At 53.2% G+C, this 141,282-nt stretch overlaps 2 protein-coding genes and 2 long non-coding RNA genes across 7 annotated transcripts; 3 read left to right on the forward strand and 1 right to left on the reverse strand.

Annotated features, from left to right (window-relative positions):
• Nucleotides 1-2,724: 2,724 nt before the first annotated feature.
• Nucleotides 2,725-70,382, reverse strand: CDH22 (cadherin 22). Of its 4 annotated transcripts, none has more exons than XM_025470290.3 (11): nt 70,113-70,382; nt 61,167-61,461; nt 47,900-48,019; nt 39,640-39,807; nt 35,899-36,092; nt 33,249-33,502; nt 24,324-24,460; nt 13,509-13,630; nt 13,275-13,392; nt 7,008-7,259; nt 2,725-4,057 (listed from the first exon to the last, which is right to left on the reverse strand). In XM_025470290.3, exons 1-11 carry the CDS (start codon nt 70,365-70,367, stop codon nt 3,471-3,473), a joined length of 2,502 nt encoding a protein of 833 aa, XP_025326075.1. In that variant the 5' UTR covers nt 70,368-70,382; the 3' UTR covers nt 2,725-3,470. The 4 variants fall into 4 exon arrangements, with proteins under 4 accessions (XP_025326075.1, XP_048956641.1, XP_048956642.1 ...); XM_049100685.1 differs by lacking the exon at nt 2,725-4,057 and adding an exon at nt 6,700-6,897; XM_049100686.1 differs by lacking the exon at nt 2,725-4,057 and adding an exon at nt 6,700-6,914.
• On the forward strand, nt 3,855-8,512 carry LOC112674060 (uncharacterized). The gene is made up of 3 exons (XR_003145192.3): nt 3,855-4,035; nt 4,544-4,661; nt 7,094-8,512. It is a non-coding gene; the product is annotated as an uncharacterized LOC112674060 (long non-coding RNA).
• Nucleotides 70,383-110,272: 39,890 nt separating the features above from the next.
• Nucleotides 110,273-114,572, forward strand: LOC112674061 (uncharacterized). The gene is made up of 4 exons (XR_003145194.3): nt 110,273-110,781; nt 111,750-111,816; nt 113,372-113,466; nt 114,217-114,572. It is a non-coding gene; the product is annotated as an uncharacterized LOC112674061 (long non-coding RNA).
• A 4,624-nt stretch (nt 114,573-119,196) lies between these two features.
• On the forward strand, nt 119,197-123,192 carry LOC112673326 (collagen alpha-1(I) chain-like). The gene is made up of 2 exons (XM_025469006.1): nt 119,197-119,213; nt 121,878-123,192. The coding sequence occupies exons 1-2, from the start codon at nt 119,197-119,199 to the stop codon at nt 123,190-123,192; spliced, it is 1,332 nt and encodes a 443-aa protein (XP_025324791.1).
• The last annotated feature ends 18,090 nt before the right edge of the window (nt 123,193-141,282 follow it).

The raw sequence follows: 141,282 nt of genomic DNA on the forward strand, positions 1-141,282 counted from the left end.
TGGCCGTGCTCTCTGCTTGGCACAGGGAGAGGATTTGGAGCTCTTGGGAGAATTTGGTGGGAACCCACAAGACAGATGGCCAAGGGCTGTGTACACAACAAGACCCTTCTCTGTGACCCTAGACCATCAGAACAGTTGCTCGCAAAATGCTTGCTGTTCTTGGTGTTTGTGGACACGTTGTGGGGCCCAGTACAGGGGCTAGACTCACCACTGGATTTCACTCTTAGGCTGGTTCAGGGTCCAGTGGGGACACAGGAGCTGGAAGCAGAGGGGCTGAGGGAGCATTGCTTTGCCCTCCACGCCCCACTCCGGAATAAGAAGAAATTGTGGGGAGGCTTGAGGACTGCCACAGGCCGTAGAACACAGCAGCGAGTGAAGAACAAACTCTTACAGGCATACATGGTGACATCGGGTGCACCCCGGTCACTTGTCCAGTGCTTCCCGTGTGCCAAGCACTGTGTGTGCTCCTCACGGTGGAGGTGCTGGGGCCAGGACACCTTGATGAAATCCTGGCATCTCTATCAGCTGTTTGATCTTGGGCAACACACTCAACCTTTTTGTGCCTCAGTTCCTCTCCCATAAAACAAAGGCTACTTATTGGGTGGTTATGGGATTAGATGGATTAGTTCACGTGACATGCTTTGAGCAGGGCCTGGCACATGAGAGATGCCCAATAAGTACCAGGTATCAGCGGCCATTCCTGCATTCTATCCTCACTACAACCCTATGGAGTAGGTGGTCTGAGTCTGCAAAGCATGGGGAGGGTAAATAACATATCCAAAGTCACACAGCTGGTAAATGGTAGAGCCAGAGGCTCAGAACGTGAATCTCGATGAATAATGTTCTTTATTTCTGGCAGGATCCTGGGTGACCTTGGGAAGGTTATTCCCACGTGTGGGATTTGGAAGATGTTCAAGGATGCTTGTGACTCCGTGTGTGTCTACATCGTTCTGGACATGTAACCTGAACGTAACCTCCTTCCTGGCAGGGTCAGAATCTGTCAGGGCAACCAGGACACAAGGAAAGAACAAAGACTTGGAATTAGGGGTCCTGTGTTGTCCCAGCTCTGTCCTATACCAGCTGGGGGACCTTGAGCCAATCACTTTACTCCTCTGGGTCTCAGTTTCTCCTCTGCAATGGAGAGAGCAAAAACCAATCTGAGAAATGTTGCTGGGATTCTGTATATGGCAGCTGAACAGACACGGTGAGGGAGGGGATTACATGTCTCCTCCTGGGTCCCTGAGTTACCATGCCCACTTGTAGAGGAGATAGATACAGGAACCATGGGCCAAGTGTCCTACATGGGATGAGGGTCCCAATGTCACCCAATTTGGGACTACCTCACTCAGCCCATATATCTACTTTCAGGAGACATGCTCAAGTGCAGGGAAACATCCAGTTCCTCAGCCTGGCCTTCGAGTTCCTTCCCTGCCTGCCTCCAACCGGCCTTCCCTGCCTCAGGGCTCGCCATCCCTCCACCCAGTGATCCAGCCCCTAGGACTACACAGTAGTCCCTGAAGCCATCACATGCTTCTGGCCTCTCCCCTCCTCCTGCCTTTGCAGATGCCTTTCTCTCTGCTTGGAATACTCTTGCTTGCTCAGACATCTCATACATCTCATTCTTTAAGATACAGCTGGAGTCACCTCCTCTGAGAAGCCCTCCACAAATTATTCAATCTTCCTTCAGTGTTTTCAGGACCTTGCCCTGTTAGTTCTGCTACAACTCTTATCAAGGGCATTACATTGGCTGCTTCTGCCCACCATGCCCGGTCCAGTGGGCCCTTTGCAGGAAGGCAGGAAGTACTTCTGACCTGCATAACCTTGGGTGCGTTACTACCTTCAGGACCTGTTTCCTCACCTGTGAAGCGGGGCTGACAGTATCTAGCTTAGATGAAATAATACAGGTAAGGCACTCAGGGCATAATGACCATCTCTGGATCTGTCACAGGGAACCTTGGCAAATGTGAAGGGAATCAATGAATATTCCCTGGATGAGTTAAAAAAATAATAATAATGCTAATGAGCATCCACTGAGCATTTCCAATGTGTCAGGAAGGCACTGGGATCAGAGCTTAACATGCATAATCTCCTTTAAGCCTCTTAACAACTCTTTAAGGGAGGGACTACCTACCATTAGCCCCATTTCACAGATGAGTAAACTGAGGCTTCAGCAGTTGAAGACTTTGATGAGGGCTGCCCAGCTAGTAGGAACTGGAATTTATAGCTGATTAATGCTGAATGAATGAATCACTTGGGGGTGGGCTGGGAGGACAAATAATCTATATCTTGTAATCATATGGTTTTAGAACTGGAGGCTCTTAAAGACAACTTAGCCCAAAGTTTTTAACTTAGGGGTCATGGGTGGGGAGACTGATGGGCTCCCGGACCAAACAGATAAGGTGCCCATCACACCCAGTAGCTTTGGCTCCTCCATCCCCTGCCAACTCTCCCACCTCACCGGAGTCCTTGAGCCTCTCAGCTTGTCCTCTCTTGGCACTCCTGCCAGGGGTCCTCTCCCAGTTCCACCTGACATTCCGGAAGGCTCCACAGTCACTGGGAATGTCCCTATCCCCTACTTTGGGTAGGAGCAGAGCCGACAATTGGAACCACTTCCTTCTCCCTTGGAGATGTTGGGAGAAGGGGGGAGAGCATAGCATGGCAGGAAGACAGTCACGGGGTGGGGTGGGGGTGGGGCTTCTAATAACGACAAAGATAACAATAGTATCAAAGGCTAACATTTATTGAACACCTACTATGTGCCAGGCACTGTCCTAACCACATGACCCCTATGACCACTTCTTACCCTCACAACTCATCGAGGTAGGTTCTGTTATTAGCCTCATGTGACACACGAGGGAACTGAGGCCCAGAGAAGTGAGGTAACTTGCCCAAGGCCAGGCAGCCTGGAAGGAAGTGCCAGAGGCGCGTCGTTCTGGCTAGGTGTCCTTGGACAGGCCACAGCCACTTCTCTGGGTGGCCGTCTCCATCTGTTACTGCAGGGTCCCACCTCATGTTTTCCGCGACGACTAAGATGGTCTCTGTACAGTGTCCCAGCACACAGTAGGCGCTTAGTAAATGAACAGCCCTCCTTCTCTCTTGACTCCGATGGGGGGAGACCCGGGAGGGGGGCACCTCAGCAGCATCCTCCCTCCGGGGTTCCCCCCCCAGCCAGGAGTGAGTGACCCGCCCCATCTCCCCTTCTGACCCCAGAGCCACACAGTGCCCTGTCTCGCTGCAGTTTTAATGACGATGGTGGTGAACCCCCCCGCACGTCTGGGCCAAAGCTGCACCCCCTCCCCTCCCCTCCCCACCCCTCCCCCCGGGCGGGCCGTCCAGGAGGCCGTCTCCCAAGTCCCCGCTCCCGTCCGGCCGCCCTGGGAGGGTAGGGGGGCTAGGGGAGGGGCGAGCCGGGAAGCGCTCCGTCCTGGGGCCCCGGGGCGGGGCGGGGCGGGGCGGGCGGCGCGGAGGGGCTAGGAGGCCGGGGCCTCGTCGTCCGCGCGGTGGCCGGCGTAGAGCGCGGCCAGGGGCCGGAAGCGCGGGCCCCAGCCGCTGAGATAGGCGAAGTCCTGCTCGGAGCCCGACGAGCCGCTGTGCAGCGAGCTGAGCGAGGCGGCCGGCGAGTCCGCGCCCTCGAAGGCGTAGGTCTGGAAGGCGTCGTAGGGCGGCACCGACAGGTCCCCGTCCGCCAGCGCCACCTTGCGGCTGATGAAGTCCCTGAACACCGAGAAGTCTGGCTCGGGGCTCGGCGGCCCCTGCGGGAGCGAGTGGCGCTCGGACGGCAGGTGGGCCTGCGGGGGGGTGCCCGCGCCCCCGCCCGCGCCCCCGCCCGCGCCCCCGCCCGCGCCCCCGCCCGCGCCCCCGCCGCCGTCGCCGCCCTTGAGCTCGCCGCCGAAGTCGTAGAGGCTCCGCAGCGCCGACATGTCGTAGGCCTCCGTGTCCTGCTCGCCGCCGCCCTCGTCGTTGTATTTGATGACATTGTCCCGCATGTCCTCGTCCTCGTCCGAGCTCAGGTGGCTCTTGTGGTGGCGCCTGAGGGTGAGGATCAGCAGCACCAGCACTGCGCGGGAGACAGAAGGGGCAGGTGAGGGCCGGGCCCAGGGGCATTCCGGGGACCCCCCCCCACCATCACCACCACCATCCCTCACACACAGGGGAGCCGGCCCAGCCTAACCGCTGGTGCGAATTTCCTAGATTTCTGTGCAAGAAGACGCTTCTTACAGTCAGAACTGTACTGGCTATATGGATAGGTAGTGAGCTACCCATCTCGGGAGGTGTGCAAATCGAGGCTGCACCACCAGGCTGGGGTGATGGCACAGATGGCAGTGTTAAGAGATTTCAATGGGTGTGGGGGGCTGGATCCAACCTCTGAGGTCTCCATCCTCAACTCTATGAAGAGATCCAACCTGAGAGGTCTCTAGGTTCCTGGGGGCCCGGGGTGTGTGTGTGTGTAAAGGGGGCAGCTGAGGGGCAGATGGGGCAGGGGAATGAAAGATGTTTTCAACCTGACCTCTCTTTCCGCCTTACCCTCCTCTGTCTATTCCAGAAGTCCCGAGCACCTGCATTTGAGACCCCTTGAGTCTCGGGTCAAGATGTCCTCTGCAAAAGCCCCCACCCTGAGAGCTCCAGGCCAGGTTCCGAGCCTTCACCTCCAAGCTCCCCTGGTGAGGAGTCCCTCCCTCTGTCTCTCCGGTTCTCAGAGTGCAGTTGCTGGACCACCAGCAGCAGGAGCATCTCCTGGGAACTTGCTAGAAATGTGACTTCTCGGATCCTGTCCTAGATCTTACTGGCAGGCTGTCTTGATGAAGCCTCCAAGTGAGGCCCAGGCACTCAGGTTTGAGAACCACAGCTTCCCCCACCCCCAAACACACACTCTAAACTCTCCTTGGGGCCCCAGGGCGTGTGCCCCTAGCTTGGTGCCTGGCAGGCAGTAAGCCCTTGAAGCATGTTGTTGAGCGAATGACTGACTGAAGAGGTGGATGGAGAAGTAGTGAGTATAAGGATGAAGAATGAGAGGATCGCTCCTTCTTGTGCTTTCTGCACTTGACTTGCAGGACTCCACGTTCTCTCCTTCTCCCGCTACACTGATCACTCATTCTCCGCCTTCTAAGCAAACCTCCCCTTGCCTGTCTGACCTCTTAAAATCAGATGTCTCTGGATGGGGTCCTTGGCCCCGTATCCACACCCCTCCGTGGGTGCTCTCTTGTGGTCCATTTTGGGGCTGACCGCTCCCACATCCTAGCCTCCCACTCGGACTTACTTCTCCCTGTAAATCTACCTGTACGTCCAGCTTGCTCCTCAGCAAGTCCTCTGGGCCGACCAAGAGAATCTCACACTTAGCACTTGAAATAACCTTCCCCCTTCCCTGCCCTCAGTCTCCTCCGTGTCTGTGACGGCAGCCCCAACTTTCCAGTTACTCAGGGCTTTTGTGGGTTTTTTTTTTTTTTCTTTTCATGGATGGATCCCAGTGCCTGCAATAGTCTAGTACATGGAGGGGACTCGCTGGATGGATAAATAAGGAGCTGATGAACCATTGAGAGAATTAAATGGGTAGGTGAGTGGGTGGATGGAGAGACACGTGCTGGGTACCGTGCCAGGCACGGGATTCTTCTCGCTGCTCCTAACAGCTCTGGCGGGGCCAGTGGCCAGAGCCAGCTGCTGGGGCCAAGGGGCCGGGTTCCAGCCGGTGACCTAACAAGGTGGCACATGACAGGGAAGTGGGTGGGGCCTGGGAACAGGTCCGGAGGGAGGGAAGGTGTCAGGAGAGAAGTGGGAAAGATGGATGGACAGCTTTCGGAGTGGAGGCTGGGAGCTGTGGAGGGGGATGCCCGAGAGAGCAGATGGTGGGGAGTGCGGGCGGCGGGCAACAGATGTGCCAGGCCTGATCAGCGATTCCGCCCGTCACCTTTAGAGCACTGATGTGCACTTTCTTCGTTTGTGGGCAATTAGGCAGAAATTTGTTTGCACTGCCTCGGAAAATGAAACCGCTGTAAAGTGCACCCTCTGGAAAAAGGGTTTCTGAGCCATGGGCTGGGGAGGGGAGAGAAGGGGGGCTGGGGCCTCCCAGCCAGGAGGAGCCTGCCTGCCCAGGGCCACCGCAGGGACCCGAGGAGGTGCAGCAACACTGGCAGGTTCTCGGCGGGGTGGGTAGCGGCCACCGCACCAGCGCCAGCGGGCAGGCGGCTGACATCTCCCAGGGAACAGAGCAGAGCTGTTAGCCACAATCTGGACCACACTTGGGTTCTTGGAGCTCTGGCTGGTTGCTGAAGTCCGGCAGTTGGAGCTGAGGTGAGGCAGTGGGAGGTGGCATTATGGCCACTGGAATCCAGCTCAGCATCTAGAACTTGACCTCTTCACTGGTGACGCTTTGTAGGCTCAACTGGATGCTGCTGGGATTGCTACCAGAGTAGATTTCGTCTCTTCAAAAGTCTTAAGATTTTTGCCCCAGCTCTCCTTGGGTTTTGCCCAGTTGAGCTTCATAGCAGGTGGCGTAGTTAAAGGGAACACAAGGTGAGGAGGCCTGATTTCAAGTCAGAACACTATGTACCCTTATGCAAGCCACTTAACCTGCGAGCCTCACTTTATTCCTTTGGAAAATGGGGATGATACACCCGGCCACATGGTTGTGAGGTTCACAACAGCCCCTTTTTACTAAAAGGATTTTACTAAAAGTCCTACATAGATAATAAAAAGGACAGTGGACATGAGAGAATTTTTAATAATATGCTTATTTTTAAAAACTGGGGAGAGTTTGGGCTGTGTAGAGAGGATGGCCGGCATGCAAATAGTCTCAGGTAGGGGTTGACACTTTGTGGAGTTGGTGGTGGGGCTGCTCCATCCTTAGAAGACTTGTCACAGGAGCTGCACCTTGGGGCTTGGACATCATTGGGGCCACCCTTCCTTGTGAGAGAGGGAAGCTGAGACCCGGGGGCAGGGGGTTACTAGGAAGCAAACCCAGGGCCCTGGGGTGGAGGCCAGAGAAGCAGGGGCGGGGCTCTGGGTGGACTCACCGACCAGGATGAGGACACAGACCAAGAGGGCGATGAGGGCGCCCGGGCTGAGGGAAGCAGCCATGACAAAGGCTGTGGTGTTGCAGGACTGGATGGCGCCAGAGCTGTCACAGCCACAGATGCGGATGGTGAGCGTGCCCGTGCTGCTCAGCGTGGGCGGCCCGCTGTCCACCACCAGGATGGGCAAGAAGAACACGTCCTGCTCCTGCCGGTTGAAGCCCAAGTGCTGAGTGTGCACCGCTGCTGTGTTGTCTGCTCCGGAAAAAAGGGAGTGGCGTGTGACTTGGGGTCCCGGGTCAGCCTCCCCTGGCCTGGCCACCTCCTGATGCCACCTTGGGACTTGTCTCCCTCTGCCCCAAGCTCCTGTCTCCCAGGGGACCCGTGGATCTACTCCTCGATCTCCCCAAATTCTGCCCCCACCTGCCTGACAATCCTGTTCCCAGCCATGTAGCCCATCGTTCCGTCCTTAGCTGTCACAAGATTCTACTCCCAGCTGTCTCAAGATTCTGTTTTCAGCTATTCCAAGGTTTTGTCCCCAGCTGCGCCAAGGTCCTGTCCCCAGCTTTTTCAAGATTCTGTCCCCAGCTGGGCCAAGGTCCTGTCTGGGGCTATGTTAATTTTTTTCCCTCATACATCTCAACAGCCTGTTTTTCTTCCACCCCAGCCACCCAGTGTTCCCTGACCCTGGGGTCCTGGGGTCCTTGGGTTGTGGCTTACTGTGTCCTGACAAGTCCTGGGTCACAGAGAAGACTGAGATGTCTTCTCTGGCACCTGGCTCTGGCTGAGGGAGCTTTCTTAAGAGACTGATACTGGAGGGCTGAGGGCATAGTCCCTGGGGCCTGATGAGGGGACCCTGGCGCACCAGGGTCTTCTTCCTACACGTGTGACCAGAGAGGACAGTGAACTAACACAAGTCATGCTCATTACACCACTTCAGCCAGTTGCTGGGAATGCCAGGCAGGCCTCAGTGGGACTCTGGTCTCAGGGCATGGGCTTATGTGCTAGGCAGTGCCCACTTCCCCCGCCCTTCCTGCCTCTCTTGTATAGGTCAGGCCATCCCTGAACCTCCACCATTTTGATGCCTGTCAATGTGGTGGCACAGACTCGGGGCCCAGCTGGCTGCTGCCCCCACCCCTCACAGCCAGCTCCACACAAGGGGCCCTGCCTCCCTGTGGGGAGCCCGGGCTTCCCTCCAGAGTCCTTCTCCTGCCCTCACAGCCTTCCTTCCGGCTAGTCTCTCTGACCTCCAGCTTTGGCATTCTGGGTCCCCTCCCCAGCTCTGGGGTCCCAGTTACTCCAATTCATTCCTTAGTCCTGGCTTCCCCCAATCATGGACATGATGCAGGAGGAAAGAGCTGACTTGTGACCTTGAACACATCTGTGAAGTGAACTAGAGGTCCAGCTCAAACAAGACTGCTCATGGGTTTTAGCTCATGTGATGGTATCATGAGGTTTTGTGACATTATTCTATCTACTTTTACACACATTTGAAAATTTCCATTAAAATATTTAGAAAATAATGCCGAGTCTATCATTTACTAGCTTGGGACCTCACTTAGCTTCTCCGGACCTCAGTTTTCTCATCTATAACTGAGGCAAATCGTAGGACATACGTGTGAGGGTTATGTGGTGAAATTCATGCATAGCCCTTAGAATCAGTCCCAGCACATAGAAATTCTCCATAAGTCCTGGCTATTCTTTTTGTCCATGCCCTACCCCCATGGTCCCTGTGCTGCACCACTGGCCTGCTCTCTGTGTAAACTGCCCTGCTTCTACTCGCCATGTCCCTTGCTAGCTGGAATACCCTTTCCACCTTCTTACCTGGGCAAATTCCTCATCTGTCATGCTCCAGCTAAATGTCACCTCCTTTCTGTGGCCTCCTTTCTCCGCTTCCCTGGGAAGGAAGGATTTATGGCTCCCCCTCCCTGCTCTGACTATGCAGGTGCCATGCACACTTCTGTTAAAGCACTTGTCACATTGTGTTAGGTTAGCGTGTGCCTGTCTCTGTCCTGGCACTGAGCCAGATTTAAAGACTGGCACTTGAATGAACCACAACTTTTGGGGTAACTGGTGGTCCCCAGGTCAGCTTCTCAAGCTCTGGCTTCAACTGCAGCTGGCCTATCAAAGGGGATATCAACCCGAGCTGTGAAAATATCTGCCTTCCTGAGGGGAGGAATGAAGTTGAGAGCAAGATAAGAACAAGGGAATGATGTGGGGCTCCTCTGCATTGACTGCATGCTTTTGATGTATCAAGGACTGTGTGGATGTTTTAAATAGATAGTAATGTTTAATTGTCCTAACCACTGAGAGTTATGACATTATTTACATTTTATGCACGTGGAAGTTGAGGTTCAGAGAGAAGTGATTTGTCTGAATTTATCCAGTGAATTGGTGACATAGCTATCTTTCCCATCCACCCATCAAATCACCCATTTATCCATCCATCCTCTATCCACCCATCCATCCATCCTCCATCCACCCATCCATCTATCCACCTATCCACCCATCCATCCATCCTCTATCTATCCATCCTCCATCCGCCCATCCATCTTCCACCCACAAATCCATCTATCCTCCATCCACCCACCTATCCATCCATCCATCCATCCATCCATCCATCCATCCTCACTCACCCATCCATCCATCCTCCATCCACCCATCCATTTATCCATCTATCTTCCATCCACCCATCCATCTATACATCCATCATCCATCCATTTATCCATCATCCATCCACACATCCATCCTCCATCCACCCATCCATCTGTCCTCCATTCACCCATCTATCCATCCATCCATCATCCATCAATTCAACCATCCGTCCATCCATCCATCCATCCATCCATCCATCCATCCATCATCCACCCCCCATCCACCCATCCATCTTCCACCCATCCATTCACCCATCATCCATCCATTCATCCATCCATCCATCCACCCACCCACCTATCCATCATCCGTCCATCATTTATCCATCCAATAAGTCTTTATTGAGTAATTACTGTGTCCTAGTCCCTGGGAGAAAACAATGGAGAGCTAAACCAATCACAGTCCTGGATATGAACTTATATTCTAATGTGAGAGACAAATGTTAATTGAGTAAACCCACAATTTAGTTTATAATTACAAACCATGGGGTGAGTGCTAAGAAGGAAAAGTACAGGAAGAGCGCCTAACAGAGGACTCTACTTAAGTAGTCTGAGAGGTAAGGGGAGATTTTCTTGAAAGAAGTGATATTATTGCTGAGACCCAAGTGGTGAGTTCAAGGAAAGGGGGCACCCTATGCAAAGGCCTTGAGATTGGAAGAAGCATAATTTTCTCAAGGAACTAAAGCAGTCCTTTGTGACTGGAGGGATGAAGGTGATAGCTAGAGTGAGTCAAGGTCAAGCTGGGGGTGGGGGTCAGGAGCTCATCATGGAAAGTCTTAGAGGCCATAGTCAGGAATTAGGGTTATTTTCTTAACGAGAGGCCATTGATTGGTGGGTTTTAAGAAAAGAAGAGACTGAGCAACATGCCATCCATTCATTCCACAGAAAATACTAATTGAGCACCCTCTCTATGTCAGGACTATCCTAGCACCTGAGGAGATGGCAACGAACAAGACAGACATGGCCCCTGCCTTTGCTAAGCCTACATTCTAGGCAAGGGAGTTTCTAATCTAAAACACAAGAGTGGACATGGAAGATCAGTTAGGAAGATATTCTGTGTTTTAGGTGTGAGAGGATAGTGGTAGTAGAGGCATAGAGAAGTAGATAGATTTGAAAAATGAGTAGCTGGTTCTGGCTCAGCCTCAAATTCCTAAGCAAGAACAGGGGAGAGGAGAGGAGATGTTTGTTTCTCAGGGTTGCTGTCTTTGGCCATGGAGCCATATGTTCTGAGAGCTCTGGTCCCTGCCACTCCTCCACCCGACAAAAGGGAATCCCTGGGCATCAACCCTGAACTTCCTGAGTTGCCTTCCTCGGCAGCAGCTGGCTTCACCTGGGGAAGCTGCTGGTCACTCCAGACCCTTACCCCACCCTTCCAGGCAGGATCTGCGCCCAGCATTGTACCCATCCATCTGGCCTGACATACATCAGTGTCAATCCCTGGCTGCAAAAGCAATATTTATAAATCACGTTTCCAAACTGGCTACAAATGTGTACAAAGAAACAGATGGGTTGGGGTAGCTGTTTGTCACCCAGGATATTTATACGGTGAGGAGGAGGGGGCTTGGCAGGCCGTGGGAAGGGGCTAGAGAGCCAGTGGAGGAGCCCTTCCACGGCTGTGCTGAGCTCAGCATACGGCTGCCACTCGTGCTCCTGGAGCCTGCACCAGGTGGTCACACTGGATGGGAGCGTTTGGCGGCTCCCCGTCAAAGAGGGCAGTTGGGAAAGAACTTCAGGCTCCTTGGATTGGAAAGACTTGTGAACTTGGCGAGGTCAAGCCAGGGCTATTTGTGTCTCCTGGGGCCAACTCAGGATACCGCTGGAATAATGAGCAGGCAAGGCACTACCAGTTGTTAAAATACTGAAATACTTCCAAAGAGGTTTCAACAGCTCTGACTCTGCATGCCCCAAGTCCCCCTGCTGTCTCTGTCTTTCCCCCATGCCCACCCCTAACTTTGACACAATCAAGCCACTAAGGTAGTACAGTAGGGCTCCAGGGTCCTGCTCCAGGTTATTTTTGGTCAGTGTCCCTTTCGGTTGGTTATCTGAACTGCACTGGTTGTGAAATATTTTTAGTATGACTAAAAATACTAAATAATAATACTAATAATAATACTACTATTTCTCTTGGAAATACAGAGAATCTGGCTTCACAGGCCACTGAGGTCCCTCCTTTTAGAGGGAAGGGTTGTAAAGGCATTGGGGGTGATCCCAGACCTGTTCCAGGGTCAGAAAGAACCAACATGACTTGATCTCCTAGTCCTGGCATCCACTCACTCCAACCAGACAGGCTTTCTGTTCCTTGAACATCCCAGGCCTGCTCTCACCTCAGGGCCTTTGCACTTGCTGTTCACTCCACCTGGATCAGTCTTTATCCAGCTATCAGCATGGCTCACTCCCTAAATTCCTTTACATTAGTACTCACTATTGATTCCTTCAGAGAGGGTTTCCCAGACCATCTTATTTTAAAAAGCTCCTACTCTTACTCTGCTTTATTTTCCCGTGTTTTGTTTAATACCCACTATGTGCCAGGCACTGCTGTAGGCACCCATGGCCCAGCACTGAACAAAACCAAGTCCAGACTCCTGTGGAAATTGCATTATTCATCCTCCAGCCACTTAGCATCCCCAACATATTATCACTTGTTTAATCTCTACCTCCCCTCACCAGAATGTCACCTCCACGAGGGCAGGGATATTGGCTTTTTTGCCACTGCATTTTGGGCACTATGTTTCAATAAATAATTGCTAAATACAGGAAACTACATGTTCTAGGTACTAATAATATACCCCAGCAGCCCTCATCTTGCTGGGGCTCCCTAGCCAGGTGGCTAGGCACTTTCAGCTCCAATTTACAGATGACAAAACAGAGGCTTAGGAGGTGCAAATCTTGCCAGCATTGCACAGAGAGTCCCCAGCTGAGCCTGGGCTGGGATCCAGGCCCCTCACGCCCAGTCCACTGACCACTCCCCCACCCCCACCTCCAGTTCAGTCCTCAAAGGGTCAGACTTGGGCTTCTTGAGGAATTTGCAGGGGCATACAGCGGGATCAGTAAGGCTGGGCAGGGTGGTCACTTTCAAGGTGGCAAATGAGCTAAAGCAGGAAGCACTCTGGATCGGAGACAGGGACTCCCTGTATGGCCCTGGGTGGGTCCCTTTTCTCTTAGTCTCTGTTTTATCACAGGCAAAATAGGGGGAGGGGCAAGAAAACCACCTCCCAGGGCGGCTGTGAGGACGCAAAGGGAAACATGAGTGGGATACAGCACTTTTTAAATTGAAGGGTGGGAGTGAGTGCACGTGGCTTATTTCAATCTTCAGTTAGACCAGGGGCTCTTTCCATCCAGGACTCTGGCCCACCCACTCCTCATCTGTTCTTTCTCTGTATCTTTCCATTCTCTTCTCTTGGGGCGACCCCTCCCCACTCTGCCAACCCGCCCCCGGCCTGTTCTTCAGAGTTTGGCCAGTGGGCTAGGGAGCACCTTTAGCTTGATTTTCTGTTTGATCTTGAGCCCAACGCTGACCCTCTGGGGGTGCCTGGTCTCTCCACCTGTAATGTGGGAAGGGGAAGGGAGGCGAGGCCCTCCCTCCATGCCTCCTAGGTTTGGTGGTTCAGAGAAAACTCACCTTGGATGTCAAGCAGGGAGAAGTGAGGGTTGCTGGGAGCTTCAGGCACCAGGCGGAAATAGAAACGGTGCCCACCCTGAGGCTCATCTCTGTCCACAACGCTGATGGTCTGGATAAGCTAAAGGGTGAGGACAGAGCAGGGAGCTGATGTGAGGCCGAACCCACTCTAAACCCAGGTAGAGGGTGTCCTGGCCAGTCCTGGCAACAATCCCAGTCCCCAGCCCCTTCGTGTACCTGTCCTGGCTTGGCGTCCTCACACACAGCTGCCTCGTAGGGGGTGGCCAGCTCTGGGGGATTGTCGTTCACATCCAGGATTCGGATCCTGAGGGATGCCCGGGAGAGCTGGGCATGATTGTCTGCAGTGAGAGCACAGGAGCAGGGTGAGCGGTATCAAGTGTGAGATCGAGACAACCCCCCATCTGCCAGGAGGACAAGATGAGGCAGTGGGGTCACACTGAGAGATCTGTGGATTGATCCAGCAGGTAATAGGATCAGGACTGAGGACATTGGTCATGAATAGGTCACCACCACCACTGCTGTCACCATCACCACCATTCGCTCATTACTGTCATCATCACTGCTAGTGTCACTATCACCATCACCATCACAACCTCCACCACTATAATCCGCAGTGCCACCCAACACCATCATCACCACCATCCCTACCACTGCTACTTTCACCATCACTGTCACCAGTACTCTAACCACTACCCTCATTAACATTATCCTTGCACCTCTACCAACATAATTACCAGTACCACCATCACCAACTTTACCACTCTCACTGTCACCAACCTGTTAGCTTCACCATTAGACCATTACCATCATGACCATCACCATCAAAATGAGTGCATCACCACCACCCTATCCAAGGCACCACCACCTCATCTCTATGATCACAAACACCAAGGCCATAACTATCAGCGCCCTTACCACCACCATCATCACCATCCATGCGATCACTATCTCCACCACCATCACCATTACCAGCCCCACCCTTTCTACAGTTACCTCCGCCATAAACACCCATGGCACCATCACATTGGCACCCCTACTCCCACCTCTAGCGACACTGTCATCGCCACTGCCATCAACCAACATCTCATCTTCAACATCCCATCACCACCGTCTGCACAGAACGCACCCGGAGCATCCCCACATCCATCATTTCAGGTATCCATGTGGAAATCCCGTGCTTTGGTTCAATTTATATCCCCACATTGTAGAAGAGAAACAAAGCATGAGAAACTTGAAAGAACTAGTCAGCTGGCAACTGGGTCTCTAGCCCCGCTGGCAGGGGCCTCTTTAGGGCGCAGCCTGGGAGCTTCCAAGCAGCCAGGAACCCTATGAGTTCTGGGGGGAGTGGGGCTGGTCGGCCGCCTCTTTCTCTGAACTCAGGCCACTGCGGGCTGACTGCAGCTGCTCCTGTGTTGATAAAGAGAAATGGGATGGGGAGGCAGGTGCAGCCACCTCCGGGGGTCAGGGAAAGAGGGGGGCGAGTCCTTAATTAACACAGACCTCGACCCCTCTCTGGAGCTCCCCTTAGCCGGGGGCACCTTATCTTCTCGGCTCACCCAGATCTGCTGCTTCAGTGATTAGAGGGGGCTTTTCTGAGGGCGGGAGATTGGAGTCGTGACTGGGAATGCCGGGCAAGCCGTTATTTTTAAGAGCGTGTTGCCAGAGAACTTAAACAGGCAGAAGGTGGGTGCATTTGGGAGGAGGGGGGTGGGGAGGGTGAGGCCCGCTGCCAGGACCAGGCACCTCTTTCCTTGCTGAGCAGAGGGAGGGGCACAGGGGCCTGTGTGGCATGCAGAAGGGTGACCTCAGAGTAGGGCCAGCTCCTCCGAGGCTGAGACACTCTTGGGGGGCTGGGTCCACTCCTGGTGAGACCCCCACAGTTGAGCCATTCCTTTACCATCTGCTGGGCCTCTTCTACCTCCTTTTTTTTTTTTTAATTTCTATCTTTATTGAGATAGAATTGACAACATTGTGTAAATTTAAGATTCACAATGTGATGATTTTAGACACATATTGTGAAATGTTTTCCACAATAAGGTTACTTAACACATCCTTCACCTCACATAATTACCTTTTTGTTGTTGTCCTGCCTCCTCTTTCATTATTTTATTTCCTATTTTTAGAGGGAAGGAGCAGAGGGAGTGGGAGAGAGGATCTTAAGCAGGTTCCCCACCCAGTGCAGAATCTAACATGGGGCTCGACCTCACAACCCGGAGATCATGACCGGAGCTGAAACCAAGAGTCAGATGCTTAACTGACTGAGCTACCCAGGTGCCACCCTACCTCCTCTTTTAAAATGTCACAGGTCACCTCTTGGGAAAGCCCCAAACCTTTTGGTGAGGCTGTGGATCCCAGGTCTCAGAGGTGGGGCGGCTGAGTGAGTAGTGAAGGGTGAGCCAAGTGCTCACTTGCAGAACTGATCCCAGGGACCCCCGAATTTAAGGCTGGCCTAGAACCCCCAGAGCCTGTGTGCCCATGACATCACAGCAGCTCCAGCCTGGCTATATATTACAATCGCTGGGGAAGCCTTTTAAACACAATGATGCCCAAGCTGAGGTTTTTAAATGGCTATAGGAATCTAATGTGTGGCAAGGGTTGTCAACCACTGCTCCGGGGTGACTAGCAGGTGAGGGAGTCCAACCTATTATCTTACTTCTGGTGGACTTCCTCTAAACCCCTCCTGATCACACTTAGCAGCATTTGTGATCATTGCTAATAATTAATTCATAATTTTACCACCTTACATGTTTCTGGGAGTAAACAAAGACTCCATCAATTAATCTTCACTTCTGTGCAGGACTTTTCAACTGATAACAAACTTTCTTATCTATGACCTCATTTGATCCTCAAAACAACCCGTAAAGGAGGCCTTGTTAAACCCATTTCATAAATGAGAAAACCGAGGCCCAGAGAGGGCCAGGGCCTTGCCCAGAGCCACAGGCAAGTCAGCATAGAGCTAGGTTGGCTCCTGGTTCTCCTGCCTCTAAGGCCATTGCTTTGGTCTAGATCCAAGGCCAGTAGGCCCTTCTGCCCCCTGGATATCTGTCCATCCAGTACCGACTACTGCTCAGACCCAGGTCCAAGCTGACTCCCCCAACGCCCAGCAGCAGGTGCCCTCCCCCAGGGGGCTGGGTCCTTCATGGGTCCCAACCCCCCTCTTGGCATCTCAGTTCAGCTGACTGACATGCAAATTAGTTTAATTATTTCTTCTTCTAAAATAAATTATATTTTGCAGTAGCTGCAATATGTTGTGTCAGGCAAAATTGCATTCAATATTTTTAAACTAATTGATGCAGCCTTGAGGAAGGCTGATTGACAGCCCGGAGCTGAGCAGGCCTGCAGCCTTAACTGGTTCCTAGATGAAAATTAAATGTGCTCCAGCCTGGTGCTCCCTCTCTGAGCTAACTCACTAGGAATCGGGGAAGGTGGCAGGTGAAGCCCTGGAGGCCTGTGGGGCTGAGGAGGCTGGGCCATTCAGTAGGTGCCTCAGGAAGAGACTGGGATGGGGGCAGGAGAACTGCTGTGCACTGTGGACAGGTCTCCTACCCTCTCTGAGCCTTGGAGAAGTCCCTGATGTATAACGGATGGGATCAGACTGAGCCGTTTGGAGCTGAGACTTCTGGGTTTTGCTGACAATTATGAATTGAGTACCTCCTTTATGCCAAGGACATTACAATGAACAAGATCAACATGGTCTCTCAGTCTAGTGGCAGGGACAGACAGTACTCCAGACTGATAAGAGCTAAGAGATAAAGGTTCAGGAACGGGTGGGTGCAGGGATGTTTTCCCTGGAAAAAGTGACCTTTAGGCTGAGACCCAACTAGGAAGTAAGCAGGTGAAGGGGATGGGAGGGAAAGTGTGCCCCAGGGAATGGGAACAGCACGTGCAGACACCCTGGAGGAGCACAGAAGGCTGTAGATAATGAGACTTTGGATCCCTTCCAAGGAAGACCCCAGCCCTCAGCAAGTACACACCTGGAATCTGAACCAAACTGGGTTTGGATGGCTGGGGGCTACTGGGAAGGGACAAGGACATGGGGCTGGCCTGGTGACTCTGTTAAAGGTCCTCCTAGGAATGTGCTCCTTCCCAGAAAGACAGCAGCAAACACACACAGAGCATGTGCTGTGGGCCAGGGTCTGCACTGCCCCATTTCACCCTGTCAGCCATGGTGGGAGGTAGAGACGAGTGCTATTGACATTTTACTGAGGAGGAAACCGTTCAGAGAGGTAGCGAACTTGCCCAAGGTCTCGTTGGGGACGACCGATCAATCTGGGACTTGTGCCTGGCTCTGGTTCCAAAGGGGGAGTTTCTAATCATCAGATGGTACTGCCTTTCTTGCCATCTTTAGCTGTTGGAGTCCCACTTGCCCCATGTCCTAAACAAATGTCTCTGCTTCCTCTTGGAAGCTTTCCCTGATTGCCTTAGTTCTGGGCCATCAGAATATAAGCCCAAATCCTACATGGCCGCAGGCTTCCAGTCCTCTCCCTGGCCTTGACCCTCACCCCTCTCTTCAGCTCTGCTCCAAGTTTTGCTCTGTTCTCTCCTTCAGATCTGCGCCCAGATGCCTTCTCAGAGAGACCTCCCCTGATGACTTCTTTAAATGTGCCCCCTGCCATTCCGGCCTTCCCTACTTTCTCTCCGTGACACTTCCTAACCCCCTATATTTGTACTTACTTGCTCATCACCTGTCTCCCCCACTAGAAAGTAAGCAGGATTTCTATTTTGTTTACTGCTCTGTGGTGGCACATAGTAGGTGCTGCTTAAAAGATGGTCGAATGAATGGATGTCATTGTCCGTGGCATCCGTGACTATGCTGGGATACTGGGGAGGCCCCAGGAAGAGACCAAGACCTCCTGGGATGGACGGGTTGTGAGACTCACACCCCCTCCAGGGCCCCTCCATCTGGGAAGGAGTCAAGCTGTGACCCTGTTCTTGCCTCTCTTTGGACTAAGGTTTTCTCATCAGTAAAACAAATGGAGAGAGAGAGAGAGAGAGAGAGAGAGAGAGAAGCCCAGGGACAAGGAGGGGCAAGGGAGGTTTCAAGAGTGGGAGAAGTGGGGGAAGGAGAGAGGGACTGGCAGGGAATGGAGCGGGGAAGGAAGGAGGGTGGGGGGAGGGACAGAGCTTGGGGGAGCGTCTAGAAGGCATCGTCTTCCCACTCCAGTGGGGGGTGGGCAGCAGAGCCGGACCCCCTTCCCAAGCTCCCCCAGCCCCTCCCCCTCCCGAGAGAATTAAATTGCATCCAAACACCAGGCTCTGATTAGAGCTGGCCAGCTGGGCAGGAAGATTTATCATCCCAATTACCCGCTGGCCAAGACAAGCAGGCAGGCCGGGGAGGGGGCTGGGTGAGCAAGTGGGGGTGTTCCAGGAGAGGGGTGTCAGGGCTGTTGAAAGTAGACTCCTTGCACCCCCTGCCCTGTCCTCACTCACCTTTAGCAGGAGAGAGAGGTTTGGGCACCTTTCTCTCTCTCTCTCTCTCTCTCTCTCTCTCTCTCTCTCTCTCTCTCGACTTTATCTCTTGAGCTACTCAGTGGAGATCTACCCAGTGGAGATTGGAGGCTTTGACCTTGTTGCGGGGGGGCGGGGGGGGGGCGGGGGAGGATGTGTAGTTCTCCAAAAGGTAAGGGAGGACTTCGGGGTGAATCAGGGGCTCTAGAAAGGGGGTGGGGTGGGAGAAAATTTTCCTTCCTAGGGCTGAGCTGGTCCTGATGTTCTGGGCTGTCCTCTGGAGACTCCAGGGACATGACAAAACCTTTTATTCCAGTCGGCATCTGTTAGGTCCTCAGGTGGCAAAGGATTCCGGGAGTTACCAAGAGGAGCCCAGGCCTGATTTACACACCTCTGGTGATGGGGAGTTCAGTGCCTCTCGAAGCAGCCCCTTCCATGCAGGGCTGTGCCAAGCCTCTTCCCCAGACGACACCACACTCCACTTCCCTGGTGATTTTTCCTGCCCACCCCCAGCTCATATCTAAGCCTGGGTCTTCCCAACAGCCTCCTATGTGTCCTCCTGCTCCAGGCCAGCACCCTCTGTTCACCCATGAGCCCGAGTGAACATTGGGACCGCACATCTGACCAAGTCACTCTTCTGCTTAAAGACCTGCATTGGCTCCCCGTTGTCTCCGCGAGATGCCTGACTCCTCAGAGGACATTCAAGGCCCTTCCTGTAGAAGCCCAGTGAGCTTCTGCATGCTCACCTCACCTCGCCTGCTCCAGCCGTCCCCCAGCCCCAGCCTCCAGCCACACTCAGTCTCCCCGTTCTCAGAATGGCCAGTGGACTGCTGAGCTTCTGGGTCTTTCCACTTAGAGCGTCCAAACCCCCTTTCCTCAGCCTTTGAGACCCAACTCAGATGTCTCCTCCTCTGGGAAGGATTTTTAGCTTTCTTCCCTCTGGTTGGGCAAGTCCCTCCCTGCTCCTCCTGTGTGCCCACTGTCCCCATCCACTCTGTGTTGTTCTTGATTGTTGACATGTCTCTCCCCCACCCACCCGTGAGCTCCGAGGTCGGTGGCCAATCCTTGTTCACCACCAGATCCCAGCACCCAGCCTGGACTGGGCAGTGGCGAGAGGCCCTCAGAAAACACTAACTGAGGGTAGATATGGGGGGGGGGGTTATCCTTGTGGCAACTGAGTACTCTATCTCTCACCCCACTGCAAGCCCTCACCCCCATTCCTATTGTCCTCCTAAGGAGCACTGGACTGAGAGTCATAAGGCCCTACTGCTGGATGTGGCCAGGGTGCCTTCCTTCCTTGGGCTGTCTCCCCAGCTATGAAGTGGGAGTGGGGGTGAGGGTAAGGGCTGGAGTCTATCGTCTCTGACATTCGTTCTCTCCTCGGATTCTTTCTCTGGCTATGAATAGCTCATACCGTGTGTCAGGAACCATGCTAGGCACTTCACATACACAGATTCTAACGTACATGCCATGTAGAAAGCTTTCAGTATGATGTCTGGCACATTGGAAGCCGCAGATAAATAGAAGCTGCTATTATTGTAAAGATATGGTAAAATTATTATCTTTTAAATTACGATCTTTACAGCCACCTAACACAGTGTCATTTTAGAGATGAGAAAAATAAGGCAATGAGAGGGGGAGTGACCTGACCAAGCTCACACAGCCGGGAACTGTGCAACTGGCACCAGTTCTCCGCCCCCCATGCCGTCCTGCTTTCCTAACTGGGTGGGTCAGTAACTTTATCCATTCATTCAGTAAATATTTACACACGCCTACTAAGTGCCAGGCCCCATATGTATAGTGCAGGTGCAGATGAGCCCCCACCCTCTTGGAAGGTACAGCTTCCTGGGGGAAAACAGATTAATTAAATACTCGCACAAATGCATATATAAATCATAACGCACGCTCCATGGTATGCAGAAAAAAACGGGGTGCTGTAAGATGTATTTGGCCTGGGGTGACCCAGATGGGGAAGCTTCTCGCTAATCTGGTTAACTCTTTGCTGTTTCTGGCAGCTAGAGAATGCCCCCTCCAGACCAGATTAGGGCCAGACGACCCTGGAGGAGGGGGCAGGATGCAGCCCCTGGCACCCCCAACCCAGCACTGGCCTTCCAGTCTGCACCCCCAGCTCTTTGAGGACTGTCCCTTTACAACTGCCCTTTCCACCGAAGGATTCAGACACAAATTGTACTTTAAATTCAATATCGGTCATTAATATTTCATGATTACAAAACGTTAAAGATAATGTCAGTGGAAGGAGCGTCTGCATGGGCAGAATGGATGACTCAGAAGTTCGGGGAGAGGGGAGCCGGCATACTAAGTGGCTCCAGAGTCTTTGAGGTAATCCAGTATGACAGCGGCGGCTCCTGACTGAGTGCAGCCTTCTCAAAGGTGCTCACCGAGCTCTGCCACTGTGTATAAATATTTCCCCTCTGATTCTTGTCACCTCGTGTTTGTTACGCCCGGAGCAGGTGGGGCCACCATGACCCCACCAGCATCCTCTGTTTCTCCTGGAGCAGGTGGGGCCACCGTGACCCCACCGGCATCCTCTGTTTCTCCTGGAGCAGGTGGGGCCACCGTGACCCCACCAGCATCCTCTGTTTCTCCCGGAGCAGGTGGGGCCACTGTGACCCCACTGGCATCCTCTGTTTCTGAGGAAGCCAAAGGGATGCTTCAGCAGGAGGTCACGGGCAGGCAGACCCACTGGCATTACACTTGGAGCTCAGGTTGGCTGCTGGGAAGCAGAAGGTCTGGGGGTGGAACCCTAGCCCTGCCTGGATTTGCTCTGTGATCTTGGAACCATCGCTGTTCCTCCCTGAGCCTTTATTTCCTCGTCTGTAAACTGGGGATCATAATTTTGCCCTTGTCTCACAGAGATGGTGGGAAGCTGGAGTGGGTGTATTATTTGTGACACTCCTGGACTGGTGCCTGGCACCAAAGAAACATGACTCGAGGGGCATCCAGGTGAGAGCCGGGCTTCGGAGTCAGACAGGCTGGGGCTGGGAATCTGGACAAATGACTTCACCTCTCATCCATACAGTGGGGATGAGGCCAGAACCAGCACCTCTTAGGTGGGAAGGTACAACGAGCGAGCGCATCACACTGTAAAATGCCTTGCGCAGAGTAGGTTCTTAAGTCAAGTGCACAGAGTCAGGATCAATAGATACCACTAATTGAGCACTTATTAAGTACTAGGCAAGTTCTTTCCATGCATGATCCTATTGAATCCTCCCACTAGGTCTGTGAAGTGGGAGCCATTCATTTTCTCATTGATTAATACCTGGTTGGGCAGGGGTTGTTGATTGCAGCTGGGGGGGGGGGAGCGGAGGGGGGGGGTGTCTCTAGCCCAGTGATCAGTCTCCTTTCTGAGCCTCATCATCCCCATGGCCGGTTGCTAGGCACCGGTGGGTGGGAGAGGGGCGGGGCTCAGATTGCTGAGAGTATCAGGAAAAGGGAGCTAGGTGGTAATGCCTAGGAAGGAACCAGGCAGACTTGCTCCAAATCCCAGCTCGGCCACCGCACATCCTCGGGCAAGTTTCCTCTCTGAACCTCGATCTTCCCATCAGCAAAGTGGGTGCTGATCGGTTACTGATCATACTTCAATAAAAGTCCACACTAGGAAGCATCTAGCCCAGAATACGTATGAGGCAAACACTGTAAAATGTTTGTGGGAGAGTCCCCTCCACATTCTTTCTTCTGTGAAATGGCAGCATTACAGGCTTTGTATGCCACTCTGGCTGCTCGCTGAAAAGAGACCCACTGGGCAGCAGCACAATGCTTAACTCAAGAGTGGGACGTCAGGCAGTGTGACAGGCTGTGGGGGGAGATGTATCTGTGGGCAGAGAGAGGCGGCGGCTCTGCCCAGCAGCCAGGCCAGTCCCCCTGGCTGCCCAGGGAGCAAGTTCAGGGAGGTAAGGAGGGGGAGCTCTCCTCCCCCCCAGTCCAGCCGCCACTTCCTCTCCAGCCACCTTTGTTACCTTCCTTTCATGCGGTGGAGGAGTGGATTCAAAGGCTCCAGAGCAGCAGGCACTGAGGTTTGAGCCAGCTTTGTATTTTCTTTTAAACTGAAGTTGAAAGAGACGAAGGGAACTTCAGCCTAGGGACTTCCTTGGCCCACGGGCCGGTGGGGCCTGCAAAGTGGGAGGGCACCAGCAGGGGGAAGAGTAGGAAGGCTGGCAGGGGGCTCACAGAGCCAGGAGGGGCTTGGGGCCCGAAGTGCGGAGTGCAGGAGTGTGTGCAGGGGCAAGTTTGAAAGTCACCCACCCACCCACCCACCGGAGGCTCGGAGGCTCAGAGGCTCAGAGGCTCTTCGAGTCTCTCTGTTGTCATGGCTGCTTACTGGCAGCTCTGTTGGCTCCTGGACCTTGAGAGCTGTTGGGGGGTGGTGCGGGGGTGGAGGGCTTGGAGACCAGGTCCAGGCAGTATTGCTCTGGTTTTGGAGGAGTCCTGGAACAGCCCTCTCCCCTCTTCTGGGACTCTGTGAACCCCTGTGGTCTTAGTTCCTCACCTCCATGGCCTTACTTATCTGGACCCCATACACAGGCCGCCCCCCCCTTTCTCTTGCAGCTCACACTGTGCCAGTGGCACCAAACTGCCTGTGGGCACACGCACGTGTGCACACACACACACACACACACACTCTTCCAGAAAGCCAGGTCAAGCTCCTTGAAGTAGTCCCGGACCCCTTTCCATCTCTTCTCTCCATGCCCATCATTCCATCAGAAAGTCCCAGGGTGCCATTTTCAGCCCGTCTCCCAAAGCTGACCACATGTCACCTATCGCCCTGCACCAGGCCACTGTCTCATTTTCCTGCCACTGTCACACTTAACTTCCACTTGAGCCCCTGCTTCTCCCCTCACCCCCCAAATGGCCTATTCTCATGCAGCAGCCAGAGGTATCCTGTCCCTCCTCAGTTCAAATGGCGCCCCTGTCCTGTGATTCCAACCGTATTCAGAGTAACGCCCAAAGAACTTGCAATGGCTGATCACTCTGCCCCTTGCCAACCACGCTGGTTTCCTCGCTATTCCACCAATATGCTGGACAAACTACCACCTCAGGGCCTTTGCACTGGCTGTTCTCTGTTTAGAACACTCTTCCCTCACACATGGGCATGACTCTCTCACTTTCCCAAGGTCTCTGTTGAAACGTCTCCTTCTCAGAGAGGCCTCCTAAGAGGAACAACACCCTTGTCTTTCCAAACCCCTTCTCCGGCTTTCTTCTTCTTCCCTGGTTTATTATCACTAGCATTTCACATCCTCTGACATGTGTACACCTGTTTGCTGACAGTCTAGCGCTCCTCCACAAAGACAGGAGCTTTTTTGTCTTGTTCAAGGCGGCATCCTCAGCTGCTAAAAACAGGGCTTCGTATGCAGTGGGTGCTCAATAAATGCTGAGGGAAGAAAGCCAGCTTCACGACCAGCTCTCGCCTTTTGGCTTGGGATCCTGCCCAGGTTCTTTGCTCCAACTCCCGGGCTTCTGCCTCCCGCAACCCGGCCACCTGGCCACCTGTGCCGGCTTCTTCCTCTTCGCCCCGCCCCCTCGGCCTTCGCCCCGCCCCCGACATTCGCCCCGCCCCCGGCTCACCCGCCTCCATGGCCAGCACCGTGATGTTGTGCCAGCCGGCCGTCTCGCGGTCCAGCCCCTTGCCCGTCACGATGGCGCCCGTGTCCGCATCGATATCAAAGATCTGGTCCAAATCCGAGTCGCGGTCGATGGCATACCTGAGGGAGGCAGGGCGGGGCTGATTGAAGGCGCCCTGGCGCCAGGTGGAGCCCAAGCCCAGGTCCACTACCTCCACCCCCCCACCCCGCCCCCCACCCCCGCCCCTAAAAGAGGGACCACCTGCCTGGGAGACGCCAGGAGCAGAGAACCCCCTTCCAGGAGAGGAGGGGTGGAAAGGGATCTGGGTTTGCATCTCTGCCGCACCGGTACCTGCTGTGCGACCCCGGGCCGCCCTCAACCTTTCTGAGCCTCGGTTTCCTCAGCTGGGTAATGGGGCTAGTCATTTGCACCCCTCGGTTGTGAGGGCTGGAAGTGGGCAAAGTCCCTGGCACGGAGCTAGCCGTCACTGTATATCCGATTCTTCTCTTTCCTAAGAGGCGACCCTAGCACGGGGCTTGGGAAGGGGGGGGTCGGCACGGGTGGGGGAACAGAGGTGCAAAGGCTCGTTCGGAGAAGGGCGGGCAGGAATCCTCCCGAGAAGGGCAGCCGGTGCCCACCGCGCAGCCCCGAGAAGCAGGTGGAGTGCGGCGGCGGGGCGCGGGATTCGGGGCTGGGCCGGGTCCCGGGGGGCGAGGGGAACCGGAGCGGGAGGGAGGCGGGGGGCGCGCAGGCCGCAGCCGGGCCACGGGCGGAGCCAGCGCGGCCGAGGGCTCGGGGACGGCCGCGGCCCCTCCCCGCCTGCGCAGCACGCGCGAGCTAATCTGCGGCTTTTCAGTTGCCGCGTGAAAAAGCCCTTTGTTCCGCCTTCTTCCCGGGCCTTTGTGCGGCGGCTCCGGGCCTGAAAGGCCTGTGTCCAACACATGTCTCGGGCGGCGGCCCAGGGAGGCCCCGCCGGCTCCGGCCGCCGCTTCCCTGCGCTGATAACGCGGGCGGGGGCGCCGCGGGGCTGCGCGGCCCACAAAGGCCTCGAACGCCAAGCAAGGGCGCATTGTGCGGCGAGGACAAAGACGCTTGGCCGGGCGGGGCTCACCCTGAGCCATCCGGCCCCTCCCACACGGAGGAAGGGGACCCTCTCCGCAACTCCCAGAGGGGGAAACTGAGGCCCAGGGAGGCGAGGGCACCAGAAACGCCCCCTGCGGGAGGCTCAAAGCCCCGAAGCGACCCCCTAGTGGGGCTTAGCTGCATTACAACTTCCCCGGGGCCTCAGTTCCCCCATCTGTTGAATGGGAATGATGACACTCACTGGGACTGCCCGGGGCCTTTGCGTAGTCAGCGCGCTGCTGCGTTTGAATCCTAGGCTACCGCCTCTCCCTGTGTGACCTTGGACAAGTCACTGGAGCTCCCTGGCCTCTGCTTATCTGGAAAAGGGGGTGATCTATACTCACCTCACTCTGCTATGGGTTAGAGGAACTAATTCATAAGACGGGGCATAGGCACAGGTGACATCCCTTATTTTCATGGTTACTGGGGTCCAGGTGAAGGTGGTGAAGGCTGTGACAAACTATAAAGGGCCGTACTATGGTATAGTAGGCATTTACAGCCCGTCTCCCAAGACCCCATCAACTCTCCTTCCCATCCCTGAGCTGCCAAGCCCACATCCTCCTTGCCCCTGACCCTCCTGAGTCCTCCTGACCTGGGTGAAAGTATATGGGGGACTTCAAACCCAAGATGATATACTTCCTTCCGCTAGTACAGCACTTAATAGTTTATAGTCTGCTTTTCCCTTAGCCATCCCCCCATGCATTCCTTTATGCCTAGACATTAACTGAGTGCCTTCTCTGTGCTGCTCTGTGCTAGGTCCTGGGGACAAAAGGGCAAATGAAACAGATGAGGTCCCTGCCTGGCATCCTATGAAGCTGATGGGATCTCCCCAGTTTTGCAGATAAGAACACTGAGGCTCAGAGAGGAAACTTGCCAAGCTTTGACTGCCAAGTATGGTTGAGCAGGTTGTGTCCTGCACAAAGGAGTGAAGTGGGGTTAAAGTCTAACCAGCGTTCCGCTTGCCAAGCCATGTGTCCTAGCAGAGGGGGTATCTTCTCAAAAAGGGATCTTTTTATTTATGCAAAGATGCCGTGTGGGTTAGTGATGACCCTGCTCAAAATTGCACAGGGACTGTCACAGAATTGGAATTTGTACCCAAATTTAGGACTCTCCACCCAGAGTTCTTTTTAGCTCACTGCACCACCCAACGCTGCAAAGCACGGAACCTCAGGTCCTGTTTGCCCCCAGGCTGGCCTTGTCAGATGTTTGGGTCCAGAGGAGGTAGAACCAGACTCTGAGCGTCAGCTCAGCTGGGAGGAACCTCCTTCTGATTTTACTGGTGGGAGAACAGAGTCCAGGAGAGAGCCAGGGCCTGACACCGCCCAGGGCTCCTGACCACTGGGGTCAGGACTGGGCAGGAGGCAGGGCTGCTGGGAGGATGCCTACCGCCTTCTCACTTCTCCCGCTTCTCCCATTCCTGCTTAGATCTCCCTCCTCTTTTCTCTCCTTCCCATTTTTCTCTTTTGTTCCCTCCTGGAGGGGAAGGGGGTGGGTGGAATCTAAGTGGAGGCAGCTGTTCCCAAGGCCATGGGGCGGGCGGGAGAGACCTGCCATTAACCGGCAAAAGACTTGGGGCTGCAGGTCAGTGTGGCTGGCTGAGCCCAGGTGGTTTTGTTCCAGCTCAGGAAGCCAGCCAGTGAGTGGGAGGGAGGGCTGGAGGGGCTCGGCATGAGGCAAGGAGCTCTGCCGAGGCCTCGCAAATATGGGGGGGGGGGTGGCGGGAGAGGGGGGGGCTTATGGACCTCACGTGTAGGTACACGAGTTGTATGTCTGGTCTGTGTTGTGGGTGGAAAGTGTGTGTGTGTGTGTGTGTGTGTCCTGAATATATGAGCGGTGTGCATGTGTGTCTGTGTGTGTGTGATATGGCTTTGCTGTTGGAAAAGCTAAGGCTCAAGAGGCAGCTGCTTAGCCCTGGGTGTGGATCCAAGTCCACGATGCCCCTGACAAGTCACTTCAATCTTTGAACTTTAATTTGGAGCAAAATGGAGATGATAATCCTACCTTGCAAGTTGCTGGGAGGATTAAATGCCTAGCTTCAGGATAAGGTGCCTAGCTGAGCTCCTGGAAGATTACTCCATGAGAGAGAACGATTGTTATTCTAATTATTATTCAGAACCGTCTAGCAATGGGTACACAGGAGTCCCTCCAACTAGTGTGTGGTCAGTGTTCCCCGAGGGTGGGAGGCAGCTGTGGGTCTAGAAGAAGGTCCTGCTCCTCATTCAGTCAGCCGGGACCTGGATGGCAGAGAGCTGAACCAGAGCAGGTGTGGGAGGAGGAGTGGATCGAGAGAGCATGGGTAGGTGTTAGCTAGTGTGTTGTGTGTGTGTGTGTGCCTGTGCACCGTGCAAGGGAGGCCCTGGAATGGTGGTCAGGAGTGTGGAACTGGTGGCCATCTGCCTAGGTTTGAAACCTAGCTGTGTGACCTTGGGTAAATCACTTAATCTTGGTTCCTCCGTTTCCTCCTCCTCTTAAAAATGAAGACAAGAACAATACCTTATTGAGTGGCTGTGAGGGTCAGACAATAGCCTCTGGTAAAACACTTCTAGCAGCACTGGGTACCTGCCACATGACCTATGGATTAGCTTAGGTTTGTGCCAGGCCTGCAGAAGGGCTTTAACATGCATGAGCTCCTCCAATCTTCCCAGGCACTGTTATCACCCCCATTTCATAGATGAGGAAACTAGGCTAAGAGAAGCCAGGTGCCTGCCTCACCCTGGGTCACAAGGGCCAATTAGTGGCAGAGCCCCATTCCCAGCCCACATCTGCGCAGGACCTCGTGTCTAAGGGCACCCTCCTAAGGGCCAGACAGGCACAGCTGCAGACACAAAGCACACACTCCAACAGCACAAAATGCTGCTGTGGCCAGGGTTAGGTGGGGGATGTGGGGAGGGTACTACTTCCTGGCCTGGGCGTGCATTACGTAGCATGGTTTTCCCCCACACAAATGTGTGCAAACAGCATGCACACAGGCACGATAAACATAAGAGGCAGCAGGCTCGTGTGTGTGCAGGCTTCCCAGGGTCCAGGTACATATGTGCACGGCAGGCTGAATGCTGCAGCCCCTACCAGAGCTACTAGACAGAGAATCTCTTCAGATGCAGAAGGGGCTCCCCTACCCACCCCCAGGGATTCCTCTCTGCTCACCTGGCCCTCCCCAGTCTGTGACTTTCTCCTGCACCTGCCCCTCCTCCCCCTTAAGACACACACTTAAAGCCCAAGCATGATACTTGGGAATTTGTATGTAGTTAGTGCTGATCGAAGAATGAAGGGCAGAAATGAGTGTCCAGGCCATAAAGGAAAAGAGTACTGTCCATTTCCTGAGGGCCTATGATGTGCCAAACAAGCCTCTGCTCCAGCCCTGGGAGCACTGAACACAGAACCTAGTAGAACACAGTAGACATTTAATACCTATTTTTTGAATAAATGAATGCGGCGGGTACCATCACGATGCCCATTTTAGAGACAGGAAAACTGAGGCTTGCAGTGGGTCCAGTGATTTTTCCCATGGTTCTACAACTGAGCTGGGATTCTGACCCAGGTCTTTGATTCCAGAGCCCATGTCCTTTCTGCTGCGCCTCACTGTGGAGTGCTGGGAGGAAATGAGATATTTGCTCCCTCTGGTCCAGTGTGGGCTTTTGCTGGTTCTGATGTTTGAAGAAGACTCACCAGGGTGTAGAGCTATGCAGGGCTGATCAAGAGCCTGACTATCTGCAAGGCTGCCTAACCCAGAGATGGGCCTGTCCTGAGCACTCTCCTCCCTCCCTGCAAAGCTTCCAAGGCTCCCCATTGCCTAAGTATAGAGTCTCACTTCTCCACCTGACATTCAAGGTCCTTCCCAGCCTGGCCCAAGTGCCACTCTGTCCTCATCTCTGCCCACCCTGACATGAGCTCATCCAGGGCACCATCCTGCTGCTCAACTAACTTCCATGCCTCTGTTCCTGCTTCCCGGCCCCCAGCATCACTCCAGCCAGGAGCATCCTCTCCCCCTTCCAACCTCACCTCTTCAGCCTTGCTCAGGGGCCACCTGGGGAAGCCTGGGCTCATTCCCTTCCATGTACCCCTGCACTGAGCACTTGCCCCTCCATGGAGCTCCGTGCTCCCCAAGCCCTGGCCTCAGCCCAAGACCCCTCAGACTTAAACATGTCACTAGAAGCCTTCACATGGAGGCCTAGCCTTCCTGTGGGCCTATGTCTGATTCATCTCTGTGCCTTATGCACAGGGGAGGACACCTAGCCACAGAGAGTAAGAAGCAGGGATAAAATAACACGAGGCTGAACTCAAGAAGCAGACAATAATGGGTTAAAGCACTCCTCCCCTTTCAAGCTGAATAACACTGGGAGAGTCACTTCTCTCTGACCCTCAGTGTCTTCGATCTGTAAACTGGGTATGCAACAAGATGAGGCACTTTCCACTCTCCCCAGTGCAGGAACTCAGAAAAACTGCTCTGTATATCTGCATCTCTGTATTTCCCAGGTGCCTAGTGTGTTAGGCAAAATCTCCCAGGATACCACTTTACTTCTTCATCTCCGGGATCACACCAAGTTGCCCCATGCCTCAGGACCTTTGCACTTGCTGTTCCCTCTACCTGGAGTCCTCTTCCTCACATCTTTGCAGGTTGGGTCTCACTTTATCATTCTGGTCTCAGAATGATTCTCCTTGACTACTCATTCCATAGTAGCCCCTGTGGCCCCCATCCTCCTTATCCTATTGCCCTCTTTATCTCCCTCATAGCTCTTATCAGCAATTATTTGTGTCTACAAATGTTTTACTGCTCGTTGACTTTTCTTCTCCCAGGAGAAGGCCAACTCTCTGTGGGCAGGGATGAGGTCTTATCACGTTTCCCCCTGGACTCCATGGGTAGGTGGTGACTGAGTCCACAACTATAGAACTCGGGAGCCTGGATACAAACTAGGCTCCGGGCAGCACATGTGCCTGGTGAGGAGCCCTTCGGCCTCAGCGGCCTCAGCGGCCTCAGCGGCCCCTCCCTGCCCCTCCCTGGCCTCTTTGAGGCTGTCCCTTTGTGCTCATCCCCAGCTCTGTCTTTGGCTGAGTCATCTCCTCATCCCGGGGCCTGGCTCAGGGCCTGGCACGAGGAGGAGTTGGGTAAATGTTTGTGGTGGTAAATTGGCCCTGTCTCAAGCTCCTCACTGCCTCCACATCTGAGGAGCCCCAGGGTAGGGGCCAGCCAAGAGAGATGAAAGGAGGTGAGAAGCTGGTTTCAAAGTTGGCCCTTTCAGTGCAGATAAAAGCCGGTGGGAAGGGAAGTCAACAGAGGGAGGAGGGAGAAGACTGAGATGGGCTGTGAAAGCGACATTGCAGGGGAGGGGAGGCGGGCAGATGGGGGAGCACTAGCCTGGAGGCAAGGACTCAGCTCCTACCTTTGGCTCTCCACTGCCAGAGAGAGCCCAGGGTCGCCTCCTCCCCTCTCTGGGGGCCTCCTCCCCTCTCTGGGCATTGGCTTCCTCACACACAGGGTGATAATCCCAGAGTGAGCAGAGAGCCCAGGCTAGGGGGCTGCTCCTGGACTGCCTGACAGCCTGAGCAGACAGGCAGCGGAGGAGCTCAGAGGCGGCAGGCAGGACGGTTTAGGCTGTGAGGAGGACAGAGGCAGCCCCAGGCCCTCCAGCCTTCCGGCCTGAGTCTGAGCAACTTGGCCTGCCCTTGAGGCCCGTTGGACTTCATTTTTGCTGTCTCATCTCCCTCAGTCCACTGTAGCCATCAGGGTCTGCTCGTCCCCAGGCACATCTACCTCTGCCTCCATATGTCTGCACAAGCTGTTCCTCTGCCTGGAATGTCCTTCACCTCGTATTTACACCTGACCATACCCAGGTACCAGCTCAATTCATTTCCTGCCTCCTCCAGGAAGTCTTTTAAGACCCTTGAGGGTAACTCCTAGTCTGGGAGTCCGTAGGGAGTTAGGCAGGATGGCATCTCTCTGTTCTCACCCATGTAAGATTGCTCAGGCTGTGCACTGTACAACTCAGAGAACCGTCCACCTAGATGATGAGGGGAATGTTACCCACCTGGAACTGTAAAAAAGAGATCCTCAAATTAACTTCCCTTCTCCCTTTCTTCAATGCTCAGCACAGAGCCTGGCACACAGCTGGTTCCGGGATTACTTACTGATTACGTACAGGGGTTTCGGAGAGAAAGCAGGAGCTTAGGAATCTCCTTCCCGTCCATCCAGCAATGGCCATGCCCCCGTCCCTGACCCCCTCTGGATCATTTCTGCTACAACCCTTCTTCCCTTCTCTTCTACCTGACCTTATTCCAACTTGGGCCACAGTCTGGGACCTCCCACCCCCCTAGAGTCCCCAAACCCCTCCAGGGACAGGGACAGAACTGCAGCATCCCTTCCCCTCTGCCCATCTGCCTCCCTCCCTGCCCACCCTTCTCTCTCTCCACGTCTGTTTCTCTTTCTTTCCCTTTCTGGCTCTCCCAGCAAATCTCCTCCGTCTCCACATTGTCAGGTAGGTCCTCTGCCTCTTTTAGTTCCTCTCACCCTCTTTCCACCGGCTACCCCCTCTCTCTGACCTCCTCCTCTCATTGTGGATCTGTCCCCCTGCCTCTGAGTCTCTCTCTCTTTCCTCTGCCTTTACATTTCATTCACTCCCCAGGGCAGTCAGCTAATGTCTATGCGTGCAGGGCATTGTTACGCCCTGAAGGTAAAGGGATAAGCGCACAGAATTCCCTGCCCTCAAGTGGCTTATCTTGTAGCGAGAGAGACACACAAAGTAGTCGGAAAATGAGGTAGTGGTAGTGTGTGAGATGGTGACGAAGGCTACTGAGCAGAGTAACTTGAAGAAAGAGGATGTGAAGGGTTGGGGCTGGGGGTTGGGTTGGAGTTGAAGTTTTAGAAAAAGTGGTTCAGGAAGGTCTCACTGAGGTGATTCTTGAGCAAAGGACTGGAGGAATGGAGAGGAACAAAGGCAGGGATATTAGGGAGGGGAGGGGCAGGGAACAGCAGTTGCAAAGGCCCTGAGGTGGAGTGAGCTTGGAGCACCTGCAGAGCAGTGAGGACAGTGTGGCTGAGCAGAGTGAACTAGAAAGGAGGGACGGTCTGAGGCTACAGTGAGGCCAGATCTCATGGGCCTGGGGGCCACCGTGGGAGCTTGGTCTTTTATTCTGAGCCAGATGCCTCTGGCGGGCTCTGAGCCGAGGAGGGCCATGCTCTGATTTCTGTTTAGACTGGATCAGCCAGGCCCTGGGGTCAGTTCTAGATTAAAGAGGGGTGGGGCAGAAACTGGGAGGTCAGTGGGGGTTGGGGGCAGTGCAGGAATCAGGGTAAGAGAAGATGGTGGCCTGCACCCCGAGGGTCGAGGGTCGCAGGGTGAGTGGAGAGAGGTGCTTGGATTCTGGATTCGCTGATAGACTGGAGGGAGGTGTGGGAGAGAGACAGGAGGCAGGGTGTCTCCAATATTTTAGATTTGAACAACTGGAAGGTTGAGGTCCTCGTTTTGGGGTGCAGCCACCTGGAGCTCAGTTCAGAACGCGGTGAGCAGCTGCTGAGACGTCAGGGTGGGCGAGAGAGTGAAATTGGGGGTCAGAGGCCTAGGGATGGACAGGCTGAGGGCACGAGGGCGCCAGCGTGGGCAGAGGAGGACCGGGGGCTGAGCCCTGTTCCCCCTGCTCCGTCTGGCAGACCTGGGTCTCCCTCCTTGTCCGAGTCCCCTGACTCTGTTTCCTTTGTCTCGGAGCCGCGCCTCCGTGTCCATCCCCCCGCCCCTCCCCCTCTGCCCGCAGTCTGGCCGCGGGGGCGGGGGCGGGTTAGCAGGCAGCAGGCGTGGCCCCGGGCGGGGGTCTCACCGGACGGGCCGGTTGGCGGCGTCGGGGTCCCGCGCCGTCACCACGCCGACCAGGGAGCCCACCTGCGCGTCCTCCTGCACCTCCAGGAGGCCGGAGGGCGGCCGGAACTCGGGGGGCTCGTCCACGTCGGTCACGGCCACGCGCACGATCGCCTGGTCGCGGAACGTGCCCAGGTCAGCGAAGCGGGGGTCCACGAACTTGTTGAGGGCCTCCAGCACCACGGTGTGCACCGGCTGGGACTCGAAGTCCAGGCGCTGCGGGGAGGGGGCAGAGGGCGGGTGGGTGAGTGGGCCGGGTGGGCCCACAGGGGGCGGGAGACCCCAGGTCACGCTCACTCTGCGTTGGGGCGCCCGGGACCTGGCCGTTGGGAGACCCAGACCAACCCTCCCGGTTGCAGGTGGACCAAGGGAGACTGCGAGGGAGTTAGTCCTGCCAAGGGAACACGGTCCATTAGGGCTAAAGGGCGCTGACACACCGCCCCCAGCGCAGTACGTGGGGGCATTTCATGCATTTATTAATTCACGGAGCACTTACTGTGCGCCAGTGCTTTAGATACATTAACTCATCTAATCTTAACAACATCACTAAGAGGCCTGTATTGTGATTATCTCATATTATACAGGAGGAAAATTTGTACTTTCGCCCAAGGTCACTTAGCAGTCAGGTACTGGCAGAGGCAGGGTTCAAATCCAGACAGTGCTGCTCTCAAGTCCTGGCCTTTAACCCCAGAGGAGGAAAGCGCACTGGATCTGTGCTGACTAGCTGTGTGTGTGTGGGTAATCTATTCAGCCTCTCTGGGCCTCGGGTTGTGAGGGTTAAGGAGACATTTCCCAGTGGTCCGTAGGCGGCAGCAACTAATGTTGAGTTGAGCCTGATAAGCCAGGCTGCCTTAGAGCTTTCCTTGGAAATCTGGCTAAACCCATGCTGAGCCTGGCTTCTCATCAGGGAGTGCTAATGGGTGACCTTCTGATGAATGAGCTCCTTGGCTGTGTGTTGGCTCCGGCCTTCTAGAGACAACTCCTCATAGCAAAGGGAACCAGCAGTGGTGGGCTCAGGCGCCTCTGTCCAGTGAGGGGAGCTATCTGAGTGGCCAAGGTGACCTTGCTAGAGACCTGCCCTGTGCGTAGAGACCCCTGCCTTTTGTCTCAGAACCTCCCACCCCCACCTTCTTGAGCAGCAAACACGGCCACCTCCTTCCTCCATCCTGTTGCCTGGGAAAAATCAAGATGCAGGGAGGCAGGCCGGAGCCCGGCCTGTGAGTGAGCGATGGGCTCTGGAGCCAGGTCATCAATCAGGCATAGGCTCTGCTCCCCGAGCCAGCTCGCCTCCACCGAGACACCTCAGGCGCCACTGGGGTGGCTGGGAGGGGCATGAGATGGAAGCAGGGAGGCAGGGGCAGCCTGGAGAGGAGAGCAAATGCAGAGGCTGGGCTTGGAGCATGATTCTGCTGCTCTGTGATGCTGGGCCCCATCTGTGAAATGGGCTTATCTTCCAGAGAGGACAAATGGATCTCAGAAAACTGAAAGACATGCCAATGCCTAAAAGGGTAGATTCTGGAGCCAGACTGCCCCAGACTCATAACCCTACTCTGTTCTGCAAGATGCATGACATTGGATGCGAATTGTTGAATTTCCATGGCCTCAGTTTCTTATCTATAAAATGGGCAATGATGGTACCTCAGAGGGCTGTTGTAGGGATCGATTAAGTTAATACATGAAAAGCAGTTGAAGGGTGCCTAGCATGTAGTATACACTTTATAAGTAATAGCTATTATATTTTAATCTTCAGCAGTTGAGCATCTGCCTTCGGCTCAGGTTGTGATCCCAAGGTCCTGGGATTGAGTCCTGCATCGGGCTCACCAGAGAGAGCCTGTTTCTCCCTCTGCCTATGTCTCTGCCTCTTTGTCTCTCATGAATAAATAAACAAAATCTTAAAAAACAACAATAACTGGGAGTTTTCTCTCTTTTCAAACCTTCTGGTCCAGCTAGAGAGCAGGTCATTATGTGGGGATTGAGTGAATGAAGGGCTGGAGGGGGGCAGATGTTGCTGTGGGTCCCAGAAGGCAAGGCCCAGGCTGATGGGAGCTGATTTGGGGAGACTTATTCTGGCTGAATGGCAGGAGACATAGCTGCACAATGGCAGGGAGTGAGCATCCCATCCTGGAGGTGTACAGAGGCCTCCCATCATTTGCAGGCCAGTGCAGGGGATTGACCTCCTGTGGGAGAGCAGGGCTGGGGTGATGGTCTCAAAGGCCTGCGTAGCCCTGAACTGCCAAGCCCACGACCAAGTCCTGGCAGGTGGATCTTTTGCTTTTTATTTGCCCTCCATCCCCTTCCCCTAGGGACTGCTGGGTTTGTTCTGGTTCCTGAGAGCCAGCACAGTGCTTGAGAGCACAGATCCAAATCTGGTTTGAATCTGGGCTCTCCCAATGGGCTGTGCAACCTGCACTCATCACTTACCCTTTCTGTGCCTCATTTTCTCATTTGTAAAAATGGGACTGATAGCATGGCTTCTTCCCAGCTTGGTCCCGGGTCCCTGGAGAGACCCAATCCCTGGAGTGGGGTAGAGTGGGGCTCTGCAGCTGCTCTGGGGCGTCCCTGTCCCTGCCACCCTGGGTCTGCCGCCCCTGTCCCTCCTGGGGAAACCACACCTTCTGCACCACAATGATGGCCTCCTGGGTGTCGCTGTCCGTGGTGACCTTGAACACGTGGCCGCCGCCGCCACTATCCTCCTTGAGGTGGTAAGTCATATCTGTGTTCTCGCCTACGTCTGAGTCCTCGGCCTTCACTCGTCCCACAGCAGTGCCGATGGGGGCCGACTCCTGGATGCTGAACTGGTACATCTCTGTAGGGGACACAGCTGTGAACAGGGGTGGGGGGCAGCCCCTACCCCAACTCTCACCAGCTTTATCAGAGAGGAGAGGGGGGCCCAGATAGGCTCCAGCAGGGGAGTGTCTGTAAGGGGCTCCCAAGTGGGCGGTACAAAGAGGAGGGTCCTAATTCTGACCCTGGGTTGATTTGCTAACTAATGGGAAAAGTGCCGGCTGTGTTCTGGGCTTCAGTTTCCCCATCTCCCCATGAGGGGTACAGAGGAGACTCAGGCTCCAGAGTCAGTCCCAGCTGTGTAATCCTGAGCCTTGGTGTCCTCATCTGTAGAATGGAAATAGTGCCTTCCTAATGGCATCGTCATTTTCCCAATTAACTGAGATGATGAGGCATGGAAAGCACCTAGTACAGTGCCTAGCACTTGGTAGCTACTCAATAAATGCAACCAATTATGGTAAAATAGTGGAGCTTCATGCCGACTTCCTGTTGCTCTGGATGTGAATGGTATTGATTCTTTCATTTCCATGTATTTGTTAAGCTGTTATGATGTCCCCAGATGCAGTTCAGGCACTGGGATTCCAGCAACAAGCAGGATAGACCCAAACCCCAGTTCTCACAGTGCTTTCCTCTCAACAGGCAGAGAAAGACACAAACAATCACATCAGTGGAACATGTAGTCAGTCTATCAAATGGTGATAGGGACTTTGGGGAAAAATAAAGTAGGGGAAGGAGAATGGGGAATGCTGATGAGGGTATGTGTGAAGTTTTAAATAGGGTAAACAAGAAATGCTTCACTGGGAAGGTGACATTTTTGTCAAAGTCTGAGGGAGGTGAGGGAGTAGGCCAAGCAGATTGGTGGGAAAGAGCATTCCAGACAGAGGGAACAGCAGGGGCAAAGGCCTTGAGGTGGGCGCAATGCCCGGTATGTCTGAAGAATGGCAAGATGGCCATTGTGGCTACAGCAGGGAAGCAGAGCAAAAACATAGGGGAAGGAGGTCAGATGGGACACAATGGTCCCCTGCCCTCTTCCCAGAGTCAAGGTTGAGATGAGGGTGATTCGCTAAATGATGGGCCAGTGCAGGAGAAGCAGGGCCTGTGGAGCTGAGGATGGGCCTCTTGGCGTCCCCAAGGTCTGGTCACCCCTCATGTGGAGTGGCGGCCTCCAATGCATTCTCACACGGCAGCCGGAGGGGCTCTCTCTATAACATCCTGACTGTGCCACTCCCCCGACTGGAGTCCCCTCCACAGCTCCCCGCTGCCCTGTGATGAGGCCATACAAGCCCTCTGGCCTGCCTTACAGGACGCTCGCTGCCTGGCCCCTGTGGACTCCTGCAGCCTCAGCCTCCTTCTCCCTGACCCCAGCTTCACCCTGTCTGAGGTTCTTCTAATTCCTCATCTTCTAATCCCTCTCTCTATTCTCCTTTCTGCTGTGCCCTTCCCCAATTCCTGCCCTTCCTTTAGTCTCACTGAGCCGTTCCCTCCTCCAGGGAGCCTTCTCAGACCGACCTCCAGGCTCTGGTCTTGTGCCCCAGGACCTCCGAGCTCATCCTACTGTAAGGATTCCTGCATTTCCCTACTACTTTCTGCTTTTTCTCCTCCTGCTCTCTCCCCTCTCGTCCGTCCAGGGTGTGAGCTCCTGGAAGGCAGGAACCACATCCTTTATTCATCAGGCATTCTCCGAACCTGGAAGAACACCAGACTGTCACATAAATGAAATGTGTGAGTGACTAGGGAGTGAATGAATGAAAAGATGCATGGGTCCACACTCGCTGGCTTAACACAAATTAAAGAGTCTGACAATAGCAAGTGTTGGTGAGAATGTGCTACAATGGACACGTGCATTTTTTTCACAGGGGGTTTGGGGGGCGGTGGGGAGAGCAGTTTGGCTTTATTTAGTAAAGCTGAAGAGGAGTCTATCCCATGAGCCAGCTATTCTGTTCCTATTGTCTACACACCGGAGAAATGCATGCAAATCGGCACTTGGAGATGTTTTACAAGGTTCAGCAACGTTCAGAGCAGTGTCCTTCATCATAGCCTCAAACTGGAAACAAACCAAACGACCATCAACATGTAGTAGATAAATGATAGGATGCTGTACAGCAACGAAAATGAATACACTACAGTGACAAGCAACCACATATGATTTCATAAACATAATTTTAAGAAAGAAAGAAAGACACAAATAGTTTATATGATATAATTCTGCTCATATAAGGCTAAAAAAAACCAGGTGAAATTAAGCTATGATGTTAGGTGATGCGTATATGGGTCAATGGACTCTAAAGCAAGGAGGCGGCGATCAAAAGGCACATGGAGGCTTCTGGGGTCTGGGAGTGTGGTCTATAGGAGTGTTCGTTTTATAATTAGTTGCCAGACTGGACGTTTATATCTTACACCCTTCTGTTTGTGTGCATATTTCACAGTAAAGAAACGTTAAAAATAAAGAGAGAAGGAATGTATTTATGGATAAACAAGAGTGTTCCTGGGGCCCGGGGTCCCTCTTCTCTGCTCTGCCTCACTGCTTCCAGCTCAGAGCTGGCACAGAGCCTCACACAACTGGGCAAAAGAGTGGGTGGTCCCCACACCTCCACACGGTGCCTGGAAGCTTCCCCATCAGCTGGTGGCGGTGGGGAGGGGTTCTGTGCCTGAGCTCCCTGGAGACACGGAGCTGGCTGGCGGCTCCACTCACCCCACTCTGAGTCCAGGCTGAGGCCCTAGGCCCCGGTGATGGTGCGCTCTCAGCTAAGGGATTGGATTCCCTTATCTCGCGGGGGTCAGTCCCCTGTGGCGGGCCTAATGTGAGAGCAGCAGACCTCGAGTAATGACTCCCCGATAGGGATCAGCCCCGCTCGCTGCGGTATTTAGTCTCTGCCAGCTTGGGCAGCTTTGCCGGCGTAGCTCTCGGGCCAAGACTGGACAGAGGGGCTGGCTGATGGGGAGGTGGGGGACTCAGCTAGAGAACCGCCCCCTCTTTCATCCCCTGTTGTGCCAGGAGAGGCAGAGAGTGGAAAGACATAATCCAGAGGCACGGAAACCTGCCCTCCAGGCTTATTGCAGGGACAGACCCATTACCCCAGACCTCAGCTTCTTCCTGCATGGGTGGGCCTTGGCCTGGATCTGGCCAAAACCTCTGCCTAGATCCCTGGGTCTCTCCCCCACCCCTTCCCTTTGCAAGCTTGGGTCACCAGGCAGGTCGTCTGGGATAATATGCAGGAGTGGGGTATGTGCTGAGGGCCAGTGAGGGGTTGGAGTAGGTCCATAGGAAGCAAGATGAGAAGTAGGAAGGTAACAGTGTTACTTGGCCGTGTGGGAAATCAGACAACTTTGAGGAACTTCTCTGCAAGAAATGGGATTGGAAGGGCACTGCGGGTAAATGCGTGACTTGGGTGGATGGATAGACAGGCAGATTCAAGTCCCTTTTCAGTGGGAGCTTAAAGGGAAGCATGAGGTCGGTGGGTGGCTGGACACCCATAATACGCCCCATGGAAGCCCGATGGGAGGGTGCTGGGGGGTCTATCAGATGGACACAGATGCAGCCATCTCCTTCTGGAAAGGGCATCACTCACTCTGCGGGAAACGAGGTGGGTTGTCATTGACATCGGTGACCACGATAGTGACGGTGGTGGAGCCAGAGAGGCCGCCCAGCTGGCCCGCCATGTCTGTGGCCTGGATCACCACCTCGTAGCGCTCCTGGCTCTCGCGGTCGAGGTCAGGCACGGCTGTCCGGATCACGCCTGTGGGTGAGTGACAGTGAGGCCGGGGATGCTCCCAAAAGCTGTGGCTGGTACAGAGACCCCTCCCCAGGCAGAGGCCAGGCTCAGGCAAGTTCGGGAGGGGAACGCAGAAGACAAGCAGGTGGCTGAACAGTACAGGTGCAGCCTCAGCAGCCACCACACACGCTCACGCACACTCACCCACGTGCTCGCACAGATAACTCACGATAACTCACACCTGCTCATAGAGATATGCCCTTTCATCTCTGTCAGTGGCACTCAGCAGAGCCAGCACGGAGCAGCAGTGTGGGGAGTGTTAACATGGTGAGCTGGACTCACACCCATACTCATGCACACTCACGTTGGAGTCACACTCCACTGTATACATACACCAGGTATGTCTCACACACTTAGGTAGTAAATACATAAGAACACATGAGATCACATACACACTCACACATATGCACACTCACAGCTACGAGTGCACACTCTTATTGTCACACGTCCCCCTCCCCCCTCTGGTGGAGTCATTTCCCAGTCCTTGGGGCCCCATGTGCTGGCCCAGCCCTAGATTCTCTGTCCAGGCACCAGCTAATCACTGATCAGACAACCTTTCAAGCTGTTGTTGATGCAAGAGGGGCAGGGGCAGCAGGAATGGGGGTGACCGCAAGATTAATTCTGCCGAGAAGCAGAGGAGCAGAAGGCCGAGCTTTTTGTCTCCCTGCCAGTGGGGGACCAAGGTGGAGGGGAGAGTCGATGAGGCATTCAGAGCCTCCCCCGCCACTCACTCCAACCTGCCGAGTACCAGGTGGTGACAGGTGGTGCCGGGGGCCTGCACGCCAGGTGGAGTCATGCACCAGCAGCCCCATGATGCGCCCCATAAAACCCAATCTCTGACTCCTGATGTCCCCAAACAGCCCCCAGACTCCAATAAAGATGCAAGAACGAGGGGAGAGGCTGCAGTGTGTGCGTTTATGTGTGTATTTGTATGTGTAGCTGGGGGAGCCGGGGGTCAGGCAGCTAGGAGATGGCCCTGTTTTTGTGGGATCACATGGAGATATACAGAAAATGTGTGGTCTATCTAATCAAGAGTTGTACAGACTCTCTACCGGTGGCCTCCAAGACCCCATAGGCTCTCCGCTGACCCCTCCTTTACCAAGAATGTCTTCGCAAGGGCAGAGGAGCCTTGGAAGCAGATGAAATTGGGATAAATCTGAGATCTGCCATTTTTGGGGCATGTGATCTTGAACAGATCCCTTCTTCTGACCCTTAGTTTCCTTATCTGGAAAATGGGACAATTGCAATATCTCCCCACAGAACAGGAATTCTCAACCTTGGCCTTTGGGTGGGATAATGCTCCCCACCAGCTGCCAGTAGCAGTGCGCTCCCCACCAGCCCTAATTCTGGCCAGAGTAGGTCCTCCTTGACCTGCCCCAGGGGCTGCACCCCAACACGGGGACTGGGGGGGCTTCTGGTGGTGAGCAACACTCAACACGCTGCTGCTCCACTGGTCTGTCCGCTGAGGCTTTGCAGCCCTGGCCAGCAGGGGAGACAGAAGAAATGGAGGCCAGGGACAAGAGAGATAAAGAGAGGCAGGAGGGGAAAGACCAGAGATACAGGCCCTGGGGACAGAGAAGGGAGAGGAGAGGGAACAGAGAGCCAGAGAAGGGAGTGGCCAAGCCAGAGGGAAATGCACACTCAGAAGGGGCCAGGGAGAGAGAACAGAGAGCCAGAGAGCCAGAGACAGAACAAGAGGGAAAAGAAAGAACGAAGGTGAGAAAGGAAGACAGAGAATACCAGAGACAAAGCAAACGGCCCTTCTCACCATCGGCAGGGACACCCAGGGGACAGGGGATGGGAAAGGGGGAAGAAGATGGTAGAGGGAGGAAAGGAGAGGGCAGACAAACAGACTGACGGTGGAGTGGCCACCAGGCCAGAGACAGGGGCTCCCTGAGTGAAGCAGTCGGAAAGGCAGAGAGGGGAGCCAACCAGCGGAGCCTTACTGCGTGCTAAGCCATGTGCATGCACTTGGCATCCAGGACTGCACAGAATGCAGAGATGGTGCTGGGATTTGGGGTGACTGTGCACCTGTGAGCTTGTGCACCAAGCACTCATGAGTGGGGCTTGGAGTGGGGCTCTGGCTGAGGAGCCATGCTCATGTGGCTGCCTCCTTGTTGTCCCTGCCACTTCTAGCTCTGGAGGAAGCAGGGACACTAAAGTCTTTCCATTTGGCAACTGGTCAGGAAGCCTTGTAGATGGTCAGATGCCATCCCTGGGAGGCTAGGAGGTGGGTACCCAGATGCCATGCCGCCCCTGGCCCTGGCCCTGGGATGACACCTAGGGATAGGCTGGGATGATGACAGCTCCCAATAAAGCACACCTGCTGATAGGCACACTCGGGTCACCCCCTCTCACACTGGCTCTGGCCTCGGTCATACAACTTGCTTTGGCCCATGGGACATCAGCAAGCATGACAAAAGCAGACGCTTGATAAGCCCTTGTGTTCTGGGGCCTGTCCTCCTGGAACTCCAAGACCCCCGTGCTGAGAAAAAGCCCCAAGATGAAGGCCACCCAGAGGGAGGGGGCCCAGCCACGCCAGCTGTCCTAGCTGATCTGCCAGCTGACTGCTGCCACACGAGTGATCCCAGCAAAAGAACTGAAAAGAACTGAAGCTAAGCCACAGAATTATGACAAATAATAAACTGTTGCTGTTTTAAGTCACCATGTTTGGGGGCAGTTTGTCATGCAGCAGTAGATAATTGATGGAGAAATCATGTTCTCCGGCCTGTTTCTCTCCCGGACTCACTTATGCAGCCACATTTCACGAGAGGCTCAGCTGGCCAGAAGGCCCAATGTGGCCTCACGCATATGTCTGGCAGGTGGTCCTGGCTGTCAGCTGGAGCTTCTCGTGTCTTCAGCAGGCTGGGCTAGTTTCCTTAGATGGTGGTCTTGGGAGAGAAGTGTGAAGGCTACAAGGTCTCTTAAGGCCTAATCTGGAACTTGGCAGATTCAAGACTCCACACCTCTCTCCCCCTCTCTTTTTCTCTCTACTTTTTTTAAAGTAGGCTCAAGGCTTGAACTCATGACCTTGAGAGCAAGAGTCCCAAGCTCTACCAACTCAGCCAGCCAGGCACTCCTCAAGACTTCACCTTTTAATAGGAACAGTGGCAAAGTCCCTTTACCTAGAGGGGTGGGAGGAACTGATGGTATATTTCCTTACCTGCTACATTCTGCTCCCTACCCCACCTCCCCACGCTGGGAGGAGCACCCTCGGGGCTGGTGCCTTGCTCCCGCTCTGGGGTAAAATTCCCCAATCAGTCCATGCAGTTGTTCTTGAAACCTCTGGCTCTGCAGATCCCTTCATTCACTCATTTGTTAGATGTTTACTGAGGACATACTATGTGTAGGGGTCACAGAGTCAGATATGAGGCCGTGCAGAAAGGAGGGGCTTTGGGGTCAGACTGGTTCAAGTCTACTTTCCACCATTTATATGCTATCTGACCTCGGGCAAGTTCTTGAGTGCCTCTGAGACTCAGTTTCCTATTCTATAAAATGGGGCTACCCAGTTGGAAGGCTTTTAAGAGAATTAAAAGAGACAAAGTTTCCAGTGGCAGGTCTCACATTCTGGGGATGCCATGATGATCCCCCCCATCCCAAGACCTGGATTGGGTACCTGACTAATAAGCTCCGTGAGGGCAGACATTCATACTGACCTTGTTCATCATCTTAGAGTCTGGAACATAGTAGGCGTTCAATAAACATTTGGACTGTCTGACCTACTGCCACAGACCCTCTGTCTCTCCTCTCACAGGCAGGGTGTCATTGTCTATTTGTTTCTGGCTTCTCTGTTAGAACAAAAGCCCCCTGTGGGGCAGAAACCAGATCTAGTGTATCATCCTGACCCCAGGATCTGGCACTTTGAAGGTGCTCGGCAAAGATTTGTTTCATTCATCCCAGGAAAACAGACGTCTCTGGTCCAGTTGAGAATTTTCAGCAGATAACTTGGAGCCTCTGAGAAACTCTTTCTATTCTTCTGGGGGTGGGGGTGGGCAGGGGCTGGAAATTAGAACCTGGCCACGGCTCCCTGCAGCCCCATCCTCGCCCATCACCCTAGTTTCAGCTGTTGTCCTCGCCACCCCCCGCTGTCCCCTCCAAATTCTGCAGAAGGGGCCCTGGAGCCCAAATGATGCCTCATTAGCCCACAAATGCCAACCCTGTCGCCCCTGTGGGGGGCTTGCTGGCAGGCCTGGCCTTTAAAACACACAAGTTAATTCCTCCTCTGGCACTCGGCCTCATGGCGCCCCGCCTCCTCCTTTCCCTCACACCTTCCTCTCAGGGCCCGTTCCGGCTCTGCTCCCTGCTATCTGCACAGCAAGAACAGACTGTACCTCGCAGCAGCTGCTAAATATAGACCTGCATCAGCGGAATATTCCTGGCTGGGGAAATGGAGCTGGGGCTGGGAATGGCACCAGGGCAGGCTCCTGCAGTGGGGCTGAAGGCAAGGGGAGGAAAAAATCTGGTCCTTCCTGGGAAATGTCGGACAAGACCTTCTAGGACTAAGAACGTGGAAGACCCTAGGACAAGGACTTGATTTGCGCTTCTTCTCCTGCCTCGCTCGGTGCCCACTCACTGGCCTCTTGGGAACCGTTCCCGCCCTCCTGGGCTCTCCAAGCCCTCCCACTTGCCACCCTCTTCCTGATTCTCTGCAGCGGGGGATGCTCTTTCTTAGAACCTGGCCGTCCTCCTCACTTTCTTGGAATCTGGTCCTCCATCTGCTCACCCCCACCACCTCCCAGACTCAGTCCTGACCCCTCCCTTATTTCTGTCTCTTTCTCCCTTTCTGAAAGAGGATTGACTCTAAGGGCCCCCTCCTCAGGCTGAATGAATGAAGGCTTTGGTAGTGATAGCAGCCCCTTGGTTTACCAGTAGGTACCAGGTATTGTGCTGAGCACTCCATATGCTTGCTCTTCCCTTGGCCTGCACATTCCTTTCTAGATACCGACCAAGGGACTCATACCCTTCCTTCATCCATATCTCTGCCCGAGGTCACCTCCCCAGAAAGGCCTGTCCTATTCCTTCACCTAAATCTATCCCCTCACCCTGCTTTCTGTGTCTTCCTAGCACTCATTATGCTATAAATGCATATGCTTATTTTCCATATTCCCTACTTGAATTAAAGCTCCATGAGGGTAGGGCCTTGGATTTGCCTCCTGCCATATGCTTAGAGCCTAGAACAGAGCCAGGCACATAGCAGGCACTCACTAAAGAATTGTTGAGTGAAGGAAGGGACTCTCCCATTGGATCTTCACAACAATCATGTGAGATGGGAATTACTATCCTTCTTGTACACATGGGAAACCAAAGCTTAAAGAGCCCCAGTATTCAGGGAGCTCTGGGCCCATATTTCAGATGGCCTACTAGATGTTCTAGATGTTTCTTTCTTCTCCTCTCTCCTCTTAAAGCCACTATGGTTAAAAATGGAATTAATTAGCTCTGCATCAGATCCCAGGGCACATTCACTAATTCTTCTGCTCCTACTTTTTCTAATCCATATTCCTCCTTCTGTTTCTGTACACGGTGCCCCTTCCCATCCCAGGCCCCAAAGCTGGGAATCCCCAGATTCGTTCCTCAATCTACTCCCCTACATCCATCCAGGTGCCCAAGGTTTGCCCTTGGCAGGATCTCACTGTCATCCCTCCTTCTCCCTCCTCGGCATCTCTATTAATCTTCACCATCAATCCTGTGTCATCTCTGGCTCCCTAACTAGATGGATCAGGTTAAGGAGTCTGGGTGGGAGGCCGAGAAAAGGCGCAGGCCTTGGTGTTTGTCCTTTGGGGCTCTCTGCTGGGCATCCCAAGCTACGGAATCTCCCTGAATTCAATTCCTGCCTCTGAGCCATGCTAGAGAGAGCAGCCCGAGGGATCTTGTTAAAATGAAAACCTGAGCATGTCACTTCCCTGCCTAAAAGTCATCAATGAACCCAGAGTGCTGGTGAGGAGGAGGGGAAACAGGCGCCTTCCTATGTGGCTCTCGGGAGTGTAATCTCGTACATTTCGGCATTATCTATCCGGATTCCAAATGCATGTGGTCTTTGACCCAGCTTTTCTACTTCCCGAAAATTATCCTGCAGATACACTCACACAAGCACAAAATGATATATGTATGAGGTTATTCACTGTAGCATTGTTCGTTGTAGCAAAAGATTGGAAACAGCGTAAGTGTCCATCAATAGGGGACTGGTGAAATAAATTTTAGTGTATCCACAACAGCTGTTAAATAAAAGAATGAGGAAGCTCTTTATGTACTGATATAGAATAATCTTCAAGATGTATTGTTAAGTGAAAAAGGCAAGCAGTGTGTATAGTGTGTGTTTATAGCTACCATTTCTGTAAAAAAAAATAAAACAAATACATGTACCTATTTTCTTGTACATGCATAGAATAGCTCTGGAAAGATACCCAAGAAAATTACATTGGTTGCCGTGGGGACCCAGACTGGGTGGCTGGGGGACTGGAAGGGGTGAAGAATTTCCACTAAATGTCTATTTTGACTACTTTTAAAATTTTGAATCTTGAAATGTGTTATCTATTAAAAAAACAATATTTTTTTAAGTGAATGAGTCCAAGGTCTCATAGGATATATACATCAAGTGGCTACCTTTGGGGCTGCAATTAGGGGATGAGGGTGGGAAGCATCTTTCTTTCTTTCTTTCTTTCTTTCTTTCTTTCTTTCTTTCTTTCTTTCTTTCTTTCTTTCTTCTTCCTTCCTTCCTTCCTTCCTTCCTTCCTTCCTTCCTTCCTTCCTTCCTTCCTTCACATTTCTTTAATGTTAGAGTGTTTCCTAAAATGTATTACTTTTGCAAGGAAAAAAAAATGACAAAGATATTATGTGTAAAATAATACAATTGTAACTATGCTCATAGCCTGGAATCCTTAACTCCCCACCCCCCAAAAACAAATACACAAATGAAAACCCAAAACCTAGATCACACACACACACACACACACACACACACACACACACACACACCCTTTCCCATTACCCTTAGAATAAAATCCAAGGTCTTAAGGCTGGCTTCTACTAGGCCCAGTAGGGCCCCTGCCAGCCAGTCCATATCACATCTAAGCCGGCCTGCTTCCCCAGTCCTGAGCTGCTTACAATTCCCCTCATGCCTCAGGCAGTTCTTTCCCTCCTAGTTTTGCCTGCACCATGCCCTCTGCCTGGAGTGCCGGTCTCTGAATCCCAGTCTGGCCAACACCTTCTCATCCTTTGGAGATCAGCTGCTTCCGCCTCCCAGAACCTTGCATCCTAACTGCCCATGCATCTTCCCTTCGCCCCAACCCTCACAGGACTGTGAGTCCCATGATAGCATCTGATAAACATCCTGTGGTGTGCGGTCTCCCCTCTCCCCTTCACTCCTGCCCTGCCCCTCCCATCGCGGGGAGGGGGAGAACACCGCCCTTGGCATCAGCAGCTGCGCCCAGCTGCGCAACCTCAGTGAAGCACTTCACTTCTCTGAGCCTGTCTCCTGCTCTGCCCTCCCTGCCGCTCGGGCAGGGCCCCTCAGGGACATAATCAGGTTCTAAGTTCAGAGAAAGTGAAATAGGGACTGTGTTTGATGGCGTTGGGGGAGGGGAAGAAGCCAAGAAGCCATCCTTCCCTAATGGTCTCTGTCTCTGTCTTTCCATCAGATCCTTGACAACTGCCCTTTGAGCCGAGCTTTCACAAATGCTGAAAGGTGCCCTTCACCACCTGACCCTCCAAACGACACTTACGGCCGACCTCAAAGGGCTCCAGACACACTTGCCTCAATTTAGCTCCAAGGACAAGAGGGCCGCTTAGTTGCGACCTCGGAAGTCCTTTCAGGGCACCCATGGCGGAGGCATCCTGCCTCTTTGTTTCTCTGCGAGTCTTGCAAGTGCCCCCCTCCCCACGCCCCTTCCTTTTCTGTTCCTCAGCGGTTCCCTCTTTCTGCCTGGCCGCCCCTCCCGCCCTGCAACCCTGCAACAGGCTAGATGCCTCCGCGCTGTCCAGTCAGAAGGCTGAGAGCGGACCTCAGTCCATCCTCTGGCCCCGCCCCTCCGCGCCCCCCCGGCCCCGCCCCGCCCCTCACCGGTCTTGGGGTCCACGGTGAAGTGGTGCTCGCCATCCAGCACGCTGTACACCAGCCGAGCGCTGCTGCCGTACGTGGGGTCATCCGCATCCGAGGCCATCACCTGCATCACCGACGTGCCTGGGCCCGGGGGACCAAGCGAGACGGGGAGTCACCTGGGGCTGCTGTGCTTGTCCTCCCCACCCCAGGGAAGCAGGGGGAGGAGATCCAAGCTGGAGGTCCCGGAAGCTAGTCCCCTCACAGTCCCCATCCTCAGTCCCGCTTCCTGATCTGGGGCCTTCCTGTGGTACAAGCGTGACCACTAGAGTCAGACCTGGGTTCAAATCTCCCTTTGGTGGCTCCTAGCTGCAGGACTCTGGCAAGGGAAGGCAGCCTCTCTGAATCTGTTTCCTCTTTAGCAAATAGGGAATAATCCCAGTCTTTGGTCCTTGAGGTTGAGGGAACGCACTTTAAATTCTCAGTGCAGACGGGGCTCAACCTCAGTGGGCAATGCCAATGGTCATCTTCATCAGTTAAGGTCATTACTTTCAAACTTAGAGCCAGGACTGGAAACCAGTCACCTGACTCCCAAAGCAGGGGTCCTTCTACCCCACCCCCAACCCCTCTTGATTCCTCAAGGGAATTCTGTTTTTCTTCCCTCCCTCCTTACCCTCCCCACCAACAGGATGGGGATTGGGCAGCCCAGAAAGATAACCAAGTTCACTGAGGCAGTGTCTTTTGGATCTGGGGCCAGAGGATGGCTGGACCAGCTTTCCTTTTGGGAAGTAGTTGGCTGTGGGCCCTGGCGCCCTCCTTGCTCTTCCCCCGGGTGTCCAGACAGTCCCCCACCCCCAGACACACATGCACACACACAGACACACACACACACACTTCTCCACATGCTCCGCACGCTCTGCACGTAGGCTGCTGGGGAGAGTATAAATTGGATAAAAGTCCATCAAACAGCGGCAATTAAGTTATTGATTTTCGACGCTGCCTCATTAAACTGGGAGCTTCTCTCGGCCTGTCCCAGAGATGCCTCTAATTTGACATCATGTTCAATTTGACGAAATCAGGGCTTGGGACGTGAGGCTGGACAGGATGGGGGTGAGGGTGGGGTGGGGGAGGGGTGGGGTGGAGAAGCAGGCAAAGCCTTCTGGTCCATCTGAACCTTTCCAGAAAGGAGTGGGTGAGGTATAAGACCCAAGAGGGAATCAGTTAGGGCTCAGGATATGACCTAGGGGGATGAGACTCAGACATCACTTCAAGGAGATAGATGCCTTCTTTTGAGTGCCCTGCTGGTGAGGGGATGGGGCCCGGACCCCCTGAGGTTCTGGGTGGGGTCCTCCTGGGGCTGGGTTGGACTCTCTGGGCCAGGAGAGTGGCATGCTGGGAGGGAAGGCCCATTCACAGCTTGGCTAATGAGTGAGGCTCTAGAAATGCTACTGCAGCAATTCTGCTAAGCCCAGCCTGCCGCCCGCCTCTCCCGCCTCCAGCCTGGGGCCCTTGATCATTCCAGACAGACACATGTATTTATTTTTCACTCTTTTGCATTTCTCATTTCGCTCTCCATGCCCCCCCTCCCAGCCTGAGCCTCCTAAACTGGCCCTGCAATGCGCCTCTCTTTGGCAGCTCCTGCTCCACGTCAACCATGTCAGGGTTGCCCATAGAATCCAAAGAAGGGATTTGAGCATGCCCCCTCCCTCTTGATGCATGGTGCCTAGGGTCTCCTACTCATGGCCAAGGACATAACCCCAAGGTTCCTCCTATTATACAGAGAGAGGAGAAAGAAAGAAACTCCTTTTGAGCACCCACTACATGCCCAGCTTCACCAAGCACTTAAACCCATCATCTCTAATCCTCATTGTATTTCCAAGAAGCAGAGTGGGCCCCTCTAAGTTACAGGCAAGGAAACAGGTCAAACAGGTAAGAAGACTTGACCAAGAGCACAGAGAGAGGAAGTGGTAGAATTTGAACCCAGGACTCTGAGCTCAAACCCTGCTGGGTGATAGTCAGCACAGGCAGAGTGGCCCCGTGTACTGAATCACAATCAGGGATGACTCTGCCACCTACTAGCAGTTTTACCTTGAACATGTCACAAGCCTCCTTGTGCCTCACTTTTCTTATTTGCGAAATGAAGATGATGGTAACTACCAAACTCCGGGGATTGTTTTGAGAATTCAAATAGCCTTCCTTGTTCAGCACCGAGGACAGTGCCTAGCCCATGCTAAGAATTCAATAAATGCAGGTTGTTGTTGTCTTGGGAGGCACGGCATGCCCCTATACAATAGAACAATCATGCCTCCCTCACAGACATGCTGAAAAGGGAGAAGATATATAAAGCATCAGGCTCATGGTGGGTGCTCAATAAATAGTGGTTGTTGTAACTGTTATGAGAGAGGGTCTCCCTGTCACTCCCCTCTGCTTGTTCCCCCCACCCCTTGGGCAAGGCACAATGTCGGGCTGAGTGACGCCCCAGGGACATGGCTGCCCCCCTTCTCTCTCCCTGGCTGCATCCCAGGGACTCCTGCGGGGTTGATGGAATCATTTCCCCAATCCAGGATTCTTTATTGCAGCCATTACAGTTAATGCCTACACGTGGGGATGGTGAAGGGTCAGTGATTCACCACTGGCTCCCCAGGCTCCAGACCCCCTCCTACCTTCTTCACAAGTCAGCAGCTCCCCAGAATGGGCAGATAAAAGGGTTCTGCGCTTGTGGCTGTTACGGAATCACCTCGGGGTCATCCCCCCTCCATTCAGCAGCTTGTATTTTTATAATGACTATCACATCCACTCCCACCTTTAGTTCTCAGAGCAACTCCATGATGTAGATGCAGTGGTGTACTGGTACATGTGTAACCATCGGCTCCAAAGGCTAGAGGGGTGAGAAAGAATGCCTTGCCTTGTAGTGTTTGTTGATTTCCATGGTGTAGAGACTCTCACCATGGCCAATTTCAAGCTACCAATGTGATACCAAGTGGCTCACAAAACAGAAAATCAATATCTGCCTATTGTGAGCTGATACGGACCAACACAGTACAATCCTGCACCATTCCCATTTTACAGATGAGGAAACTGCTATGCATGGTGAAGGGTGAAAAATGTGAATAAATAAAGATGAAACCCTTTATCACATATCATTATTCAATGGTCATGATAGATTATGTTTATTGAATAACTCCTTTGTGCTAGATCCTATGAGAAGCACTTTATGTATGTTACCTCATGGAATTTATAAAATAGGCTTGAAGTAAGCTCTATTAAGATTTCCACTTTACAGATGAAGAAATGAGGCTGAGTGGAGTTAAGTAAGGAAGCCCTTTGTGCTTCAGTCTCCTCACTTGTGAAATGAAGGTAATATTACTGCCAAACTCTCAGGATCACTGTGAGAACTCAAATAGTTTTCCATGTTCAGAACTGAGTTCACTTGGCAAGGAAGCAGGAATGGCAGGATTCAAACCCAGGATGATCTGATGTCAACCCCCATTCGTGCCTGGCCTTATAAAGTAGGAGGAGGGAGGTCAGTAGGAGTAGGAGACAGGCAAGTAAGAGAGGGAAGAGTGGAGAAAGGGGAGGGAAGGATGAGGAGGGGAGTGGCAAGGAGTTCCTTGCATTCAGGATTCTCCCTGCCCACAGCTGGTCAAGCTCAGACTTCTAGAAGCAGGGTTGGGATTAGCTAGGATGAACTGGTCGCTGTCCGTGGTGCTGTCAGCCAACTCTTCATCTACGAGGGGTTAAGGGCCTCTAGCCAGGCTGGCATAGGAAACGTTGCCTAAATGATTCTTGGATAAACAAGATCTCAGAGCAGAGCTCCACATGGAATGTTAGATGTGGAAAGGTTGGTCCTTGGAGAGCACAGAAACCAGTGTTTCTTACCCTGGCTGCACATTAGAATCTCTTAGGAGCTTTAAAATAAAACTGATGCTGAGCCCCACCCCAGACCAATTCTCTAGGACTCTCCTGGGATGGAACACAGACAGGGGTATTTTTAAAAGCTCCCACAGTGATTCTAAAGTGCATCCCAAGCTAAGAACTGATGTTCTAGACCAAACCCCTCATTGAACTGATGAGGAAACTGAGTCATTGAGCAGAGGCAGAGGCTCAGTGACATCCCCCAGATTCTATCATTAGTAAGTGGTAGGGGAAGATTGAAACCCAGGTCTGTGCGGCCATCATGTCACCCTCCTGGATTCACTGTGCCTATACTGAGACTGACACCAGGAAGGAAGAAACAAGGACAACACATGCCACCAAGTCAGCAAAGCTCCTCCCAGGCAAAATCAGCATGAGACATCAGACTCTCCTGCGAGGAGATGAGATGAGGTGGGCTTTGGCATCAGAGAGTCTTGGGTTCAAATTCCACCACTTCTTCACTCTGTGCCCTTGGTCAAGTCTTTCTCCCTGTTGACCTCTTTCCTCACCTTTGGTCTAGAGGGGGCCCCTCTGCCTCCCAGAGATGCTCTGAGGACTAGAAATGATGGATTTATTTGGCTGATAAAGCTGGATATGTAGCAGCTCTCAGGAGTTTTTTCCTTTCTTGTCTCTGACTTTTCTCCCTGCTTATCTCTCTGAGTCTCTGTCCCTCTGCCCCTTGTCTCTCTGTCTCTGACCCACTTTCTAGCCTCATCTCCCCATGCCATCTTCTCTGTCACTTATCTCTGGGCCTGCCTCCTACCCTTCTCCCCCACCTCCTCCTCCCCTGCTGGCACATTCCTGCCTCTCCTGCATATCATTAGGCTGCCCTAGTCGGGCAGCTGGAAGATGTGAAGGCAGCGCTGAATGGGCAGAAGGTCTCTGGGACTGTGTGCTTGGCCTGGAGTAGGAGATGCCTGGGCACCAGTATCAGGAGGGAGGGGGCATGGCCACCCTTCATCTCTGGTTTATCTGGGTGGCTCTGACATGTTTTGCCATGGAGCCAGAAATGGAACCCATGGCCTGGCCCCCAAGCCAGAATTCTTTCCTTTCTTGTCTCTTATCTTTGTTATCTGTGAGGTCCAACTGCAGCCCAGACTTGGGCTCTAGAGCCCCCAGGGGGAGCTCCCATTGACTCAGGAGGGAGGTGGTGCTGCATGGAGGGAGCTCCAGGATTGAAGTCATCCCAGCCCTCTCCTGGGCTGTGTTGGCTGTGGGAAAATGGACCTGACTGGGCCTCAGTTCCCCTTCCGTAAAATGGAGATAACACGTCATCCTCCTTGCCTCCCTGGAGGAGGGAGGCCCTTTAATGAGATGAAAGAGATGAAGCAGTTTGGAAAAGAACAGAGTCTTCCCACAAAAGAACTAACGAACAAACGAACGAGGTGACCAAGTGTCATTATTATGAAGATGTTTGTAATTATTACCATCCTGCCTCTTCCTTACCTCCCTTTGCTGCCCTGCTGGGCCTGGGGAAACCCTCAGCTCACATTTAGCTTCTCAAACATTTATAAAAAATGAGTCCCACCCCCTGCTGCTGCCAGAACTGCACGGAATGCTTTCTATTAAAAATTAAAAACCACTTGTCGAATCCCTGGGAACGTTCAGATAACACGGGGAAACAAACCCCTTCTCAAACTCTCCCTCCCAACTCCCTCTTTGATCATCACTTATAATGCTGGCTCACGGGGCTGGCCTTCACAGCTTCCGGCTGCCCGGCCAGGGCAGCCTAATGATATGCAGGAGAGGCAGGAATGTGCCAGCAGGGGAGGAAAAGGTGGGGGAGAGGGGTAGGAGGCAGGCCCAGAGATAAGTGACAGAGAAGATGGCACGCGGAGATGAAGCTAGAAAGTGGGTCAGAGACAGAGAGACAAGGGGCAGAGGGACAGAGACTCAGAGAGATGAGCAGGGAGAAAGTGGGATAACAGATACCCAGAACTTCGGGAAGAAATCAGGACAGAGACAGAGAGATGAGCATCAGAGAGGCAGAGATACATAGAGACGGAGAAAATGGAACACAGAATGTGACAGAAAAAGGCAGAAATGCACAGATAAAGTCAGAAAGTAGACTTCTATAGAAACAGAGACAGGCAGAGATACATATTAAGCAAGAGGAGAGTGGGAGAGAGTGGGAGGGGGGAAAAGGAGAAGAAACAATTTTGGTTCAATGGGATGAGGGTGCCCTATGTTGCAAACACGCTTCTCCAGAGCCTCCAGTGACCTCTGGGACACTGTCCCCTCTCTTTCGCCTCATAGATTCCAGGCATGGACTCACCCATGAATGCATGTGGGGATCTAATCTGTACCCCCCTCCCCCAAGAGAGGGCTTTCCTACCATCCCAATTTGAGAAATTTATGCTCTTCTGTCCTTTACGCATTTAAGTGGAACCCTCCAGTAAGTAGTCTGGTCATCCTGTTTGTTTGGGACAGCAACATTGTAAGTATCTGCAATAGCATCCCTCTGCTTGTTGTAGAAAGCAAACTTTTTTTTTTTTTTATCATAATTCAGTTCCATTCAGTCACCCAACACAAATGAAGCACCCACTGTGTGCTGGACCCTTGAGGGCAGGATGGTGGCTTTGTCACCTTTGTACCCACTGCCGTGTAGACGCAGGGCCCAGCATAGAGTAGGTGCTCATGTTTGTTGAATAATTTGTTGATGGAAACGACAAAGAAAGGCACGGATACGCTCTTTGCTGTCCAGGTTCCCAGGGCCATGGGGATGACTCCTGAGGGCCAGGGCCTCTCTGCTCCTCCTCATCACCTCTCCCCACCAGAAATCTCCGGTCCTGTTCCCCCCAATCCTGGATGGTGAGAGCCAGTGCCGTTGCTAGGCAAGGAGATATTGCACATATAGATCTTCCTGGACTTTAATTAAAAACATCTTTAGAAGTTGTCTCTGCAGAGGCCAGCGATTGATTCCTGGCTTGGGCCTGAGGGCTGCTGAGCCACACTCTCTCTGGCTGCAGATAGGACAATCAGAGGCTCCCAGCTTGTTGCTGCCCTCCCCAAATGAGGCCCTTGGGGAACACACTGCCTCCTGCCTTCCTCCTTTCCTCCCTGCCACTGTCCCCCGCCAAGCACTGGACTCAGCAATCAGATAGTGTGCTCTTCCAATCTTATTTCCTTCCCCTTGTGAGCCTCAATTTCTTCAGCTATAAAGTGGGCATGTTAACGCTTGGCCCAAGTGCTCCTGGTGGGGATGAAATGAGATCAGGGATGTGAAAGTGCTTTGCAAGCTGTAAAGTCCCTGGGCATGGCTGTTTCCCACTAGAGCCGAAGCAAGTGGCTTGGATTCTACTTCCAGGTTCTGGGTCCAGTTCTGGTTCTAGCTCTTACTCTGGAAACTCAGGCAAGTTACTTTATCTCTCTCTGCATTTATTTCCTCATTGGTTAAATGAAGACAGTAATACCTGCCCTGCTTATTTCCCAGGATTGTTGAGAATAAAGGGAAATAGATCCGTGAAAGCAGTGTTGGCTGACAGCTGTTATTTAGTAAATGTCCCAAGAAGTGCGGCCTGTACTACAAAACAGCCTTTCCATCTATTAAAGATGCTGCTCACTAAGGAACTAGAATACATGGGAACCCAGCTCTGGTAGAGCTCCTGCCCATGTCCACATCTTGTTGAACCCCAATCCCATGGTCCAACAATGCCAATCCTATGCCCAAAACTGCCCCATTCTCCTGCCTTTGCTCACAGCAGACATCACTAATCGTTTGTGGTGCTTTCTCCTGAGCTTGAATGGGGCCTCAGACTGTCTCAACCAACCCTACAGTCACTATCAATTGATCAGAGATCAATTGACCCCAGAGATGAAACTGATCGGCCACCACTCTGAGGTCAGGCGAGGGTCTTGCTCATCTTTGCATCCCCACATACCTAGCAAAGTGTCATGTACACAGTAGGCACTAATGTTTATTGAATTGAAAGCAACTGCTTATTTTTCTATCCCCTTGGGGCTATATACATAGATAAAGTAGGTGCTAATAAATGTTTGCTAAGTTAGGTGACTCATCTTTGCAACCCCTACAGAGCCAAGTACACTGGAGGCCTTGTACATAATGGGTGCTAATAAACATTTGTGGATTTAATTCAATTACTTATCTTTACATCCCCTGCAGTGCCCGGAATAAAGTAGTGGCTAATAGATGTGTGTTGGATTGAACTTCTCATTTCTGTATCCTCAACAGTGCCAAGCATACCATCTTATACATAGCTGGCATTCATAAGTAGGTGGAGTCGAACTGGGCACGAAAGCCCTACGAAATCTTGCTGTCCACTGGTCAGGTTGTGACACTTGTGGGAAGGGGTCTGGTGTCCCCAACATTAAGAGATTGTCTAGTCCAAGCCTTTTCTCTCAAAACTCACTCTTGTTGATTTCACCTAGCCTCAGGCTTTAAGTTCCTTCTCTCTGCTGATGACGTCCAATATTGTATCTCTGACCCTGATCATGCTCCTGACCTCCAGACTCAGAGACCCAACTGTCCCCTTGACAATTCCACTTGGATTTTTTAGTAGACATCTCAATCTTAACATGCTCAAGAGTGAAGTCTTGAGTTTGTGCTTTAATCTTGCTCTTCTCAGAGCATTCCTCATCTTAGCAGCTCCATTCGTCCAGTTGCTCAGGCTAAACACATCATTACCCTTGGCTTACCTCTATCTCACTCCCCATATCCAATCCCTCACAAACCCAGTTGGCACTGTCTTCAACATGCATCCAGAATCCCATATCTTCTCACCTTCTCACCTGATCTGAGTCCCCATCACCTTTTGCCCGCGACCTGCCTCCTCACTAATCTCCCTACTTCCAACCTTGTCCCTTACAGCCCATTTTCGACATGGTGGCCAAGAGGCCAGCCTTTAAAAGTTTAAGTTGGATCACATCATTCATCGACTCTGTATCTCAGAGTACAACCAAAATCTTTAAAATGGCTACAACGTCCTACAGGATCCAGTTTCCAGTACCTCCTTTGATCTCATTGGACATGCTCCTCCCTTCACTTACTCTTCTCTCCACCCATACTGACCCCCTGCTATTCTCAAACATGACAAACACACTATGCCTCAGGACCTTTACACTTGCTGTTTCCTCTGCCTGTGCATTCTTCCTTCAGCTTAGTGGTTCTCCAAGTGTGGTTCCTGAGCCAGCAATAACAGCGTCACTTTGGAATTTATTAAAAATACAAATATTTCTAGTGGCCGGACCTACTGACTCAGAAACCCTGGGGGAGAAGGGGCATCAGTCTGTATTTTAACAAGCCCTCCAAGTAATGTGGATACACAATACAGTATGAAAACTACTGTTTCAGGGATGCCTGGGTGGCTCAGGGGTTGAGCATCTGCCTTTGACTCTGCATGATTACGGGTCTGGGGATCGAGTCCCACATCGGACTCCTTGTGAGGACCCTGCTTCTCCCTCTGTCTATGTCTCTGTCTCTCTCTGTGAGTCTCTCATGAATAAATAAATAAAATCTTAAAAAAAGAAAAAAAAAGAAAAAACTGTTTCACATAGCTCCTTGGTTCCTTCAGATCTTTGTTCCAATGTCCTCCTTTATAAAGAAAGGCCCACCCTGATTCCTCTATTTAAAATAGCACTCCCTCAGTATAATGCCAAATTCCCTTGGTTTCACAGCATTTATATACCACAGGACCTCTAATATACTGGCTTGTTCATCTCTTTCCTGTCTCTCTCTCTCTGCTCTGGACGTAGGCTTCCTAAGAATCCCCAATGCCTGGAACAGTGCCTGGCACAGAGTAGGCACTCAATAAACATCTGTTGCATGAATGAAGCCCCTCAATACTTAGAAGGGAACTTGGTGCCCAGAGAGAGGCAGGGACCTCCCCAAGGTCATGTAGGGAGCCAGGCCTCCTGACTGTCAGCTACAGGACCTACTTTGCTGCATTAGGCTCAGCTTGGCTGGTGTGCCCCTCCTCAGAAGTGCGGCTCATTGGAGGCCCCCGGCACACTTCCCTTCCTTTTTAAGCTGTGAGTGGTTTAATTTGCGAGCAGTGCTGTCTTTCATGTCCCAAGCTGTGTCCCTGCTCCCTCTGATCTTCGAAGCTGCCCAGACCCTGGTGCCGCTTGTCAGCCCCGCCCTCCTCAGCCCAGATCAGGAGGCTCAGTAATTGTGTCTGATTTTCAAAGCTGCCTGGAGTCTCCACGAGCACCCCGGTGTCAGATTTGCTTCCTCTTCAAAAAGTTGCTTAAATGAAATAAACTAATTTAATTTCTGTTTCCTCCTTCTCCCTCCCGGGTTCCTTGGCTTGTCTGCGTTGAATCCAATGCCAGACTCTTTCCTGAGCAGAATGTCAGAGTCCGTGGGCTGGGAGGGGGAGGGGAGGCAGGGCAGGGGCTCTTCAGGCTGATACTCATGAACCCGGGGCTGGCTCTGCTTCCTACAATCTGGGTGATCTTGAATGTGTCCTTGCCTTTCTCTTGGCCTCAGTCCCCCCAAGTGTGACACAAGCACTCTTGCCATTCCCAACAGCCTGGGAGGCAACTCTTGGCTGGCTCAGGCACTGACTTGCTATGTGACAGTAGGCCCATTTCTCCCCTCCCAGCCTCAGTGTTCATATCTGTTCAATGGGGATGCTACCACCAGTCCCCCCACCGCTCACAGTTGAAGTTGGGAGTGGAGTGATGGATGAGCACCTGGTGGATGCCTCCCTCTGGAGTCCCCTGTCCCCACCTATCTTCCAAACTGTAGCAGAGGGAGCTTCCTAAATTCCATGTCTGCCCACATGGCTCCCTTGCCAAAGCCCTTCCCAGCTCCCATGCTTCCCTCAAGTCCTTCGGGGGTGGCTCCTGCTTTCACCTCCTGCCTCACCTCGTGTTACCTCTCTGGCCTCTTCCATGTGGAAATGTGCAGGTCCATTTGGGATGAAGAGAGAGGCAGGGCTGTGATTTGAGTCAGTGAGTAGGGGCTGCTGGACCGGGGATATCAGGGGCTTGAGGTGCCCCTGACTTGCTAGGTGACCCTGGACACGTCATGGCCTCACTGAGCCTCAGTTTACCCCATTTGCAAAACTGATTTCTAAGTAATCACTGGGCTCTGAAAGTCTGTGGGTCTTTGCTACTGACAACTTCTGATGCTCTCTCCAGTGAACCTGTATGTTGAAGTGCCTTTTGTAAGATCTCCACTTGGCTGTCTAATAAGTACTTCCAACATTAGCACTACAGCAACCAAACTCCCGATGTCCCTCACTCAGTCCCCGAGATCTGCCCCTCCCGCTGATCCTCCCATCTCAGCAAATGGAAATCCCATCTATTTAATTGCCCAGGTCAAAATCCCTGAATTGTCTCTCTTTCAAACCCCACATCCCATCCATTAGCAAATGCTTTCAGCTTCTTCTCAAAATATATCCCAAAGCCGACCTCTTCTCAGTACCCTTACTGGTCCCACCTTGTTCCAAGCCACCATCATTTCCCACCGAGGTAATTACAATATACTCCTCTGCTTCTGTCCTTGCCCCACGCCCCAATCCCACCACAATTTGATCGTCATAGAACAGCATGGGATCCTGTTAAAACTAAGTCATATCATGTCACTCTGCTGAACAAGCCTCTCTACTGACTTCCCAGCTTTCTCAGCATAAAAGTTAAAGCCCTGACTGTGGTCCACAGGGCTACACAATCTGATTGCCTTTCCACTTCTCCTTGTGGCTTTTGCATGGACTGTTCCCTCTGCCTGGAATGCTTTTCCTCCCAGGACCCATCCTTCACTTTCTTCAGGTCTCTGCTTCAATATCATCTCAGAGAAGCCTTCCCAGTCCAATGATCTGGACTTTCCTTACTGCCTATCTTCCTCAGCTGAAAGGTTCCCTCCGTGAAAGAGAGGCTTGCAGCCTCCTTGACACTCTGTTCCCAGGGCCCAGCACATAGTAGGTCCTCATACACACTTGTCAAATCAATAAATTAATATGCTCAAAAAAAAAAAAAGACACATAGCATGGCATACGCATGCACAGGCCTTAAAGTGTCATTTGACCAGCCATGTACATGCACACACATGTGCAAATGCATACACCCATCAGGCACACGTGCACCCCTGTGTGCGTGCACACCAGTTTGCACCCACCTCCCTGCCCCTGCCCTCACTGTTCCGTGTCCTCCCACTGTCCCTCTGTGTCCACCCTTATCTCTGGTGCACTTCCCTCTCTTTCATTGCTGGCTGCTGCCTCTACCCACCAATCTGCCAGATTTAGCCCAATCTGGGGAGGCGGGGGCTGACAGCACCCTCTCCCACAAGCTCAGACACCCCTGCCTCTGACATGCATCAGCAGAACTGGAAGGCCCAGAGAGGGGCAGCTTGGAGGCCATGACCACAGTGCGGCAGGGATGGAATGAGGTGTCTAGGACTGAGGGCCACTGCTCTCTGCCCAGCCTGGTGTGCAGGTGCTTGGGCTAACCCAGTGGGTAAGAAGATGGCTGTGCCCCTTGCCCATGACTCTGGCTTCTCCCAGAAGCCCCGGGCTAAGGGCGCCCCACCGTGGGAGCAGGCATATTTATCCAACCTTTAGCTACAGTGTCCCGCTGCTATGTGAAGATGAGCCTTTGCCTGAGCTCTCCTCGCACATGGGGGTTCTGGTGTGTGGGCCCCCATTTTACACGTATCACTGTGCGTTCCCAGCGCCCCTGCACGTTAGCAGCCATACCCGGGTAGGTGCCGCTGAACCACTGTCTGGGGCTCAGTCATTTCTGTGAACCTGTGTCCCCAGGGGGCTGGGGCTGGGTGTGGCTGGGGTCTCTGGTGGGCAGGGCATGAAGCTGTCTGGATGCTGTCGCACCTGCTGCTGTGGCGACACTGATGGAGCCTGGCCCGGGGAGGGTCATGTCTGTTTGTGGCTTCTGCCCATGTCTACGTAGGTGGCTGTGTCTGTGCATAAGTTCCATCTGTGTGAGGGGCTGTTTGCTGAGTGGTGTTGTACATGGTTCTGTGGGGTGTGAGGCTGTCTGGTCGTGTGGTTCAGCCTTGTTCCAGCTGTGTTCCGCTTTGCTTGTTCCCAGTTCTAGCGCACCCGCCTTCAATTATGCCAGCGCCTGTGGGGGTCTGTGGCCAAGGGCTGGGCGAGGTCTGCGCAGAGCCGTGCTTGTGTGGGGCTGTGTACAAGTGGTCAGCTGAACTTGTAGGCTGTTCATGTACGTGCCTGAGGTCATGTGTGTGCCAGATGTGCAGCTGTGGCTGTGCCATCACTATTGCCTGAGCCCATGTGGGCACCTGGGCTCATGCCCGTACTGTACCCCCTACTGGGGCAACAGCCTCAACTCTCCCCAGATCATCAGTCGGTCCCCAAAGCAGACTCCCCCAGAACCCAGCAGCTCCCCATATCCTGGCCCCTGGCTCAGCCTGGTGCCCCCGGAGCCCGACGCACACCTGTAGGTGAGAGCTCGGCAACGCTCCCGATGTAGGGGCCGTGCAGGAAGCGGGGTTCACTGTCGTTAATGTCTTGCACCTTGATGATGAACTCTGACTCGGGCTCCAGCAGGCGGTTGGTGGCACGATCCCGAGCCTGAGCCCTCAGCGTGTAGAAAGTTTTCTGCTCACGGTCCAGGCGCTCCATGGCATGGATGTCTCCGGTCAGCTCATCAATGAGGAAGATGGTCCCAGCGCCCTCGCCCGAGATGGTGTACTTGATGGCTCCGTCACCCTCATCGGAGTCTGAGTGGATCTGGGGAGGCAGGGAGGAAGTTCAGTGGGTCCGGGTTGAGGCCTCGGGAGTCTGCACCTCTATCAAGGTTCCAGATGGCTGTCTCTGACTCCCACTCTGAGATATAGGTCCATCGCCCCTTTAGCCCCCCAAGACTCTGAGCTCAGCATGTAGTTGGGACAGGGGGTGAAGGGAGCAAAGAAGGAAGAGAATGCATATTGAAGGAGAATCTACTCCATGCCTGGCACCGTGCAAAGCCATTTCCATACTTATCTGTTCAGACTTCTTTAAAAACTTTTTTTCAAGTCCACAGAAGGCACTAGCACCTGCCTGGCACCACGGGACACATGATATTTGTCAGCCAGCCTGGCGGGGGCATTGCCATACAGTGGTACTGCAGCAGGGCCCTGGCTGGCCAAGGCAGGACCCTCTGGCTATTGGATCATGGAGAGGTACAGGGGGCAGACGGAGGGAACGGGGGTGAGGGAGAGGAGAGAGACCATTTACCGCAGGTGGGGAGCTTTTTCACTTTCTTAATGACCGCCACAACCATACTCGTATGTACTAGCTGAAAATCAGCCCTGCCCGAGACGTAATAAGTGTCCAATAAATGGTAGCTATCGTTGCTATTATATTATTTACTAAATGTTAGCTATATATAACTGGGATTTAATCCAGGCACCGTCAGGCTCCAAATCCCAGGCTGTTTTCACTGAACTGAGATCTCTTAGGGAAGAAACCGGTAGCAAGCTTGTTACCCAAATAGAAACCCCTAGGTCCTGATCCTCCAATGCCCACAAGGCAGCTCTAAGCAGAGGGAAATGCATCCGATGAAGCTGGTGACCTTGGGTGGGTCCCTACTCTGCTCTAAGCTTCTGTAGAGATGGAGTGTGAGTGACAGATTCCCTAAGGCCCCTTTCAGGCCAGGATGCCACGTACCCCAGCCCACTCGGCAGGACAACAGGTGCCAATGAAGTCGTCACGAAGGGGGATGAAAGCCCACCCCTTGCCACGCAGAAGAAGCCCGGGTATAAATTCTGCTGGTGGAACTCTGTGTCTGAAAGGTGGATTATAGAAGTGCCATTTGGAAGATTGAATGGCCCATAAACATTTTCATATTTCATTAGCCGATTAATGGGCATCTCTCTCTTTTTGGCGAGTCTGCTGATTCTCAGCAGAAATTGCGGGGAGTAAATGGAGGCGTCTGGTGGAACCTTCCCGGGTCCCCGTCCTGTTATAGATTGCCCCAATTAATGCCCGTTCTGGGCTCCACTGAGAAGCCTTCTTCCTGTCCAGTTACTGTTAATAGATTTCTCATAAGTGGCTGGATTGTAAAAACCTCATAACTCAGTTTAATGCCCCCAATAAAATTATCTCAGGACGTCAGCCCTGAATCATTGGCAGTGCAGGGGATGAAGAGACCTGTCTCTCCTGTTTGCTGTTTATGCTTTCCCTCCACCTTTGTCCAGGGCACGTGGCGAGGGTGAACTTGTCCCTTCAAGTGCCTCCATCCACTTTCCAATCAGACCTGTCCTCTGGTTATTTAGTCAGCCAGCACTGCTGAGCTGTGTGGTGGAACAGATACCATGTGGGGGAATGCTTCACAGCTGTAATCCTATTAGTTTTCATCTCTGCCCTATGAAACACTGTTCTTCCCATTTCTCAGATGAGAAAATGGAAATGCAGAGAGGGTAAGCCCTTTGCTGTGTCGCACGGGTAAGTTCAGGAAGCCAATCTCCTTTTTTTTTAAATATATATTTTAAAATTTTTATTTATTTGAGAGAGAGTGAGAGAGCGAACACAAGTGGGGAGGGGCAGAGGGAGAGGGAGACACAGGCTCTTAGTAAGCAGGGAGCCCCACATGGGCTCAATCCCAGGACTCTAGGATCATGACCTGAGCCCAAGGCAGATGCTTAACCACCTAAGACACCCGGGTGCCCCAGGGAAGCCAATCTCCTGATCCCAGCACTCAGTAATGTTCTGGCCATAGGCTTGGTCCATTCCTCCTCTCTGTTTTCCCACCTGAAAAATCAGATCAAGCCCTCCCTAGCACAGGTGTGGTGAGGACTCAATGAGATCCTGTTTGTAATGACCCGAATCTTCTGTAGACCTTGTTGCCCTCTCTTTCTGTCCCGTGGGACTCTATCATGTCTCTGCAGACCTTACTTACATGTGAGCTCAGACCCTAGACAGGGATTGCTCACGAGTGAGGAGTGGGGAGGAGGGGGCGGAGCCACCAGTGGTGATGTCACCAATGTTCTTCTTCCGTGAAGAATGACACGCTGCTCATGCGGTGGCCCAGAGGCTGCTCTCTGGGGACTGCAGAGTCAGACAGGGCTGAGCGACGGGGGCAGGAGCTGAGAGCTGGGAGCTGTGGGTTTGAGCTGGGCCAGGGCTGCCTGCACTGCCTGCCCTGCCTGCATGGGTCCTGGCTCCGGATCGAAGAGGGTGTGCCTGTGTCTCTACCCCTTGAAGGACATTTCTCAAGACTCTCAGCTGTGAGTGGAGGCTGGAGGACAGTGGTCTTGTTTACGGAGTGCCTACCACGTGCCAGCTGTGTTGCGGGCCCCTGCAGAAATCTAATTTAATGTTGGAGTGCCCACCGTCGTATCCCCCTCTTCCAGGTGAGGACACTGAACCCGACCTATGTCTGTTTGACTCCGAAAGTCCAGTCTGTCCCTCTGCAGCCTCTGCAGATCTGTTAGCCTGGACACACCTTCCGCCTTGTACTGGCCTCTTCTGCCTGAGTCTCCACTTCACTGAAACTTAGAAAAGGACTTTGTGTTTGAGGACAGCTGGGTGCCAGCTTAGGTTTCGCCACTGGCCCGTCACATGGCCCTGACCAGAGACTACCCCTCTCTGAGGCTCAGTCTCCTCATCTGTAAAGGACACAATGTGACTCCCGTGCATTCCAACAATTCATAAGATAACGTGTGGAAGCTCCTGGCACTTAGTAGGTGTTCAATGCAGATTAGTTCTCTCTCCTTTTCCCATCCTGAGCTCAGGAGGGACTGAGGGTCACCCACTTCATCCCCTATCTCCTGACACACCACCATAGACTAAAGTCCTGACCCATTGGAGAGACAGGGGGATCATCATCTAGTACTTTGTCTTTTAAACTTGGCTTGTTTCCTCTTTCAGGCAGTCCTCTCAGGTGTCCTCCTCCCCACCCTCCCCCATTTGGTTGAAGAGCCTTCGCCCAGCTCCATGCACACTCCTCTCTGCTCTGCACTCCCCTGTAATACCTCAGTGTGGCACAACTCTCTCCCCAGCTGTTCTGGGCGTCAGGGGTGCCAACTAACTGACTCATGCCTGTCTAAACTCCCCATGCCTGGCACACATAGATGTCCTGACCAGGCCTGCAGAGAAAATATGGGGGAAAGTGAGAGAGCTGAGTGTGTGCATGTGTGTAAGAATATATGCAGGTGAGGGTGTGAGATGTGAGCTCCTTGAGGACCAAGCATATGACTGTTCGTTTCCTTCTACCCAGCACATAGCACAAGGCATGGCACCAAACCAAATAAATGAAGAATGAAATATATGACAGTCACCACAATTTCCCACTAACCTTCTGGGATTTCTGGAGGATCTGGTCACTGTTAAATCCCAGGTACACATGAGCTAGACTAGGGAAGTCACCAGACACACTGCTAGACCCTTTACCACAACCTCACTGACATCTCATCATGATCTTGTGAATCAGAGGTATTCTCTCCCGACTGCACAGGTCGACATGCTGAAGATCAGAGAGGGCCTACATCCTCCCTAAAGTCACACAGCCAGCAAGGGGCAACCCTGAGGCTTGATTCCACCTCCTGGGTTCTTCCACCTGCCATCAAGTGCGGACAGCCCCAGGGGAGATCCCCGCCCCCCAAGCCCCAGCCCTAGATCATAAACAACGTGAAAAACACAAGAGTGATGGCTTCTCATCCCGGGGGGAACTGAAAAATGGGATTTACGAGGCCATTAATTACTTCCTCCTAATTAAATCAAAATTAAATGCGAGCAGAGGTACGTTTTCCTTATTAAAGACAATTAAACGGACAGCACGGCTACGCAAATAAAACGAGTCCAGGATTTAAACGGAAAGCAAATCAAATAAAGAGCCTCCCCTGGAATGAGGGGTCTGTTCATGCCTGTGCTTCTCGTAAACCAGGAGTTCATCAATTTTCTTTAAATATTAGCAACTTAATTAAATCTGCTCTCCTCCCCACTTTAATCCTGCTGTATATCTAAAATAGATCTCACCGCCCACAGGAGTTGGTCATAAGTGCTGACCCCATAATTCTATCTTTTAAAAAAAAATTAAAAATCCTACAAAATCCACATCCAGCTGACAGAAGCCTCCAGGGAAATTATAGTTCGGAAAAGGGATTAGTCAAAGTACCCAGATTGTATGGAAATCTGGGAGGTTGCTTTGAGGGTGGATGTTGTGGGCAGGTTAGGGGAAGAGGTGGGCCAGGCTGCCCAGGGAGCAGGACAGCGGAGGGAGCCGCGGATGTGGGGCCTTGGTGACAACCACGGGCCCCAGCGGTTCCTGTGGGTGCCGACAGGAGCCTGGCGGTGAGTGATGGAGAAGGCATTTGTAAAATAGGTTACTGTTGGGCGCCCGGGGTTCACTCGGCGGATGGTGCTGTTGCTAAGCTACCTTTGGAATTCGACAAGGACGGATGCTCCGAGCGGCTCCCTGGGGCGGGGGACCAGGAAGCAGTGAATTCACTGAAACCGTGGAGAAGTCTTTTCTCCCGCAAAGAGCGAGACAGCATGGTACGAGCATGTGTGTGTGTGTGTGTGTGTGTGTGTGTGTGTGTGTGTGCACATACAACTGCCTGCACAAAGGTGAGGTTTGGCTGGAAAAGGGGACAGGTGGTTTTTAAAAGTCCAAGCTCAGGGATCCCTGGGTGGCGCAGCGGTTTAGCGCCTGCCTTTGGCCCAGGGCGCGATCCTGGAGACCCAGGATCAAATCCCACGTCAGGCTCCCGGTGCATGGAGCCTGCTTCTCCCTCTGCCTGTGTCTCTGCCTCTCTCTCTCTCACTGTGTGCCTATCATAAATAAATAAAAAATTAAAAAAAAAAAAGTCCAAGCTCATACTCCTCATATTCCTATTGAATACTGCGTGAGGGGCGGGCTTAGCGACCCCTTCCCCCTGCCCCCCACCAGTTGGTGGGGAAAAACCGGGACATCCGGTTGCTTGAGAAGACTTTCAGGGTTGGGGGCAGGGGTTCACAGTCACTGCGATGCTCAAGCTGGTGGAAATACCAGGCAGACCTAGAATAATAAAAGTATAATAATAAAAGCTAACACCCAGCACACGCCGGGTGCCAGGCACTGGCTCTTCTAGGCTCATGACATGCGCGAACTCAGTGATTCCTCACCACACAACCCATTGAGGAGGGGAGAGGAACAGCCTCACTCAACAGATAAGGAACCTGAGGTTCAGAGAGGTTAAATAATGTGCTCAAGATCAGAGAGATAATAAAGGGCAGAGCTGGGATTTGGGCCCAGCAGCCTGGCTCCAGTTGGCCCCCTCGAACCACATACTGTATACCACTTTTCCAAAGAAAGTGTGCTCTGGGCAAATGTTTGCAGAGAGATGGAAACTTCTCTCTCTTCCCTGCACGAGGAGGGCTCTGGACTAAGATGGGGAGGCTCTGGGTGAAGGTGACAGAGGGGAGGATAACATGGTCGTGGCAGCAGTGGGGATGTTAGGAGAGGTGGGCACAAGAAGAAAGACCTGGGCACAATGCTTGGCTCATGGCCAAGGGCAGTCACATTGCATTGGGCCCCACGCTAGTATCCAGAAATCTGGTCTCTTGGATTGGTTCTGTCACTGTGTTGCTGGGTGACCTTAGCAATGATATTCTCTGCCTCTAGCCTCAGTTTCCCGGTCTTACAATGAAGGGACTTTACTAAGGCCTCAGACTCTGGTTCCTGGAGATAGAGATAGGGTTCCCGTCATGTTGTTGAGATGCAAAGGACTATCGGGATGCAGCGCAAAGTGCTGAACCAGTGATGGGTTCTCTTGTGTTTTCAGGACTTGGGTGGCTGGGGAAGCCTCGGAACTCCAGCTGCTGGGCAGAGAGCAGAGCTCAGGTACCTGCCAGCATGAAGCTGATATCTAGGCAGATGCGTGCGAGTCCTTCCCTGTCTCTCTGGGGGTTTCTTGGACCCAAATCCACCTCCCAGGCCTGTATGACCTTGGACAGGTTTGGAGATGAGGCTGGGATGGGCCTCCGACACACGCAGGTTCAAGTCCTGGCCAAGCCTCTTGCCCACTCTAGGGCTTTGCCCTCTCTCCATCTCGGTTTCCTTGCCACACTAGGGAACGATGATTTCTACCTTGCAGTTTAAGGATTAAGTGCTTCATATGAGAATAATGAGAAAACAACAATGAACAGCCAACCAGGCTGCAGGCTGAACACTGTATACACTGTTTTCTTCCTTAATCCTTTCAACGACCCTATCAAGTGGGCTCTCTTAGCCCCCCTTTTACAGATGAAAAGACAGATTCAGAGAGGTGATGCAACTTGCTCAAGGTAATACAGTTCATGGGTTGGCAAAAGCAGGCCAGAAGCTTAGGTGTGTCTGGCCCCCAAGCCTGCATTCTTAGTTATCTCACCAATCTCGCCAGACCTGGTCTGGAACTGGTCCCTCCTTCCCCATCCCCTCACCTCATTCTGCCAGCCCCACCATCTCACTGCCCTGGCTGGGAGTCCGTTGTCCTAGGCTCTGTCACTAGTTTGCCAGGTGACCTTGAGCAAGGGCAGGTATGGAGGGCAAAGTAGCCAAGAACCGGGGATTACTGTGTCTAGACCAGAGAAAATCTAGGTTTCCTTCAAGACAAACCCAGAGATTTACATCAATGCCTTCCTCCCCTCCTCCAGCCCTGAGTTTCTGACCTGAGCAGTTGGTCAGCCTCCCAATCCTCAGACCTGTTGAGCACACAGGAAACTCCAGAGTTGGTCCCTCCCCTCCCTTGACTCTGCTATCAAACATGTTTGGAAAGCTGACTGGCCTCAGCAGAAACCAGAACTGTGCCCTACCAGCACCCTCCACTTCAATACCTCCACTGTTGACAAGTCTCTGACTAAGCCAGGCTCCCTAAGGCCTCCAAGTCTTTGCACAGCCTATGTATGCCCTCTTCCTCATCAGCCCAACGATCTCCTACTCATACATCAAAAACCCCATTCATGGGATCCCTGGGTGGCGCAGCGGTTTGGCGCCTGCCTTTGGCCCAGGGCGTGATCCTGGAGACCCGGGATCGAATCCCACATCGGGCTCCCGGTGCATGGAGCCTGCTTCTCCCTCTGCCTGTGTCTCTGCCTCTCTCTCTCTCTCTCTGTCATAAATAAATAAAATATTAAAAAAAAAAAAAACCATTCAGGTGTATTCTCCTCCATGAAGCCAGCCAATGGATACCATTTATTGAGTGCCTACTCAGTGCTAGGTGCTGACCTGTGAAGCTTTCCATACCAGAGCATCTCTGCTACTCTGGGGAGCCCCCCAAACGGCAGAGGCTGGATCTTACTTGCCTTTGCCTCTCCAGCCTCATACCCATGAGGCACTAGGAATTGAATGGCTAAACAAAAGCCATATCCCAGCTTCATATATCCCTAAGGCACAGATCCTTAGCCACAATTAACCAGCATTTACTCAGAGAGTTTAGAAAGTAGCTTTCATTCATTCATTCGTTTGTTCATTTAATTGCAAACAGTTTATGAAGAATGTGTTCTAGGTGCTGGATTTAACAGTGTACAAAACAAGCACAGTCTGATAGGAAATATATACATTAATTGCATAATCAAACAAACACATACATAATGAAGTGTGATGAAGGTAAGATATGGGGACCTTGGAGGGCACGTGACAGGGAGGGATGGCCACATACAGGGGAATCTAAGCCTGCATGATCAGGCTGGCTTCCCTGGAGATGTGGCATTTGAGTGGAGACCTGAGTGTCAGGATAAAGTAATCAACAGGGGCAGCCAGGGTGGCTCAGCGGTTTAGCGCCGCCTTCAGTCCAGGGCCTGATCCTGGATACCTGGGATCAAGTCCCACATCAGGCTCCCTGCACGGAGCCTGCTTCTCCCTCTGCCTGTGTCTCTGCCTCTCTCTCTCTCTCTCTCTGTGTGTCTCTCATAAATAAATAAAATCTTTAAAAAAAAAAAAAGTAATCAGCAAACCGAGCAGGACCGACCTATTCAGAGGGAGGAAATGACCCAGGCGAAGGGGCGGTGGCAGGAGAGCGCAGGGCGCTGAGAGGACCACCATCAGAAGAGCCCTGGGAGTGAAACTCAGAGGAGTGGGGCAGGAGGTGAGGCTGCAGGGGGAGCCAGACCTTTGTAGGAGACCGATGAAATTTGGACTTGACCCCAAGTGCCTGGGAAGCTACTGAAGAATTTTAAGCAGGGTGGGGACAGTGTGCGTGTGACATGATCAGATTTGCAAACTTGTTTCTACATTCTAGATGCATCCAGCGACAAGACGGCCTGGGTTTACTTACTAGCTCGCTCTGCTCTGTGATGCACGGGGGAGAGGGACCGGAGGGGGGTGGGGCCCAGGAGGCAAGCCCAGGGCGCGGACCCTGCTGGCTGGGAGGAGGCGGCAGGGACTGGGACTTGGGGGCCTCCGGGGTCCTGGGCGCGGGCAGGGGTGCGGGGCCCCACTTTACCTTGCCCACGTACAGGGGCTCGGTGCCCGTGTACTCCTCCACCACGAAGAACTGGTTCCACACCCAGCCGCGCTTCACGCGGCCCGCGCCGGGCGCGCCGTCCTGCCGAGCCCCGGGGGCAGCCGGCGCGGGGGTGCCCGCCGCCCACAGGGGTCCCGGCAGCGGCGGCGGCGGCGGCAGCAGCAGCAGCAGCAGCAGCGCGGGCGACAGCGCGGCCCCCGCCCGGAGCGCCCGCCCGTCGGGCCGCGGCCTCATGCTTGGCCTGCGCCGGGCCGGGGCCGGGGCCCGGGCCGGGGCCGGGAGCCTGGACCGGAGGTGCGGGGCGTCGGCGGGCGCTCGGAGGCACGACGGAGCGCCCCGGGTCACATGGTGGCTTCAGCGCGGCCGCCGGGGCGCAGCCCCCGACGGGGCACCCGGACAGGCCCGCCGCCCTGCGCGCCGCCCGGCGGCGGGGGCGCCCGGCTGCAGGTGGCGGGGGCGCGGCCGCGCCCGGGGCATGGACGGCCCCCGGGGTCCCCGCCCGCGCCCCCCTCGCGCCGCCGCCGCCGCGGGATCAGCAGGCGGCGCCCCGGCGGCTCCCCAGGCCGAGGCCGGTGTGCGCCATGGTCCCCGCGCAGAGACAGGGGTGCTGGTCGGGGCCCCGCCGATCCCTGGAGGGCTGGGGGCCGTCCCGCCCCGGGCCTGCGAGAGAAACAAGAGAGCGTCAGAAGAGGCACCTTCGGGAGCTGGGCGGGGGAGTCGACAATTAAACACCTGCTGTGACCCCCAGGGGTCCCTAACTTCTTAGGCCCCCGGGTTTAGTGCTCTGCTCCTCCTTCCCCTGCACCCCGCCCCCCCCAGCCCTGGATCCTTTCTTTCAGCTCCCATCACGCACCTGTCCTCCCCCAGCCTCCCCCACTTTCTCACGGCCCCTGGCCCAGCTCCTTCTCCGCGGTGCCCAGGGGAGCCCAGACTTTATCAGCTGCTTCCCCTGATGCTGGCTGACAATCGGTCCAGCCCAGCCCACCCCCTGGAAATTCTCCACCTCGGAGAGGGAGCAGACACTTCTAGAAGAGGTCTTCAAGGGCTCCCAGGACCCAGGCCTCCTGCTGCACAGAGTCCAGCATCCAGCCTGCCACCCACATTCCTGCCTTCTGAAAGCAGGTGAAAGGTCATTCCATTAAAAATAGAGCCTAGGGAAGGCCCTCTGATCATGGCCCCTTGGGGGGGGGGCATCTGAGTCCCAGGGGGCCTTGCTTGGAGGCGCCCTGAGTGACTTTGGGCAGGGCCACAACCCCTCTGAGCTTGCTATAGTGCCTCCACGTTGCCCTGGAAAACCCTCCTTTTGCAGAGTCTGGGAGACACTTCTCCCCATCCTGGCCCAGCACTGCCGTCCCCAGATGAATCCATCTCTCCTTCCCTCACCTCCATCAGATCCTGCTTTCAGCAAGAAAGGATCTGAGGGACTAACTCCTACTCAAGCCATAATGATGAATAATGGCTTAATGTGGGTGTTTACAGGGGACAGCACTGCTGCTTTAATGGAGGAATTTCAGGCGCTGACAAGAGTGACTGGAGGTGAGGGGCTCAGTCCCCTCCCCTCTCCCCAGGCCCACTTCAGCTCAGTTCAACAGCTCAATTCCACTGAGCATCATTGGCTTGGGCGGTCTGGTCGGGATGCTAGGACAAAGAATAAATAAGCTCACAGTTTAGTGGGGTGGGCAACAATGGTGCCAGGTGGTGTGTGAGCAGGGCTCCAGGAAGGGTTCAGGGAAGAGAGTGGGCACCGGTGTCTGGAAGGGGAAGGTGGTAGGAGGGAATCCAGGCTGTTCTTGGAGGCGGGGCTTCTGAGCCCAAGGGGAGAAAGGGATGGGCATGGTGGCAGAGGAGTGTGCAGGCAGTCTAGGGGGTGTCTGGCTGGTTGGGGTAGTCCGGAGGGAAACATGAGGTGTGTGGCTGGGCAGAGGATCCGAGAAGGATTGACCCAGCCCCGTCTAGGTCCTCCTGTGGAACAAAGGTGGCTGGAATCTTTGGGGCAGAAGAAATGCAGACCACCTCCTGTGGCCCAGCTCCACAGCATGGCCTTTAACTGACTTGTATGTCATAGCAACTGTGAAGGTTGCTATTTTATACTCCTTCTGCACATGCTTGGTTCCCCACTGTTCTTTCCCTGCACGGGCAAAGGGAGCTTCCTTACGGAAGGGGTTCAGGGTGGGGAGTCACCTGTTGGAGGAGAGGACCGTGAGGAGGTTAAAGTTGCATCTCAGGGCAGTGAGAAGGAGAAGACCTCACAGCCCCTCAGGAAGAGAGGGAGGAGTCCCAAACAGGTGAACGTGCTGTTCCCTCTTTCCCATCAGGTCCCAGCCTGAACTAATGGAGGTCAGCAGGTCATGCGGTGACCCTGGCAGGAGCATCCCCAGCCCCCCCCACCAACCCCTGTCTCAACCTCTTCTCACCCCCTGTCTCACCCCACCCTGTGGGGCCTAGGCATGAAAGTAGAGCCAAGGGATGAGGACACGCCCCCTCCCCTTGTGGCCCTGCTCTGCTGTCCTGGAGCTGTGCTGCTGCCTCTGGGGATTCGGCTCTGATCTCCCCCGTTACAGCCTGGGCTGGTCGTAATGAGGCTGGAGTTATGGGTGAGGAGGAGGCATCGCTCCGCAGCCTTCATTTCCTGGAGCTTATGACTTCCCTGCGGGCTCGGCAGGAACTGTTCCCCTGACTCCATCAGGCAGTTCCAGGACCCATCACAGCCCTGCAGGGATGCAGAGGGGAGGGGCCGATGGGAGGGTGGGACTGGGGGGAGGCTGGGACCACCTCTGGGGAGAGCTGTGGGGGTGCGGGGGTGGGCGATCCCCGGTGTTTGCAGGCACCCCATTGCTGCTCTGTTTCCTCCCCTCTCCCTCCTTCCCTTTCTTTCTTTACACCACCTTTTCAAAGATTCTGTCATTCATTCATTAGTCAAACCTTCGCATCTACTACAAGTGGGGAGCCAGAAATGCATTCATTCATTCATTCAATCTGCATACTTTCAACATCGTTTCTCTGTGAAGACAGCAAGATACAATCAGTTCCTCGGCTCTATATCAGGAGAGAGATACATTTCTTATGGTTATTCGTTTACTCTTTCAGCGAGTATTTACCACACCTCCCCAATGCCAGCCCCTGTGCTGGGCACTGCGAACAAAGCAAAATAGTCCTGGTCCTTGTGAGGTTGACCTTCTAGTTATAAAGGAAATAAACCTACCAGAGAATTTCTGGGGGTGATATGTGTTAAGAAGGAATATAAGACAAGAAAAGGGGGAAGAAGAGCATGATGGAGGGGCTGGAGTGGGTGTCTTATTAGAGATGTGCTATCAGGGAGGGCCTCTCAGAGGAGGTGACATTTGGCTGATCTGGAAAGATGAGAAGGATCCTGGCAGGAAAGGTTTCCACGTAGAATGAACAGTACACGCAAAGGTCCAGAGGCCGGATTAAGCTGAGGAACAGTAAGGAGGCCACTGTGGCTGGTGCAGAGCAAGAGGGTGGCTTAAAGATGAGTCAGCACTGGGGCGCACGGGCCAGATCAAGCAGGACTGGGAGCAGGGAAAGCAGTTTCCATTTTATTCTGTGTGTGAAGAGAAGTACTGAGAGGAATTTAATACAATAAAAGCCACAGGAGACCGAAATGGTCTCCGGCCATAAGGGAATTTTATGATGGAAGTCCTTCAATGCCAGAGGGCCAAGCGCAGCACAGTGGGGCACAGAGGAGGGACAGCATCGTAGAGAAGGTGGCCTTGGAAGTTAAAGCGCAAGAAGGATCTGGACTTGTGGAATTGGGGGTGTGCAGGAGCAGAAGGAGCTCTCCCTGGAAGGACTGCCTGGAACAAAGGCCAGAGGTCAAGTCCCACTTTAGAGAGGGGCAAAGTCAAGGGTATCGACCAAAGTGGCAGAGTGTGGTCTCGAACCCAGGACTGCCCTTGGTGTAGTGCATCTTTGAAGGAACAGGAAAAGTCGCCCCTCTCAGTGGATGTAACTCTGTGCCAAGGGGGGCGCTTGGCAGAACAAGGGTGGCTGTGGCTCAGCCCCGGGGCCTGTCCCTTGGCCAGGCACCCTGGTGCAGGGCAGGTCCTGCGCTACAGTTTGAGGGGCGGGGCCCTCAGAGCCTCCACCTCTTCTTCCTCCCCAGGCCTCGGTATCACCCTCCCGGGGCCACTCATGGACGCTTTGGCCAGGTTTCCTGGCCACCTGCCAATTCTCCACCACTCTGCGTGGCCCTGCCAGGACTGCTGCAGACACTCCGGCCTCCTCTCTCCCCCACCTTCCTCCCTTTCCTGCTCCAGCTGTGTCTTCTGAGCGGGTGTAACCATGGGACCCCATCCAGGCCTTCAGGGGAGGCCGCTGTGGAGCCTCGGGCCTGCATTCGAATCTGCCAGGCCTTCCCATGAGATCTTGAGTGTGTTGGTGGCTTTCTCTGAGCCCCAGGTCTCAACCTACTGCACAGCTGTTCCATCCCAAATGGAATTAAAAGTCAAGCCCTCGTCTGGCTCAATAAATGTTGGCTTTGCCCTCTCCACTCTTCAGCCTCAGCTCCTGTGATCCATGTACTCTCCCAACCACGTACTTGTATGTGATTCCTATGTGCGTGCGGGCCTGCATCTGCGGGTGTCGTCGTGTATGCGTGTATCTCATGCACATTCATTCATTCCAGAGATATTTGCGAATTTCCACTGTGTTGTTCTAGGCACAATGAAAAGAAATGGGTAGAGTCCTTGTCCTTGCAAGTCTAGTGGGGGACAGACAATAAACAAAGAACATGACAGTTCATGGTAAATGCTGTTGAGAAAAACAAAGCAGGGTAATGGGCATAGGAAGTGCTAGAGCGTGTGTGGGGGGTTGGTAGGGGTGGGGATTAGCTCGCTCTCTCTGTTTCCCAATCATCTACTATAAATGATAATTTATACAAGGTGGTCAGGGAAGGCCTCACGGCTAAGGTGACATCTGAACAGAGATCCAAAGCGAGGGCAGGAGGCAAGGCTGTGCACATAGCTGGGAGAAGAGCATTCCAGGCTGCGGGAACAGCAAGCACAAAGGTCCTGAGGTCAGTGCATGTTTGGCGTGCAGGAGGACTAGCAAGAAATCCCTAGTTGCTGAAGTGGAGTGATGGGGTGTCAGCAGCGGGAGACGGAGTCAGAGAAAATACAGAGGTGGGCATCAGAGCCTGCAGCGTCTCCTCTGGGTTTTTACTGTGAGATGGGACCCCTACCCTGGGAGGGTTTGAGCAGAATTGACATGATCTAATTTACATTTTAAAAGATCTCAGTGGCTATTGTGCTCAAAATAGAGGGAAGCTGGGCCTGGAAGGGGTCTGGGGGGATTGGCTCAACAATGCAGGGGAGAAGCGAAGGAGGCTTGGACCATGGGGGAGCAGCAGAGGAGCGGAGAAGTGGAGCCGTGCCGCAGGTACAACGTGGGTCCCAGATGGGCTGCCAGGGGAAGAGGACCCAAGTGTGACCATCGGGCCGCCTCAGTAAGGGGAGTGGCGGGGCTCCCTCTCACGGAGCTGAAGGCAGCCGCCGGCAGAGCAGGTGTGGGGAGGGCGGGAACGCAGTCTTGCACGTGTTATATTCAAAGCCTGTTGGACACCCGGTAGCATGGGGAGCAGACCAGCGCCCCTACCACCAGGGGCTCGGCCGCGGGGGGGCCCCGCTGCAGGTGTGAAGCTGGGCACTTGGATGGTATTTAGGGCTGAGACCGGACAAGCCCACGAAGGAGTGAGCACACTCCTGGGTGGAGAGGCCCAGCATCTTCATTGCGGAAATCAGGGAGATGAAGAGGGCCCATGAAGGAGCCTGAGCTGGAGGGAAGAGGAGGGCAGGGGAGGGGAGGCAAAGAGGGAGGAGTTATCCTGAAAGCCCACTGAGGACAGTGCGTGAGAAGGAATGGGTCATCAACTGTGCAGGCTGCGCTGTCTGGGAGAGACCTCTGTCCAGCTTGGCCTATGACAGTCCTGCTTTACATCTGTTGTCCTGGCACCACTGCTGAGAGTGTCCCCCCCTTTTTAAAAAAAACATTTTTAAAAAGATTTTATTTATTTGACACACACACACACACACACACACACACAGAGGACTTGCAGGGGGAGCAGCAGAGGGAGAGGGAGAAGCAGGCTCCCCACTGAGCAGGGAGCCCAATGCAGGGCTCCATCCCAGGACTCTGGGATCATGACTTGAGCCCAAGGCAGATGCTTAACCAACTGAGCCACCCAAGCACCCCTGTCCCCCCTCCCCTCTTTACTCCCAGTCTAGAGTCACCCTACTGCCAGGTCAAGTCAGATGTGGACCTTGAACTCCCCACTGGCTTTAGCAACATGGAGGTCATTGGAAGCCTTGATCAAAGCCAGTTTGGTGGCATGGTGGGCGCGCAGGCTCGAATGGAGTGGGTTCAGGAGAGATTGGGAGGCAGGTCGGCAGAGACACAGGTGGGGGTGGGTGACAGCCCCTCTGGGGGTTTTTTGAAGGTTCCTTTTGCCTGCTCTCCTAGCCCCTAGCCTGACCCCACAGCCTGCTGGGTTTCACGATATATAAAAGAGAGGGATGGGAAACAGATGGGCCTGCTGCTAATAGCCAGTTCATTTCCTAGTCCTTCTTTCTTGTTTCAATTCTGTTTCGGTGTTCGCTCCCAAGCTTGGCCATGTGCTCAGCCAGCCCCTGTGAACAGTGATTAGTCTAAACCAGTGAGAACCATTCCCCTGTCCCCATCAATGATTGTTTTAGAAAGTATCATGTGACACAACTCTGGCTAGTGAGATATAAAGGGATACCTGCTGGAGAGCTTCTGGGACTTGTTTTTTGCTCTTTAAAAAGAGAGGCCTTGAGGATAAACTTTTCATTTTCTGCTTGTGTGAGGAGGGGATGGCTGGAGCTACAGCAGCCACTTTGGGACAATGAAGGAAGCCACCCTCCAAGAAGCTCTAGGGACTTACTAAGAAAGATGGTACAATCTGTGGCTTTGGTGATGTTGAACGACTGACTTTACCCACTTTGGGCCTTGAGGATCCAGTTCTAGCCCCTACTTCCTCCAGACTCTCATTCTCTCTCCTCTGAACTCCCTTGGACCTGTCTGGCTGAGTCGTCTCTGGGATTTGGTGTCAGCAGTGACGGCAAGCTTCTGGAGGACAGAAACCATGACTATTGCTTCTTCCATCCCTCCCTGTTCCTTCCCACACATTCCTGGCAGAGCCACGCAAGAGCTGGCCCTGGGAGGGACCCTGGAGAGTCTTGCCTCAGACAGAATTTGCTTGGGCAACATTCTTTTCCTCTCAGTGAGGACCTGCCAGCCTTGCTGATTTGCTGTGGCCTTGTCTATGCTCTGGGCATCACTGCCACTGCCCACACTGTGTCTTTCCAGTGTCTAGGCTGAGTGGCCGGCATGTCCTTTCTTGATTTCTCAATGCCTTGGTATCATTGCTGCCAAGGCTGTATGACTGCCAGCTCAGTGGCTCCAGGCTCTCCTTTGTCATCTGGCTGTCTCCCTGGGGACAGAGGAAGGGCTTCCTATCTACCCATCCCACATTCATTTCCTACCTTCTCTCTCTGCCAAGACCAAGAAGAGGGGCTGGGCACAGCGACCCCCAGGCACCATAAAGTGGGGGAGACTTCATGGAGTAGCCTGGAGCTCCTCATCTCTGCCTCCTCCCTAAAGCTCCTGATAATCTTCCTAGCCCCTATCTCTGGGGATTCAGGGAAACTAAGATGATGGGGTCCAAAGTCAGGGGTTTGAGTCGCATCCATTCCTGTATGTTTGACCTTGGTAAATTTGTTCCATGTCTCTCTCGGTTTTCTCATCTGAGAAATGGGGCTAGGGTCAATGTGAAGAATCAATGGGATGATGCACATGGTGGGATCTATGATGTTTGGTAATAAATATTAGCTGATGTGAGAATACTGGCTGTTGTTCTTATTTCTGGTCACCTGACAACTACTACCGGACCCCTGTTTTGCACCAAGTAGGTAAAAGGGGTTCATAGATATTTGTCTCCTTGTTGATTTATTCACTCATGCACTTAACAACTGCCCTGGAGCCCACGAGCACACCTCATTCCAAGAAGAGTGAGGTGTGTACGGGGTAAGGGTGGTGCCTCCTGCTGTAGTACAAAGCTGGTGCCCGGGAGGAGGGGGGGATTTGCCAGCGGGGGCCGTGCCCTGCAGCCTGGCTCCTGTCTGCCCTCTCCGAATCCCCGCGGCACTCTGCCCACTGGATCCTGAGCCCAGAGCTCTCTGTGCTTGGCTGCTGTCTTCTCCCTGGGGGGAAATTATTTCTACCAGCTCAGTGCTCTCCCTTCAGGCCAAAACAGCCCTCGAACAACTCCCTGTACATTGGAGGTGCAGTGAGTGTGCAGGGAGGGACTGGATGGGAGTCTGCTGTGTGTGGGCTGAGCCCATCGGCTATTTCTGGGGCTGTGGGTGGGTGTGATGCCATGTCCTCTAAACTCAGCAGTGTATTGCCGGTGTGGGGTGGGGGTTACATCTCTGAGTGTGTTTGTGTGTGGGGGGGTCAGGATCTACCAAAGCTTCTGGGCCAGGTAGCTGGCCCATTACCTAGGGAGGCAGAGGTGGGAGGTGAGGGGAGAGGGGATGAGCAGAGCCGAGGCCATACACATCCCATTCACATGGTCACCCCATCTGCAAAGGCTATTCCAAGGGCCCCCAGTCTGTCCCCCAGTCTATGCAGAGCACAAATATGCCCTCATGAAGCCCAGTTCAGTCTAGAAGGTTCCCTGTTTGAAACCTTCTCTGAGACAAAGTGAGTTAGTTACCATTCATTAGGTACCATCCGGAGTAACAAAGGGTTTCTCATGCTCAATGAAGCTGCACACAATCCTTTCAGGTACGTACTGTTACTTGCCCTCATTTTCCAGATGAGCCAACAGAGGCATAAAGAAGTTGTCTGGTATGTTGGGGAGCTGGGATTTGAACCCGGGGCTGTTAGCTCCAAAGCCTGTACTGTCTGCCACCACACACGTGGCTGCTCAAGGCCCTGGGAGATCCAGACCTGCCCACCCTACCTCATGGCCATTGCCTCTTTTCCTATGTCTATCTCTCAAGCAGAGGGCTCCACCCACTATTTCCAACCTGCATGCCTCAGGCCCTTTGCTCCTGCTGTTCCCTGTGCTAGGAATGCCCTCTCCCTTGTTGCCCTATGTGCAACCCTGGCCCACCCCTCCACACCCAGCCCAGTTGGCCTCTGCTCTGTGCCTCCTCCCCCAGACCCCTGTGAGCTCATTCGTCTGAGCCGTGGCTCAGAACCAAATTCTCCCTTGATTGACCTGCTGGCTGTGGGCGCCTCCACTATTGCTCTGTGTGGGCATGGATAAAAGAATGAGCGGATGGACAGATGAACAGAAGGACAGGTGGCACCGTTTCCTTCTGCTGCTTCTGTTTATTGAGTCATCAAATATTTATCGAGCACCTACTATAGGCCAGGCTGTGTTGGAGGCTAAGGATGTAGTCGTGGGTGAATCAAAGTCCCATGGCCATGGCCTTCTGTTGCGTGTGTGTGTGTAAGGAGAGATGTTTGTTAACCCAATAATCTCATGGGTACATGTACAATGTTCCACAACCAGAAAGTACAAAGACCCCCCACACTTCACAGGAGACACACTCTCATTAGGGGCAGATGGGTTGGTGACGGGCAATCCCCCGAGAAAGGGGTTTTGAGCTGAAACATAGAGGAGGAGCAAGTGAACAAACTGCAGGTAACAGAACCAGCAAAAAGCCAGGGCCTCAGAGCTCAGGGGCCGGAGCACAGCGTCGGGGGCGAGGCAGCTTACCAGCAGCTTAAGGAGTTTAGATTCTGGCTCAAGAACAACAGGAAGGCATAGAACACAGAAGATGTGATCAAATTTGTGTTTTTAAGATCACCGAGTTTGCCGCTTAAAGACCAAACTGCGGATGTGCAGGACAGGAAGCAGGGGACCAGTGAGCAAGGCAGTGGCAGCGTGGCCAGAGTCGGTGGTGATGGCTCAGACCAGGGAGGCCACCTTGGGGTGGAGAAGAAGTGGCAGATATGAAATATTTAGGAAGCAAAGGGACCAGACCAGATGGATCAGATGTAGCGAATGAAGTGGCAGCTGGGGGTGGGGGGGGGTTGGCGACATCAAGAATAACTCTTAGCTTTTGTTTTGTTTTAGCTGACATCCGCCGAGCACCTACTAACGCTTTGGGCTCCACCCCACTTACTGCTCACAGTAGCTCCATACAGGAAGTTACTGTTACCCCTTCACAATCTCACTTCCCTCTGGTAAGGATGCGGGGGCAGGGGGACCCAGTAGGCTTTGTCCCAAGCCTTGCTCCTTTGGTGGAAGAGCCTTGGCGGATATAAGGAAGAGAAGGGAGAAAGAAAGGCAGGTTGCATATATTGAGCCGATTCTGAGTCAGTGAGAATAATGATAGGTAACATTTATAGAGCTTTTACTGTGTGCCAGGCGTGGTGCCATCCAATTAGCTAATAATAAGAGGTAACACTTAGTTCTATGCAGAGCACTTTATGTCAGTGGTCTGATTGAATTCTCACAACTCACAGCTGTCTTTAAAATTTCAGAAGAAGGGACAGTGGTTCAGAGAGGTTGAGGGACTTGTCCAAGGTCACACAGCTCGTTGGTGGTGGATCTGGAATCCAAACAGGCCGTGGTAGGGTGCTGGGTGACTGCCCGGAAGGACAGGCTTGCCTTTGGCTCTAAGCACGAACCATGTCCCTCCCGACAACGCCTCTTGATGCTGTTCACCCTGTGCCTGGGTCCCTTCTCAAGGCCCGACCTCCCACGCAAGTGACGAACACACACGCGTATGCATACACACGCACACACACACACATGCCCCTTGGCTGCCACCGCTCGCCTACCCAGGGCTGGCCTGCCCAGAACCTTCCACCCCAGATGCCCCCGGCCTGCACCTGTCTCCCTGCCCTGCCCCCGCCCTGCCCGCCTGCTGGTGCCGCGGGCAGAGTCCGCTGTACATCATGTTGACAGTAGAAATTACATCCCGAGCTGCTGTTTTACACCGAGCCCTGTCAGAACTCACCGCAGCCCAGTGATCAGGACAAATTGAATACCATCCTGGCCGTGTCAATATTTATTCCATTTTACAAACGCGGCCGGATGGGGGACAGGGCCCCGCTGTGGTGCCAGTCAAGCATGGCCCCAGGAACCCCTTCTCCCTCTCATGCCAGAGCCGCCTCGTCCGTTCGCTCCTCCTCTCTCCCTCCTCCTCTTTGTCAGCTTTTTGTCTTCAGCGAAAATTGTGAAATTCAACATTTCTACCAAAAATTGTACAAATCATAAATGGGGAGTCTAACAAATAATCAAAGTAACTCATGCAAAGTACTTAGCACAGTGGTCAATAAGTGATCAATAATAGAAAATGAGCCCTGTGGAGCCACCCGTCCATCAAAACACTGAAAATAGCCCCCTCCTTAGGAGCCTCTGCTGTATCCCTTCCTAGCGGCCACCCCCTGTGTCCCTCTATCCTGGCTCCTTGTCTTTCTGTAGAGTTTATCACCCACCTATGCCCTCCTAAAGTCTCAGCTTCGTTTTGCTTGTGCCTGAGCTGGATGTAGATGGAATCCTACTCTTTTTGTGTTTTGCTTCTTTTTCTCAGCATTATGTTTTTGAGATTTGTCTTTGTTCTTGAGCCTGCCCTTTTCACGGCTGTATAGTACTCCACAGCATGGCCATACCCTGTTCCCTACCTCCATTCCAGCCATGCTCCTTCTTCCTCTTCCTTCCTCCTTTCTCCTGCCCTCTTCCTGGTCAGCAACTCCTTTCCCTTCCACCTCCTTCTCCCCTGTTCTACCTCCCTGATGGTCCGTCTGCATGACCCTGATGGTCTGCATTTGCTCACATCATGCACACACCTGATCCCAGCTCTGCCATCCGAGCAGCAGCTTGATGCTCCCTCTGGGTCTGCCCCCACCACACACACACACACACACACACACACACACATGCACACAGTGCCTGGGATATTGGCTCCAGCTGGAGGGAAGGTCCCCCAGACCTGAGCGTATGACCATTTATTTATTGCAGAGGATCCCTATGGGCAGAGACCAGGCTCTGTAGCAGAGCCTTTGCCCTGATGCATCCAGCTGCTCTGGGTTAGCAGCCTTGGTAGAGAAGGACTCACCTCTTGCCCCTATTCAGATGGTAAAGCACTACCCTCTGGTCTGGGGTGAGAACTGAGGTGGCCCCATGTGGCTCTGCATCTGTCAGTGGGACGTATTAAGAGTGGCAGGGAGAGAGCCTGGGCCGGACGAGGGCCAAGCCCCATCGTCAGCTCTGCTAGCTCACAGTCTCAGGTAGTGCCCATCCTATGCCTCGTAGTGAGTCTCACCCCCACAGCAGAGGCGACCAGCAGACCGGCTGTGTGTGTGTGTGTGTGTGTGTGTGTGTGTGTGCCCAGTAGGGTAGGGGGACCTCCAAAGAGCCACTACAGAGCCCACTTCCGTACCCCAGGAGCACTTCTGACACATTTCGTTTGTCTCCCTTAATCCCTTCTCTGTCTTGGAGCTGCTTTGATGATGACATATTCAGGGTAGTTAATTTTTATTGCAACCCGCAGATGACATTAAGGAATCCGTCCCTTTGCAGTACAAGAGAAAGCTCTCTAGACTGGAAGGCGAGTGGACAGGCTGGAACTTGGCTTTGATCCGGCCACGCTAGCTGATTTTGGGCAAGTCTCTGCCCTCTCTGGGCTTCTTTACAATGAAAAGTCAAACTGTGATTTCCAGGGGTCGTCAGAAGGCAAGGGTCATGCTGGCAGTGTAACGAGGGGGACTTGCTCAAAATACATCCCTGCGTCCCCAGAGCGTCTGGTGCAGTAGCAATGATAATAATACTAATAGGCAACATTTGAGGGCGCTTTCTGAGTGCCAGGACTTGAATATTTGATGAGGTAGATGTGAAGAAGCTGGGCTGACTGACCACTGTGCTAAGTACTTTACACGAGTTACCTTGTTTCCTCTGTGCCACGGTCTGATTATTATTTTACAGATGAAGAAGCTGGGGCGCCGAGAGGTGAAGTAGCTGGCTCTGGGTGACAGCCAGGAAGTGGAGGAGCTGGGCCCTGAACAAGGAAAGTCTGAGCCTGTCCTTGGTCTGGGATAGCTCCCAGCAGATTCTGGCACTGACCTGGGAGCCCGGGGCTGGGTGGCCAGGAAGTGGCACCACGGAGATCAAGCACGGTGCACCTACCATCTCCGTAGTGAGTCATCAAGACGTGTGTGAAGGCACCCCTCACCCCCCAACACACAACCAGCGCGAGCTCTATGGCTAATTCATTCGACCATCCTCACACCACCCTCCTGAGCCCGGCTTTAGCTTCTCCTGTCACTGATGGAAATACAGAGGCACAAGAAGAGGTGGTTCCCGACCACGTGGCTAAGGGTTCAACTCCGAAGCCGTGCACACTGCTTCGATTACCTGCCCCGCCCCTCCCCTGCGCCTGGTAACAGATGGGGAGTCACACCCTCCAACCTTCTGGGCCTCAGTCTTCCCTGCTGTGAAATGGAGGTGTTGGACTCCTGGGCTTGGAGTCTAGTGTCCTAGCTTCTGCCCCTAATGCCAAGTGTTCCCAGGTAAGTTTCTTCCTTCTCTGGCCTCAGTTTCCCCATCTGGAAAAGAAGTCTCTGTGACTCCATCCCAACACTACACACAGATGCTGCTTTGAAACAAGCCTCCTGGGGGGTTCAGTCTGTTAAGCATCTGACTCTTGGGCTCAGGTCATGATCTCAGGGTCATGGGATTGAGCCCCATGTGTTATTGGGTTCCACACTCAGCGGGGAGGCGCTTCTCTCCCTCTGCCTACCCTTCCCACCCACCACAATCGCTTGCATGCACTCTCTCTCTCAAATAAATAAATCTTAAAAATAAAATAAAAAATAAAATAAAATAAAATAAAATAAAATAAAATAAAATAAAATAAAATAAAATAAAACAAGCTTCCTCCTCGTGACAGAAGGCCTCAGGTCTGGCTCCCTGGAAACAGGCTCCAGGGCAGAGATTGGCCTGCAGGAGGTATACTGTGGAGAGTTGTGGGGAACACCGCAGGAGGGAGGTGCTGGTGGTGAGGAGGAAGTTGAATCATGAGGTCGTCCCAGTGGAGGCCCCAGCCCGATCCACGATCCATGGGCTCGCTGAGCAGCGATGCTCCCAGTCGAGAGAAGGGGCCGGGCTTCGATTCCATGCATCTACCAGATTCCATGCATCTACCAGACACTGGACATGGGCTGCCCACCCCTCCAGAGGGTGTGACCTTGAGCAAGACAGCTCCCTTTGGCTGAGGGCAGTCCCGGGAAGAGGCTTAAGCTGAGGGCTGTCAGTAGCTGCTGGCACCGCCGTCCGGGGCAGCACGTTCTGCTACATCAAATCTGCTGAAAAACCCGGGGCCTGGCCTCAGCTCTGGAGATGACAGCAGACACAACGTGGCCTGAGCCCTGGGCTTAGCCAGCTGGCCTTGGCCCAGCTCTGAGCCCCGCTACCTTGCGTCCACCGCCTGCCGTGTTCACGGCGGGATCAGAGCCCTGGAGCTCGCTCACAGCCTGGCCGCCACCTCCTGCCTGGTGGCTCATCTCCCGTGGTTCCCCGAGGTCCCGGCGATTATGCCACTGAAAATTCCGCTTTCATCTTGTCAACCTCGCAGTAAATTACAGGCCCGGGGAGGCGTGGGCCTCCTCCTTAAACAAGATTCAATTCCACTTAGCTGCCCCCCTTCCTGCCCCACACGTGGGGCCCTCCCTCCCACCACCCCGGGCGCAGGATTTATGGCCTCTCCTTGCAGGCAGCTGGTAACCATGGCAAGCTCCTTAGGGAGGCTTCAGGCTGGAGCCTCGTCAGCCCCAGACTCCAGTGCGGCCGCTTCCTCCTAGGATGGAGGAGAGAGAAGCCAAGATAGTGGGAAGGGGCTCCCGGAGACTGAGGCAGAGAGGTCATAGTAACCTCAGCCGTGACAGGCACATGGATGCTGTCACTGCACATCCTTACACCACCATGATGCAGACACTGTCATCCCCCCGTTTTATAGACCGGCAAACTGGGGCCAGCGAGCATGATCCAAGGTCACACACCAAGGAAGCGGTCGAGTCCAGGGCTGGGGCACCACCTCTTCCCCTAAGTGCTGCTCCTGGAGGGGTGTAGAATCTCTCAGGGGGTTTCAGGTCCTCTAAGACCTTGGCTTCTCCACCTGATGTCTGATTCCCTTAGATCTCAGTCCCTGCTCATTTCCTCCAGGGATGGGGAGATCACTGCCTCTCTGGAGGGCCCATTATCTCTCTAATGACTAGACACAGTCTCCAAATAATTGATCAAGCCCTGTCACCCCTCAGAAGCATTGTTTTGGCATTTAACGTCTTCCATGATCCAGCTGCTAACTCCCTTCTGCTAACTTATCTTTTGTGGCTCACCAACACTGTAGACTGCCTAGGGATCTCCCCGGCTGCTCAGTCCTCAGCTCTGCCCCTGAGTCTCTTCTTATACCACCCCCCGCCTTACAATCACTACCTCCCTTTATTCCTACCCCAGAATATCAGAGCTGGCAACCCAGTCCTTCCTCCTTTTCCTGCTGGAGAGAGGCTCAAAGAGGGGATGAATTTCCCTAATGCACAGGGGGAGCTGATGATGGGCCCGAATCTTCTGCCAATTAAAATGACAACTAGTAATAAAATAGCTAACATCCACTGAGTGCTTGATACCACCATTCTGAGCATCTCACATGTATAATCCACTTAATTCTTGAACGACGCTATGAGGCAGATACTATTCTATTGCCATTTTGCGGAAGGATGAAGCATGGAGAAGTCAGGTGACTTGCCTAATGTCCCCAAAGCACCCTGACGTCAGAGCCACGCTCCTAACCAGGTGCTTCCCCTGCTCCACGCTGCCTCTCTCCACTCCACATGGCTTGTTGGTGAATGGGGGAGCAGACACAAGTGCCCAGAAGAGGCTAGCATACCGGCGAGAAGCAAGGATGGCTTATCTGCCAGGGAAACTGCCTGTCACTCGGGTTCTTGGGCCTGGGGCCTAAAGTCAACACTCCCCCTGTCCCAAGCCTGTGCATTAGAGGTTGTCACTTCCCACTTCCTCTGCAACTCCCCATTCATGTCCCAGGGGCCTTCTGCATCATCACTTCTTCCTACTGGTGGCAGGGCCAGGATCTGATGCATCTCTGTATCCCAGAGCCTAACTCAGGACCAGCACATAGTAGGTGCTCCAGAAAAGCTTGCTTTTATCTAAGGGACTCAAGTAGGGCTTCCCGCAACAGGTGACATTTGAACTGCTCCTGGAAGGATAAGTATGGGTTCACCACATAGGCTAAGGGGGAAAGCTGATGGCAGGCAGAGGGACCTGCTTGAGCAAAGTCTTGGAGGAAGCAATATTCAGAGTGTGAAGGGGAATAGGGTGGTGGTGGTGAAGAGGATGGAAAGGTAAATTGAGACCAGGCTGAGCATGTTGGTAAAGAGCTGGGTCTTAACTTGTGGGTGAGAACACTCTTTATGACTCGTGCCTGGGATGGGTGGGAAAAGAATATTTCTCACAGGTTCTACATTCACAGGTTGGGGCTGCTGGGGCTACAGTCTGCAAACCATTTGGCCAAATCACCCCCCCAAGAGCATGCACAGGACCTCGTTTGGGGTGACAGAGAGGCAGCACTGATGCAGGGGCTCAGGCAGATTTTACTTTATTCTCTCTCCTGACAAGTGATGCAGCTGACAGATAGAGGGTCATTGTCCCTAATCTCTCGTCTCAGGCTGCCACGAGGAAGCAAGTTGAGCCCGTAAGCCCAGCGCCTGGTTCAGAACTTAATCCCCTCCTTCCTGAGTTTCAAGCTACAGATTCAGGGATTCCCCATCTCCAGGGAACAGAGCAAGTATAGAAGAAAATGGAGCTGACACACAGGGCTGTACTGTCAGGGACGCAAAGCGGGTGGGGAGGCCCAAAGTCTGCATCATCTTTACAGAGAATGCAGGAGCTGGACCTGCACTCCTGACTCTGCTGCTGCCAGCTGTGTGACGTCAGGCAAGTTACTTCACCTCTCTGAGCCTCAGTGTTCTCCTCTGTAAGACGGGGAAAATAAATCTTTCCGGGTTTGTTGGAAGGCTCCAATAGATGATGAATACAAAAGTAATCCTCTGGAAAGAGTCGAGTGCAGGTGAGGCTTGATTATTATTATCCACTTGCAAGAGCAATAATAAATCTCTCAGAGTCATGAGACTGAAAGATAATAATAGTGGCTCTTTGTATAGCTTTTACCACCTGCCATACCTCCCTAGTGTGGGCCCGTTATAAAAATCCATTCAGAGAGTGCCCACCCCAACGCCCCACGAGGCGGGCTCTGCTATATCCCCATCTCAGAGATGAGGGAGCATGGTTATCCCCATCTTTACTGCCCTTTGCAGTGGTGTAAATGTCTCTCTTGGCAGAGTCCAGTCCCCTGGTCTGGGTTCTGGAGTCCATTCACACCTCCCTGGCATCTGAGAAGCTGTACACTATGGATTATCCCTTCTCTTGCCCTATCTTTACCCCTGTCTGATGGGCTCCTGGCATAACATGTGCTCAAGTAGATTAAATCTTAAAAACAACAGCAACAAAAAAGGTCCTGGGATTGAATTCCACATTGGGTTCCTACAGGGAGCCTGCTTCTCCCTCTACCTATGTCTCTCTCTCATGAAGAAAGAAAGAAAGAAGAAAGAAAGAAAGAAAGAAAGAAAGAAAGAAAGAAAGAAAGAAAGAAAGAAAGAGATCTTAAAAAAAAGAAGTCTGGTTCACTTTATATCTTAAATAACTCCTCAAGTTGACCACTTTGCAATCATCTCCATCACCACCCTAATTCAAACCAGGGATTCAGGATGATTCTTAGATTTTTGGCTTGACACTGGATGGTGTGACACCGACCAGGATGGAGCAACTGAGGGGAGAGGAGGTTGGGGAAGGAAATAAGGATTCCTTTTTAGGTATGTTTGATACATTCATGAGACCTGCAAGTGGAGATGTGTCGCTGGCAGCTGGATGCAGCAGTCTGGAGCTCCAAGGAGAGGGGACATAAATCTGAGATCATCAGCATGTAGTAATATTTAATGCTGAGGAAATGAATGAAATCACTTGGGGAGACACAGGAAGTGGGCCCAGAAGTGATCCCTGGGGCACTCCAAGATCAGAGATGAGATAGGAAAGGAGGCACAAAGACTGAGAAGTATCTGCCAGTGAGGTTGGAGGCCATCCAAGAGCACGTGGCGTCATGGAAACCAAGAGTAGAACTAAAGATCAGCATGTTGAAAGCTGCTGAGAGGCAAGGTAAACTGAGGTTGGAGAAGTGACAGACTCCCCTGGGCAATTCAGAGGGTGTTAGTGGCCTTGAAAAGAGTCCTGAAGTCTGTCTGTTTTGTTGGACTATAAGCCCCACAAGGCAAGAAATATCATTTGTTTGCTCATGTTGTACCTCTAGTGCTTAGCTCATTAGCATTGTTTTCTGGCATGTCTGGTTATCTTTGACTGTGTGTTGGCCATCGTAATTGGATTTTTTTTTCTTTAGGAAGAATTTCAAATTCAGGATGAAGATTTTTTTTTTTCTAAAAAGGATTTACATTTGGCTGTGGTGCAACCATTCTGGGATTGCTTTAAACAAAAATCCAAGGCTTGAAGTTCCCTGGAATACCCAAGTAGTTTGGATGAGGCTGCCAATCCATGACTCAAGGCTGGGCTACCTTTGGTTCACCCTTACCCCAAGGGTGAAGCCCTCTGGAGTCCCAGCTTATTTCCGTAAGGATCGCCTACTTGACTGCCTACCTTATGCAGGCCATGGACTTTGATTTCAATTCCAATTCCCTTTATGCTGTGAGATCATCAAAAAACAAATTCAAAATTTCCGAGATCAGCAAATGCCCTCAGGACAAAAGCAGATTCTATGCTTCCTAACTTCTCTGGGTTTCTGTTTTCCCTTCAGTTTTGACCTAATAATTCCTGGTAATTCCTTACAAAGAGCTTACTTGTCAGTGCTTTGATGCTTTAATAAGATGTTTTTTCTATTTTATCTATCATTCTTAGCTCTTTTCAGCTGAAGGGTTGGTCAAAAAAAAAAAACCTAGCCTCCTATTTCTAAACCCAGAAAAGCTAATCTTTAGGGCTTAGCACTGTGCATGGCACATTGTAGCGGCTCAATGAATATGTATTGATTGAATGGATGAAGTGGACCCAAGTCTCCAACATCCCTGCTTCTTCCAATGCACAGGACATCACACTCCCAGGCCAAGATACCAACAGAGCACTATGATCAGAGCTCAGTGAGCTGTGCAAAGAGGCAGGGCTATGAGCTCCAAGGAGGGGAAGGATCTCTGTGCGATCAGGAAGGACAATGGCAGGGGGTAGAGGATACGACCAAGGTGAGCATCAAAGTGTAACTTGATGGTAGATTAGCCATTGGCTTAGGAAAGGAGGACCCACAGGAGGTGGCACTGTAAGTAAAGGCCTGAAGCGAAGGCTGGAATGTGTAAGGGATTCAGCAACCAAGAAGGGGCAGAGAAGCATGGGCCAGCCAGGAGAAAGTCGTGAAGGCCAAGCAGAGCCCCTGGGCCTGAAGTGAAAGCAGAAGCAGAGCCCTGGCAGAAGGAGGGAGGAGAAACAGCTTTTGTGAAAATGCACACATGGTAATTGCTGAGAAGAGTATCTCCCCCAGTTTAAAAAAGCTCTCTCCTCTGAATTTTCCTTGGTCCCAGTTTCAAAGGAATTTTAATTGCAAAGAAAATTTGTCATCTCCCTGGGGGGAGAGGGCTCTGTAGCTTTGAAAAGTCATGCCTGATGCTGATTCTCTCTCCAAACTGGAGATTTCCACGCTTTGGGTGCGTGGAAGGTGTCTGGGGATTGGGCAGCGTGGAGGGACGTGCAGGGGTGGGACAGGTCTTCTTGTGCCTATCTGTGTTTGGGAAGGCTGGGTTTACAGTCAAGGGTTTCTTGGCCTGGGTCCTCCATGAGGGTCTTTGGTGCCAACCCAATGACAGTCTGAACTCCTTTCTCCTCGAACCCAGTGGGTTTATTTAATTAATTACATTAATTAAACAACCGGTCTCTTGGCTTCCATCCTTGCTTTACTGTAGGCTATGCTTCATCAGCAGCCCATTTGGAAAATAATTTGGTAGTTTCTTAAAAGTTAAACATAAATTACCATACAATCCAGCAATTTCACTCCTAGGTATCTACCTAAAGAGAAATGAAAATAAATGTCCACGCAAAGACTTGTAAGCAAATGTTCATAGCAACATGATTCAAAGTAGCCAAAAAGTGCAAACAATTAAAAACCTACCAACTGGGCAGCCCAGGTGGCTCAGCGGTTTAGCGCTGCCTTCAGTCCAGGGCATGGTCCTGGAGACCCAGGATCAAGTCCCATGTCGGACTCCCTGCATGGAGCCTGCTCCTCCCTCTGCCTGTGTCTCTGCCTCTCTCTGTGTGTCTCTCATGAATAAATAAAATAAAAAATAAAAAAAAAAACCTACCAACTGATGAATGGATGAACAACTGGGTGGTATATCCACACAAAGGAACACTATTAAGCAACAAAAAAGGAACAAACTGTGGGTATGTATATACTACAGTACGGACAGAAGCATCTCAAAACCATTATGCTCAATGAAAGAAGCCAGATGCAAAAAATCCACATATCGCATGACTTTGTTTACGTGAAATGTCCAGCAAAGGTGAATCTATAGAGACAGAAAACAGAGCAGTGGTTGCCTGGGGCTGGCAGTGGAGATGGAGACTGACTGCAGATGGGCATGAAGGGTCTTGCTGGGGTAAAAGAAATGGAAAACTGGATAGTAAGAGTAGTGCAACTCTGTAATTTTCCAAAACTCACTGGATTGAACACTTACCATGAGTGAATGTGATAGTGTGTAAATTATGCTTCGAGAAAGCTCTTGGAAAAAATGGCTCCCATCTCTCTGGGAACAAAAGCCAGAGTTTCTACAAGGTCCTATACGATCTGTACCTGCAGCCATTGGGACCTACCATCCCGTCCCCTCCCGCTCAGCTCAAGCCCGAGAGCCTTCTGGGTTGTCCTTGGGACAGACATGCTCCCACCTGATAGCCTTTGCACTGGCTGTTCCCTCTGCCTGGCATGTTCCCCTCTAGATAGTTGCAGGGCTTCTTCCTTCACCATTTTAATATCTTTGTTCAAATATGATCTTTCCAGTGAAAAGTAACCCAAGCTTTCCGTCTAAAATTGTAGCCTCTCACTAAGGCTCTGCCAAGCACGCTTCCCTTATTTTTTCATAGCTCTATCACCTTCTAACCTATAATTTACTTATTTATTATGCTTATTGTTTGTCTCTCTCTCTTCCCTAGCATATATGCTTCACTGGGACAGGAATTCTTGTTGGTTTGATTCACTGATGTACCCTTAGGGCATAGAACAATACCTGGCACAGAAAGGTGGTCAATAAATATTTGTCAAGTAAATGAATTAATACGTGATTTCTGAATGCCCTCTCCGTGCCAGGAGCTGAACATACAGCAGTGCATTGGAGGAACAAATCTCTCTGCCCTAGGTGGCTTGCATTTTAGTGGCAGAGAGACCAGAAGCAAGAAAATATTTTAAACCAGTAATGGAAGGAAACTCCTAGCCCCATCACCAAGAAATCATGAATATGATAAACTTGACAAAAGGCTGTTTTGGGGGCAGGATGAGGGCAGGTCTTCTTGGCAAGGGACCCAATGGATAAGTATGAATGGGCCAATTGGGGAGGAGGGAAAGAGGATTTCAGGGCCCAGGGAAGAGGATTTCAGCATGTGTGAAAAAGCTTAGAGGCCAGAGAGAAGGCGTGTCCTGTTTGGAGACGTGAGAGAAGTTTGCTTCAGTTGAAAACATAATCTGTAACTGGGAGAAATGGGGCTGGGGAGGTGCGCTGGTGTCACAATATGGATCAGTCAGTTCAGCAGGGCCAATTGGAAAAGACCCTGATCATAAACAGCTGGGACATTCCAGAGGAATCTGTGCTGTGCTTTATGCTCTCAAGAGAGAGCCTGGGGGTTCGGATGTGTTAGGGATCACTGGGGGGTTTAAGCAGGAGAGTGACAGTGACACTTCTGAAAGGATCACTCCAGCTGCCAAGGGCAGAACAGATTGGAGGAACCGGAGGCTGGGCAGGAGGCTTTGTGCCAGTCCTGTTGAGGGTGACTTAGTGAACATAGGTGGCCAGGAAAGGGAGGGTTCATGGATAATAGTAATTGCCACAGCCAGCATTTGCTGAGCAGATACTGTGTGCCAGGGAAGGCTCTGAGCCCCCGACCGGTACTATCTCTTAATCCACACAGTACGTGAGACATTGAACCACGGGGAGTCTCAGTGACCTACATGGTGCATCCGGGATTCAGACTCCACAGATGATATTAGGCTTTCCAGAGTGGTCTCCAGGTTGTTGGCTCGGATGAGAAGTAGAGCCATTTGGGGAGACAGGGGTGGAGGCTGGGGAAGAAAGAGCGAAGCCGATTTGTGACAGAAGATGCTACACCCACAAAAAAGTGTGAGGTTCTGGGGACCAGCCAAGTGGAGATGCCAACAGGACTGCTGAATATATGGGTCGGAATCCAGAGAAGAAATTATTTTTCTTAAAAGACTGTTATTTAGGGATCCCTGGGTGGCTCAGTGGTTTAGCGCCGCCTTCAGCCCAGGGCGTGATCCTGGAGACCTGGGATTGAGTCCCACGTCGGGTCCTACGTCAGGCTCCCGGCATGGAGCCTTTTTTTAAAAGATGTTATTTATTTATTTATGATAGACGCACAGAGAGAGAGAGGCAGAGACACAGGCAGAGGGAGAAGCAGGCTCCCTACCACTGAACCACCCAGGTGCCCCTCAGAGAAGAAATTTAAAGATGGTAGTGAGTGATTTGGGTGTTATGCCCACAAAGACACCAACTGATGGCAGCTGAGACAGCTGCTGACCAGAGTGAGGAGTAACAAAAGGCCAGGTAAGCCCCAAGATTTCAAGGGTGGCAGGAGGAGAAAACAGTGTTAGCATGATCCCTTCACAGTAAATAAATAATATTCAAACATATGTGAATACTGTTCATACTCCAGCATGAACAAAACGTTTTTCTAGGAGGAATTCGGAGAAAGTGCGAACAGGGTTTACCTCTGGGGAGCAGCTGGCAGGGTAGGGGAGGAACTCCCATCCTACACATGTTCCCAGACCTGTGATACAAGTGCCACATCTATTTCTCAAAAAGCACCAATGGGGGAATAGGCGGTTGGTGAGATTTAAAGTCATTTCTGCATGTTTTTTTCTCTAGATACTTCTTTGTATTTTTTAAAAAACATAATGGTGTTTTTAACAAATGAGGGACCAGGTGGATGAGGTGATGTCAAAGGTGACTCAAAAGGAGCCACCAGGGGCACCTGGGGGGCTCAGTTGGTTAAGCGTCTACCTTCAGCTTGGGTCATGATCCCAGGCTCCTGGGATGGAGCCCCACATGGGGGTCTCTGCTGGGCAGGGAGTCTGCTTCTCCCTCTCCTTCTGTGTGCTCTCTTTCTCTCAAATAAAAAAATTATAAATAAATAAATAAATAAATAAATAAATAAATAAATAAATAGGAGCCAAGAGACAGGTGGGAAGAAAATCCCGACAGAGTGGGGTGGGGTGAGATCAGGGGAGAGAGATTTGGGAGGAGGTCCAGCTGGATGTCTCAAGTTCATAAGAGGCTCAGCGTGGCGAAGGGATGGGGGCTGCAGCACAGTATAGCAACCTCCTGCGGGGACCCTGTGAGAGGTGTATGATTGGCATGGCTGGAACAAGTGGGAGAAACAGGCTGCAGGGGGGAGGCTGAGAGGGAGGGCTGGACCAGGGACAGCTGGGGAGGCCTGTGTGGTGAGAGGGGGGCTTTCAAGAGAGGGAGCATGGAGCTTATTAAGTGCTGCTGGAGGTAGAGACAGGGTACTGAAGACTAAGTACAGTTGTAGGAGGCAAGGTGTCTCGAGCCCAGGCAGAGAGACGACATGCCTCTGCCGTCCCAGGTGGCCTGTGGAGGGGAGAGCAAAGCCAGGAGCAGAAGCCAGGCCTCAACAACCTGAGGCCACCCCTCCTGCTCTCTCCCATCTGGTTGTGGCTTTCTGGGGACAGTGTCTAGCTTGCTTCTTGTGTTGACCACCAAGCCACGCTTCCAGGCCTCTTTGGTCAAGTGCTCTGGCCACTGGACAAGGCAGCCTCCTGATGGTGCTCACCCCCTGGCTTGCAGTGTGACCTAGAGCAAGTCCTCCTCACCCCCACCACTGGGCCTCAGTTTCTCCTCAAAGGCCTGTCCAGCTCCTGGATCCTAGGATTGCATGGCTCCGTGTGCTTGCTGGTTGGTCTCTGTCCCTGATGCCTCAACCCCAACATCTGCATTCAGGAAACCTCATGAAGGGCAAGGTGGTTCTCCCAGCTGACAAGATGAGCCTCCTGGCCCAGGGATGACCTGGACACCTCGAATTATCACCAAAAGATGCCCGCCACCTGGAGTTTTGTGGGTTCTGGCTCCAGAATGGCCTGCTTTTTTTTTCCAGATACTCCTGCCCTAAGACAGCCAGGTCCTGGTCCACACTCTGTCCCACCCAGCTCCACAGGCGTCGGTAAATCCCACAGGGCTCTGGGTCTCAGCCTTCTCATCTGAGAAGTGGACGTGATCGTTGCTCCCACGTGGTTTTACTTCAAGGGTTAAATAAGACAATGCACGTGAAGATCCTAAAATATAGCAAAAGCTCACTATCTGAGAACTATTGTTTAAAAAAGCTGCACCTTGATCTATAAAAATTGAAAATGTGTGAAACCCATAACCCAGAAGTCTATACTAGAGACACACCAGCATGGGGTGACTACGTACACATTGCTCCTGATAAGGGAAAAAGGGAAAACATTCTACATGTCTCTTGGTAAGGGAGTGGACAAATAAAAATGGAGTATATTCATACGAAGGAATATAGCCACTTAAATGGGATAAGCCAGAGCTATATATATCAACATTGATAGCTTTCAAAAACATTGTAGAAGAGAAAAAAGCAGGTTGCAGAGTGATGATACATCTAGTATGAATCCATTTATATTAAAAAATACAAAACAATGCTACTTATTTTCTGTGGGTGCAGATCATGGACACTAAAGCACCAAGACAGGATGCAGTGCTACACACCAAGCTTTTTTTTTTTTTTAATTTTTATTTATTTATGATAGGCACACAGTGAGAGAGAGAGAGGCAGAGACACAGGCAGAGGGAGAAGCAGGCTCCACGCACCGGGAGCCCGATGTGGGATTCGATCCCGGGTCTCCAGGATCGCGCCCCGGGCCAAAGGCAGGCGCCAAACCGCTGCGCCACCCAGGGATCCCCACACCAAGCTTATCATAGCAGTGACCCCCGAGAAGGTGGGAAGGAGACCAGGTTGGAGGTGGTGGTAAAGGGGTCCTTGGCTTTGTCAGCAAGACCCTGATATCTAAGAGAATGGGTTCGTGCATTTCTTGTAAAATTAAAATTAATTTTTGAAAAGAAATTTTTAAAAATCCCTGCCTGCCTATTTCACTAAATTGTTTGGAGGATCGTATTATATGTGCACAGAGAATGTGTAATTCATTTTCTAGTTGACAGAGCATTTTGGCCCACGTGACCTTACTCCATCGTCTCAACAAGACTTGAGATGGATGGATTATAATTCCTGCTCTATTGAGGACAAAACGGGGGCACAGGGAGGTGAAGCATTTGTCCCAGTTCGCACCTGTGGAGTGGGGCCAGAGCGAGGATTCAAGCCTGAGGCTGTCTGGTTCTATAGGTTGGCCCAGCTATCTACTGCTCCAGGCTCGGGGCTGAAAATGCCTTTTCAATGGTCTCCAGGCCACTGTGGTCATTAGGATATCGATGGTGGGGGTACATCCCACCTTTAAGTTCCCTCTCAGGGACAAAATCCCTGTAGCCTCCAGGCAAAAGTCCTATAGCCCCACCTGAGCCGGCCCCAAAGCCCTCAGCCACATGGTTAGCCACCCTCTCTCTCTTGAGACCCTTACCCACAAGTTTCTGGGAGGCAGTAAGGTACTAAGGAAAGGTCTTGGATATCGGTCTCAGAGAGACCTGGATTTGAATGAACCCTGGCTCTTGAGCCAGCCACTTCCTTGCTTTCAAAGTAATACTGAGTTTTTAGGCTGCTGTGTGCGAAGTGTACATAGTAATAAGCACTCACTAATGTTAGTTCCTGCTCTTTTCTTCTTCCCATGGCCTCCCCGACTCTAAGCAGAGAGAGGCCTGATTTACCCTGGAACCCTGTGTCAGGCACAGTGTTCCATATGAGTAGGTGCCCAGGGAAGCCTGTGGTTTGGCTTCTCCTGGGATTAGATTATCGGTGACAACAGGGGAAGTCACCACAATCTAACTGGTCCTCATAAGCAAGGGTCCTCCCAGACCCTAGCTGATTGCTGGGATTAGATTACTAGGGCCATTTTGAACTCTACCTTGAGGAAAATGGGGAACCTTTGAAGGTTTAATCAAGAGAGTGACATGGTGAGATTGATCTCAGAAAGAACACGCAGTATGGAGTGTGGCTTTGGAATGGACAAGCGCAGAGGCAGAGACGAGGCTGCGGTGAACAGTTCAGGTAACAGAAGGAGCCCCAAGGTCCCTTCTCATCCTATGAAATACCTGGGGGACAGGGGGAAGCCAGGAAAGAGTGGGTGGCTGGACTAGATTTTGAAAGAGGCTGAGATTTTAAGGAGACTGAGAGAAAACACGTGATGTATATGAGAATGTGTTCTGTAAACCAAAAAAAAAAAAAAAAAAAAAAATCACACACACACACCCTGATCTCATTGTCATGGTCACAGCCTTTTCTTAGGCATACAACATCCCTGCCCCTTTGTATTCAGGGAGCATCAACACAGGTCTCAAGCAAATTCCCAGCTCACCTGAATCACTTGGCAGAAACAAGTTTTTATGTCAACTCACAAAACCGACCCATGTAAGCCCTCCAACAAATACAGCACATTATTGCGAAAGGCGGTAGCCAGCGAAAGGGAATGGCCAGCTTCCTTTCTCTTGTTTGTCACAGACACTTCTGTTGACCTACACCCGGCATTCAGGATAATATCACACATGCCCGAAACTTCAGATTCAAGGGAAAAGCATGAAAAGGCCGGTGGGAATATGGACCGCGTGGGGGGAGGGAGACTGTACAGCAAAAACAGCACCTGCCACCTTTCGAATGCGTCCTATGTGCTGGGCACACGCACTATCTCGATGTGGGTGCTGTTTATATATGTGCAGTTTACAGACCCGGGGGTGGGGGTAGGGTTGCAGACCTAGGCAATCGAAGTATCCTACCCAAATTCACACAGCTGCTTAGGTGGCAGAGCTGGGGTCTAGAGCTCGTGGAGCTCTGAAGTCCACTGTGACAGCTTGCTCTTAGCATTAGACTTGATGAATAACAATATTTTCTTTTGGTTCCCCAAAGACACGGATGCTGATGATTTTAATGATGTCGCTTCATTTATTCATTTAAAAAATAATTATTGAGCACCTACTCTATGTTTGGCAATGAGGAAGGAGGATGGCAGGAGGAGGGCATGGGCGGAGGTCGGGAGACAAGAGATTGGATGTGTGTGCGACGCGCCCAAGACACCCTGGACTTGCCAGGTTCCACCCTGGCCAGGTGGGGAAGAGTTCTGGGGAGACAGGGGTCTGTAAAGGGTGGGCGGGGAAGGGGTGGGGCAGGAGAGCACGGAGGGAGCAGGGAGGGAGTCTCGCTTCCTTATTTATTACCTCTGGGCTCTCAGATGCATGACTACCAGGCAGACGTGACAAAATAAAAAGGGAAAGGAAAAAATGCCAGCTACAGCCAGAATAAAATCAGGGCAAACAGAATAAAACCTGACAGCCAAGTATAAATAAATATTCGTAAAAGAGTTAAAGGACAGATTAAAATAAAAACACCAAATGCAATTCTTACCCCTTGACAAATGCAGTGCGAATTGGGTTCTTTTAATCAAATGTTTGGCAGGTGTATGAATTATTTATAATTCAATATCGGGTGGTTAAATGGAAAATGGAAGATGTTCCCGTCGTCTTCTCAGAGCTTATCCGCCTCCCCCAATGAGCTCTCCCGGGAGGGGGGTGGCCCCTCCCCCACGCCAGGCACCGGCCTGGACCCCAGGCCCTGGAGCCCTGCCTCTCCCTGGGTGTCGCCACTTGCCCACTTGTTCCCTGGTCACAAGCCTTCATGCTGCTCTGGAAGGAGGCCTCTCAGCTCTGGGAACAGGAGCAGGAGCGGCTGACCCAGGATAGGGAAGCTGGGAGTCCAGAAACCTGGGTTCTTGACCCCACCTTCCATATACTCTGAGCATGCTCTTGGACAAGTCTTTGCCCCTCTCTGGATCCTCCTTCCTCAAATGAGTCTCTCCATTGCCGTCTTTTACTTTTTTTGTCCCACATTTCAGTTTACAGAGTGCACGCCACATCCTTCTGTGGCAGGGAGTGTGATAAGCATGCCCATTTTACAGAGCAGAAGACAGGTTCAGAGAGAGGCTTGGATGTGCCTCCAGTCACACCGCTGGTGTGAGTTTGAGGTTGGAGCCCAGGTCTTCAGACTTCACTGGGCGTGTGATTCTGGGAGCAGATGGAGGTCTGGGATCTGGGTAGAGTCAACAGGGCACAAGCTCCAGAATCAGATAGACTCAGGTTCCAATTCCAGCTCTGAACTCACTGTCTGTGTGATTAAGGGCAGGTTACCTAACCTCTCTGGTCCTCCACTTTCTGCTGGGTACGCTGCGCTGATGAGAACAGCTACCCTCAGGGCCACAGTGAGGATTAAGATGGGGAGGGGTCCCCTGAGCAGTGCCTGGCCAGTGAAAGCCAGACATTGCTGTTACTGGAGGACAAGAAATTACACTCATTTTTACAGATGAGGAAACTGAGGCCCAAAGAAACAAAGTGAATTCCCCAAAGGCATTCTGTGAATTATTGGCAAAGAACCTAAGTCTCTGGGAGATTGTCAGGGCCTGTGCTGCTGGCTCGTGCGCCCCCTACCCCACTTGTGCCAATGCTGAGCTGGACTCCTCCCCTCCCACCCCTGCTCCCCATTTTTCTGTCTCTCTCTCACACACATGCACACGCACACACGCCCTGTGAGTGAAAGCCGAGTGGAGAAGCCCTCCACGGCAACTGTTGTCTAACTTCCCTGAGCAGCAGATGAATGAGTCCAAGCAGTTAACAAACGGCTCTCGGAAAGGTGGGAGAATGAAGGTAATTAGTCCCCTTAATGCCGATTTCAGACTAATCTTTCACACTTAAGGAAATTGTTCCAATGATTTTCTTATTTTCAGGGGAGCTCGTTAAGTAAGAATCAGAAAAATAGATATGGTAGGAGATAAGAAAATGGATCTGGTAATGACAAGCTGCCTGAACGCACCAATAGGGGGCTGGCCGGGCCGGGCTGGAGTGACAGATCCAGATCTGCCTGGGATGCGTGGTGGCAGCCGGGTGTCCCAGGTGCGCACCCCCCTCCCCCACCCCGCCCCAAGGCAGGACGAAGACCCCTGGCAGCCTCAGCTTGGGGCTTCTCCAGAGTAGGTGCTCAGTGTACGCTGGTTGCAGCTGCCGTGTTCGGACCTGGCACATCTCCATCAGCCTCTGTGGTCCCTGGCTCTGGCCCAGAGCAGGGGAGTTTGGGGGGAGGAGGTGGTGGGGGGGGGCAGGGCACTCATCAGACAACTTCCCTGAACACCTGGAAAGACAGAAGAAGCGCTGCCAGGATCTAGGGCCCACTGCAGGGAATTCAAACCTCAGCACCTTCTAGATCCTCTAGGGAAGCTAAGGAACATTCATTGATTGCCCGCTGTGTGCAAGTTGCTACGCTGGGTGCTTTATCTCCATCTCCTCCCAGAGCCCCAGGGGGTGGATGCCAGGGTCGAGTGTCACCGTGGTGTACCGGTGGAGACGGGAGGCTCAGAGGCAGAGCTGAGGATGCTCAGCCATCCTCCTGGCTGTTTCCAGGGGTTCTGCTCTGCCTGCTTAGTGTCTGTGCCGTCACGGCCGTGAAATCCTTTGAATAGCGCCTTTGGTCATGTGACTTGGCCAAGGCCACAGGGCTGTGTGTTCCAAACTGCAGGTGGAACCCACGGTGTCCCCCACTGAGGCACACACTGCGTCTACCCCGCTGTGTAATGAGTCCTGGGTGGGTCCCCTTCTCAGAAGGGATGACTTGGAGCCAGAAGAAACAGTGTCCCCTGCAGAACAGGGGTGGCTTTCCCAGGTGGGACGGTGGGAGGGGGCCTACTGGAGAAGGAAGGCTGGCCTGGTGTCTGTCCTTCTAGAATGGGCACCGGCTAATTTTTCCCCTCACTCTCCTCTGCCACTCCTGTCGGCCTCCTCGTCTCTGTTAGGCTGTGGCTGTCCCCTGACCTGCTGCCAGCTTCCCCTTGTCTCTCTCCCTGGACTCCAGCCTGATGGCCCCTGGCCTTCATTTCCAAGAGCCTCAGCTTTCTCCCTCACCTTTGAGCCTAGGAGGGACCCAGAGGCCCCACTTCTAGCTGCAGTGCATTCTGGGAAGCTTAACCTTACATATCCAGTGACCTGTGTGTGGACCAGGTCAGCGCCATCGACAGAAACAGCCTGGTGATTGGCTCTGGCAAGAAGACTGCTCTTTCACAGGCCAAGTGGGAAGACACGACTTTGTGAAAATGTCAATATGACATTTCTCCTCCAGTCATGGGCTAGGTCGTGCATTCAAGTCTTGTCTCCTCTCTGTACTTCTAACCATAAGGTAAACCTCTGCTGTTCAGAATTTGTGCCTCGTTTCGAGAGAACTCCTAGAGCAGTGGTTGTCAAGCAGGGGTGATCTTGCCCCTCACAGGACATTTGCAAGGTCTAGACACATGTTTGCTCATCCAACTAGGGTGATGCTACTAGCATCTAGTGGGTGGAGGCCAGAGATGCCGCTAACCATCCTACAGTGCACAGGACGGCCCCACAACAGAGGATCATCCAACCCAGGATGTCAACAGTGCCAAGATTGGGAAACTCCTCCCCAGAGTCATTTGATCCAGTGGCCCCATTAAGTAATTTACCCAAGAGGGGAAGATAGGACCCAGCTCCTCTGACTACGTCTACGCATGAGATTAAATGGTAGAAAGGCCAGGAAGCCTCCAAGTCAAAGATTCAGGCTTCTGACACTTTGTGTTTTCAATACAACAAGCGTATATTGTGCTCCTACTATGTGCCAGGCATTTGCAAGGTGCTGGACAAAACATAAAATCTCTGCCCACATGGAACTCACAGTATAGTGGACTCTGAGCTGGGTCACCTTAGATTTGTCTCATTCCCTCAGTTTTCTCATTGCTAACATGGGCACAACACTGTCTCTTCCTCCGTTGTTGTGAGGTTGTGTGAAATCTCAATGTCAAATACACCTGTGGACCCTTGATAAACATGTAAGTGGACTGAATGCTTCTCCTTTCTGGAGAGGCCCGGGCAGGTGGTGGGGACAGTTTTCTATTAGAAGACAGAGGGGAGAAACTGAAGGTATTCTTTAGCACTTACTGTGTGCTTCTCCTGGATCCTCCTCTCACCCCTGCAAGGCAGGTGTTCTTTCACTCAAAGTGCAGATGGGGAAACTGAGGGGCTGCTGGATCTGAACCCGAATCCCCCCCCCCCATTCTTTTGGTTCTCTCCCTTTTGCCATCTGCAGGGCCTTTTGAGGTAGTGCTGGGCCCTTTCGAGGTCTGAGCCTGACCAGGCCTGGCCTTCAAGCCTTATTCCCCAGCATCCCCCCGAGGTCTTGGTCTCACCCCATTAGCGCTGCTTTAAAAAGTGCGGACCGACCGGGGCGCGTTATTGCCCACATAAATCAGGCGGCTCCAAGTACCGAACACCTTTAAACAAACAGCTGATGGGAGTGAAGTTCCAGGATCATTATTAATAGCTTTTCATTTCGGTGGCCGCTGTGCTGTGACATGCCTTCCCAGCAGAAGCCCCGCGCAGCCAGCCCCCGATCGGCTGATCCCCTGAGTCCGCCAGTCAGAATGAATGACTGTACCTTTGTGTTAATTGTGGAGCCCAAGCCACACTCAGAATGCTAATAAGGCCAAGTGGGAGGGGGCAGGTGCCAATCTTGCCTGGCTGCTGGGCAGAGAAGGACCCCACCTCTGGCCCTCCTGCACAACAGCCAGCAGCGGGGTCTTTCTAACACACTTAACTGAGCTCCGCCCTCCTCTGCTCCAGAAAGCCCCATGGGTCCCGTGGCCCCAGGCCAACTCTGGACTCATCTGGCTGCCATTCGGGGTTGCTCTCGTTTCATCCTATCTCCTGCTCCAGCCTCTTTGCTCGCATTCCCACACCACCAATCCAGTCCTGCTCAAACTCCTACTCATTCATTCATTCATTCATTCATTCATTCAACATTCATTGAGCCCTCTGAAGGATGCAGGGGACGAAGCTATGAACAAGACAGACACAGCTCCTCATCTTGTGGGGCTGAACATCAAGCAGAAAAGACAGACATTCGTGGACTCTGCAGCCAGGCCATCTAGGTCCACATCCCAGTTCGACTCTCTCCTATCTGTGACTTTGCACACAGAACCCCTTCCGAACCTCGGTTTCCTCCTCTGTAGGATGGGAATAATAATAGGAGCTACCTTGGAGGGTTGTGTGAGGAATTAGAGAGCTAAAACTATATGAAAACACGTAATATACTTACTATCACTTATCGTTGAGCGTGAAGTACTCAATAACCATTAGCTATTATTACCATTAATTCACGACTTCAGTAAACCGCACAGTGATGGGTACAAAAGAAAGGTACAGGGAGCAAAGGGGGCAGAAGCCCAACTCTCTCAGATTGGAGGGATGAGTGGGTGCTAATTGAAGCAGTGGAGTGGGCATGGGGAGGGGAGGTGGAGGGAACAGCAAGGGGTCAGGTCAGGTGGAGGGCTTGGCATGGGCCCATGGCCTGAGGCTGCCTGGATGCCCAGGTGAGAAAGTCGACAGGCAGCAGGAGGTGGTGGGTCAGGAGAAGTAGGTTGGTGGGGGGGTGGTCACAGCACGTAGGACCTCTTGGGCTGGGGTACACTTTATGTTTTGTCCTGAGAGCAATGATAAGTGATGAAAAGCTCCTGAAGCAGAAGACTGGCATGAACTGTTATCTGTTTTCTTTTTTTTGTTGTTAATTTTTATTTATTTATGATAGTCACACACACACACACACAGAGAGAGAGAGAGAGAGAGAGAGAGAGGCAGAGACACAGGCAGAGGGAGAAACAGGCTCCATGCACCGGGAGCCCGACGTGGGATTCGATCCCGGGTCTCCAGGATCGCGCCCTGGGTCAAAGGCAGGCGTTAAACCGCTGCGCCACCCAGGGATCCCCTTTTTCTGTTTTCAAACTCAACCAGGACGCTGTTCCGGCTGCCCCCCACCTCACCCAGTGAGGGCCCCTCTGGGGTGGCCAAGAAGGAAACAGGGAGACAGGAGAAGAGGCCACTGTCCAAGTGAGTGATCATGGTAGCCCGGACCAGGGTGGGGGCAGTGAGGGTGAGAGAGGGGAAGCTGCCCCTGGAGACATACATGAGGCTGCATCCCCAGGACACCGTGGGAGGCACCTGTCAGGGAGGCCTCCAAGGTGGCCCATTGTTGATGTGGGGGCACAAAGAGAGCAAGTTTGGAGGGTCAGCGACCATGAGCTCAGTTTACACGTCCTGGTGGCTGTAGGCCTCTGCTTTTGCACATGCTGTTCCTTCTCCCTGGAATGCACTTTCCCAGTCTTGTCTGATGCGGGATTTTTTTTTTTTTTTAATTCATTAGAGAAAAAGTGAGCACAAACAGGGTAAGGGGCAGAGGGAGAGGGAGAAGCAGGCTCCCCACCGAGCAGGGAGCCCACCACCAGCCACCGGGCTCCATCCCAGGACCCTGGGGTCACAGGGTCCCGACCTGACCTGGAGGCAGACACTCAACCAACTGAGCCACCCAGATGTCTCCCAATGGGGGATTTTTAATTAATCACTCACAGCTGGGTCCTGACCTCACTGCCAATACATGAAGCCTTCCCTGGCTATCCCAGATTCGGCCTCTCCCTTCTCTGTATCAAGTTCTCTGTACGAGCGCACAACTTCATGAAGAAGTGTGACAGGGCAGCCTGGGTGGCTCAGCGGTTTAGCGCCGCCTTCGGCCCAAGGTCTGATCCTGGAGACCCGGAATCGAGTCCCATGTTGGGCTCCCTGCATGGAGCCTGCTTCTCCCTCTGCCTGTGTCTCTGCCTCTCTCTCTGTGTGTCTCTCATGAATAAATAAATAAAATCTTAAAAAAAAAAAAAGTGTGATAAAGACAGCCAAGGTAAGGTACCTCACACAGCGCTCCCAGCTCCCTGCGCTGCACTGACCTCGGGGCTCCTTCACCTTGACCACCTCCACCTGGTCTCTCTCCATATGTTGGAGGGTTGCAGAGCTGAGGCGTTGGGTCATTCCTCTTTTCTGTCCACACCCGCTCCCGAGGGGACCGCAGGCAACCCCACGCCTTGAAAGGCCATCAGTCTGCTGTTGGCTTCCAAGAGAGTGGGTCCAACCGCGGTCGCTCCCCGCAACCCCGCTCCTACCTCCACCTGCCGGATGCACTTCAAACTCATTGAGTCCAAAATTTCTACCCCCGACATACACACAAATAGTAATGAGATAAAATAAATTCCAAACGGCTCCTTGTCCAGCTTCCCCCTTTTCGGTATCTGGCAACTCCATTATTCTGGCTGCCTCTGCCAAAAGCCTGGGAGTCCTTCCTGACTTCACGCCATCTCACACCCAGCATCCAATCCATCAGCAAATCCCGCCGGCTCTCCCTCAAAATAGATCCAGAATCTGGCCATTCTCATCACCTTCATTGTTAACAGCCTGGTCCAAGCCACCATCACCTATCTCTCACCTGAGTTGCTGCGACTGCCACTTCCCTGGTCCGCCTGCTTCTGCCTTGGCCCCTTACAGACTGTTCTCGGTCATGGTGTCATCACATAAATCAGATCCTAACACTCCTCCTCTTAAATTCGACTTCTTGTCTTACTCAGAGTAAAATGGTCCATAAGATCTGACATGATTGGGCCTCTTGTGGCTTCTCTAACTCCCTCCTACCATCCCTGCCCCCTACTCCGGCCACATCAGAGCTGGCTGTTCTCTGAATATAGCAGACATGTTCCCACCTCAGGGCCTTTGCACCTGCTGGTCCTCTTACCTGGAACACCCTTGATCCTGATATCTGCCTGGCTCTCTCTCCCCCTTCCTTCAAAGTTTGGCTCAGTTGGCTGAGCCCTGTGAGGCTTTCCCTGATACCCTGAGATAGAACAGTTCTTCCATCCCTTGTCTTTCCCATCCCCTCACCCTGCTTTCCCCCACCGAGAACGTAATGCTGTTTGGTATTTTACACTTTCCTTATATCTGCTCTGCCTCCTTGCCCTTCAAGAGCTCTATGTGTAGAGGCTTGGCCTTTTGTGCTCAGTGCTGTATCACCAGTGCTTAGGACAGTGCTTGGCAGAGCATAGGTGCTCAGTGGCTATTTCTCCAATGATGCTGGAGTCATTGCTTTTAACTATCTGTCTACTTGCTTGTCTACTTCTCTGTCTCCCCCAGTAAACAGTAGGCAGCAAAAAGGGTCCAATTTGCCATGTTTTTTCTGGTGTCCAAGGCAAAGCCTGCCCAGAGTGGGTGCCCATTGAATGTCTGAATAAACCAATGGATAAATAATAGAACTTCCAGGTGGGTTGCCTGGGGTGCTTTAAGGGAGGCATTGTGAGACAGGCAGAGTTGCCTCCTGGAGCCTCTTATTCCTGTAGCCCATCCTGCCTCTCCCCCAGGACCTAGGGCTACTTTGGAGAGAGGAGGCTGGAAGCTTGAGCCAGAGACCCTCTAGGCACCAGAGGGACAGGGACCAGATTAGGAGCTCGTTCTAGAAGGATCTGGAAGTGCGGGTTTCCTATTGAGGTTAACCTTTGGATTGAGAATTCTGTTTGAGGTTAAGGAATCTCAAGTTTTGAAACAGGTCAAAGGTTTAGGATTAGGATCTGAGTTAAGGTTTGAGGTTGGGAACAAGTTGAAGTTTTAGATTTGAGGTTAAGATTCAAGGATTCTGGGTAGGGCTGAGAATATGGGAGTCAGGGCTGCTGCCTGTCACCAGCTGGTTTGGGGAATGGGTCAAGGATTGGAAGTTTGGTCAGAAAATGGGATAAAGCTGAAGGTGACATCAGGGACCCAAATTGAGGACATTCATTAGGTTTTAGAAGTTTTCTCTGCCAGGACACTATAAGACAGAAACTCTTATTTTATAGCAAAGTTCTAGAACAGTGGTTTTCCACCAGGGGTGATCTGGCCACCCAGGGGACACTTGGCAATGCCTGCACTCATTTTTGCGACTGGAGGAGGAAGGGAGCTATTGGTATTCGACGAGTGGAGACCAGGGATGCCGTTAAATATCCTGCAATGCACAGAGATATCCCTGCAACAAAGGACAATCCAGCCCCACATGTCAATAGTGCTGAAGCAGAGGAAGCCTGTTGAGAGAGTTTGTCTGTTCTCTGAAGGGCTGGCCAGGCTCTGAATGGGGAGTAGTGGGTGGCGGTTGGGGGGCGGTGGGGCAGGACGGGAGCCAGGACTCAGGTGTGAGTGTTCAGGCTGACGGCTGGTGTGATGGGCCTGAGTTCAGAGGGAGGTACAGGTGCCCACATGTGCCCCTCCCCGTGGATGCAGCTTCTCTCAGCTCTGCCCGGCTCTGGGGGTGGAGACAGGATCCTGGAAATCATGCACAAGCAAGGTGGGAGCTGTTGGGAGGGGGGTCTGCAGCCAGGCAGGGTGGCACAGGACCTCAGCCGGGTCCTGCAGCTCATACCAGCGCCTTCCTTGTTCCAGACAGAACCTGTGTAACAGCAACAACAGAAAGAGGTGCAATGGTGGCTGACACTGCATAGCGCTTCCTCTGTGCCACTCAAAGCGTCTTCTGTCTGTTAATTCGTTTTTCATCTGCCTTCCGAGCCTGTATGGTAGCTACTGCTGTAATCCCCATTGCACAGATGAGAAGTTGAAGCACAGAGAGGTGACGGTGCCTAAGATCCCACAGCTCTGAGTGGCAGGGCTGGCTCTGGAGTTTGTGCTCAAAGGCTCAGGGCTTGTGTTGCAGCGGAGGGGCTCGGGGTGGGGGGCCCCCTGACTTGCTGTGTTGCTGTCTTCCTCTGCCATCTGCATATGTGACCTCATTGCACCCTCTCAACTGCCTCCTGGGATAGGTACCATTATCACTGCCCCTGTTCCAGTGATGAAGCCCTTGGTGAAGCCCTGGAGAAGTTAAGTACCTCTCAACACAGCGAGGTCTGCCTGACATCAAGGCCACTTCTGCTTCTCTGCGTTACAGCTTGGGGTGCAGCCCTGCACAGCCCTCAGTGCCCTCTCTCGTGGCCTCATCTGATAGTCACGAGCAAGGCTCAAGCTGCAGGGCTTCTCCACCTCCGCAGTACTGACATTTTGGACTGGATAATTCTCTGTGGTGAGGTCTGTCCTGCACTTTCTAGGATGCTCAGCGGCATCCCTGGCCTCTACCCACTAGATGCCAGTAGCATCCTTGTCCCTCAGCTGTGACAACCCGAACTGTGTCCAGACACTGCCAAATGTCCCCCAGGGTTCCCCTCCAACCCCACCCCACCCCCACCACTACTATTAAGGACAACTGCCCCAGGGAGTAGGCAAGGAAGATCCTCCTCTGACACAGATGAGCATGGAAACTGAAGACCTGAAGAGGGGTGATGTCTTATGCAAGGTCACTCAGAGAATCAGGGGCAGGACTGCAAGCAGGCTCAGGTCCACTCAGCCAAGAGAAAGGTCTTGCAGCCAAGCTCTCCTGCTGGACTCCCGCTCCTCCTGTGCAAGTGTTGGTGCCAACAGTGGGACGGAAGCCGGCGCAGGCTGCCTGTCCTGCCTCTTGCACACGTCCCACGGGGGCAGCCTGTCCTTGTCCGAGCCCTCTGCCGTCTAGCTGAACTGAGATGGCACTTGCCATGCTCCCAGCTTTGGTTCGGGAAAGATCGCTCCACCTTTGATATCAGATAGACCAGCTTTCACGTCCCAGCTCGGTCACATCCTTACTCTGGGACATCCCTGACGCCTATTTCCCCATCTGAAAAATGCGAAGTTTGAACTAGAGTCTTTCAAAGCCCCACCTAGCTCTGATGTTTGGGTTTTCTGACAAAGTAAAGTATGCTGTGTTTTAGTCTTTGCTGTGCCCCAAAGCAAGGTGGCCCTTGGGGCAAGTCACTGCCCCTCTTCAGAATCCAGTTTCCTCAAAGGCAGCCAAGAGTTGAGCCAACAGAACTTCTCCCAGCTGTGAATAGTTCCTTGCCTTTGCTTATGCTGTCTCTGCTGAAATACTGTTCACCCCACTATCCACCTGGAGAACCCCTACTTATCCTTCAAGACTGAGGGGTCCCTGGGTGGCTCAGTCAGTGAAGGGTCTGCCTTTGGGTCAGGTCATGATCCTGGAGTCCTGGGATTGAGCCCCCAAGTCAGGCTCCCTGCTCCATGGGGAGCCTACTTCTCCCTCTGCCCCTCCCTCCCGCTCGTGCATGTTCTCAAATAAACAAATAAAGACTTAAAAAAAAAAAAAAAGACTGAGCCCAAGTCATTTGCTCCAAGAGATCTTTCTTATTTTTGCAAGCAGAGTGCTAACCTCCTTAGTACTTACCCCCTGCTAACCCTCTGCGGCACTGGCAGCTGTTAGGGGTGCATGCATGCGAGTGTGTGACTGTGAGTGTGTGTGTGTGTGTGTGTGTGTGTGTGTATTCCCTTCTAGAATGAAAGAGTCCTTGAAAATAGAGACTGGGTGTCCCTAATCCTTATATCCTCATGGCCCACACAGTGCCTGGCACAGAGTAGGTGCTCACTAAATGTTGAATAAATAAGAATGAATGAATGGCAGGAGTAGATGGTTGCCAAGACCCTTCGCGGTTCCAACACTAGAATCCAGGGAAGGAAGCCAACCTCTTGCTGTCACCCAGTCTCACGTTCAGAAGACTGCCCCCACCCCCACTCCCAGCAAGTGCCTGCCGCCCCCACCACCCCCACAGTCTGCGGACCCAGCGAGGGCCTTGGACAGCGACCAGACGCTATTTAAAAAATGCTTTTATCCTCAGTGGAGCTGCTGCGACAGGGAGCTGGCTGTGCAGACCTGTATCCCGTGTGTGCACAGTGATCCTAGAAAAAGCTTTGCTTCTACTTTTTGGTCCATTCCAGGCTGAGGACGAGGCAGGGACCTGCATTCTTCACATTTATGCTCTGAAGACACAGCCTCAGACCTAAGCTGGGGGTGGGGGTGGGGGTGAGGAGGGAGGATGGGGGGGCGGGGGCAGTAATTCCCTCCCTCCCTTCTCTCCTCCAGGAATCTCTCCTCCTCTTCCTCTAAGACACATGTCCCCAGATTGCCTCAACCCCCTCTTCCAGGAAGTTCTCTGACTGAAGAAAGCATGTGTCTGTTCCTGGTTTGGGGGGGAGCAGGGGCTGACAGAGGGAGAGACATGGCAGGTGCCCTTTGGGATCCATCCATTCAACAGGTATTTTCTGAAAAGTTACTAGAACACCTGTATTAAGCTTAACTTCGCAGGGCTCAGTTTGTTCACCTGGAAAATGGGATAAGGATGTTCGTACCAGATCAAGTCCTTAGAAGGGACAGCTCTGTGGTTTTATGCCAGTCCCTCAAAGCCACCCATCAATCAAGGCCAACTTCCGCTGAAAAACAGAACTTCGTGTCCTTATTTGGCTGCTTCCTTCCTGTGTGACCCTGGTCACAGTCCCTACCTCGTCTGTCCCTGAGTGGGGGTGGGGGTGGGGACAAAAGGAGTGTGTTTCTGATGTCTGGGTTCCAGTTCAGCGCTGGGGGCCTGAGTTTCTAGGATTCCAGGGGGAAGCGACCTCCTCTTTCCTCCTTCTCTGGGAAGGGGCTGAAGCCTCAGCGAAGAGGTGGGAGGGGCAGGAGCTTCCCGGGCTGGGGAGGAGGGTGTAGGAGAGGCTGCTGTGTCCTAGCCCGGGTGTGAGAGACGAGTTAACAGCTCAATTGTTATTTCAATTACACGGATTATTTGAAAACAATATTATGAGTTTCATCACTGACAACCCCAGGAAATGGCTGCCATGGCAACTAGGGAAAAAGAATGGGCCTGGCCAGCCAATCAGAAGTTCCAGCCATGCCCCCAGTTGTACAAACTCTCTCTCCTCCACGGGGCCCTTCCCTCCTCTGCTTGGGGAGGAGCCTTGGAAGAAGGACGGAAAGAGAGGAGCAGGAAAGAGGACCACTCTGCAAAAAGGAAAAAGTTCAATAGGGAAACTGAGGCCAAGAAGAGGAAGCCCAGGAGTTGGCTGCTTCTCCCAAATTCCTCAAGGATGAGGACTGGGTTTGGCCCATGGTGGCCCCCCGCGCCCCCAGAGCCCAGCACAGGCCTGGCCCAGAGCAGATGCTCTGGACCGGGCTGTGGTGGAGGAGGGGGCTCTAGGACACCCCTCCAGTCCTGGCTCAGCCAGACAGCGGAGGCAGCAGGGGGAGCTTCTCTGAGATCCGCTGGCAGAGTGTCTTCATCAAGGAGAGACAGCAATGGGCCTCACGTTTCACTGACAAGAAGGGTAGTCCGGTCAGGAACCAGCATCACCAGCATCGGGCCAGAAGAAAGGGCAGGTGAATTCTGGGGGGGCTCAGAGGTACAGCCAAGGGCCTCAGCCCCGTTCCCTGCTGCCCTCTGCAGAGCCTGCCTCTGTGTGCAGTGTCCCTGGGCCCTTGCTGCTCCAAATGAGGCACTTGAGTGTCTCCAGAAAAAGCCTTGCTCCTTCGAGAACAGCCCATGCTCTCCTTACTCAGAGCCCAATCTGACAGGCAGCTGGCTGGGCTCTAGCTCTGCAAAAACTCAAGTCTGAAAGCCCATTTCCTATCTGGCTTAAGCTCCCCTGCTGCCCACTCCTATGTCCCTGCATCCCCGGCATCATTTTTATTAAACGAATCGCTTTATAGGCCTTCCTGAGATGCCCGGCACTGTTGTAAGTGTTGTACAAATACTAGTTCATTTACTCTTCACCAGAATCCTGTGAAGCAGTTACTGTGATTACTGTCCCCATTTTCCAGATGGGGAACCTGAGAAGGTTAAGTCACTCGTGCAAGGTCTGGCCACTAGGGCGGGCAGTGGAGGGACCCAAACCCAGACAGTCTGGTTTGAGAATCCATGCTCTCAGCTACCATCCTAATTCCTCCTGATTGAAGATGGCCTGACCTGAGTCTTGCCCAATGGCCAGAAGTCTCGTAACTGTTCAACATTTACTGCTTCGTCCATTTTTTTTTTTTTTTTTTTTTTACAGCTTCGTCTTCTATCAGGAACCCCGCCCGCCCCCGCCCCACTTGGCAGTCCTGAAGCTCATGAGCCCTCTTTTTGTATCTTCTCAGTAGGGGAATGGAAGGCAGCTGAGTCCGAGCAGGCGATTAGGGATGTTGATACGTGGACATTCATAGCTAAATGCTGGCCCAAAGATCTGACCTGTCAGGCTCTGGATTCAGGGCACCTTCATTACCTTGGTACCCACCTTGAGCAGTACCCGTGACCTCACGGACTCCCATCACAGTCCGGCAAGGGAGGTCTCACTCTCCCCATTTTACAGATGAAGAAACCGAGGCTCAGAACATGAAAAGAGACTTGCTCAAAGGCACCCAGCTAATGTGTATCAGGTGAGGACTGGTGCCCAGCTCTGTCTGCCTCTAGTGCAAGTGATAGTTCCTGTCCTCGAGGGACTATCAGAGAGACAAGGGACAAGGGCTCATGAAGGGCTGGAAGGGGGCATTCAGACTGGAGAGAAGGCAGAGCTCAGCCCAGGTGAACAAAGGCCCGCAGGTGTAATTGGGACCTTGGAGCTGTGGCTTAGCTGGAGCAGGTGTGTGTCAGAGCTCGGTGGGTGACCATGTCGGATGATGGGATGGGGCCTCAAATGCCAAGCAGATGGTTTGGAGTGGATGGGTGAGGCCGCAGGGAGCCATTGCTGGCTTAGGAGCCTCTTTGCCTCCCTCCCGAGGCTGCCTCCCTCTCGCGCAGCAGAGCAATTTCCCAGAGCATTTTCTCTAATTTGTGATTGTTTTCCTAACCCAGAAGCTGCGAGAGTGAGTCGCTGCGAGTCTCCAGATTCTCCGGGCCCACCAGCAGAGCCTGGCTGCCAAAGCTGCTGGTCTCCGCCCCCACCCCAGTCCAGCCCACTGGGGGTCCTATGAGCCCCTCCCTCCCCAAAGCCCCCCAGGGTACCGAGGAGGCTGTGGGAGGGTCTTGACGGCTGACGGGGTTGGTGTAGAGCCCCAGGGGTGGCTTCAGAGCAGGGGTCACTATGTGCCACTGGCAGTGCCTGAAAGGAGGTCTGGGTCCTGGGGATGGGGGTGGCATCAGGGCTCTGCAAAGGGGGCGGAGGGCCCCCTGAGGAAACAGGGCTCAGGAAAAAGATGAGGGTTCAAAAAAGAGCCAGGATCTTGTTAGGAACAGGGCCAGCAGCTAAGTCAAGTGGCGGGGTGCTCAGAGAGGGACTTTGGTCTTCAGGAGGGCACGGTGCTCAGGGAGAGAATTGGGGGCTCCAGGTGGGGCATGGGGTTGTAAAGGGGAGCATGAGCTCCGCTGGCAATTTGGGAGGAGAGTCTCCACAAGGAGATGCGGCTCAGAGAGTGGGGACTCTGGAGGAGGGAATACGGGCCAGGGGCTCAGCAGGGGGCCCTGGGATTTGTGAAGAGAGTGACAGGGTCTTCCAGGACCGACACTCAGAAGAGATGACATGGGTTCAGTGAGAGGACCTAGGGCTAAAACAATGGAGCAGAGGCACTGGGAGGTATGGGGACTGCGTAAGAGTCCCCCCCCCCCCCCCCCCGCCCTTCTGAGTGTTGTATTAAATGCAACTCTTTCCTCCCAACCCAACAGCTAAGTACCCTATTCTATCCGGGCTCATCCTAGCTCCAGTTGTCTCCTTGGCCCACATAGGCCCCTTCCCCCAAAACCCCCTCTCCTTGGTCCTCTGCTTCTCCACACACCCACCAGGCTGAGCCCTGAGTCCTTCTTCACTATGCCCTAAATGCCCAGCTGGCACCTATTCCCTGTAACTCACCCATATGGATTTCGTACCGTGCTGCAGCCCCTGCACATTATCAGTAGGCACTTCAGACACCAGCAATGATCAGTAAGGTAGTTCTCCCTCCAAGCTAACTTTAATCCCTCCAGCTGCAAGTGCCGCCAATTTCCTCTGTTCTGTCCTAGGAATAGAATACAGCTGATCTGCAGGCCACCTTTTATCAGGGCATCTGTCATAGCTTCAGAGATGTAAAGTCTCCTCTCAAATTTCTCTCCTTTAGGTAAACGAATCCCAGTCCCTCCATTGGCCTTTCTGATTACTATATTTATTACCAGGAATCTCCAGGTGCTTGTGGCAGGGTTTTACCAGCCTGGCATACTGGAGGCTCACAAGAAGCATATCTTGGATGGATGAATGACTTGGTGGATTGATGGATGAATAACAAAGAGATGAAAAGACAAGTGTTAGTAGTGGCAGTGGATGACAGGTAGATAGATGCAGGGTGGAGGTGGATGACCTATGGACAGATGGATGTTTAAATGGAGGTGGGTGGGCAAAAGGATGATGCTTGGATGGATGGATGGATGGATGGATGGATGGATGGATGGATGGATGGACAGGTGAGTGGAAGGATGGATGGATGGATAAACAGGTGGGTGGATGGATGGATGGATGGATGGACAGATGGGTGGGTGGAAGGAAGAATGGGATGGATAAATGGAAGAAAGGATGGCTTAGACAGGATGTTGGATGGATGAATAATCTCGGTTGGCATCTCAGCTTTTCCCCATATCTCCCAAGTATAGACTCCTTAACTTGATTAATGGCATCCCAGTTCTCTCAGACACCCAGGCCTGAGACCTAGTCGTATTTCACTTCTCTGTCATCTCCCACAACCAAACAGATCTGGTTGGGTCCTATTTCCTTTTCCCGTTGGCCCTAGTTCTCTGTAACCTCATTTAAGCCCCCAACTTATCTCCTGGACAACTTCAGCAGCCTGTGCCCTGCATTCCTTTCTCGTTCCTTCAAGCTGACCCTGAGACAACACCATCGGCATGATCTTCTACAGCTCAACTCCAGTCAACAACCTTCAATGACTCCTACTGCCTGGAGCTCCACACTTCCAAATTCAGCTGAACCTCCCCTTTCGGGCCCCCTCTCATCCCTCTCCCTTATGTCCTCTGTATTATGTAGCCTGGCTGTGACCCGAACATTCACCAAGCTTCCCCTCCTTTGCTCATGCCGTCCCTACCACTTGGAGTGCCCTCCCTGCCACCTCCACCTGTGGTGATGCCATCTTAGACTTCAACACACAGCTCAAGTGCTGCCTCCCCAATGAAACCTTCCCCAATCCCTTCAACCAGATACAATGAAACAAGCCACTTCATCAAGACACATTTGTGGAGCATCTACTATGTGCTCAACTGGTTTAAGGGCCCCTAATGAGGGAGGGGGAGGATGCAGGATGAGAAAGATACAAGCTTTGCCCTCAAGGAGATACAGCCTGCTTCTGAGCATGCAGGTGCACACAAACCCATACAGAATTCAAAGGGAGAAAAAAAGTTAAAATAGCATCATATTAGTAGTTAATGGGTATAGAGCGCTCACTATGCACTAGGCACTTAATTCTAAGGGCTTCACTTCCAGTAATTCATTCGGTGCTCTTAATGAACCTAAGAGGTAGGTACAGATGAAGAAACTGAGGCCCATGGTTGGGCAATTTTTCTAAGGTCAGGCCACTAGTACGTGGCAGAGGAGGGATGGGATGGGGCGGTCCCACTCCTGGGTAGGTGCTCCCACCAGGGCACAGCAGTGTGATACACAGGGAACTCTGGCAGGGGGTTGGACAGACATTCATGATGGGGGCACTCTGACTTCCCAGTCCCTCTCCCCACTGTCATCTTCTCCCCTGCTGCCCTAGTCCCCAGCCCTGCAAGCCCAGGTGAGGGGCTCATGTGAAAAAAAAGGAAAATGATGGTAGATGAAATGAGGGGGCAAGGACTCAGTCTGCCACTGCGACACTGTAGGACACTGGGCAAGTCCCCATTTCCTCTGGGCCTCATTTCCAATCTACCTAATGGGGTTGGGTCCATCCGCTCCTAAAGGCCCTTTCACCTCTCAAATGTATAATCCTAAATACAGCTGCTTGGCTGACAGAAGATAGAAGCCCTGAGAGCCTCTTGGCCTCAGGGCCTGCCTACATGTCCCTGAACTCCCCTGTTTTCCCTGAAAACGCCACTGCAGCCCCGGGTTCCCGTGGGCCTCACTGGGAGGCTACAGTCCTCCACGTGGTCACCTGAATCTGTCCAGCTCATCACTGCCCATCATCCTGTCTGCCCACTGACCTGGATCCATCTGCCTCGGCTCCCCATCCATCAGCCTGCCTGGGCCCATCCACCTCATGTTCTCTGCCTGCCTGGTGTCTGTCACTCTGCCCATCACACACACACACACACACACACACACACACACACACACACACACACGAGTCCACCTCTCCACCCCCCATCCCCTACTCTGCAAGCACCACAGCAACAACAGAGAGGTAGGGTGGAGCACCTCCTTCTTTGCTCATGGAGAAGTCCAGTCTCTCACTGCCATCCAGCATCTCTCCCTTCCCCGAGGATCCCCAACTCTCTCCTCACCAGGCCCAAGGACTTCTACTTGTGGAATCTGGTCAGGGCCACAAGCCTTCTGCCAAAAATGTCCAAGTGGTCCCCAAGGAAATCACTGGACAAGAACGTGAAGATGTGTGTACAAGGATGTTCATCGCAGAATTGTTTGTAATGGCAAAGTGTTGGAAACAACCCAAGTGTCCAACAGTGGGGGCTGGTTAAATGAATTATGGGCCAGCCATACAATGGAGAACCATGCAGCTCTTAAAAAATGATGATGTAGATGTATATTTATCGAAATGGCAAGACATTCACAATATATTATAGAGTGAAAAAAGCAGGTTACAAAGGCATATGTGTAAAGCAAGATGCCATTTTTATTTTTTAAAAATCTATATATGTCAAGGAGGATATGCACTGAAATGTTAGCCAAGTGGTGGTGGGATTATGGCTAATTAAAAATGCTTTCTTATATAAAAAGACACACACACACACACACACACACAGAGTTGACACATGCATATGTAGTCACTCTGTACTGACAACTAGCAGCCCCGCATTGCACTGAGTCTTTGTCTGTATCACCTCTTCTACTCTTCCCTGCAGTCCTGTGAGGTAGGTTTATTAAAGCCATTTTACAGATGAAGCAACAGAGGCTCACTCAGCTAGTAAGTGGCCGAGTCAGGATCTAAACTTGGCTTTCTCTGATTCCAGAGTCCATGCTCCTATCAGTAGGTTGTCATGTTTTCTCATTTTGTTTTTCTGTGAACTTGCCTGTTTGTTTTTTTTTTTTTTTTAAAGAACATGTATTTACTTGGATGGTAAAGAAATGACAGAAGTTAACAAGACAAAGAAAGAAAACCCTTCACAGCAGCGGGTCCTCAACCTCTGGGGTCTTCTGCAGCTTTTTGGCAGGCTTTCTCCATTGGCCTATCCTTCCCTCTTCTACAAGTGCCTGAATCTTGGGCTGGTGCAGCCTGCTGGGGAGGGAATGAGCGAGCAGCCCGGGGTAGGATTGGGCTTTAAGTATTGCAGACTGCCATGCTGTGTGGCCAGAGGCCCCCCTCCCCAAGCCCCCATTTAAATCAGTGAGGGTAGGGAGCGCTTGCCTTGTGCCATAAGCCGTGCTAGACGCTTGGTAGACCCAAATGGAAAAGCCCAGTGCCCACCTTCGGGATCTTTTCATCTATGGCTGGGTTTCTCAACCTCAACATTTTTGGCTGCACAATTCTTTGCTGTGGGGGCTGTCCTGTGTGCTGCAGGACGTTTAGCAGCATCCCTGGTCCCCACCCACTAGATGCCAGTCGTAGCCTCCTATCCAGCTGTGACAAACAGAAATGTCTCTAGACATTACCAAATGTCCCGTAGGAGGCAAAATTGCCCCTGGTCAAGAACCACAGATCTAGTGGGTAATACAAAGGAGGGAGCAAAAGAAAATCTAAAGGAATTGCTATGGGGCTCAGTATAGATGGCAGTCACGCATGCCCGGATGGGTCAGAAAGTCTTCCCGGGGTGCACCTGTCCTTGAAATGTGAGGGCCCCTCGAGGTTCTTGTCATTCTATGGACCTATCCTGTGTGATCTCATCCATCCTGTGGGTTTAATGATCTACACCTGGCTTAGAGCTCCCAGGATGGGCGCTGTCTTTTCCGCACCAGTGTCCATCGGGATCCCCACTGAGCATCCCAGCTGCGTGGCCTCTGCCTCTTCTTGAAAGCCCCTCCTCCCAGGACCCACACAGCCTCCCAAATCCAAAACAAGGGCTCCCCGGCTCCCCAACATCCAGGAAGTCTCCAAGCCCTGCCCATTCTACTCCACCAGCCCTTGCAGGCTCTGCTGTGCTCCCCAGGCCCAGCCCAACCGCAGGGCGAGGCTTCCGAAGGCAAAGCCCGCTGGGCCACTCCCCTGCTGAAAACCCTCCGGTGCACCCACTGCTCCCAGATGAAGTCCAGTCTCCCCTGTGGTTTCCAATACCCAGAGGACTGGGCTGCTGTCCACCTTGATGGTCTCATGTCCTGTAACTCCCACACCTGCACCCAAAACTCTGTTCCTCTTTAGGCAACTGAACTTGCCATTCCTCCGATATCCCCCTCACCTCGGGGCCTTGGTACCTTTCATCTCTTGGTCCCACAGCCCACTTTCCCTGCCTCCATCCTCTCTCCAGGCCTTCATTGCCTAGATAGCTGCTAACACACAGGCAGGTCCTTGCTTAAACACCGCTTCCTCCTGGAGGCATCAGCTGTTCACCCCCCAACCCCCAGGAGCCACAACTGGCTCTTCTGGTGGCTTCTGGGAATTGTTTATCAGTCTTCCTTCTGGGATCACTGGGCTCCTGTTAGCTGGGATCCTGTCTCCTTGCTCACCGTTGTAGCTCTAGGCTTTAGTACAATGCTTAGCACACAGTAAACACCTAGCATGTATGTGCAAATATATATTTTTAACTGGATAATGAATGGATGGACGGCAGACAGGCAGCCGGGTAAGTAGATGCAAAGAATAGGTCCTGTTTGAGTTGGGTTTTTAATGCTTTGAAAGATCTTCAAGGGAAGGGCGTCCAGGTAGAAGGGCAGGTGTGGCTGAAAGCGGGAGTGGTGTCGGATTGGAGGCACAGTGGGAGATAAAGGAGGATGCAGACGGATTACAAGGACCTTGAATGTCACGGTGCAGAGGCTGGACTTAATTCAGTAGGCGATGGGGAGCCATGGAAGGGTTTTAATCAAACAAGTGACACGATCCCACCTGCGTTAGAGAAAGATCGCTCTGGCTGCAGCAGGGATTGCAGATCAGAGGCGGGGAGGCCAGAGAGGAGGCTGCCACCACGGTTTAGGCAAAGTCAGTGAGGTCTGAGTCAGAGCAGGGATCGTGGGACGGACCGAAGGGGAGAGAAGGGAGAGACAGGGGTGCAACGGATCTATGGGAATCTAGCCCCCATCCGGATACCTCGGCTGCACGAAAGGACCAGGCAGTCCCTTGAAGGATCCTGAGGTCAGAGACCGATCCTGGTGATTTTGACAGAACTACACCCTCCCGCAGGGGTGCAGGCAGCCAAAGTCACACACAAAACCAGAGGAACATCACCGGTAGGCCCCACGGGAACCAAGGGATACAAATGGAGGGATGATAGTGACAATACTGCTTCATCTGGAGAATCCTGTGTGCCAGGCACTACGCTAGGCACCAGACGTACTCCTGCACATTTACTCTTCACACAATCCAATGAGACAGGCATTGCTTTTTTTTCCCCCTTCCATTTCACAGAGAAGGAACAGGCTCAGAGAGGCAAAGTAATTTACCTGAAGTCACACAGCCAGAAAGTCACCAATCCAGGCTGGCCTGATTCCCAAGGCCATGTTCTCAGTCAGTTATTTATATACACACAGAGGGAGCTGGTAGCCAATGGATGACGAAGGCTTGTGAGTCTGATGAGGAAGCAAGAAGTTCCCAGCCTAACCCCAGTGTGATGGCAGGAAGGGGCCTGCTGGCCAGGCATGAAAGGAACAGAGCGGGTAAAGGAATTGCCCAGGTCCCTGCCCTGCAAATGTTCCGACCCAGACTCACACATTGAGAAAGGTGTGTCCCCGCCAGTGGGAGAATCGTGAGCACTGAGTGTGAGAGGAGTGAGCCGCTTAACCTCCAGCTGGGCCACCTTAGTGGGAATTAAAGAAAGGCAACTTCCTTGCGAGGCCTGTAGCCTTACAGCCCCAAGGCTGGTTAGTATATGAAGACTGCCTTGCAAATTAGGGAAAGTGTTCCTTTCTCCAGGAGGACCCAGTCTGCCTTTACAGCCCCTGATTTGTTGAGTAGAGCTTACGATGGATTTCAGCCTCTTTTCTCCTCCTGCTTTGAGTGCCTTCGGACACTCAGCAACCTGCCCAACTGTACATGACAGCTGTACCTCCAACCACTCTGTCCTGTATCCATTTCCCAGCAGCCACTCTGCACCATCCTCAATGAGAAAACCTTCCTTCTGGCAGATATGTAGAGCTTGGACCATTCTACAGACAAGCTTCTTGTTAGTTCTTGCCTCCTCCATAGGAGAAAAGACAAAGTCTGATTATACCCACTGCCCTGATGAAAAAGTTGAGGCAGGAGACTGTCCGGACAGTGAAAAACAACAACAACAAACCACACAAGGCCTTCTTTAGAGAGGCTTTTATCAAAACACAAGGTTCCAGGAAGCAGAGGCCTCTACTCAAGAGCTCCATCTTAAGGGCGCTCTGAGGCCTCCAGGGAGGTGGAGGGTATGCCCACCCTCACTGGGAGCACAAGGCTTCTCTCTCCCGTCTGGCCTGAGGCCTGGGTCTTCTTTCAGCCTGATGGGAGTGGATTTCCAGGCTCGTCCCTGACCCCTAGCGCCCTCTTTGGGCCAATTCCCAGGCAGGATGGGGAAGCCCCCAGCTCAAGCAACCTCCTTAGGGTCTCCTCTTCCCCGAAGAAGCGCCTGACTCCATCCTCAGCCCCCACCCCCTCCCAGGCCGAGCTGAGAGCCGGCTGCTGCCCGAGTTATATAAACAGGAATCATTCTCTCTCTCAGAATACCTGAGGCTGCATTTCCGAATGGAGCTTCCTGATGGAAGAAAAAAAAAGGGGGGGGGGGGGAGAACAGAGAGAGGACAGGAAATTTAATTGGCTGACTCCTAAATAAAGTAGCTGCTCCAAACTTTGCTTACTGGGAGGAGATAGGCCCTCCTGGGGTCCCTGCCCACCCCCCTCTGACAGCTTTGCGATTCCAGTGCTCCTGCAGAGGCTTCTGGAAAAGCAAAGAAGTGGCCAGGGGAGTGGAAGTCCTGCCTCTAGGCACAATTATTCCAGACCACCAGAAACGCTTGAGATCACACACTTCATAGAAAGGCTGTGACTGGCACAGGGCCACACACATCTTTAGGGGCTGGGCTGTGTCCTCCATGTCTGTTCCTTAGGCTTCTCCACCAAAGGCACTCTGACAGCTTTCCCTGGGTACTGGCCCAGGAGCACTGCGGGTCTAACTTAAATACCTCTTGCTTTTTTTTTTTTTTTTTTTTTTTTTTTTTACCTCTTGCTTTTAAGCAAGATATCTTCTTGTTCTGCTTGCAATTCGAAGGCAAGAAACTGCCCCACTTCTCCCCAACCCCAGCCCAGCCCAGCCCTGCAGACCTGCCCAACATATAAGGAGAGCTGGTGAGGCCTGGAAGTCACGGCTCCTGGGTACCCACTCTGGCTCCAATTGGAGCTTACTGTGTGACCCAGGCCTCTGTTTGCCAGACCTTAAAATGGGAAAGAGGAGAGCCCAGGGTGGGGGGTGCTCACAGTCATAAAGAATGAGGAAGCAAGAAGTTCCCAACCTAACCCCAGTGTGATGGCAGGATCACACTGTGATGGCAGAAGGGGTTTCTCTTCTCCAGGAGTCAGCTAAGAGGGCCCTTCAGCTGCCCCTTGGCTGAGAGAGACCTGGCTGGCTTTGCAAAGTACATTCCCCGGAGGCGCTGGCAGAGATGGTCCCAGAAGGGCACACAGACACCCTCAGGAAGCAGTGCTCAAATGTTGACAGTGGCCTTCCCTGCCAGGAGGAGTGGAAGAGGAGCGTCCCAGACACCCGGAAAGGAAGAGGAGTAGGGGTGGAGTGGAGAGTAGCTGGCGCAGGCAGGGGGTTAGGGAACAGGTGACTGCTACAGAGAGAAACTGGGGCACGCAGGATGGAAGATGAGTGGAAGAGATATGGTCATAGATGAGCAAGGACCAAAGGATGTCAGTATAGGTGTTAGAGGCCAAATTCTAAATAGGGCTGTAGAATAGGAGTAAGTAGGATTGGGGGCACTCACAGACAAGCACTAATGAGGAACGGAGGGGCACGATGGTTAGTGGGGAGCCTATGGGTTCCAAGGCCATGGTCATGCTGATATGCGCAGGGGCACTGACTAGAGGGGAAAGAGGCTAAGATCCAGAACCCGGCTGGAGGGGCCCACGGGAGGGCTGGCAGCAGGCTGAGCCTTCGAATGGGCCTCGGCCTGTCCTGTGCACCTTGGCCAGCCCCAGGGACCCAGACAGGGCTGGAATCAGACCCAAAGAGAACGGAGTTGCCACGCGCAACCTCCGGCCAGGCCTAAAGGGCTGGGAGGGCCGACTGGGAAGCAGGAACCCTCCCAGCAGCGCGAGGGTAGGAAGCCTTCGGGCGGCTTCAACGGCGGCGTCCTTGCCCGCCACCAGGGGGTGCCCTGCAGCTGGGGAGACCTCGGGGGACTCCGGGTTAGCTCCTCCGGTCGCAGCCCGGCCGGCCTGGAAGTCTCCAGCCGCCCCCGGCTGGGGCAGGGGCCTGACGGTGCCAGAGAGGAGGACGAGGGGAGGTCAAGTCTCGGGTCCGGGCCGCGCCGATCGCCGGTGGCCGGGCATCGAGCGCGCCCACAAAATCCCCAACTCGCCCTTCAGCGCCCGGCCCCCGGGGGTCAGTCCCCAGTGGCGCTCCGTTTGGACGTGAGGCCGTCGGGCCGGATCCGTGTCCCGAGCAGGGGGACGCGTTCCCCGAGCCGGGTCCCAGGGAGGGAAGGGGGCAGCGCGGGTCCGCCGGCCGGTCCGACGGCCCGAGGGCAGCGGGGTCGCGCGGGGGGGCCGGCTCGCCCCGCCCCACGGGGTGGCCGCAGCCGTGCGTGTCGCCGCGCCTTGGGTCGGCCTCCGGGTGCCCCGGACGCGGCACGACCTCGCACACACACACCGCGCGCTCGCGCTCGCGCCGTGCGGTATTTCCCGGCCCCGGACCCCGCCTCTGGGAGGGGCCCGGAGCCGAGCCCCGGCCGCAGGGGGTGGGGGCGCGGGCGGCGCCTGGGGCCCGGCCCCCGGGGGGACCGCGCGCCCCCGCCCCAGCCCCTCTGGACGCGCGCGCTCGGCCCCCCGCGCCGCCCCCCTGCCGCCCGCGGGGGTCCCGGCGGCTCCGGGCGCGCGGCGGGCGGGGCGGGGGTGGGAGCGGAGGGCCGCGGGCTCCGGGCCGACAGGCGGCTCGGCTCCGCGCCGGGGAAAGTTTGGACGTGGGAAACTCCCTCCCGCCCGCCCCGCCGAGAGGAGGGGGCGCGCGGGGGCCGGGCGCGGGCACCCGGGCTCCCCCTGCGGCGGGGAGGCTCGCCCCCTGCGCCGCCTGCCGGGCCGCTCCCGCCGGCCAGGGGGCTCCCTCCCGGCCCGCCAGCCTCCCCCCGGCGGCGATCGGCCGCCCCTCCCGCGGCACCCCTGCGCCCTTACCTCGGGGAGCGGCCCGGGGCTGCCCCCGGTCCTGCCGCCTCGGGACGCTGCGTGCGGCGGGCGGGCGGGCGAGTCCGGAGCCCGGCGGCCGCCCGGAGGAGCCGGAGGGAGAGCGGGCGCGAGAGGGGGAGCCGCGGCGGCGTGTGCGCGCGTGTGTGTGAGCGAGAGAGCGAGGGAGCGAGGGAGTGAGCGAGCGGGAGCGAGGGAGTGTGCGTGTCTGACTAGGGGGGAAGTGTGCAAGGGACGGATCCCTTCCTTCCTCCCGCAGCCTCTGGTGGAGACTCGGAGAATGCAGCGCCCGCCGGGCAGGAGCGCCGCGCCGCGCCGCGCCGCAGGCGGCCACCGGGCCCGGACCCCGCAGCCCGCGAGCCGCGCCCCCCGCCCGCGCCCCCCCGCCCCGATCGCGCCCCTCCCCCGCCGAGAGGGGCCGGCCTCGCCCGCGCCGGGGCGGCCCAGACGCAGGAAACCCCGGGGGGGCGGCGCCCCTCCTTCGTTCGGCGCCGGATCCGCGCGGAGGGAGCGCCCCCAGGAGGGGGGACCGTCTCCCTCCCCGCCAGGCAGCTCCCGGGAGGTCCCGGTGGGAGACCCGACCCTTCCCCCTCACCTGACTTTCCTGCGTCTAGGGTTCCCCATGTCCCTCCCACTGCTACGGGAGCCCGGCTTCAGAGAGAGGGGGCGCAGGCAGGGTGGGGGCAGGCTCCTCCAGTGGCCGCCCGGAAAGGCCCCTGCACAGAGCCGCCAGTTTCAGATGCAACCACTGTGCTTTGACGTGGACAGAGGCCGGGGGCCTGTCCCCAGGGAGGTGCCAGGTCGGGTCTCCCAGGAGGACCCCTGAGGCTTTTCCTGCGGCGGGGGGAAGGGGGGCCATGCTGGACCCACCTGCAACCAACGAAGTAAGCAGGCAAGACAGCCCTAAGTTTAGTGCCCCCTTGGCCCCCTGAGCCTCCCAATAACCACCCCCACCTTCCCCACTGCCCCGGAACTCGGGGCAGGCCTGATTGCCCATCTCTTGAAATTGGAGCTGCCGCTGCCGGAGGTCTTTCCTGCCCCACCCAGCTTCTTTTCTCCCGGCTACTCGGGCTTCCTCTTCAGTCCCATCTCTCTAGGGCGCAGCCTAATCGAGGAGACCCCCTCCTCCACACGCACACACCCTGTCCTCTGTGTGAGGTTGTTTCAGCATGAAGTCCGCTGGGACCAGCAACTTCTATAGATGCACCCTCTGTCTTGAGTTGGGGGGATTCCTGAGGGCTGTGGGGTAGGTGGGCGCGGGGTAACAGGGGACATGACCACCATCTACCTCTGTCCTGCCGTGCTGTCACCAACCAGACACACAACGAGGTCTGATCAGCTGCTGAAGTTCAGGGCAAAGAAGGAGCAGGACCTGCTTGGGCCCCTGTGGGTCCTCCCCCACCAGGCTCTACCTCACTCCCATCCTGCTCCCATCCCGCTCCCTCTAATTTTCCTCTCCAGCCCCAGCCCTGTCCCTCTCCCCGCCTCCCTCTCCTCCCCGGTGACTGGTGACTGGAATCTCCTCGTCCCCTGGCTGCCCCTCCCTCTAAGCTCCATCACACTTTTATTTATTTTGAGATTTCTTCTCCATCGTGCCAGCTCGTTTCCACGCGTCATTCCGTGTCTCTTGGTTTATTCCCCTTCCTTGATCTCTCCCAGCCTTGCTTTGTCAGGCCCTCCATCGCCTCTACTCTCTCCTCCTCTCTCCTCTCTATTCTTAGCCTCCATTCTTTCAGGCTTTCTGAGACTGGAGGCAGGCCCTTCCAGAAGCTTCTCCTCACTTTCCATTCTCTCTCTCCCCTCGGACCCACTTTGGCCTCGCTCTGGCCATCTGCTCCAGCTGCCCTCCCTCCCTGTCTCCTCCTCCCCAGGACCCTGCCTGGTGTGTGCTGTTCACACCGGAGTCACACCTACTTAATGCGCAGTCCGCAGGTGGCCCGTGTTTCTGGCCTGGGACTCCCGTGGCTTTAACATCTGCATACATACAGTAGATGCTCAATAAATGTTTGTAGGATGAACTACTCACACATCTTTCCCTTGGATCTCTCTCCTCTCTTCTCCCTGTGACTCTTTGTTAGATCTCCCACTGCTTTTCCTCTCTCAGAGGCTCCTCTTCTCAGACTCCCACCATTCTCTCTAATTCCTCCTTCCTGCACAAGTCTCTGAGTGCCCACCCTGTGCCAGGCACTATGCTAGTCTCTGGGCACACGTTGAGGTCTACGTCAGTCATTATTGAACACTTGCTGTGGGCTGTGATTTTGCTTTTAAGTTCCCTCAACAGATTCTAGGACGAGCCCCCTTTTACAAATGAGGAAACTGAGGCACAGGGTGTTGAAACATTAAGGTCACACAGCCGGCAAGCAGTGAAATCAGGTTGTACACTCTGGGCTGGGAGATGGTGAGCCTGGACGTCTCCTGTAGTGTGACAGGGGCGGCAAGAACCTGTGTAGGAGCACTGGGCTCAGCCATCACGCAGGCTGTGTGATGTGGGACAAGTCACCTCCTCGGCATTGCTGTGCAGGGAAAATGAGCCGATAATAGCAGTAGTTAACATCTAGAGAGCACATGCCATGTGTCAGACCTGTGCCAAGTGTTTCACACTGATTACTTCATTTGATTCTCATAGCAACCAACTTATACATGGATAGTTGGGGAAACCAAGGCATGGAGAAACTATAAAAGTTGCCCAAGCTCACACAAGTAGTTTGTGGCAGAGCTGAGGTTCAAATGGAGGCAGGCTGGGGCCAGGGTCTGCACTGAACCGGCACCATTAGCATCTGGGGTCAGAAGGAGTCTTGGTTGTGGGGGCTGTGGTATACCCAGGAGGAAGTTCGGTGGCATCTCTGGCCTCTACCCACTAGATGCCAGTAGTGTGCCCCCCCTTGTGACAACCAGAAATGTGTCCTGGCATTGTCAAACGTCCCCTGGGGGCAAAATCACTCCCAGTTGAGAACAACTGCTCTAGTCTGAAGCCCTAAGAGCAGGGCCTGCCCCAGGGCACCTGGGGAGTTGGAGCAGGTGTCAGGGGAGGGCTTGGATGGGGGGGGGGCAGGCTGCTGTAGGCTCGTGGCTCTGCCTTCTCCCTCCCTCTTCCCTCCTTGTCTACACCTGCTCCGTTCCCTGTCCTCACCTCAGCCTGTGTCTCTGTCCCCCTGTTCATCTCCTTACATCTGTCTGTAGTCTCTTACACACAGGCCACTGTCTCCTCAACACCCTCCACTGCTGTCACGGTTTCCTCCTCTCCGTAAGCCTTCCTTTCTGGGTCTTTCTGCCTCTTTCTCTCAGTCTCCTTATTTGTCTCTTTCTGCCTGTCCCTGTCTTCTTCTCTCGGGCTGGCTTTCCCCTCTCCCTCTCACCCCCTTCCTCTCCCCCTCTCCCCCTAGCCCAGGCTGTGTGTGTGTGTGTGTGTGTGTGTGTGTGTCTTTCTCTATCCCTTTCCTTTGTCTGGTCACCTCTGGCGCTCAGCCTCTGGCTCCCCTTTGCCTGGCCTACTGGGACTCTGTCCCCATTCTCCCTCCCCTCCCCTCCCCTCCTGCTCTCTCCCACCCTCCCTTCCCCCGTTCTACCTTCTTCTCCCCACCCTTCCTTCCTTCCCTCCCTCATCCCTTCTCCCTTCTCTTCCCCCCTTTTCCCTTCCTTCCTCCCTTCTTCCTCCTCCCTCCCCACCTTCCTTTTCTCCTCCCTTTCTTCCTCCTTTCTTCCTCCTCCTTGCCTTCCTCCCTTCCTTCCTCTCTTCCTTCTTCCCTTCCCTCTTCCCTTCCTCCTTTCCCTCCTTTCCTCCCTCTTTCCTCCTCTCTTCCCTCCCTCCCTCCTTCCTTCCCTTTTCCTCGCTCCATCCTTCTACTCTGCTCCCTCTATTCTCCCCTCCTCTCCCTCCTTCCCTCCTCCTCCTCCCCTTTGTCTGTGGGAGCTGGAAGTTAAAAGCTTTTCCGAACTTGCTCTCCAGTCGCTGTTCCCGGCGCCTTTCATCTCGCCAGCACATTTGTAAAACTGCGCAGACTGAAGGGCCGTGACATGAACAACCAAAGAAATGTCAGCGCGGCGACTGGGGCCGCCTGCCCGCTGGGGGGACGGCTGGGGGGGTCAGGGTGCACCCCAGCTCCTCCCGGGAAGGGCCGAGGACCGGGACGGGGTTGGAGGGCTCCCGCCCCCCTCCAGGGGCTCCCCGCATTCCGTGTCTGCGGAGCCGGCTCCCCCCTCCCCCACCCCGCAGGGCGCAGGGCGGGGCGGGGCGACTCACCGAGGGGCGGGGAGGGGGGTGCACAACTGCAGGGCAGCCGCACGCACCCAGCCCTCCTCCCCCCTCCCCCCGCCGCGCTTAGACACCTCCTCCCGCGCACCACGCAGCCAGGTTGTCTGGGTTCCAATCCCGTCACCCACTCAGCAGCGCCGACGTTCTGGGCAGGTGACTTCACCCCTCCAGGTCCCAGCGTCCTCGTAGCCGCCAGCCACCCAGTCAAAGGGCTGGGTGAAGACTGCAGGAGCGGACCCGTGTAAGACACTTAGAATAAGTGTTTGCTGTAATTAATAACAGCCAGTCGGCAAAGTGGGATTAGCCAGGTGCTCCAGCGGGGGAAACCCAGGTTCAGAGGGCGAAGTGACTCGCCAGAGGACTCAGAACAAGTGCCCCGAGCAAGGACCAAGCCTGGGGTCCCTCTCCCCTCTCCCCTGTGCAAGGGGGTGGGCACCAGGAGGCAGCACAGCTCCGGGGGTTAAGGGCTGAGTAGGTTTTGTTTGGTGCTGTATCCCGTGGGTTCAGCACATAGTAGATGTTCAGTAAATACTTGTTCGTGAATGAAGGAGGGAGGAAGGGAGAGACGAGGGAAATGACTGGAAAGGTGCCAAAGCCAGAACACTGAAAGGGTGCTGTTTGCAGGGGCGCAGTGAGCTGAGGTGGAAAAAGGAGCCTGGAGCTTAGGGAACTCATGGGCCAGGAGAGCTGTGCATCTAGGACCTGAGCTGCCGCATGTCTGGGGCTGCAGACACAGCCCCAGCCCACCCCCCCAGCCCAGTGTCACACCAGGAGTTATCCGGCTGCACCTCCAGCCCTGACAGCTCCCCAACACCCTGCCCCTGCTCATGGAACCTCAGCCTGGGACGAGGTCCCCACCTTCTGCCTTCCCCTCCACACTGTATCCCCCTCCTCTCTGTCTGGACCCAGATCCAAAGCCAGGGCAGCCCACCGGGAAAGGCAGGCCTCCTCCTTCTCCATCCTGCCGGCCCCTGGAAGCCTCCTGGCCCTGTGGCCTAGCGCTGCAGGTGGCTGTGAGGACAGGGAGCTAGGATGCCCCTGAGCTTTCCTGAAAGCCCTAAAGCTGCATTTCAGGGAGAACAGGGCCTGAACACCTGAACCATCCCTCCTGAAGCCCCTTCCCTGGGGTGGGAAAGTGAGACAGCCCCACCACACACAACCTCCACCCCCACCCCCACACTTCAAACACCGACTCTCCCTGAATTATTCACCTGCCTCTCCCCAGGGCTGCTGCAGAGCGCCCAGCCCAGGTGCTGAGGAGGAAAAAAAGCAGGAAGGCCCATTAAATTTAAACACCGCTGAGGATTGTCAGATGTGAGGTTCTATTCCTGGCCAGGAGAAGAGCAGCCAGCAGGAGGGGAAGGGGAATCAGCAGGGAGCTGTGGGGTGACTGCCTGAGCACCAGTAGGGAAAGGCCCAGAAGCCAGAGAACCTGAGCCCTCCCTCACCTGCGGGCCCTCATCCCGGAGGCAGCAGCGGACCTCCGCATAGCAGCTCATTCCCCTGGTGCTGAGGAGACAAAGGGGACCCGTCTAAAAATAGCTTCTCTGCAGTGGCCTGAAAGCCCCCCATTACTGCTTGGGCATGAGAGGCTGGGCATTGCCTCTCAAGCTTCACCTCTTACTCCTTCCTTTTTGTACTTCACATCCTGGTAATGCCAGCGGCTTTTACTTTTCTTATCACACACTCAGAGCTTTGATAATGCCGTTCCTGCCCCTAGGATATCTCTTTTCTTCCTTCGGCTGGCTGTAAAACTCCTATTTATCCTTCAAAACCCAGCTGAATCATCACCCCACCAGCTGGCATAGGCTCTCCCACCTGGGTACTCCCCTTGCACCTGGAGTTGCTGTCTTCGTCCCACCCCACAGGGATGGTGGAATCCTTGGCTATCAGGCCCCGTTTGGGCTGTCACCAATCATATCCCTGTAAGAAGCAGTGGAAAGGGAGCTGGTTACCCTGAAAAGTCTGAGATTTCTTCCTAGTCCTGGCTCTGGCCCCAACTCTCTCTCTGTGTTTTTGGGCAAGCCCTTGGCTCTCTTTTGGCCTTGGTTTTCTGTTCTGTAAAGTAAAAGAGGACTGGCAGGGGCTAATTTCACAATGGCTAAGGGCCCTTCCAGTTATCAGAGTCCAGAATTCTCTGCTGCACACACACTTTTTCAAGCCATTTCTTGCTCTTCCCCCACATGGATGCGGCCTGGCCAGCTTCCTTATTGATACCTGAAACAGTGCTGGGCTGGAGCTGGCTCATACTGGCTCATTAAAGCCAATTGTTAGGTTTTTCAGGAATTTTGCAAGCCAGTTTTGCGAGCCCTTGAATTTGGCCATGTCCAGAGTATTTATACCATGAAAATTGGCAAACACGGCAAATTAGAGCTTCCCTGAAGTCTTTGCCCAGAGCCAGTTAACCTCTGTCTGAAACCCACCCTCCCACCTCCAGGCTTTTACTCCTCTGGTTTCCCCTATTTGAGAAATCCCTGCTCCATCCCTGGTTATTGGTTATTTCCCACCCAGGCGCTGGGTTCCAACTTTGATGTCCCACTCAGAGTGAGGGTTTCTTGTTTTATTTTACAGACTTCCCCTGTCACCTCACTCCTCCCTGAATGCTCTTTTCCTCCCCCCCTTTTTTTTAAGATTTTATTTATTTATTCATGAGAGACACAGAGAGAGGCAGAGACACAGGCAGAGGGAGAAGCAGGTTCCATGTAGGGAGCCCGACGTGGGACTCTATCCCAGGTCTCCAGTATCACACCGTGGGCTGAAGGAGGCACTAAACCGCTGAGCCACCCGGGCTGCCCTCTTTTTCATTTTTAAAAAAGTTTTTATTTAAGTAATCTCTACATCCAACATGGGGCTAGAACTCACGACCCCAAGATCAAGAGTCTCATGCTCTTCCAACTGAGCCAGCCAGGCACCCCTGTGAATGCTCATTCTTAGTGGCACCACAGTTTGGGGAAGGACACACACTTTGGTGCAGATGTGAGTGGAAACCCTGGCCCTGCCCTGTGCACACAAGGTTTATGGAAGGGGTTTCTGCTCAGGTTCCTCCTTATAGAGGACTTCCCTGATCACTCAAGTAAAGTAGCATCCCCTCACCCCACTCTCCCATTACTCTCTAGCTTTTCATTTTGGTTTATCTTCTGAGCTCTTGTCCCTTCCTGACACTGACTTTTTTTTTTTTTTTTTTAAGATTTTATTTATTTGAAAGTGAGAGAGAGCACGAACAGGGAGAGGAGCAGAGGGAGAAGGAGAAGCAGTCTCCCCACTGAACAGGGAGACCAAAGCGGGGCTTGATCCTAGGACCCGAGATCATGACCTAAGCCAAAGGCAGACACTCATCCCACTGAGCCACCCAGGTGCCCCTGACATTTATTGGTTACCTTGTCCATCGCTCACTCTCCCTCTAGCCTGTAAAGTTGGTGAGGGCAAGGGCTTCTCTGACCTGGTCACTGGACACCTCACCTCCTAGAGCAGCACCTGGCACATAGTAGGTACTCAGTCATTCCATCGAATAAATGATTGTGTGACCTTGGACAAGTCACGATGCTTCCCTGAGTTTCAGTTTCTCCAATACCACCCCCCCACACACCCCGGGGAGAATTGTTGTGAGATGTATATTCCTGGCCTGAGCTGCTTTAGAGAAGAGCCTAGTCTCCACTCTACCACTAACCCATGGTGTCACCTTGGGCAAGTCACCTTTCCACCCCCTTCCCACCTTGGTTTTGCCTGCCTCTCAGGGGTGTGGCGCAACAGCAAGCTGATAAGCTACAGTGAGGTATCATGTCACTCTTTGGGCCCCATCTGCCCCCTCCCATCCCACTCCCACCTCATTTATTCAACAAATATTTGTTGAGCGTTTATGCCTACATTTGTGCCCATGTGCCATGCAGAGGATATAGCAGTGAACCGGGGGATACCCTCATCTTCATGGACTTCCATTCAGGTTGGGAAGACAATAAACAAGTCAAATTAGTAAAATAAATAGTATGTCAGATGGTGATGGTGCTAAGGAGAGTCTTGAGCAGGAGAGGGTCACAGGGAGTGTTGAAGGGGGGGTTCCCCTTTTGGGAAGGGGGGTAGTCAGGAAAAGATCTCCCTGCTAGGTTGAAGTTTATGAATAAAGACACAAAGGAGGTGGTGTTCAGGGAAAGAGCCTTCTGGGTAGAGGGAATGGCAAGTTCAAGAGCCAGGAGCAGGAGGAGACCTGGCAGGAGCAGGGAACCCAGTGTCTGGAGAGCGGTGAGCTGGGGGCCAGTGAGGGAGGACAGAAGGTAGTGATGGCTGCTTCTCTGCCTACCCCCCCTTCCTCCTCCCTCCCTCATGGTAGAGATAGTCTCAAAGTTGGTGACATGGGAGTCCCAAGAGGAGGCTGGGGGACTCCTCTCCCTCCCTCGCTCCCTGGCGGGCCTCTCCCCAGCAAGTGGGGAGCCAAGCCAGACGCCCTGCAGCTTCTGGATCAGCCATTTGTCTCCTGGTGCCTGGAGTTTCCTGGAGCCCGGGCCCTTCCTCCCCGTCAGCCCGCTCCCCTGAGTGGCAGAGACAGGTGTGAGGAATTAGCTGTGGGGACGAATGCCGTGACAGGAACCGGCACAAAAGAAGAGGACAGAGTGTAATGTTTATTACGTTTGAAGCAAAGCAAACACGCGGCCTATTTATGTATCTATAGAGAATTAATTGGCGAGCGGCAGCAAGAAGCAGATTATAAATTAGAATCATTTTCGCCAACTGAAACCCATTCATCTTGCTTCAGAATGGGCCTGTCACCTCCTCCCGACTAATTCTTTTTAAATTCCTTGCGTTTCTCACGGGTCTCCTGCAGCTCCCACCTTGAGACCTGAAGCCCATGAGGTTGTACCCACCGCAGCGGAAGGCTGGGTTCAAGCTCTATGCTTTTGGGGTCACCCAATGTCTCCCCACCCTGGGGCCTGTCCTGGGTCTGAGCCCCTGGTGCCCGGGCCCTGCACTGTTATCCCTTCTTCCGTGTGGCTCAGAGCTTCCTGCAGCTCTTCTGCTCCGGCTGGAGGAGAGCCCCAGCAGAGGCCCTGCCCAGCGGGTGGAAGGGGCCAGCCTGCGGCTGCCATCCTGGGGACCCTGGGGCACTGGCCCTGCCGCCTGCTTTTGATTCTGGGCTCCGAGCAGCCAGCCTCCGCAGGAATCAAAGAGAAGCCATGCTGCTGGGTCCCCGGTGGGCCTGGCTCTGGCTTCTCTCACCTGGAGCCCGTGGAGATGAAAGAGCGGGTGGGTGCCAGAGGCTTCCAGGCCCGAGAGCAGTGCCATGCCTGCCCTGGGCTGTGCCAGTTAACCCTTCCCTTCCGCGGCCGTGGAGCTGGGACTGCCGTGGGGAGGTCGATGTCCAGGCCTTTGAGGGGGGAGACAAAACAGCCAGCAGGGGAGTTCCTGGCCTGGCACAAGGTAGCTAAACATCAGGAGTCTAATGATTAAAGGTATGAGCATGGACCCGGGTCTGAATTCAGGAAGCACCTCCCGACTAGAGACGGTAGGTCATTGCTCCCCTCCACGCCTCAGTTTCCTTGACCGTGAAGTGGGGATCATAATAGCCTGGAGCCTGGCACGATATTCAGCTGGCCTTGTTTAAATATTGCAGTCCTGGGGACCCCCGGGTGGCTTAGCATTTTGGCGCCTGCTTTTGGCCCAGGATGTGATCCTGGAGACCTGGGATCGACTCCCACGTCGGGCTCCCTGCATGGAGACTGCTTCTCCCTCTGCCTGTGTCTCTCCCTCTCTGTGTCTCTCATGAATAAATAAATAAAATATTTTTTAAAATATCGCGGTCCTCCTATCCTGCTCAGCAAACAGCTGAGGGACCCAGAGCTCTTCCCTGCTACTACCCCAGTCCCACCTAGGGACACCTCCCCTCCCCAAGATCCAAAAACTAAAGGTCGAGTCCTCTGGGGGCCTTGAGGCCCTGCCTCTGAGTCAACAGTGAATGTCGTGAAAGAGCCACACATGCTGTCCTGGGTATTAAATATTTTGCCTGTCTGCCCTGCCTGCATCCTATAGACGTCATGAAGATGAAATGAGATGATAGGAGCACAGTGCCTGGCATCCAGCAGGTGCCCAATAAATGTAGCTTGACACTATCATTAATCTGAACCAGGGCTCTAAGCCTGGAATAGCCTGGAATGCCACTCTTCCTCCCTTGCTCCTCTCTATCTTTTAAAAACAAACTATGGATAACATCTGGCATCCACCAGGAGCCCCCCGCCTCCCCCACCCACCCCAAGTGCTGGCGTTGGAGAATCACTGTGTGCAGAGCCTCCTGCAGCTGCCTGAGCATAGACCCTCCTGGGGCCAAAAAAAGTTTGCTTCTGGGAATGTTGAGTTTCAGAGGCAGCACTGAGGCTCCTTGAGGGCAAAATCCAGGTGTCCAGACCTCTGTCCCCTCCTCACCCCCCAAATCGACGGAACCCAGGGGCCCTACTAAGGGCTCACCATTGAGACAGAGAGACAGACCTGGGCCCAGCCACTGGCAGGACCCAGCACCTCATGTGACATGCAGGCATTCAGAAGGGCCCTTGATCTACTGGTCAAAGGCCTACACAAGTTTGAGGTGTGAAAAAAAAAAAAAAGAAAGAAAGAAAGAAAAAAGGATTAGCTCCAAAATACAAAAAGAAAACCGCAAAATTGAAATTAATTAGTGTTTAATTAAATGTCTACAAAACCTAGCTGTGCCAACTAGTCAATGGCGACTCAGCTCACCTCTCCCATACGTGGGCATCAAAGGTGGGTGAGGGGCAATTTGGTGCCTTTGGCTGCACGTGGTGTGGTGTGGAATAGAGGCCCCTCAGAGCAGGAGTGTGCTGGGGCCTATCTCCATCTCCCTGTGCTCTTGGGTCCCAGCTCTATCCTCACCATGACCTTGGGCAAGTCACTCCCACTCTCTGAGCCTCAGCTTCTTCATCTGTCAAGGGGGCAGAACCACTCCTAGCTTTCAGGGTGGCTGGAGGTTTCTCTAAGCATATTTTCAGGGCAGCATGGTAATTTTCCCAATGTTGTGGGAACCCAGTAAGGGGAGGGGGCTTGCCAGAGACTGGCTGGACAGGACTTGAACTTCAACCTCTGGACCTTTCTCTAGCTCTTTCCTTACACGGGGTTCTGGATAAGATATTCAGGGATGCTTGGCTGGCTCGGTTGATAGAGCATGTAACTCTTGATCTTGAGGTTGTAAGTTCGAGCTCCATATTGGATGTAGAGATTACCTAAAAACAAAATCTTTTTTAAAAAAAGAATGAAGGGCATGTGGGTGGCTCAGTGGTTGAGCATCTGCCTTTGGCTCAGGTCGTGATGCCAAGGTCCTGGGATCAAGTCCCACATGGGGCTACTTACAGGGAGCCTGTTTCTCCCTCTGCCGATGTCTCTGCCTCTCTCATGAATAAATAAATAAAACTTTAATAATAATAATAAGAAGAAGAATGATATTCAAAATATGTAACAGTTGAGAATGGAGCGGGTATAACTCATGACTTACTGGATCCTAGGAAAAGCCCGGAGGAGCTGGGGGTTAAGGAGGTGGGCTGAACCTGTAGGAGACTCAGAAGACAGAGAAGCAGCTCTTTATCCACCAGAGTGGGAGGGTGTCAACATTTTAATGCCTGGAACAGCCCTGTTGGTGTGTGCTGGCTCCGTGTGGCCTGTCATCTCCCAATGGGCTAGGACATCCTTGTGAGCGACCTGAATGATGTGGGATTCAGAGAGCATTACTTACACACTGACCCTAGGACCCAGGGATCCTGCTTCTGAGTATAAATCCCAGGGAAATTCTTGGCATGTCCACGAGGTTCAAGTCTGGGGGATGCTCATCCTGTTCAAGTCTGTGGTCAGGGAGGTTGGAGGCAACCCCTGTGCCCTCCCTGGCAGAGTGGGCAGGAAGACGTGGGGACACGCTGTGGAGGTCTGGACAGCTGTTAGTACAAGAGACAGGTACACAGCACCAGACGTGGATGGATCTTTAAAACACGAAACGACAAGAGTAAGAAAGTGATAGGGATCTATAGCATAATAGCATTTCTGTGAACTCAGGGTGCATTCAGATGGTGATTACATGAATCTATATCTATATGCTTTAATTTAGAGAGCTGAACACACGCAAAAAGGTCAATGTTGGGATCCCTGGGTGGCTCAGCGGTTGAGCGTCTGTCTTCAACTCAGGGCGTGATCCTGGAGTCCTAGGATCGAGTCCCACATTAGGCTTCTCGCAGGGAATCCACATCTCCCTCTACCTATGTCTCTGCCTCTCTCTCTCTGTCTCATGAATAAATAAAATCTTAAAAAAAAAAAAGGTCAATGTTACTATATGATCAATAAAATAAAATAAAGACAGGAGACTGTTCCAGACCACTCAGAGTCTAGAATGAGAGACACACTTTAAAAAATGCATTTATAAAAATAAATAAATAAATAAATAATGCATTTATGAAAACCTGTTCTCATTTGCAAATGCACATGCACGCCAAGGGATCTCTTGTCACCTTGCCCCTCCAGGAGCTCCCAGGCTAATGCAGCAAGCCGACTGAAAAACAAAACAAAACAAAAGCCTCAAACAAACAAACAAAACACCTCACTCTAGCATCATCAGAGCTGTGCAAACATACAAAGCACTCGGAGACCGGAGACCGCAGAGGAGGGAACAATATAGTCTGCCTGCGGGAATCCCAGAAAGCTGCCCCCAAGAAAGATGATAGTAGCTTGAATCTGCAACGCTGCGCTGCGTTAGAGGAGTTGGTGGCCTAATAGGATCTCCCCATTAGAGGAGTGGGCACCGCTTTACCCAGGGGAGTGAGGCTGGGATGGGGAGATCTGAGGTGCCTTTGGCCACGGGGCCTTGCAGGCTTGGGCCCTCCTGACCTTATCAGCCTCTGAGTCAGCAGGGCCTGGGAGGAGCTGGCCTCCAGCCTGCTGGAGAGCCTGGGGGGCACTACCTCTTGGGCTCCTCCCTCTCTCTTATCCTCCCTCCACTTCTGGTTCTGCCCGCTTTACCCCAATTTGCCTCCTCCATCCAATCTCAGCACACATGGCCCGATCCCGATCCCTGGCCTGTCCCCAGTCTCCCAAGTCTGCGGTCGGTCCGGTCACTGGAGGGAGCCTCCCAGGGCAGGCCCTCTGTGCTGCTCCCCATGGCCCCAGCGTGACATCCAGCCCCTCCTGTCTCCCCAGCTCAGTCTCTCACGGCCCCCCACCTGCTGCTTACCCTCCAACATCACTAGACCACTGGATTTCTGCCCTTCTTCGCCTCTGTGCTTTGCTCACCATACCTGATCCTTTCAGAATTCCCTTCTACTGGGCAGCCCAGTTGGCTCAGCGGTTTAGTGCCCCCTTCAGCCTGGGGCATGATCCTGGAGACCTGGGATGGAGGCCCATGTCGGGCTCCCTGCATGGAACCTGCTTCTCCCTCTGCCTGTGTCTCTGCCTCTCTCTCTGTGTTTCTTATAAATAAATAAAATCTTTAAAAAATAAAAAAATAAATCACGTGGGCTATGTATGGATCCAGGCTCCCTGCGTCTATGGCTGGTTCTGCCCTGTTGTGACTCTGGACATATTACTTGATCTTTCTCTGCCTCGGATATCTCATCTGCAAAATGGGGATAAGAAGGGTCTCTATCAAAACATTTTTTTAATTTAAAAAATGAACCTTAGGGATCCCTGGGTGGCACAGCGGTTTAGAGCCTGCCTTTAGCCCAGGGCGCGATCCTGGAGATCCGGAATCGAATCCCACGTCAGGCTCCCGGTGCATGGAGCCTGCTTCTCCCTCTGCCTGTGTCTCTGCCTCTCTCTCTCTCACTGTGTGCCTATCTTAAGTAAATAAAAATTAAAAAAAAATAAATAAAAATAAATAAAAAAATAAAAAATGAACCTTAGACTGAAAAAGTATCTACCTCACAGGATTGTTGGGAGGAGTCAGTGACTGTCCATAAGTTGTTAGCATCATGGCATAGTGCCTGGCACATAGTAAATGCTCAACAAATGTTGGCTGTCATTCATCACACACCAGCTATGAGTACCAGGAGATCAGGGGGGAGTTTGATGTGCCTTTGGGCGCCCAGCAGCCCCCAGGCCAGGGTCTGCTTGTTGAGTGGCCCTCTGCAGCAGACCCAGCTGTTGGGATGCAAAGAGATTCCACATAGGTGCCCGCCATCGGCCATTTCTGGTGTCCTGGGTCTCAGAATTGACTCTAAGGTTGGGGTGGATCCATGCTTCTGATCTGGGATCCTGAAGTGACTATATTGGTGGTCAAGGGGCCATCCCTAGCCCCATCTCTTTCCCTGCTTCCTGGCTTGGCCCCAGCCCCCACCCCCTCTCAAGCTGTCATTTCTGAATGATGTAGCAGATGAGGCAAGAGGACGGGGTCCTCTGTGGTAGGAGCTGTCCCTGGCCAGACTACCCTCAGTCCAGCACAGGGAGCCTTCCTGGTCCTGTACCCCATTCCAGCTCTGTCTGCTTCCCCAGTGTAGCTACAGCTTTTCCCCGTGGCTGCCCCAAGTAGGCTCTCCTGCCTGGGTGGTCCTCAGCCTTGGTAACAAAGAAGTTTTTCTTGGCAGCGTTACTAATTAGCAGTGAAAGGCGATTAGTGTCATTAACAGACTCAAAACATTTGTATTACGAGCTCCTTGCTGGCTGCGGGGGTGCCCTGGACAGAGGTGGGGGTGGGAGGCTTGAAGACATCAGGCTTGAGACGAGCTGGCTGGCGGGAGAGGCCGTGAGACCGAGGGGGCGGGAGGGAAGGCGCGGGCAAGAAAAAACGAAACTTAAAGTGGATGAATTATTTACTGCAGGAAACAATCCCGGACTCACTTACTCTCACTCGGAACATCCCAAACTGTAATCCGTGGCATTTTTCACATCTCCCTAGCGTGCTGAGTGATTTTCTTTACGACTGGATAGCAGAGGCCAGGGTAATCTTGTAAGAGATTGGCTTAGTATTGATCATGTGCATCTTTCTGGTCTCTGGGCTCCCACCCACCCTTGATGCTGGCATCCCCAGTTTGGATCAGATCCCAAGGCCAGCCCCAGGTGGGAACAGACAAGGTGGCCATCTCCCCAGTGCACACTGGGAGCCGCCAGGGTGGGCCCCTGGACCACACAGGGGCTGAATGCCTCTGTCTGAGTCACTGATGCCATTTTTGGTCTCAGGCCAGGACGGTCCTAAATGAGCCCCTGCTCTTTTGCCATATGCTTTAGATGCCGTGTGTCAGTCCTCCTCCCAGGGAACCTCAGGTAGACATGAATCTCATTGTTTAGGTAATGACAGCAGCTGCTCTCTACTGACCTCCCCCTATGTCCTGGGTACTGTGCTTATCACACGTTTCGTTTATGATCTACTTGTTCCCTCAACAAAGTGCTGTTCACTGAAAAACTCAGAGAGGTTACAGGCTTGCCTGGGGTCACTCAGTAAGTGGCAGAAGCTGGTCCCCAACACTGATCTCCTCACCGCCAGTACCGGGCACACAGAAGAGGAGTCATGAAGATAAAGGATACAAAGCTCGGGATGAAATACAGCAGGTGTTCTGTAGGATTCAGGTGCCCCTCCTGGGGACTTCTCGAAGAGGGCAATGCTCCATCTGAAGAACTGGATGGCTAATAGCAACCTGCAGGCAGCATAGAGTCCCCTGGGGCACTCACTCAGGGCCGGGCTTGCCTTCAGAGCAGAGAGGAGGGAGTCTCCTGGCTGGGAAGACTCTCAGAGTACAAGGTGCTTATGGCACTGAGCTGGACGGAGCACCACGGAATCGAGGAGGAGGAGGGGGAGACTGAGAGATGGGGACAAGAAGGCAGGGAGCAGGTGACTGCAGAACGCGGGCTCTGCGGCTGCCTCTGGGCTCTGCTTGCTTTTCAGGGAGAGACAGAGGAGGCATGCAGGGTCCCGCTTCTGTTCTTACTGGGCCGGGTGACTCCCTGGAAGTCCCTGCTCTTCTCCTGGCCTCTGTCTCTTCACCTGTAAAGTGGCATCTTTGTCTTAAGTCACTTGAAAGGGCTCTTTAATTGAGTCCTAGTTGATGACGTCAGCAGCTGCCCTGTTGCATGGAGGTGGGGACAGGGAAGATGGTAGGTGCCAAATCTCCCCCTGCCACTCACCCACCTCCCCTCACATGCTAGCTCAAAAGTGCTAGAGTCACCTCTGATATCACTGCTGCCAATCCACCCATTTTATGGATAGGAAAACTGAGGTCCAAAAATGGAGGTGGTAGACACACAGACAATCGAGGGAGGGCCAGGGTCTGAGCCCAGGCATCCCGGCTTTCCAGCCATGTTTCTCCTTGGTCTGCCCTGTCCGGGCTGTAGGGGCGACTCGGCTCTAAGGCCATTTTGCTTGGGGCTGAGAAACCACAGGCACAAGGCTGGGGGACCAGCAGGGATTGGGTCCCACCACCAGGCCATGGCTCTGGCATTTGGCCACCTTCTTCTACGATTGTAACTGTAAATAAAGCATCTGGGAGGACTCCCAGGATTTTAATGGTTTAACAGGCAGTAATGTGTAACCCACACTACAAATGGATCTTTTAATAATGAATAAGCATTTATTCAACAAGTAATAACAGTTTTACCACCCTCAGGCTCCTCAGAAGTCCCAAGCTCTGGCATCAACTCCTTAGACTGATGTCCCCTGCTCCTATCTTTTGTCTACTTTCCCCATGGTTGCTTATTTTTGCCTTATTGATTGGTAAAAGCTCTTTGCATATTAAGGCTATTAACCCTTTACCTATTTGCTATATGCAAATCTTTTCCCCCTACGTCTGTACATTTATTTTTTCCTTAGGTTGCACAGAAATATAAACATTTTATGCATTAAAAAAAATATATATATATACATATATATCTTTGACTTTAAGTTTTGAGAATTGCTTGTAAGCCTGATGGATCCTCTGGCTTTCTTGAGGAATTGCAGGGCAAGACTAAGGCACAGGGAGGGGGCAGGGGTGATGTTCAGCAGAATTCAGAGACAAGAGCCCGGCCCTGTAATACAACTTCAGGTGAGTCCCCATCTCTCTTGGGGCTCAGTTGCTTTATCCATAAAATGAAGGTGTTGAAACAGACAATCTCTTGCCTGCCTCCCAGCACAAATGTCCCAAGATTCTAAGAAGAGGGTGTTGTAGGGAAGATGCTGCAGTGCAGTGGGACAGGCCCAGCTATACAGTCTTCCTGCACCTGACTCCGCCATTAGAGCTCTAGCCCCCTTTAGAGCAAGAATTACATCTTCTTATTGCAATGTCCTCAGCACCTTGCAGAAAGCTGCCCCACAGGAAGCCCTCAAAAGACATTTTCCCATCCAAACTGTTGATCACACCTGGAGGTGAATCCTTGGCTCCATTTCTTGCCTCTACCTGGAGGAGGCTGAGGGAGTGTGCTGGCTGAGTTTGGGTATTGACACATTACTGGCTGTGTGACCTTGGACAAGTCACTTCACCTCTCTGGGCATCTGTTTCCTCCTCTGTGAAACTGGGATAAGACTTCCGAGAGATGTGTTGCAGCTCGAATGAGAAATTGATCTAGGAGCAAGAAATACACAGTCCTGCCACGTAGTAGGCATTTGATAAATGTCGGATCTCTATTGTATCTCCATTGCTGATTAGAGTGCATTACATCTTGAGCTGCTAAAAAATGTTGGTGAGTATCTTAGTTTGGGTTCCTGCAAAAGGATTCAAGGGCAAGTAGTTTGTTTGGGATGTCATCCTAGGAAGCAGCAGCAGCAGCAGCAGCAGCAGGGGGGTAAAGGGAGGCAGCCAATGAGGGGGGCGTGATCAATCCCATTATCACAGAGGACATCTGGAGCTTAACTCCACCAGGGAATTCTAGGAGCCAGTGTAGAACTCACACCTTGGAGTATTTATCCCCCAAAGAGTGAGGGAGCTGGGGTGCTGGCAGCCCCACTGTGAAGAGTCAGTAATTAACAGCTCCTCCCCAGACGTTATTATTCCACGGCTCTTCCAGGGACTCTGGAGGCCTGAGCAAGCCTCAGGTAAAGAGGCACAGGTGCTCGGCAGTTGGGGGTCTGGGAGGTGTGGCCT

This window comes from Canis lupus, chromosome 24 (genome assembly GCF_003254725.2).
Source record: "Canis lupus dingo isolate Sandy chromosome 24, ASM325472v2, whole genome shotgun sequence".
NCBI classification, from domain to species: Eukaryota; Metazoa; Chordata; class Mammalia; order Carnivora; family Canidae; genus Canis; species Canis lupus.

Coding starts and splice junctions, on each gene's coding strand:
- CDH22 (XM_025470290.3), bottom strand. CDS start 70,367: ATGAGGCCGCGGCCCGACGGGCGGGCGCTCCGGGCGGGGGCCGCGCTG. Junction 33,503..35,898: donor CCATCATTGTGGTGCAGAAG/GTGTGGTTTCCC, acceptor CCCTCCCCGCAG/CGCCTGGACTTCGAGTCCCA. Junction 4,058..7,007: donor CTGTGTCCTCATCCTGGTCG/GTGAGTCCACCC, acceptor TCTCCCGCGCAG/TGCTGGTGCTGCTGATCCTC.